Source organism: Schistocerca piceifrons, chromosome X (assembly GCF_021461385.2).
Source record: "Schistocerca piceifrons isolate TAMUIC-IGC-003096 chromosome X, iqSchPice1.1, whole genome shotgun sequence".
Lineage (NCBI taxonomy): Eukaryota > Metazoa > Arthropoda > Insecta > Orthoptera > Acrididae > Schistocerca > Schistocerca piceifrons.
Window position 1 is genome coordinate 147684520 of NC_060149.1, and position 121896 is coordinate 147806415.

General features: G+C 43.9%; 1 protein-coding gene across 1 annotated transcript; it reads left to right on the top strand.

Annotated features, from left to right (window-relative positions):
* Positions 1-4779: 4779 nt before the first annotated feature.
* LOC124722226 lies at positions 4780-118107 on the top strand. Its single transcript, XM_047247419.1, has 6 exons — positions 4780-4896; positions 54059-54324; positions 94991-95163; positions 95263-95391; positions 116057-116131; positions 116282-118107. Exons 1-6 carry the CDS (start codon positions 4780-4782, stop codon positions 116689-116691), a joined length of 1170 nt encoding a protein of 389 aa, XP_047103375.1. The 3' UTR covers positions 116692-118107.
* The last annotated feature ends 3789 nt before the right edge of the window (positions 118108-121896 follow it).

Genomic DNA, 121896 nt, shown 5'->3' on the forward strand with positions numbered 1-121896 from the left:
GCAAGTCTCTAGAGGAACGGAGGGTTCCAAATGATTGGAAAAGAGCACAGATAGTCCCAGTCTTCAAGAAGGGTCGTCGAGCAGATGCGCAAAACTATAGACCTATATCTCTTACGTCGATCTCTTGTAGAATTTTAGAACATGTTTTTTGCTCGCGTATCATGTCATTTCTGGAAACCCAGAATCTACTATGTAGGAATCAACATGGATTCCGGAAACAGCGATCGTGTGAGACCCAACTCGCCTTATTTGTTCATGAGACCCAGAAAATATTAGATACAGGCTCCCAGGTAGATGCTATTTTTCTTGACTTCCGGAAGGCGTTCGATACAGTTCCGCACTGTCGCCTGATAAACAAAGTAAGAGCCTACGGAATATCAGACCAGCTGTGTGGCTGGATTGAAGAGTTTTTAGCAAACAGAACACAGCATGTTGTTATCAATGGAGAGACGTCTACAGACGTTAAAGTAACCTCTGGCGTCCCACAGGGGAGTGTTATGGGACCATTGCTTTTCACAATATATATAAATGACCTAGTAGATAGTGTCGGAAGTTCCATGCGGCTTTTCGCGGATGATGCTGTAGTATACAGAGAAGTTGCAGCATTAGAAAATTGTAGCGAAATGCAGGAAGATCTGCAGCGGATAGGCACTTGGTGCAGGGAGTGGCAACTGACCTTTAACATAGACAAATGTAACGTATTGCGAATACATAGAAAGAAGGATCCTTTATTGTATGATTATATGATAGCGGAACAAACACTGGTAGCAGTTACTTCTGTAAAATATCTGGGAGTATGCGTACGGAACGATTTGAAGTGGAATGATCATATAAAACTAATTGTTGGTAAGGCGGGTACCAGGTTGAGATTCATTGGGAGAGTGCTTAGAAAATGTAGTCCATCAACAAAGGAGGTGGCTTACAAAACACTCGTTCGACCTATACTTGAGTATTGCTCATCAGTGTGGGATCCGTACCAGGTCGGGTTGACGGCGGAGATAGAGAAGATCCAAAGAAGAGCGGCGCGTTTCGTCACTGGGTTATTTGGTAACCGTGATAGCGTTACGGAGATGTTTAATAAACTCAAGTGGCAGACTCTGCAAGAGAGGCGCTCTGCATCGCGGTGTAGCTTGCTCGCCAGGTTTCGAGAGGGTGCGTTTCTGGATGAGGTATCGAATATATTGCTTCCCCCTACTTATACTTCCCGAGGAGATCACGAATGTAAAATTAGAGAGATTAGAGCGCGCACGGAGGCTTTCAGACAGTCGTTCTTCCCGCGAACCATACGCGACTGGAACAGGAAAGGGAGGTAATGACAGTGGCACGTAAAGTGCCCTCCGCCACACACCGTTGGGTGGCTTGCGGAGTATCAATGTAGATGTAGATGTAGTTAAGTCCCATAAGATTTCACACACATTTGAACATGTTTTTAAGACACGTGTTTTCCGGAGAACATAGCCAGTCACATGTCATTGCAAAATAGTCGCTGCGGCCTATGAGCTTAACATGCGCGCTGGTTTTCTGAAGGATATCGTCATCCAAGATATGATACTGCGTGACGAGTTTGACAGAGCACTGAAAGACCTGAGTCGAAACGTCCTTGCATCGCATATCAGACATGCTCTATGGATGACAAATCGGAGCACCGGGCAAGTCAGTCAAGGATCTGTAGATTCCTCAAAGTGTTTATGGCATGAACTGCGGTGCAGGGTCATACCTTACCTTCCTGGAACATGCCGTTTTGTACCTTGGTCGTGAAGGTTATGACATCAGCGTTTATTATTCATACCACTTACTGGCGAGCATTCTGCCACTTTCGATAATTACCAAATAAGTCCTGATATCATATCCAATTGTTCCCCACACCATGGTTCCCTGACTTGGAGAGGTATGGGTCTCGACAGCCGCTGCTTCCTGTGACCTTCCACCGTGTCGTCTATGGACACATTGGCGTCGACCTGCCCGCCACAAACAGAGCTGTGACACATCGCTGAACAGTAAAGAATGCTACTCTAGATCTACAGCATCTCTCTTGTCTATGGTATGATGTCACCGGTAAAGGACAGATGGAAACTAAAGATCTCAATCCAGCATCCACGAATCTGCTCCCGACGATTCGTGGTGCCAGTGCTTGTAATCTTCTGCCCGCATTATAGCTGTTGTCATCAGTCTAGTCTTCAGCATCAGTCCACCAATCCTACCTTCTCGTGATATAGTTCTTCTAGAAGAATCGCTGTTGTGCTGAGTCCACCTTATTACAACTAGTTCTATAGTCATAACATTGCAGCTACTGTACGAGGCAATACGAGGTTATGATGCTCCTATGTCCCTCATGGCACTGATTCGACCTTCCTCAAAATAGGAAAGAGCCCGATGAGCTGCATGTGCGATTAATCTACATAACCCATAAGCATGGAAATACTGCATTGTCAGTTTCTTAGCGGTCGAGTAAGGTGTGCATGGTGTAACGCTTTTCACGTTTGTCTGTGTATTCAGACAGTCGAGGTGATAAGAGCGTTCTCTTTTCAAAAGACAATTGAGACCCTTTCGCTACAACGTGAAATTCGTACCTATGACCAAATACTTGTGGCTCAGATGGTTCAACGGAGCCAGTGAAAACACGTAAATATAATACATCAAATTGAGACACACTTCTTCTTCTTCTTCTTCTTCTTCTTCTTTCAATGGCTGCAAGTCGCTTCTGTATGTTTCCATTGTCTTCGATTTTGAGTAACGTGGAACCATCGTATTACAGTCACCAGCTTCACGTCATCAAGCCATATCTTTTGACGTCTTCCAGCGCCTCTCTTGTAGTCCCATGATCTGCTGTGAAAAATTCTACCGGTCCACCTGTTGTGATCTTGCAAAGATACGTCTTTGACCCATTGCCACTTCAGGGTGGCAAGTCTCTCTAGGACGCCTGTTACCTTTGTTCTCCTGCTAATGTTCTCTGACAGAATACTATCCCTGAGGCTCAATCCTAGCATATATCGCTCCATGGCTCGTTGTGAGTGCTGTAGTTTACGAACATTTGCCTTAAGAGTCACAGTTTCCCCGCCGTAGGCCGGTAGGGTCCATGTATTATAACCCTAGCCTTTAGAATTTCTGTTCTTTGATTGTTTTTCCCTAGATTAATTTCGTGGAGAAGGTAAATGTATTCACCAACAACTTCTGTAGGCTGGTTTCCGACTGTAAGTGGTTGGTTGTTGAGGGTTAGTAGTTTCGTTTTATTGATGCTCATTTCCAATCCAGTATTTGTAGAGGCATCATATTCTTTAGTTCTTCCAAGTCTTCACTGGTGACCACAACATCGTCAGCAAAACGCAGGTGGTTCAGATATGAGGCATTGATTTTTTATTCCAGCCTGGTGATTTGAAAATATCTCCCAATGCAAGGGCGAATAGTTTCGTAGAGATGGTGTCACTTTGGAGAACTCCTTTGCCGATCTGGGTCAAAGTGGTGATAAGTTCTTCATCCACTCTGACAGGGTTGCTTGTTCATAAATTTATTTCAGAGGCTTTATAAACCTTGTGTGGTGTCACCGCCAGACACCACACTTGCTAGGTGATAGCCTTTAAATCGGCCGCGGTCCGTTAGTATACGTCGCACCCGCGTGTCACCACTATCAGTGATTGCAGACCGAGCGCCGCCACACGGCAGGTCTAGAGAGACTTCCTAGCACTCGCCCCAGTTGGACAGCCGACTTTTCTAGCGATGGTTCACTGACAAATTACGCTCTCATTTGCCGAGACGATAGTTAGCTTAGCCTTCAGCTACGTCATTTGCTTCGGCCTATCAAGGCGTCATTACCAGTTACTATTGATGCTGTAAAACATGTACCGTCAAGAGCGATGTTCACCAATTATGAATTCAAGTTAAGTATTCCAGAAGCTACGTACGTTTTTTACTAGTCTCATTTCCGTGTCCTGTTCCAGACCTCACGCCAGCCTGCGTGAGCTTAAACGCGTGCCTTTCGGCTTCCTGTCATAGTGGATTGGCTGTCTTGCCAGTCCACAACACCTTGAGTTTATCCCGGCATTTCCAAGGACAGTTATGACTGCCAAAATCTCCACGGAGTCGAAAGATTGTCTGTACTCTATACAGGCGAGATGAAAGCTCATGATGTACTTGGTTGCTTTCTCAAGAAGAAGACGAATAGTCTGGATATGATCCATAGCCGAAAAACCTTTTGCGAAATATCGTTCGCCGGCCGGTGTGGCCGAGCGGTTCTAGGTGCTTCAGTCTGGAACCGCGCGACCGCTACGGTCGCAGGTTCGAATCCTGCCTCGGGCATGGATGTGTGTGATGTCCTTAGGTTAGTTAGGTTTAAGTAGTTCTACGTTATAGGGTACTGATGACCTCAGAAGTTAAGTCCCATAGTGCTCAGAGCCATTTGATCCATTTTTTGAAATATCGTTCTCTTAACGGGTTGATACAAATCCAGCTCTCTTGTGAAGCGGTTTGTTATAATTTTAGTCAGGAGTTTGTAAAAACGTGATAACAAATGAACTGTATGGTAGTTCTCCAAGTTTGCCTTACCACTCTGTTTGAAGAGTAATACGACTTAACCCATTTTTCCATTTTTCTGTTTAATGTCAGTTGCTGGTCAGTCATACATGTGGATGTGTTCTGTTCGCCTACAGGCGTGCCGTGATCGGTGGTAGTGCTTTGGAACTGGGCGCCATGTCGGGCCCTGCGGCGCCGGCGGCGTCTACGTCTGCGTCGACGTCGGCGTCGGCGACGGCGGCCATCGAGTTCAGCGTGGACGCGGACGCGGCGATGGCGCCGCAGGGTGCCAAGGACGACCTCACCATCGTCTACCACCCGTGCAAGCGCTACCGCCGCCCGCCCGCGCGCCGCCACAATCCGCTGCTCGACACCATCAGCTGCATACAGGTACGGCGCTTTTTCTCTCATTCTGCTTATACGTTCTTAACGTATCCCTATGTCACATAAGCACACCGAACAAAAAATTTGTCGCCCAGAAGACATCTCGTTAATACCGTGTAACACCCCTCTAGCGGCTGACGCATGGTCATCTGCTGCGTGGAGAGGACCCCCCTTATTGTCGCTGTGGTGCAAACATGACGGTGGCCCTTATATTGTTGGAATGTCCTCTTTTAACCGCCCTCAGGCGAACTTTTAATCTCCTGGGTGATTTATCATCTCTTTTAGGTGACAATGTGTCTATGGCAGATCGTGTTTTAAGTTTTATTCGAGCAAGTGGCTTTTGTAGGTCCCTCTAATTTTCTTGCGTCATCCTCTTTTGTGCTGTATATTTTACTTAGTTTTGTGTTGTACTTCGACTCCACCCTAATCTTTTAGGCTGGAGGTTTTTAACGTGTTGCAGGGTGGCTGGCTCATCCTATTATTTTCGTAATCAGCCAGCCACAGTCCTCTGCTGTACAGTTTTAATTCCTTCTGCCTTTCTTCTCTGTGTTGTTTTTGTTGCTGTGCTCCGTTTTCCGTGTTGTCTCACCATTGACCTTGGGGCGTTTTCTTCCCCCGGAATTTTTATTTTAGTGCTTCGCCTGACTAGCGGATAGTTTCAATGTGCTCTGTGTTTTTATGAAACAAGGAACCGATGACCTTTGCAGTTTGGTCCCTTTAATCCTTAACCCAACCAACCAACCCCTCTAGCAATAATGGTGTCCTCAGCTCGGAGCTTCTTTACGTGTGCCATGTCCAGCTAAAGCCACACACTGATGATTGCGTCTGGCAGAGCTACCAAATTGCGGGAAGTTCTCTCCTACTTTCCACCCGCTGGTCCAGATAGTCCCAGACTATCTAGACTATCTCATACGGAAATGGAAATGAGCGTTTGGCGTTATAGGCCCAGAGGCCCCTTACGGGGCAGGTCTCGTCGCCTTGGTGCAGGTCTTATTACATTCGACGCCACATTGGGTGACCTGCGCCCCGGATGGGGATGAAATGATGATGAAGACAACACAACACCCAGTCCCTGAGCGGAGAAAATCCCCGACCCAGCCGGGAATCGAACCCGGGCCTCTTAGGACGGCAGTCAGTCACACTGACCATTCAGCTATCGGGGCGGAGTTTTCTCAGATGAAAACTGGTGATTTAAATGGCCAGTCGAGGTGAGAGAGACCTGGATGTTCGTTACACTAGCAACGTATTCTTGCAGTCCTATTAACACGACTGTTGTCGTCTTAGAAGACAAGAGTATCCGCAACATACTCGTTACGAAGATGTGGGAGAATGTTCGGTCACCAAGAATGTTAAAATAAACACCCTGGTTCATTTTCATTGTAACGTGAATGGGTAGGCCCAAAAAATGGTTCAAATGGCTCGAAGCACTATGGGAATTAACATCCGAGGTCATCAATCCCCTAGACCTAGAACTAACTAACCTAAGGACATCACACACATCCATGCCCGAGGCAGGATTCGAGCCTGCGACCGTAGAAGCAGCGCGGTTCCGGACGGAAGTGCCTAGAACCACTCGGCCACAGCAGCCGGCTGGGTAGGCCCAACACATGGTATATGAAATAGAGGAATGGGAAGGGAAGGGCAGGTGTAGATGGGAAACTAGTGACTTCCAGCCCCACAGGGCGTTGTGGAAATGCAATGGCGAAAGTTGAAAATTTGTGCTGGACTGAGACTCGAAGCCAGATTTACCGTCTCTCGTGAACGGTTGCCTTAACCGCTTCGGCCGTCTGCAACGGTCTCTGGACGACCGAAATTTCATGTACCAAAATGTTGCAGAACCTCCTCTGTCTGGATTTCACCCTCCATGCATTGCTGATTATGTGTCTCATTGGGCCATCGGTCCACTAGACGAAAAAGGACAGTATGAAGTTTGAATGATAATGTTCCTGTAACAGCATGAACGGCAAGTTATTATTTTATCCTCGACATGTTTATTACTATCGTAATCATGTGGAAGGCCTCCATTCCTAACTGTTCTTAGAGAAAACAAATTATCGATATTCTGCAGATACATATGATGTAGTCAGAAGCTTATGATGTATCTGGTACTGGAACTAACAAATTACATTACACACGTCATTTACAGTTGTGACATAGTCAATAGTTGTACGGACATGAAAGGTACTTAGTTATTTGGTACTGAGCGAGGTGGTGCAGTGGTTAGCACACTGGACTCGCATTCGGATGGACCACTCTTCAAACCCGTCTCCGGCCATCCTGATTTAGGTTTTCCGTAATTTCCCTAAATCGTTTCAGGCAAATGTCGGGATGGTTCCTGTGAAAGGGCACGGCCGATTTACTTCCCCACCCTTCCCTAATCCGAGCTTGTGTTCCGTCTCTACTGACCTCGCTGTTCATGGGACGTTAAACACTACTATCCCCCTCCTCCTTATTTGGTAGTGAATGCTGGCTGGATTTTCTGGGTGAAATATTTATAACATGCAACTGATAAAGCAATTATTAAAAATCATGAAATTTAGATAAGGATTTGGGATTGCACTGTAATATAAAAGACTGTGTTTCGGATTTATTGGCCAGCCGGGGTGGTTCTAGGCGCTACAGCCTGGAACCGCGCGACCGCTACGGTCGCAGGTTCGAATACTGCCTCGGACATGGATGTGTGTGATGTCCTTAGGCTAGTTAGGTTTAAGTAGTTCTAAGTTCTAGAGGATTGATGACCTTAGAAATTAAGTCCCATAGTGCTCAGAGCCATTTGAACCATTTTCGGATTTATTAACGCAGCACTACAGAAAGAGATAATCAACCTAATGGTCCCCATTTATGATATAAATGACGTAGAGGTTCAGTAACAGAAAGAAACTGATGCACATAAAACTGTCCACTCGTTTACGACTGCTATTAATATCCGATGGAATGTGAATGGTTGGGAAATGCGTGCCTCAGTGCTTGGAGTGGATACACAAAAGATATGATTAACACGTCTGTTGGTGCTCTCTGTACCACAGGAAAGATATCTATGTGACTAGTATAGGTTCAGCAGAAAGGGTGATCCTCAACCACGGACAGGCATGGTTCAAATGACTCTGAGCACTATGCGACTTAACTTCTGAGGTCATCAGTCGCCTAGAACTTAGAACTAATTAAACCTAACTAACCTAAGGACATCACACACATCCATGCCCGAGGCAGGATTCGAACCTGCGACCGTAGCGGTCACGCGGTTCCAGACTGAAGCGCCTTTAACCGCACGGCCACACCGGCCGGCACGGACAGACATGAAATCAAATAAATATTTTTAATTGATTTTGAATGAAATGGGAGGAAATTGCCACTGCATGTAGGTATTCATTCGACTGGCAAAGCCGCGTACTGTGCATGTAGTATATTGCTTCATACGTTAGTTAATGATACAAGAACATGTGCGCTGTGTGAGAGACTAGTGGTTACACCTGGTAGACATGTGGACAAAAGAAAACTCATCTTTTCAAAGAAAAGTACTCCTACAACTAATCCACACGTCTGGTAAACAAGCGCTGAAGGCGCAAACATTTAATATCAACTGGAAGAATAGAATGCTCAGTTACTAATACAGACAACGTGATGGGTTACCGAAACGAAAGCACTGGCACAAAACCTGCTGTAAATCAGCAAACCGATGAAACTGAATTAATGCTGTGAGCCACAAATATTCGCCATGGATAAAGTTGAAACATTTATGGTCAATTAAGTGTCCTAACAGTTCAGAAAGACTAAGTCGCTTTGTGCTACCACTCCACATGGCACCCAGAAGAAACTTCTTGAGTGCGAGGTCGCAAAAAGGCAATGATGTACGGCGTTTGGCATTCGACGCCCCACATATTGTCTACCATGCAGCCACAATATTGGCTGCTAATATCAACTAGTGTCGGGCCTGGAGGTATCCAATGGTGAGCACAGCATGTGGGTATGGATCGTAGTTGAACTGCTCAGTCGACTAGTAAAACACAGTAGTGGTACACTGCTAGTGGTTTTTATACAAAGCTAAGCAATGACAATGATAAACAAAGCAAATACTGCATTATATCTACAACAACAGTTTCCGAAGTTCACAGTTCGTCAGAAAGGACCCCAAGGAATTTTGCAGAGTGAGAACAAAGTGGCAGATGAAATATTAGCGTTTCTGCAAGATGAGTCTGTAGAATGTGTGCTGTCGTATACGCTCGACTGTGCGGACTATGTACATGAGAAGTTCAATGATGACGTTACGTGTTTCACAAATAAAAGTGATACTGAAACAGATGTCGAGCCATGCAGTTCATCATCCTTGCTAGTAAAAGATTCACAAATCACGTCTGCACTGAAACGTAGTAAAGAACCATAGTTGTCCAAGATGTGGGCGCTAAACGTAATTGCGTACATTAAAGACCATCCCCAGTATTTCTATCGCTTGAGCCTTGTTCCGCAGTCAAAGCCATCGTTACTCGGATTTGGCATGTTAATGTTTAAGGGGTGGCCGGATGCCCTTCCTGCCGCCATCCCCGCCGGGACGGAATTAGTGCACCCCAACTGTCTGCGTCGAGTGTAATCCATGTAATAGTGCGAAACTGATCAGATGTCTGCGAGCCGTGTAACTGAGGCGGAACATGGGGACCAGCCCGGTAGTCACCTAGCGGGATGTGGAAAAACGCCTAAAAACCACATCCAGGCTGGCCGGCACACCTGCCCCCGTCGTTAATCCGCCGGGCGGATTCGATCCGAGGCCGGTGCGCCTACCCGAGTCCAGGAAGCAGCGCGTTAGCGCTCTCGGCTACCCTGTCGGATCGAAGATCATCCCCAGTACAGTAAAAAAAAAGTTTTGTACATAAAATTACGCTTGACTAGACTACAGTGATTCCAACTGAAGCAATGGATGGTTGCATAACTTCAAACAGTGGTACAGGATTGGAAGACGTAAGATAATGAAATTTCAAACAAAACTTCGACTTGACTATTCACAGCACACTGCAGAATCGACGCGAAAATTTATAGATGAGATCAACAAACTTATCCCATCGTTCAGTAAGGAATTTGTTTTCAGCTCCAATCAATCGACATTTCAAGAGGAAATGCGAATGAAAGAAAACCCGGAAATTAAAGATACCAACGCCACGCGGAGTGGCCGCGCGGTTAGAGGCGCCATGTCACTGATTGCGCGGCCTCTCCCGCCGGAGGTAGGTTCGAGTCCTCCCTCGGGCATGTGTGTGTGTGTGTGTGTGTGTGTGTGTGTGTGTGTGTTGTTCTTAGCATAAGTTAGTTTAAGTAGTGTGTAAGTCTAGCGACCGATGACCTCAGCAGTTTGGTCCCTTAGGAATTCACACACATTTGAACATTTTTAAAGATACCAAGAGAGTTGTATCAAGATCAACTAACATCAATGTCTTAACGCATTCTTATACAATAATGACGACTGTTAATCTGGATGATAAATTGGTTGGAAAATCATTTATTGTGCTGTGAGAAGCTGGCAGTGTCCTGCCCTCTGCTATTCCTTCTCGTGTGCGTGATCTTGTGAGGCCAGTAAGGAATGTTTGGCGTCACAGCAAATAAGAGTGGGAAATGGGCATAACAGAACTTTAGCTATGGTATAAGCACTGCTTTAAATTGCTTTTGCTTGATTCCTGGTCTGTGTTCCTTCAGAGCAAAGTATCCCTCCAGAGAAATCTGTGAAATTGCACTTCATACGACCTGGAACCACAGGACAAATGCAGCCTCTAGATGTCTGTTTTATCCGTGCCTATAAAACATATTATCGCACTATCTACAGCTACGCCTTAATGGATAGCCAGTTGCACGATAAGCTCCAGGACAACCTGTTTCTCATTCGGTTGCATGCTATCACGTTACATCAGTTCTCACCACCCCGTTACACCAACATCAGTGTATATGCATTTTTTAAGAGTGGGTACCTAGCTGAACGACCTTCACGGTTTATAACTCGCAAGGTGTTCCCCTTCTATCTTGATGGTGCGAACCTTTGTGATCGCTGTGGGGCGCCATTTCTCGTTCGGTGTTCATGGTGAAAGTCGGTGGTTTGTTTTGAACATTTCTCGAATGTCGACGATGTCCATTCTGTGAAGTGTAATACATACATCGCATAGAAGGTTGATCTCTGCACCTCCCGGACACTCATTTTCCGTCGCCCTCCTGATGCACGTGGTGAGTCATTAGCAGCTAATATTTTTCCTTTCATAATTGTTTACACAGCACTTTCAAATGAGCCATACTAAAGATTGAGCTTGTGATCTTGCACTCAAGTGGTTCCTTGTCAAACATTAGCACGCACGAAAAATCAGGTGGGAGTAGTTACAACAAATACCCCTAACATACAAAGACTGAAATACACTACTGGCCATTAAAACTGCTACACCACGAAGATGACGTGCCGGTCGCGGTGACCGTGCGGTTATAGGCGCTGCAGTCCGGAACCGAGGGGCCGCTACGGTCGCAGGTACGAATCCTGCCTCGGGCATGGATGTGCTTGATGTCCTTAGGTTAGTTAGGTTTAAGTAGTTCTAAGTTCTAGGGGACTGATGACCATAGATGTTAAGTCCCATAGTGCTCAGAGCCATTTGAACCATTTGAAGATGACGTGATACAGAAGCGAAATTTAACCGACAGGAAGAAGATGCTGTGATGTGCAAATGATAAGCTTTTCGGAGCATTCACACAAGGTTGGCGCCGGTGGCGACACCTACAACGTGCTGACATGAGGAAAGTTTCCAACCGATTTCTCATACACAAACAACAGTTGATTGGCTTTGCCTGGTGAAACGTTGTTGTGATGCCTCGTGTAAGGAGGAGAAATGCGTACCATCACGTTTCCGAGTTTGATAAAGATCGGATTGTAGCCTATCGCGATTGCGGTTTATCGTATCGCGACATTGTTGCTCGCGTTGGTCGAGATCCAATGACTGTTAGCAGAATATGGAATCGGTGGGTTCAGGAGGGTAATACGGAACGCCGTGCTGAATCCCAACGGCCTCGTATCACTAGCAGTCGAGACGACGACGTTTGCAGCAGCATGGACTATAAGCTCGGAGACCGTGGCTGTTGTTACCCTTGACGCTGCATCACAGACAGGAGCGCCTGCGATGGTGTACTCGACGACGAACCTGGGTGCACGAATGGAAAAACGTCATTTTTTCGGATGAATCCAGGTTCTGTTTACAGCATCATGATGGTCGCATCCGTGTTTGGTAACATCGCGGTGAACGCACATTGGAAGCGTGTATTCGTCATCGTAATACTGGCGTATCACCCGGCGTGATGGTATGGGGTGCTATTGGCTACACGTCTCGGTCACCTTTTGTTCGCATTGACGGCACTTTGAACAGTGGACGTTACATTTCAGATGTGATACGACCCGTGGCTCTACCCTTCATTCGATCCCCGCGAAATCCCACATCTCAGCAGGATAATGCACGACCGCATGTTGCAGGTCCTGTACGGGCCTTTGTGGATACACAAAATGTTCGATTGCTGCCATGGCCAGCACATTCTCTAGATCTCTCACCAATTGAAAACGTCTGCTCAATGGTGGCCGAGCAACTGGCTCGTCGCAATACACCAGTCACTACTCTTGATGAACTGTGGTATCGTGTTGAAGCTGCATGGGCAGCTGTACTTGTACACGGCATCCAAGCTCTGTTTGACTCAATGCCCAGGCGTATCAATCCCGTTATTACGGTCAGAGGTGGTTGTTCTGGGTACTGATTTCTCAGGATCTATGCACCCAAACTGCGTGAAAATGTAATCACATGTCAGTTCTAGTATAATATATTTGTCGAATGAATACCAGTTTATTATCTGCATTTCTTCTTGGTGTAGCAATTTTAATGGCCAGTAGTGGAGAAATGTTAAACATGATTATTATTCACACATGAAATATTCAAATACCTGAATCCAGAGAAGGAGAGAGCATCTGAAGGACGCACCTGACCTTACCTACATCTTGGCTGAAAGACGAAACGTCACTTACATGTCCGGCTGGGACTGTCTTCCTGCTAATATTATCTCATGGTAGCATGGGACACCATTAATTCTTCTGAGAAACATGTAATTTCCTAGAGTGTTACTCGAAAGCGTACGCTCTTTCTTGTACTAATTACAGATTTCTTATCGAGCGAGATGCTGCGCTGGTTAAGGCAATCCATTCGTTGTTGGTAGCAGCGGATGTGAATCGCCGTTTGAATAACCTAATTTGGAATTGTTCATGATTTCTCTAAATGACTTACCAGAATGTACAATATAGCACATACATCAGCGGAAAGACCCGGTACTAAACGAATATACGACCGCAGTGCGTGGCCTAGTTGTTGGCATACCCCTCTAGAGCGCTGGGGCCTGTGAGGTGCAAGAATGGGTGCGGTTGTGGATTCGTCAGCGGCCGACCGCGCTCTGCAAAACAGGAATTGATCGTCTCTTCTCCCGGTGGGATAAATTTGTTGACATGTATGGTGATTACTTTTGAATGGAACCATTCTATGTTCCGGTTGTCCCCTATAGATCGTCTGGGACTGCAGTATTTATATCTGTGGGTTATAGTAACTGTTGGAAGACGATGTGTATCAGGTAGTCCGTCATAACCAGGGCTAATTGCTCTTCTGGGTGAAGCCGCTAAACATTAACAGTTGGTCGTTATTTTTAGTTATTTGAAACATTATCCGTCTTAATCCTATATCATTCTTGTTCCTTTTTACTTATGAAACTATGGCAGATGTTTCTTCAGTTTGCTTCACTCCAGTCGCGATGTCACATCTCTCTGGAATTCTGTCTCTTTGATTACAGCCCAACAATGAATCCTTCTTTCATGACAAGCCTCTGAAAATCCTAAGAATGCCATGGAGAAGTGACTCTTACGAGTAGATCTACAAAACTATACTCTTATATCTCTAACGTCGGTCTGTTGTATAATTTAGGAATCTGTAATGTTCTCACATATTACGACATTTCTAGAGACCGAAAATCTCTTCTGCAGGAATCAGCATGGATTCCGAGAACAATGACAGTGTGATAGCCAGTTCGCTCTGTTCGCCGACGAGACGCAGAAAGCAGTAGGTAGCGGCCCCAAAATTGATGCCGTATTCCTTGACTTCCTAGAGACGTTCGATACAATACACTGCCTCCTGATGAACTAAGTAAAGGCATACGAAATATCAGACCAGCTGGAGGGAATTCTTCATACGTAGAAGTAACTCCGGGCATACCCCAAAGGAGTATTGTAGGAATACTACTTTTCCCAACATACCTGCTGGATACCTTCGGAAGATCTACGCGGTTGATACTGTTGTATACGGTGCAGTCACAACGTTAGAAAATTGTAGCGAATTGCAAGAAGAACTGTAAAATATTGCTTCTGAGAGTGGAGTCCACGGACCCCTGGGGATCTGCGGCACCTAGCCAGGGGGTCCGAGACGCAAAAAACTGAAATGTGTTGTAATAAAATGGAACCCATAGATGTTATGCAAGAAGTATTTTTTCACTTACTAAAAAGAATGCAATTAGAAATTATACCAACGTATGTAAATTTAAATGTTTTCTTACTTTACTAAATTTCTCTCCTGAAGCAGGTCAACCGTTATACAGGCGACGTCATGAGAGGAAAGTCCTTCTTTGTTAGCGAACTTTTTGAAAAGCACTTGTACATTAACTGCCCAACGCGTCGGAATTTCATGAATTTTATCTTCAAGTGGCCAAAAACTCCCCACCACTACCACCAATGTCAGTTTAAGAAAGTAAAAGTCAGTCATTCGTCTGCTTATTAAGGTCAAGTCTCAACCCCTCCCCTACCCTCCCCAATTCTGGAATTTCTAAAAAAATCACGAGGAACTCCTCCCAAAATATGTTCCTAGATCCGCCTCTGCAAGTAACTCTTGACTCAAATCCGGTGCGGTTAACGTAAAATTATCTTGAAAGATAGGTCGCAACAGAGAAATAAGAACATTGCCTTGATTCAATCAATTTGTGAAAAGATTAAAAGTATCAAAACGACATACTGACACAACATATATATACACTCCTGGAAATTGAAATAAGAACACCGTGAATTCATTGTCCCAGGAAGGGGAAACTTTATTGACACATTCCTGGGGTCAGATACATCACATGATCACACTGACAGAACCACAGGCACATAGCCACAGGCAACAGAGCATGCACAATGTCGGCACTAGTACAGTGTATATCCACCTTTCGCAGCAATGCAGACTGCTATTCTCCCATGGAGACGATCGTAGAGATGCTGGATGTAGTCCTGTGGAACGGCTTGCCATGCCATTTCCACCTGGCGCCTCAGTTGGACCAGCGTTCGTGCTGGACGTGCAAACCGCGTGAGACGACGCTTCATCCAGTCCCAAACATGCTCAATGGGGGACAGATCCGGAGATCTTGCTGGCTAGGGTAGTTGACTTACACCTTCTAGAGCACGTTGGGTGGCACGGAATACATGCGGACGTGCATTGTCCTGTTGGAACAGCAAGTTCCCTTGCCGGTCTAGGAATGGTAGAACGATGGGTTCGATGACGGTTTGGATGTACCGTGCACTATTCAGTGTCCCCTCGACGATCACCAGTGGTGTACGGCCAGTGTAGGAGATCGCTCCCCACACCATGATGCCGGGTGTTGGCCCTGTGTGCCTCGGTCGTATGCAGTCCTGATTGTGGCGCTCACCTGCACGGCGCCAAACACGCATACGACCATCATTGGCACCAAGGCAGAAGCGACTCTCATCGCTGAAGACGACACGTCTCCATTCGTCCCTCCATTCACGCCTGTCGCGACACCACTGGAGGCGGGCTGCACGATGTTGGGGCGTGAGCGGAAGACGGCCTAACGGTGTGCGGGACCGTAGCCCAGCTTCATGGAGACGGTTGCGAATGGTCCTCGCCGATACCCCAGGAGCAACAGTGTCCCTAATTTGCTGGGAAGTGGCGGTGCGGTCCCCTACGGCACTGCGTAGGATCCTACGGTCTTGGCGTGCATCCGTGCGTCGCTGCGGTCCGGTCCCAGGTCGACGGGCACGTGCACCTTCCGCCGACCACTGGCGACAACATCGATGTACTGTGGAGACCTCACGCCCCACGTGTTGAGCAATTCGGCGGTACGTCCACCCGGCCTCCCGCATGCCCACTATACGCCCTCGCTCAAAGTCCGTCAACTGCACATACGGTTCACGTCCACGCTGTCGCGGCATGCTACCAGTGTTAAAGACTGCGATGGAGCTCCGTATGCCACGGCAAACTGGCTGACACTGACGGCGGCGGTGCACAAATGCTGCGCAGCTAGCGCCATTCGACGGCCAACACCGCGGTTCCTGGTGTGTCCGCTGTGCCGTGCGTGTGATCATTGCTTGTACAGCCCTCTCGCAGTGTCCGGAGCAAGTATGGTGGGTCTGACACACCGGTGTCAATGTGTTCTTTTTTCCATTTCCAGGAGTGTAGTTAAGATTCACCGGCCATTTGGCCATCTTATTCTGTGCGGATGCACAAACAGTGCCCGAACTCTTCCGGAAGTCGGCAGAAAGCCGCGAGTAATGAGTATAATGGGCAGGGGCACTATCAGTATAGTGGGACAATAAATTGGGAATGTGGGTCTCACGGGAGGCGTGCCAGAGATACGTCCCTGCAGTCGCACTATCCTCTGTGTCCTCGGTGGCTCAGATGGATCGCCGGCACGGTAGCTCAGCGTGTTTGGTCAGAGGGTTAGCTACCCTCTGTAACAAAAAACTGAGTGAACAGATCAACGGAGAACCAAAATGGGTGTCATCGGACGTCCACTCTGAACAAATTCAGCGAACAATATAGAACAAAACTGAGATAAAAAAAAGATGGATAGAGCATCTGCCATGTAGGCAGGAAGTCCCGGGTTCGAGTCCCGGTCGGGGCACGGGGCACACATTTTCAACTGTCCCCATTGACTTATATCAAAGCCTGTATGGAGCTAGGGGTATTCATCTCATTATAACAACTTTGTTTTTTAACCGCTTCCTTTCCAGCAAAGGGAAGAACAAGTCTAAACAACAATATTGCACTGCGGTCTTATTATTGTTGAAGCAAAAATTTTCTGCTTCTTTCATTTTCCATGAGTGATCAATTAAAAATAAAATTAAAAATATGTTGTTGTTGTGGTCTTCAGTCCTGAGACTGGTTTGATGCAGCTCTCCATGCTACTCTATCCTGTGCAAGCTTCTTCATCTCCCAGTACCTACTGCAACCTACATCCTTCTGAATCTGCTTAGTGTATTCATCTCTTGGTCTCCCTCTACGATTTTTACCCTCCACGCTGCCCTCCAATACTAAATTGATGATCCCTTGATGCCTCAGAACATGTCCTATCAACCGATCCCTTCTTCAGGTCAAGTTGTGCCACAAACTTCTCTTCTCCCCGATCCTATTCAATACTTCCTCATTAGTTATGTGAGCCACCCATTTAATCTTCAGCATTCTTCTGTAGCACCACATTTCGAAAGCTTCTATTCTCTTCTTGTCCAAACTATTTATCGTCCATGTTTCACTTCCATACATGGCTACAATCCATACAAATACTTTCAGAAACGACTTCCTGACATTTAAATCTATACTCGATGTTAACAAATTTCTCTTCTTCAGAAACGCTTTCCTTGCCATTGCCAGTCTACATTTTATATCCTCTCTACTTCGACCATCATCAGTTATTTTACTCCCCAAATAGCAAAACTCCTTTACTACTTTAAGTGTCTCATTTCCTAATCTAATTCCCTCAGCATCACCCGACTTAATTCGACTACATTCCATTATCCTCGTTTTGCTTTTGTTGATGTTCATCTTATATACTCCTCTCAAGACACTGTCCATTCCATACAACTGCTCTTCCAAGTCCTTTGCTGTCTCTGACAGAATTACAATGTCATCGGCGAACCTCAAAGTTTTTATTTCTTCTCCATGGATTTTAATACCTACCTCCGAATTTTTCGTTTGTTTCCTTTACTGCTTGCTCAATACACAGATTGAATAACATCGGGGAGAGGCTACAACCCTGTCTCACTCCCTTCCCAACCACTGCTTCCCTTTCATTCCCCTCGACTCTTATAACTGCCATCTGGTTTCTGTACAAATTGTAAATAGCCTTTCGCTCCCTGTATTTTACCCCTGCCACCTTTAGAATTTGAAAGAGGGTAAAAATATAAATACAATAAAACTTGGGACTTGCTGTATTGTTAAGCAACAAAGAGAAACTGACTTGATGTCATTCTTACTGTATTATTGTACTGTTGCTGTAAGTTGCGGTATTTTCAATTGAAAATTCGTTCATCAGGCAACAATCATGTATCTTTAGAATAAATTATTTATTGCATTATTTTTCTTAATCTCCTTCTGGTCAGTGGTAATTCTAATTAGTACAGTATTTTTAATACCGTGTGAAATTTCAGATAGCATTGCAAGGGGTCCGCAGATCACTTTCCGAATAAACCGGGGATCAGCGTTATCGGCAACTTTGAGAACCACTGCTGTAGAGGATTGATTATTGGTGCTGGGATCGGCAGTTGGTCCTCAAAATGAATGAACGTAAAACGTATTGTACATAAATAGGCAGAAAAACCCATTGCTGTGTGACTACACGACTGCAAAATAGTCACTGGAAGCCGTCATATCCATATCTAGGAGTATGCGCATGGAGCCATTTAAAGAGGACCGACCATACAAAACTACTCGCAGGTAAGACAAATGCCACACTGAGATTAATCGGAACAACCATCGGGAAGTGTTGTCCACCCGCAAAGGAAGCAGCTTACAAAATCCTCGTTCGACCAATATTTGAATATTGTTCATCAACCTGAGATCCGTAGCAGATAGGATTGATGGAGGAAATTTAGAAGAGCCAAAGGAAAGCAGCGCGTTTCGCCACAGGTTCATTTAGTAAGCGCGAAAGCTTCACGGAAATGCTCAGCCAACTCCATTGGTAGATGCTCAGACAGGCATTCAGCATCAGTATGTAGTTTACTACTACAAAATACCGTGAGCATGAGTTCCTGGAACAGTCAATCAGTGTATTACTTCCTCTTATGCATGTCTCGCAGAAGACCATGAGGGTAAAATGAGAGATTCCAGCTCATGCGGAGGTTTACCGACAATCATTCTTCACCCGAACCATTCTAGACTATGGCAGAAAAAGGGGAAAGTGGCAGTGGTACACAAAGAACCCTCCGCCATACGCCGTAAGGTGGCTTGCAGAGTACAGACGTAGATATAGAAGCTACAAAGGAGTAGATGCCCTGTCCTGCAGTATTCCACGGCACTCATTCCAATTATGTCCCGTAAGCACACCCCAACATTCGTAGGGCAAATATACCCTTAGATCTAGCGATGTTTAGGCCTGTACTTGTTGCTCAGCCTTGGCTGAGAGCTGCAGATCCTACTGATAAAACGATGTCTTCATCCGTGAGACCACTGTCTGCGCGTTGGCTGATATCAAGATGTAGCCGCACTTTGTGTTTTTAATTTATTCCTGGAATGCCGCAAAGATTGCACGGACGATATGACAGTCCACGTTCCACGGACTTAACCATTTCAAGCACAGTTGGATGATACTATTTCGTAATAACATACTGAACTGATCTCTACGACATGTGCTCTTTTGAATTATCACTCAGTTGTATGGTATTCCATACCTTGACTAGTTATGGGAAACGAACTCCATTAGCATAATCGAGCGGCGTTTTGCGGCACCAGTTTAATCATTTAAAAATCACAACTCCTACTTTATGTGACTTTTCAATTGCTCCACATTGAATATTAATGAGTGTCTGTCTGTACGTAAAATATCGCGTTGCAAATGCTGGAGAGTCGGATCTTCCAAGTAAATTTCCTTTCTTCAGAAGTGATGGATAACATCGTATGGGACCCAGAAAGTGCTGAATGGTCTCTGACAGAGCCAGTTGTAGCTGAAGTTGACATTTATTGGCGAGTATCTGCGGTTCTCGCTAGTCCCATATACATCTAACAGTGCTGGTTCGTCTGTTGTACTCACAGGTATTTCAATTCCACAAGGAATTCCCAAGAAGGGCTTACTCATGTTAAATCATGCAAGTTAACTCTTGTCATCTGATTTCTTTGGATCGACGAAATTCGCTTTTGTGAATAGAGTTCACATATATTTGCATCCTTCTAATATTTTTTTCCATCACTTCCGATTATCAATGAACCTCCCCAACTATACGTTGCTTAAGCAACGCCCTTTTCGAGTTGTATTAATGATAAGATTCACACACATGCATCGATCAAACGGATTGTCCCAAGCATTTTTTTAACGCTGGAACAGACTGACTTGCAACATCTATTCACACTTGAGAATTTCAGGAATCAAGGCTGCAATAACCCTTTCGTAATGCTGCAGAAGTCCGAGTATCATTCTTCAGTCGAGCGTAAAACATCATCGTATGTAATCCATGCGAGGGAAATCTGCTTCACTTGTATATTAAGTAGTCATTCCTGGCAAATTTTGACAGCTTGATGTGATGGTCACATATGCAGAAATCCCTATCATTACTGATTTCTGATAGACATCGGTCTTCAGCGTAGCTTAAAAATGATTCGACTGCTCCAAGAGTTTTCTTTTTTCCGTAGTACTTACGTCTCTGTGTGTCTCTGAGAGGGAAGAAAAAGTTCGCAACCCGTTGTTCATTGTAAGTCAACTTAGATATTTTACAAAAGTACAATAAGAAAGGATGGTGATTAAAATTTATCATTTGCTTTTATATTCGTAGTCAATTTGCTGGATGCTTAAGATCGAATGAACCAGTTGAGTCTCGTATGTAAGACTTTCAGAAACACCGTAGTAGCGTTCTTATCACAGAGATATGTAACGTAAACCTGGCTATAGAACATCATCATTCTGCATTTGAAGAATGCCTGCCGATTTTGACATACTAATTACAGAGTTAAAACCTACTGACTTCTGTCACGACTTGTCAAGCACATGCCACCAGCTCATATTGGAAAAAAAAAACGCATCAGCCACAATAGAGAAATATGACATCGGCCGTCCGTCAACGACCAGTGTTACGTCCATTATTACTTTCCTTATTTGTTAATTATTTATCTTCCATACTTTAAAATAGCAACTGCCATACGTGTGCAGACGCTTTTCAATTGAAATGATTTGACAGTGCCTGAATCGCTTCTACATATTGTTCTAAATAATGAAGAAACCCTTTTCAGTTTCTCAGTTAGAAAAATAGGTGTAATACTGAATAAATGTGTGGACTGGAGTGAAAATAATCTCTTTCTGTGCATGAAGGCGTAGGTGTCACATCATATATTACAAAACCGAAGAAAGGTTTGAACATCTACTTCAAAATAGTTCGGGAGGAGAGGCGTGGTGGTTTTGTCCATCTATGATTACGGTGGCGTCCTACAACAACATCGAAAAAATGACAACTCGCAGCGCCTTGATCTCGCCTCGAATTCTCGTGAAAAATACATTACAGACACAGCACTCTGTGATCACATTACTCCAATCTGACGAGGGTAAACAAGCGAGTAAATTAAATAAAATAAACACTCAGATCTTAACTAAAATAAACCTGTCGGGTGTCCAACCTAATTGGTTGGTCGAAATGACCTGACGTTTCAGCGAGTGTCATTAGATGCATATCTCCGACACATCAACGTCATCCACGAGAGCGTAAAATTCACGATGAAGGTGGAGAAAAATGGCTGGCCCCCATTCGTGGACTTTTGAGTACGGAAGGAACAGGATGGTACGTTAGGTCACGCTATGTACGGGAAAACGGCGCACGTTGATCTTAATTTGCATGCGTGTAGTTGCATCACCCGACCCAACACAGCGCTATTTTGATTACTCTTTTTCGCGGGTCTCTGGCCATAAGCGATAAGAAAAGTCTGCTTGCTGAACTGAAATACCTGAGGGATATCTTCCAGAGGAATGGCTACAGCGATACACAAATTAAGAAGGCAATGCGTACAGCATGCAGCTACGAAACAACAAACCAGGGGCAAAGCGATTGACTTTTCTGGCATGTATGGGGCCACCAACACTTATTTATTTCATTGCCAAGCGCATAGCCGTGCTTGTTAGCGCGCCGCTTCCGGGACTCGGGCAGCGTGCCAGTCCCTGGCCGAATCCGCTTGGTGGTTTAACGAACAGGACCGGTGTTCCGACCAGCCTGTATGTGGTTTTCCGGTAGGTTCCCACTTATGGCTGGGTGAATACTGGGCTGGTACCCACGTGGCGCCTCAGGCTGCCTTGTTGCGTACACTGGAAATTAGTGAAGAGCGATATCAGTGTGATCAGGGTTTTTTAAATTAAATGATTCTGCCATCACTGCTTGGTAGAACTACCAGGTGGTTATAATTAAACTTTCCTTATTCATCACGTTATAACAAAGAAACTACACTACTGGCCATTAAAATTGCTACACCACGAAGATGACGTGCTACAGAAGCGAAATTTAACCGACAGCAAGAAGATGCTGTGATATGCAAATGATTAGCTTTTCAGAGCATGCACACAAGGTTGGCGCCGGTGGCGACACCTACAATGTGCTGACACGAGGAAAGTTTCCAACCGATTCCTCATACACAAACAGCAGTTGACCGGCGTTGCCTGGTGAAACGTTGTTGTGACGCCTCGTGTAAGGAGGAGAAATGCGTACCATCACGTTTCCGACTTTGATAAAAGTCGGATTGTAGCCTATCGCGATTGCGGTTTATCGTATCGCGACATTGCTGCTCGCGTTGGTCGAGGTCCGATGACTGTTAGCAGAATATGGAATCGGTGGGTTCAGGAGGGTAATACGGAAGGGCGGTGCTGGATCCCAACGGTCTCGTATCACCAGCAGTCGAGATGACAGGCATCTTATCCGCACGGCTGTAACGTATCGTGCTGCCACGTCTCGATCTCTGAGTCAACAGATGGGGACGTTTGCAAAACAACAACCATCTGCACGAACAGCCGACGACGTTTGCAGCAGCATGGACTATAAGCTCGGAGACCATGGCTGCGGTTACCCTTGACGCTGCATCACAGACAGGAGCGCCTGCGATGGTGTACTCAACGACGAACCTGGGTGCACGAATGGAAAAACGTCATTTTTTCGGATGAATCCAGGTTCTGTTTACAGCATCATGATGGTCGCATCCGTGTTTGGCGACATCGCGGTGAACGCACATTGGAAGCGTGTATCCGTCATCGCCATACCGGCGTATCACCGGGCGTGATGGTATGGGGGGCCATTGGTTACACGTCTCGATCACCTCTTGTTCGCACTAACGGAACTCTGAACAGTGGACGTTACATTTCAGATGTGTTATGACTCGTGGCTACCCTTCATTCGATCCCTACGAAACCCTACACTTCAGCAGGATAATGCACGACCGCATGTTGCAGGTCTTGTACGGGCCTTTGTGGATACAGAAAATGTTCGACTGCTGCCCTGGCCAGCACATTCTCCAGATCTCTCACCAATTGAAAACGTCTGCTCAATGGTGGCCGAGCAACTGGCTCGTCACAACAGGCCAGTCACTACTCTTGATGAACTGTGGTATCGTTCTGAAGCTGCATGGGCACTGTACCTGTACACGCCATCCAAGCTCTGTTTGGCTCATTGCCCAGGCGTATCAAGGCCGTTATTACGGTCAGAGGTGGTTTTCTGGGTACTGATTTCTCAGGATCTATGCACTCAAATTGCGTGAAAATGTAATCACATGTCAGTTCTAGTATAATATATTTGTCCAATGAATACCCGTTTATCATCTGCATTTCTTCTTGGTTTAGCAATTTTAATGGCCAGTAGTGTAATTACCGTACGAATACCAAACTTGGCAGCATTAATTTCCAGAGTATGGGGTGCATGATTTCCATGCGTCACAGCGCCACTGTCCAGTTCCAACTATGGCCACCAGGTTCCGTGATCAGTCATCGTGACCCATAGCCTCACACACCTGATCAGTCGCAGTGCACTTGTTGACGTGTCAACAGTAGCTTGGATAGAGGGAGCAGTGCCTTATTGATGAGGCTCTATTATCAAAACAACAGTAATCCTGCAGCTGCACTTCGAAAATATCGCAGCCTGAAAGGATTACGGAAGGATCCTCTTTCTCCACCTGCCATGCGGAGCATGATGAAGAAGTTGGAATCAACTAGAGAACTGGGCGTCGCTCCGCGAAGAGGCTGACGACCGGTCGCACCACAAGCGGTTGATGAAATCGCTGTTGCTATGGCAAACAACGCTGCGCGCAATTCCCCATCGTCAGGTAGTGCGCGTGCTTTGTCACGACAGTTGAGCATCCCGTGGTCTACTGTACGGAAGGTGCTTCGAACCATTCTAAAATGGTATACGTACAAGATCCGTATTGTACATTAGCTTGCACCACAGGACGCACAACGACTTGTTGACTTCGCTCTCCACTTTCTCGCAAGGACTGAAGTTGACGAGGGTTGGCCCTGGCCCATACTTTGGACAGACGGAACTCATTTTTCTCTGACGCGTGAGGTGAGCACACAATTGCCAAGTATGGGGATCTTCACCTCCAGTCACTGTGCATGAAGTTCCTCTGCATGGTGAACATGTCACCGTATGGTGTGGCTTGGCGGTTGCGTTCATCATTGACCCATTCTTTTTTGTACAGGTTGGCGCTCAAGAATCAAAGACGTGCAACGTGAGTGACCACCGTTACTGTAATACGGTTTTCCAGCATGTCATACCTACTGTAAGGACAGTGACTTATTGAACTGAACTGGCCGGTGTGGGCGAGCGGTTCTAGGCGCTTCAGTCTGGAACCGCACGACCGTTACGGTCTCAGGTTCGAATCCTGCCCCGGGCACGGATGTGTGTAATGTCCTTAGGTTAGTTAGGTTTACGTAGTTCTAAGTTCTAGAGGACGGGTGACCTCAGATGTTTAGTCCCATAGTGCTCAGAGCCATTTCAACCATTTGAACTGAACAGTTTTCATGCAAGATGGGGCCCCACCGCACATCGCTCGTGAAGTTCAGCTGCTTCTCCGAAACACATTTGGAAACAATCGAATTTTCTGCTGATCGTTCCAAATGCTTGGCCGGCACGATCATCTGATCTCATTCCCTGCAATTTCTGGTTGTGGGGCTACCTGAAGAACAGGGTTTACCGGGGAAACGTTCACACATGCGCCGACCTGAAGCGCAGCATATCGAGAGAGTTAGGCAGCATATCTGCAGTGTATAAATCAAACCTGCGCTTTCAGACTCTTCTGGACACTGATGGGCGCCCTATTGAGCCCATTGTATAGCAGTAGTGGCACCGGTATGTAATGATACGATGTACCGTAGCAGCACATTAAGTGTTTCAACTGAATTTATTCTACATTATTTCCCTTCCCCATGTCCTCGACATTAATGCTGCCAAGTTTGGTACTCACGCGGTAATTAGTTTCGCGTTATAACGTGTTAAATGGTTCAAATGGCTCTGAGCACTATGAGACTTAACATCTGAGGTCATCACTCCCCTAGAACTCAGAACTACTTAAACCTAACTAACCTAAGAACATCACACACATCCATGCCCGAGGCAGGATTCGAACCTGCGACCGTAGCGGTCACGTGGTTCCAGACTGAAGCGCCGAGAACCGCACGGCCACACCGGCCGGAACACACAGTGATTTTTAATGTTAATCTTAATATTTCGCCGGCCGCGGTGGCCGTTCGGTTCTAGGCGCTGCAGTCCGGAACCGCGGGACTGCTACGGTCGCAGGTTCGAATCCTGCCTCGGGCATGGTTCTGTGTGATGTCCTTAGGTTAGTTAGGTTTAAGTAGTTCTAAGTTCCAGGGGACTGATGACCTAAGATGTTAAGTCCCATAGTGCTCAGAGCCATTTGAACCATTTTTTCTTAATATTTTCATTTAGGTTTCCTTAACATTTATTTCCTGTTTACTTTAAATATTTTCAATTATATTGAGATTTATACTGTCAAAAATGACATTTGCACCGTTTTTGCATCTCATTCTCCATGTGTAATATATTTCTCAAAGTTGTTTACCAGAACTGGATCCTCTTTAATGACAATAACCATTTATTTTTAACGCTGACTCTGTAAACTGAAACCAAATTAGTAAATAAATTAGTACAAATTAGTACTGTAGAACAGTCACATTTTTGTGCTTTTCGGTTGCGAATAGGATTTCAATCCAAGTGAATTCTCTTAATCAAACATGCGTAACGCAGGAGTAGGACTAATAATCAGCAAGAAGATATGAATGCTGGTAATCTACTGTTAACAGCACTGTGAACAGCACTGTGAACGAATTGTTATAGCCCAGATAGATATAATACGCACCACGATCCGTTACAGTGGTTCAAGTTTTATACGCGCACTTGCTCCTCAGATGAAGAGATCGTGAAACATGTTTCATGAGCTCAACGAAATTATTCAGTATATTAAAGGAGTTAAAAATATTGCTTTGGTAAGGGACTGGAATTTGATAGTGGAAAAGGGGAGAGAAAGGTGAATAGTAGGAAAATAGAGACTGGGAGAGATCATTGGAAGGGGAAGCCATGTGACAAAATTTTGCGCAGAGCACAATTTAATCATTGGAAACACTTGCCTTAAGGATCATGAAAGAAGTTTAAATACGTGGAAGAGACACCAGGAAGTTTCTATTCCGGCATTTGCCAGAATTAATGCAGCCAAACCATGGAAAACGTAAATTAGTTTGGAAAGCCGTTCCTCCCGGGTGGAAGGTCATTACTCACCGCTCCATTTCGCTCGATTGGAGTTATTCCGAGATATTAGCGGTACGTAATTGGTACAATGTAATCAGACACCGTGGAATTTCTATAAAGTATACGCACATAACGTCTGCTGATTTTTTCAGCATCCTTTACCCCTTTTATTCATCATTCAGTTACAAGTGAGTTGACGGGGAACAGACGGCAGATTTGTGAAGTACGAGAGAAAAAAATTTTTGAATTTTTCGTTGCAGCACAGAAGCATTTGGAGTGGCTTTTGTAAATCTGGTGACAACGAGTGGACTCGAGTTCTGAGTAGCATCGTGATGATGACGAGAGCGCTGCATTAGCTCATCCGGCCGAAGGCTGTAAAATAGCATGAAGTTCATTTATGTTGCCGCTTTACATTAGCAAAGGATTCTTTTATACTCTTCAGGACTGTAAAAACGTTTTTCTGTAGTGAATACTAATGCACCATCTCATTGCGTTCCAGTCTAGTGCTCTCATGTCGTAAAAGAATTATTACCGGCCATTAGACACTTAATCATTTTCTCGGTCAGGTGCACACAAGACCAGCACTTAGTATCACAGAGTCTTCAGAATAAATAATGGCAGCGTTGAAAATCTTCTTGCAACTCGAATAACAGGTTTATTAAGATGAGTGTCAGTCTTGTTGCTCGACTGGCTGGGGTAATTATTTTGCCGTAGTTCATTCAGACTTACTGTTTATGCGCGTTTATCGCACTCAGTATAGCGCAGACGAGCTGCAAAATATAAGTGAAATATTGAAGCATTTATAGACCATGTTGCTTGAGCACCTCATTACCAGATTTTTGCTGTTTCCAACACAGCACTTTGTACCAGATATTTCGTAACTAATGTGCGGTTGAAAGCAAAAAATTCCTAGCGTTCGATTATCACTCTACATAAAGGAAAAGCAACAGGCACCGTAAGACCTAATGGTCTAAATATCATTGACACTCATGATATTGATCTCTCTAGGGAAACATACACAATACCTTGATTGACGTTGACGGTGACAGAAGTCTCAAGAACGAAGTAGTAGATTACAAGAGTGGTGCGTGAGTCTACGGCTGGCGATGACTGGCGTTCTAAGGATAAAGCGCTTTAATATCGGCTTAAATCTATGCCAAATTGTCTTGTTGCTCTGTGTGAAACTGAATACCGACGGACAACAAAAGAATGATACGTACTGCAATGTAATACGTACTCTATTGCGAAAATCAGTTTACGTTCAGAGCGAGCAGACTAGGTTAGTCGAATAGCACAACAGTGTCAACATGATACCCTGTCTATTGACTGCTGTTGCTGGCTTTTCCCCGCAAGGCTCGTAACCACATAAAATGGAGACAAAGGACGCGGATATCCGTATCTGCCGTTACATTTCATGTGTGCAATAAATATTAGAAGAGAGAGTCGCGTTTCACCTTATTCGAATAACAAATAACTAGATGGTCATGACTGCCTTTCAGTGAGAAAAGTAAAGAGGAGACTTTTCCAGATATACGCCTGACGGTCTACGCTTGAGCGAAACCCTTATTATAGACCGAGCGAGGTGGCGCAGTGGCTAGCACGCTGGACAAGCATTCGGGAGGACGACGGTTCAATCCCGCGTCCGGCCATCCTTATTTAGGTTTTCCGTGAGTTCCCTAAATCGCTCCAGGTAAATGCCGGGATGGTTCCTTTGAAAGGGCACGGCCGACTTCCTTCCTCCTCCTTCCATAATCCAATGGGACCGATGACCTCACTGTTTGGTCTCTTCCCCCAAACAACCCAACCCCTTATTATAGGATGCCATAGCACGCTGTTTTCCCCACATGTACACTTCCGACAACGATCGGTTGCGTAACTACGATTTTCGATGATGATAGAATGGCTAGCAGATATAAGTCTGCTACACAAGCTAATACCAGTAATGCCAGTTGTTCTCATAGTGTACGAGTAGACGGTAGCGAATGAGATCCCTGCTACCATCAGTCGTTTAATTTTTGTGTTTCTCTCTTGTCAGGTACCTGCCTCGAGATAATAGGGTGTTTGTGTTGTCCTCAAACGCAGGAGAGCTTCTGTAAAGTTTGGAAGATAGGAGACGAGATACTGGCAGAAGTAAAGCTGTGAGGACGGGGCGTGAGTCGTGCTTCGGTAGCTCAGATGGTAGAGCACTTGCCCGCGAAAGGCAAAGGTCCCGAGTTCGAGTCTCGGTCGGGCACACAGTTTTAATCTGCCGGGAAGTTTCAGCTGAGGGTAGGATACATCTGATTGAAGAACTGTATCGCAAGAATTATATCATGATCTAGGGGGGAAGATGTGGTAAAAATTGCCCTCGGACAGAGTACAGAATGTATAGAGATGAAACAAAGGGGAGATGTGCTGATAATAGGCGCAGTAGCGCTCAAGATTCACGAGAATGAGGAATACAGTGGTGGGTTTGGAGTTAAGTTTACCGAAACTTGGCCAGGCGTACTAGGTGTTTGAGGAGGTGTGAGTATCTTCTCCTGCCTAAAGCCTTAATGGATGTCCTTGACCGCACCATGCGTCTATGAAGTAGCTGATTAGCCCTTGGTAATTCTGTCCACTACTTTATGTTGTCTAACCTCTTCGCCCTTTTCTGCTTTTCCCCTGGATCTTCTACTATCAACTCTAGGTGTATATATTTGGTTTTCCGTAAAATACTCTATCAGATTAAAAGTATCGGGGCACCTATTAGCGGACATTAATATAGGGTGTGTTCACCGCCCGCCTTTACTACGGCCTGAATTCTGTAGGAGACGCTTTCAGTGAGGTATCTGAATCTCTGTCGAGAAATGGCAGCCCACTCTTCCTCAAGAGCAGTAACCAGAGAAGGTTGGACGCTAGGTCTGGAGCGAAGTCGACGTTCTCGCTCACATCAAAGGTGTTCCATAGGTTTCAGATCGGGACTCAGGACAGGCCAGTTCATTTCAGGAATGTTATTTTTCACAAACCATTGCCTCACAGATGCCGCTTTACGACTGTATGTATTGTCATTCAGATACAGTCTTCACCTCCGAAATTTTTCTCTATTTTACGAAGTCACAATTGTGTAAAATGGGTTCATATTATCCCGCATTTAGCTTTTCTTTAAGTACCAGGTGATCAAAAAATCAGTATAAATTTGAAAACTGAATACATCACGGAATAATGTAGATAGAGAGGTACAAATTGACACACATGCTTGGAATGACATATGGTTTTATTAGAACCAAAAAAAACAAAAGTTCAAAAAATGTCCGACAAATGGCGCTTCATCTGATCAGACTAGCAATATTAGCATAACAAAGCAAGACAAAGCAAAGATGATGTTCTTTACAGGAAATGCTCGATAAGTCCACCATCATTCCTCAACAATAGCTGCAGTCGAGGAATAATGTTGTGAACAGCACTGTAAAGCATGTCCGGAGTTATGGTGAGGCATTGGCGTCGGATGTTGTCTTTCAGCATTCCTAGAGATGTCAGTCGATCACGATACACTTGCAACTTCAGGTAACCCCAAAGCCAATAATCGCACGAACTGAGGTCCGCGGACCTGGGAGGCCAAGCATGACGAAAGTGGCGGCTGAGCACACGATCATCACCAAACGAAGCGCACAAGAGATCTTTCACGTGTCTAGCAATATGGGGTGGAGCGCCATCCTGCATAAACATCGTACGTTCCAGCAGATGTTTATCAGCCAGACTGGAGATGATGCGATTCTGTAACATACCGGCGTACGTCTCACCCGTCACGGTAGCAGTTTTGCTGTCCAGCGCCATCTGTCGGACATTTTATGGACTTTGGTTTTTTTTTTTTGTTCTAATAAAACCACGTGTCATTCCAAGCATGTGTGTCAATTTTTACCTCTCTGTCTACATTATTCCGTGGTTTATTAAGTTTTCAAATTTATACTGACTTTTTGATCGCCCGGTACAATAAGGGGACCGCACCCTAAGCACCCCTATACCGTTACACCACCTCCTCCGTACTTGACTGTTGGCATTACTCTTGATGCTAGGAAACGTACTCCAGCATTCGCCAAACTCAAACCCTTCTATCGGATTGCCACAGGTGATTCATCACTCTAAATCACGCATTTCCAGTTACCCATTGTACAGTTGCGTCGCTCTTTACATTATCTCGAACGTCGCTTAGCATTAACTACAGATACGTCTGTCTTGTGAGAAACTGCTGTACCATTGCACCCCATTCATTTTAACTCACTACGCACAGTCACCGTGCTGGCAGGTAGCACTTTGGAAATCACGAGTGATTCCTTCCGCTGATTTCACGTGATTTTATTAAACCACCCTCCGTTCTCCAATGCTCGGAGGTTCCACTCCGTCAGTACAGACTAATTTTGGTTCAGGTGTAGTAGTTCCTTCACGTTTCCACTTTACAATCACAACACCAGCAGTCGACTTGGGCAACTTTAGAAGGGTTTCAATGTCCCTGATGGACTTGTAACTCAGGTGACATCCGATATCTAGCGCACATTCGAAATCAGTGGGCCCCAGTAACCGAGCCATTGTGCTGTTGCTGCTTCTCTTCTGACAACACAATACTCTCCGCCGCGTTTTATACTGATAGGTCCTCCTCTCGTGACATCTGGTAGTCATTTCCGCATTACATAGCGGAGTCCGGAGACTTTTGTTCAGATGGTGTATGTCCTAGATATGCAGTTCTTCTTTTTTTTATATAACATTAATAACTTTTATTGCCTTTGGTGTATGCGTCGCAGTAGTCCACAGTTAGTTACTCTTGCTATAAGTATTTTACGATAGATCGATAAATCAGAGGCATTCATCTTCTTTGATGCTGGCAGATTTAGCATCCATCCTTTAGAAGCGTATAAAAATACTGACCAGACGCATCTTACAAATCTGACTCTTAAGGTTTAGGTCTAGGCCTGTACTTCCTAGAAATTTGTTGCATTTTATAAAAGCGCTAAAGACTTTCTCTATGCGACATTTTATCTCCGTGTTGAATCTACAGTACTCATAGAGCTAGGTTCCAAGATACTTACACTTGTCTACTCTTTAAATTAAGGAGCCATTGAATAGAAGATCTGCATTTGTTAAGTAGTCGGGTTATCGTGTGACATGAAATACGTCTTTTTGATGTCGATATTCAGACCTACACTGAAGCACCAAAGAAACTGGTATATGCATGCGTATTCAAATACAGAGACATGTAAACAGGCAAAATACGACACCCTTGTATAAGACAAGTGTCTGGCGTAGTTGTTAGATCGATTACTGCTGCTACAGTGGCAGGTCATCAAGATTTAAGTCAGTTTCAGAGTGATGTCACAGTCGGCGCATGACCGATGGGACGCAGCACGTCTGCGGTAGCGATGAAGTGGGGATTTTCCCGTACGACCATTTCACGAGTGTACCGTGAATATCAGCAACCCGGTAAAACATCAAATCTCCGACATCGTCGCGGCCGGAAAAATATCCTGCAAAAACGGGACCAACGACGAACGACGACTGAAGAGCATCGTTCAACGTGACCGAAGTACAACCCTTCCGCATATTGCTGAAGATTTCAATGCTGGGCCATCAACAAATGTCAGCTTGTGAACCATTTAACGAAACATCAATGGTTCAAATGGATCTGAGCACTATGGGACTAACTACTGAGGTCATCAGTCCCCTAGAACTTAGAACTACTTAAACCTAACTAACCTAAGGACATCACACACATCCATGCCCGAGGCAGGATTCGAACCTGCGACCGTAGCGGTCGCGCGGCTCCAGACTGTAGTGCCTACAACCGCTCGGCCACCCCGGCCGGCCTAACGAAACATCATCGATATGGACTTTCGGAGCAGAAGCCCCACTCGTGTACTCCTAATGACTGCACGACACAAAGCTTTAAGACTCGCCTGGGCGCGTCAACATCGACATTGGACTGTTGATTACTGGAAACATGTTGCCTGGTCGGACGAGTCTCGTTTCAGATTGTATCGAGCGGGTGGACGTACACTGGTATGGAGACAACCTCATGAATCCATGGACCCTGCATATCAGCAGGGGACTGTCCAAGCTGGTGGAGGCTCCGTAATGCTGTCGGGCGTGTGCATTTGGAGTGATATGGGACCTCTGATACGTCTAGATACGACTATGACAGATGACACGTACGTAAGCATCCTGCCTATACACCTGTATCCATTCATGTCCACTGTGCCTTCCGACGGACTCGTGTAATTCCAGCAGGACAATGCGACACTCCACATATCCAGAACTGCGGCACTTCTGCGTGCTCGCGGGGCCCCTACAAGATATTAGGCAGATGTACCAGTTTCTTTGGCTCTTCAGTGTAGATTACCGCTGTAATCTCCTACTATGTTGACAACTTTTTGAAGATCGTCTAAATTATCATCAATCAACACTGTATGATCAGCAAAGCGAATGCTGTTGATGAAAACTCCATTAATCTTTAGGCTTTCTGTCTTACCAAGTGATTCCTGAAACATACTCTCTTGAGTACAAACTGAATAACGGAGGTGACAGGACGCATGTTGTCGAACCCTTCTACAGATATCAACCAAGTCGGTGACCTCATTACTAAGCTTAACCAGTGCTGTCTGATTTTAATGTAAATTCTCTACACATCGAATGTGTCTCTGATCTACAAGGTGAACCAGAACTCCACCGACAAACTCTGAGAGGGGATACCTTCTGAGTATTTTGGTACAAAGGACCGACGGTCTCCTTCGGTTGATTACACAGTTATTGCATTGAGTTTCCTATGTTACACCGGTTAGCTTTGTATTTGTACTGCACCGAAAAAAAGTGCTCAGATGTGCTACTGTTGACTGTAATTGCTGTGTGTTTCGTCTCTATTCGCTTACAGTAACTGCTGTTGACATCAATAATGCCTTCCTTATCTCGTTGCCCTCAAGTTTTCATTCAGTAATTCTCGGTTTTGTCTAGGGTTTTGTTGTCCGGCAGTGTTAGTAGTGCATTGATAGTGATACACAGCACTATTATGAACAGGTTTACTGACGAAGAATTGGCCGATATGCACCTCGTGCATAGCTTCATTAAGTGCAATGGAAGAATTACACGACGACTCTTACTGAGCTGTTCCCACGCCGACGGCGGTCGCATCACACAACTTTTGCGTATGAGGGTTCTTTAATTACTCTGCTTTGTATGTTGAGCGTTTCTATTATTGCATATTGCAGGCTTCTTCACTGCTGTGAAGATATTTTCACATTTTCACAGAAACAAGGGTGATTGTCGTAACAAACCGAATAAATCGTAATTGCGTTATTACTCCGTTACGAACCGCCATAGGGTCTCATACACCAAAATCATACACCAAAATACTCAGAAGGTATTCCTGAACAACCTCTGAAAGATTGTCGGTGGAGTTTTGTTCACCTTGCTTTTTTTTTTTTTTTTTTTTCGAATTTCGATGAGCTTATGATGCTGTATTCTGTAAAAGGCTTTTTTATAACCAGTAATGCAAAAGCTTACATTTCTATCCCGATCATAGCATTTTTGAACTAGAACTTGTAGTGCAACTATTGCTTTTCTGGTATCTAAAACTTTCGTAAAACCAACCTGTGTCTCACCAATGAAATTCTCACATTTTTCACATAAACGTTGATGAACGACATTCAGAGATAATGTCAAGGAATGACTCGTAAGACTCCTGTATCTGTAATCTTCATACTTCCTCACATCGTTCTTTTTTTGGTAAGGGAAAGGAAGATGATAATAGCCATCGGACAGGGTAATGACCTGTGCCTTGAATCTTGTTAAAACGTTTATGTAACACTCTGATACACATTCTGATACCTTCCTCATATCCGAGTTCCACTGGAATTTCATAAGGTTCAGTTCCTTTATTAGTTTTGAGTTTCGTACAGCTTTCTCTGTTTCTTATTCCGTAACTGGACGTCGTGTCATATTATCATTCCTAGAAATCTCAACATTTGGTCTATCATCTCAAAAGAGGTTCCTAATGTTGTCTTCAATTATTTCGTTCATCTCTGTGACATCAAGGGTTATTTTATTATCTATTGTCAAGGAGATGTGTTTTCTTCAAAATTTCCCGTGGTTTCTTTCAACTTTTTATGTAAGTTAAAATAATCATGTGAAGTTCGCAAGCTTTCAGTTTTTTCACATTCGCGTTGTAACCATTCATTTGGTGCTGCTGTAATCTTTGACCTTGAAAGTTTCTGAATATTGTTGTAATTACTTAGATCTGTCTGGGACCCATGATTTCGGCGTTTATCCACCAATTAAAGAATTTCGTCAATCATCCACTTTTTTAATCTCTTGTTTTATATCCTAGATTATCTTGAGCAGAGATTGTCACAATGTTTTCCCATATTTTGGTACAGTTTTCTCGATCAGTCAGAGGTGTCATTGTCGTCAGTATTTTACTGTTGATATTCATACATTACTCAATTCAGGCTGTTTGAGTTTTTCCTAAGCCATCTTTTTTATAGAGATGGTTTTCTTTTGTGTTTTACGAGTTTTTGTTTTAGAAAAGCGACGAGCAGTGTATGGTTAGATGGTACATTTCCTCCTGGATACGTGGATGCTCTTCTGCCTGGAGTTTCAAAGCGCTTGTTGATTAAAATATAATTCATCTGTCAGTGTTTGGTCGGTGTGGCGTGCGGAAGTCCCCAGCGGCTATGTGCAGAGGATTGCTTCTTTGCTGCAGAATGTTGTTTTTGCTGGAATGTCTGATGAACTTTAAGTAACATCTCTTCCTCGAGGAAAGAAACCTTGAAATTTAGTTTTGAATGGCACACTGCAAAACTACCCCTCTCGCTTTTCGGAAATTGATGGTTAATGATGCATAGTTGCTTGAGTAGGAGGTGATAGACGTTCGCCGGCCGCTGTGACCGAGCGGTTCTAGGCACTTCAGTCCAGAAACGCGCTGCTGCTACGGGGGAAGGTTCGAATCGTGCCTCGGGGATGGATGTGTCTGATGTCCTTAGGTTAGTTAGGTTTAAGTAGTTCTAAGTCTAGGGGACTGATGACCTCAGATGTTAAGTCGCATAGTACTTCGAGCCATTTGAATCATTTTTTTTATATCGGTTCATACTGACATGATGTGAATAGTGTATATGCAAAATGTGTGACTAACTACGTTTGTAAGCGAATAGGCAGAAACACCAATGGCTGAGTAAAATTTAAGCATAATGATGGTTCTGCCACACAGTATCAACGACATACGCAGGTCTTGGTTTGTAATTTACCGTTCGAAGTGCCACTCGAAGAGATCAGAGAAGTGCTTAGTTCATACGGGAAAATTCACAGTATCAGAGAACAAGTGTGGTTAGAAAATTTTTGACATGGCAATCTCAATGGCAATCGAATAGCTAAAGTAGAATTATCAGGTGTAGAAGTATGAAACCGGAATTTCCCTATAGATGTTGCTAGCCGTCAGTGTAGGGCCCGTGAGACCGCGTCTGCAGCGCCATCTGCTTCCTGTAAAGGCTGACGATGAATGTCAACACACAATAACCCAAGTTCCACACATCGGTATCTGTTTCAAACCCGTCAACATGTCGAGTTTTGTACCTACGAACTACGATTTGCGGACAGCATTGGTTTTCTATTATCATTTGAAGAAAACTGCTGTAGAATCCCATCGAATACTTATCGAAGCTTTCGTCGAACATACTCGTGGGAAAACACAGTGTTTCAAGTGGTTTAAAAAAATTCAAAAGTGGTGATTATGACGTGAAGAACGACGAGCGCAGTAAACCACCGACAAAGTTCGGAGAGAACGAATTGCGGGCCTTATTGAATGAAGATGAAACTCAGACTCAACAGGAAGTCACGGAACAATTGAATGTGACGCACAAAGCCGTTTATCTGCGGTTGAACGATACGGGAAAGGTGCAGAAAGTGGGAAAATGGGTTTCGCATGAACTGAATGAAAGACAGCAAGCAAATCGAAAGACCGCTTGTGAAATGCTGCTCGCCAGATACAAAAGAAACTGGTTTTACCATTGAATCGTGACAGGTGATGAAAAATGGATCCTAAGCGTCGTAAATTATGGGTGAATCCAGGCATACCATCGACATCCACGGCAAGAACAAATCGCTTTGGAAAGAAGACAATGCTCTGTGTTTGGTGGGATCAGAAGAGTGTCATCTGTTATGAGCTCCTAAAACCTGGTGAAACAGTTAACAATGATCGCTATGTGATCGATTTATATCGAGGATTACGTGAGAAACGACCGGAATATGGAAAAATGCAACATAAAGTTATATTACTCCATGATAACGCCCCATCACATACAGCAAAACGGGTCAGGGAAACGATCGAGGCGTTCAGTTGGGAAATACTAGGGCAAGCGGTTTATTCTCCAGACTCCGTCCGATTATCATCTGTTTGCATCACTCGGACAGGCTGACGCTGAACAACGCTTCAATTCGTATGAAAATGTCTCGCTGACTGGTCCGCTTCTAAAGAAGAATTGTTTTTTTTTTTTTTTTTTGGCGTGACATTCACAGCCTGCCCGAGGGGTGGGAGAAATGTATAAATAGAAATGGAGATTATTTTGAATAAAGTATTGTTTATCAATTTCAAACAACAGACGTGTAATTATTGCAACCAAACTCCGGTTTCATACTTCTACAATTGGTTCAAAGCACATTCTTCTTATGTGACTGTATGTGGTCATGAGGCGTATGTTGTGTATGAAAACCAGCCCCGCAAGTGCTCCATATGAAATTCGACAGAACACCTGAGGGTAAATTGTGGCCATAGAGGCCCTGTACAATTGCGTATTGAGAAAAGTCCACCTGGAGCAATGAGAAATGCAACTGTTCTGTCGAGGCGGACTGACCCCACAATGGGTACGTCAAGACCTGACAGTAGGAGAAATGTGAATAAGGAAGTTACAGAATCCATCTCCGACCAGCAAGAGAACCGAACGGACAACAATAAAGCTGGTCATACGCGTAACTCAACCGAGAAGGGTGGCTTCAGCGTCACTGCTGACACACATGGTGAGAAACACGAAGACTCGCTTATTGAAGTGGAAGAGGCTGTGGCGTGGCAACAAACGTTAGTGAAACTACCGCTACAGAGTAAGGGAACCGAATGCATAGCGGTATAGTAAACAATCAAGCTAAATTAATAGGCGAAGCTGCTACCATCTTCACAGCCAACGTACAGGATCACGAACGCCGGTGTGCGCCTCTGGAAGTGGAAGAGGATGTCGAGACGGAAGCAAGCATTAGTGACTGTAAATAACAACTCAAACAAAGTGAAACTACATATTCAGAATACACAGAAAACAAATGCGACGACGAATCTATGACCGATTGAGGTATCATACTGGAAAAGTCCGTGGCCGACCATGCATGCAATGCCAAACGCTCTTCTACATTGCGACAGTCATCAAAATATTCATTCTGCAGGTACAAACCAAGAACAGTATATTGTTCAAAACATATACGGCAAACAGCGAAGAAGCAGAGAAGAGAAAAAATTGCTCTAAGCACTATGGGACTTAACATCTGAGGTCATCAGTCCCCTAGACTTAGTACTCCTTAAACCTAACTAACCTAAGGACATCACACACATCTATGCCCGAGGCAGGATTCGAACCTGCGACAGTAGCAGCAGCGCGGTTCCGGACTGAAGCGCCTAGAACCGCTCGGCCACAACGGCCGGCCAGAGAAGAGAAATCCAAACTCCAGTTTATTATATCACGAAACGTAAAAGGGAAAATTGAAATTGTGCCAATCTCTGTGTTGCATGTCAAGGAATTTCATCAGTTGCAAGAAAACTCTGGCGAGCAATACGACGTATCCTGGGTGACGAACCACCGGACCCACCGGACACACCGGATGAAACCTAACTGCCATTTTGCAATAGACAGTACTGATACTCTAACACAGAATGACATGGATGATATTGAAATGGCTTGGGTTGTGCAAAGGAAGAAATGAAACTAAAATGCATATGTGAAACACAGGCGCACTTGTTCTAATTAATGTGGCTACTTCAGTGGTGAACGTAAGTGTGGATAATGAATTGTTTCAAAAAATCATATTGAATTTAAAGAGCTTGTTGTGATTGAGCGGAAGTAAAATTTGTTTTATCGTTGTCTTTGACCGTTAAACCTGAGCCCACCCCTTTAAAAAAAAAGGCAAGGAAATGACTGTTCTCCTGTCCATATTTTGCTTGTAGTAGTTTACAACTTAAGTGTCCCCCATTGTTTAAATGTTCTTACAGATAATGGCACGAACATTTAAAGAATAAGATACGCCATTAATAACTTCCATTAACAAAATATTTATTTGCTTGGTGGCCAAACAATTATGTTGCGTGAGGTGCATATGTTTGACCATAGACCTACGAATAAAATGGTTCAAATGGCTCTGAACATTATGGGACTTAACATCTGAGGTCATCAGTCCCCTAGAACTTAAAACTACTTAAACCTAACTAACCTAAGGTCATCACACACATCCATGCTCGAGGCAGCGGTCGCGCGGTTCCAGACGGAAGCGCCTAGAACCGCTCGGTCACAGCGGCCGGCCATAGACCTACGATATCTTTTTGTGGTTCTGATTCCACAAGAGGCCTAAACTTAAGCACGTGATCGTGGCTGCATGGTTTTCTTATGTCTGTAGACGTTATATGCTGTAGGAACTGTATGTCTATCCTTAAATGTTAATAACTATTTTTTAACATTTTTAAAAACAAAAGAAAAGAAAAATTATATTGGATGATGTTGCATTGGGTTTGTGTTATGCACTGAGATGAGCGGAACACGAGTGAATATGTTAAATACAGGCACACCTTTTCTATTCAGTGTGACAAATTCAATAGTGAATGTAAATATTGGGTAATGGAACGCTTCAAAAATATCAGTTTCCAACTGGAGAGCCCTTTCGTGACTGAGTGGAAGTAAAAAGGAAGTAGCTGAGTGGTCAGGTCGTTCGACTGCCACGCGGGTGTCTGGGTTCGATTCCCGGCCGGGTCTGAGAATTTATCCGCCACGAAACAGGGTGTTATGTTGTCCTCATCATCATTTCATCATCACCGACGCGCAAGACACCGAAATGGTCTGAAATAAAAAGACTTGCACTGGGCGGCTGAAAAACTCCAGGTGGGATGTCTATTTGATCATTCCATTTAAATGACTTTCGGGCTTTTTTCCTGGTAGAAATCCTGTAGTCGATCAAATCTCTCGTTTCGTGTTCCTAAAGGATAAGATTCTACAGGTATTCAAATCCGTCATTTCCCAGTTTGGCGTTGAAGTCTGCCATAACTATGTTTTGTGATGTTTTGTGGGGCGAAGTACTTCCTTGATTTGGCCTAGAAGAGTCCAAAGGATCCACTTGTTGCTGTTTTTTATTAGCAGTTCATACATACATCTGAATGATATTATGGTTCATTGACTTGGTAGCGAATTTTATGACAATATGGGACAAAACGTGTAATCCATCTTGGAAACGCATTCCGACACTATAACGCTCACTAACCTTCTATGATTTCAATCCTGAGTCCCAGAATAAAAGAATGTACCTCCAGCAGTAGAACATGCTCCACTATCAGGTCACCATTCTTCTGCTATACTTAGTATATCAAAACTGAATGTTCAGTTGTATGTGAATTCCTAAGCGACCAAACTGCTGAGGTCATCCGTCCCTAGACTTACACACTACTTAAACTAACTTATGCTAAGAACAACACACCCACCCATTCCCGAGGGAGGACTCGAACCTCCGGCGGGAGGGCCCGCGCAATCACTGACATGGCGCCTCTAACCGTGCGGCATCAAAACTGAGACGTGTCATTTCTTGGATCACATTTTCTGGTTTTCCTGCTTTATATATACTTCGAACATGCAGGGTGATTATAATTAAAGTTCCAGTTTCAAGACGCTGTAAAAAAAAATAAAAAAAAGCACTGCTCAAAACGACGTCAGATTTGAACGTAATACTGTAGAAGACAGCAAAGGACTTAGAAGAGCACTTGAACGGACTGGACAGTGTCTTGAAAGGAGGGTATAAGATGGACATCAACAAAAGGAAAACGAGGATAATGGAATGTAGTCGAGTTAACTCGGGTGATGCTGAGGCAATTAAATTAGGAAATGAGACACTTAAAGTAGTAAAGGAGTTTTGCTATTTGGTGAGCAAAATAACTGATGATGGTCGAAGTAGAGAGGATATAAAATGTAGACTGGCAATGGCAAGGAAAGCGTTTCTGAAAAAGAAAAATTTGTTAACGTCAAGTATAGATTTAAATGTCAGGAAGTCGTTTCTGAAAGTATTTGTATGGAGTGTAGCCATGTATGGAAGTGAAACGTGGACGATAAATAGTTTAGGCAAAAAGAGAATAGAAGCTTTCGAAATGTGGTGCTACAGAAGAAGGCTGAAGATTAGATGGGTAGATCACATAACTAATGAGGAGGTATTGAATAGAATTGGGGAGGAGTTTGTGGCACAACTTGACTATAAGAAGGGATCAGTTGGTAGGACATGTTCTGAGACATCGAGGGATCACCCATTTAGTATTGGAGGGCAGCGTGGAGGGTAAAAATCGTAGAGGGAGACCAAGAGATGAATACACTAAGCAGATTCAGAAGGATGTAGGTTGCAGTAGGTACTGGGAGATGAAGCTTGCACAGGATAGAGTAGCATGGAGAGCTGCATCAAACCAGTCTCAGGACTGAAGACCACAACAACAACAACATTGTAGAAGAAGGGGAAAACGTCGTAACGTACATGTGTATCACTACAAATGACAGATGAATCCCAATACGACGGTAATAGAGTGAGATGTACATTAAACCAGACTTACTATTCTATGTTTACTACCGCACAAGTTCGGTATTTAACAGTTGGGGCGCTGTTAGTTAGGTAAGCACTTCCACCTAGGCAGGGCCGTATCACACCGGAAGGTAAAAATGTTATTAACTGTGCTGGGGCCAAAAACCGCATATAGAGCAGCAATGAAATCGGGTTTTATCGGCAGTGAGGCCAAAACCGCAAAAAAGCAACGATAAAATCGGTTTTTAACTGTCGTGAGACTGGCGCAAGACATGTTCAACATGATGTCCACCGTTTCCTCCCACCAGCTGAGTTCAGGAAACAGCAAGTTCCACAATAGATCGGAGTGTCTCAGGGGTCACGTTCAGAAGGTATTGCTCAATGTTTGCCTTCAATTCAGCTAGTTCGTAATCGGAGCGCTCAATACAGCTTCTTTCAGACAAACACACAACTATCGTCCACACGGATTATAAATAGGATCAGGTGATCTGGACGGCCAGGCTTTAGGGAAATGATGGCTGATAATTCTGGTATTTCCAAAAAGTCTCTGCAGAAGCGGCTTCATTGGTTGTGCAATGTATGGAGGAGCAACATCTTACATAAAAATTATCCTACCTACACATCCCCTCTGTTGAAGGGTTGGAATGACGTTCCTACGCAGAAATTCTCTCATAGCATTTACCAGTGGTGGTGTATGGGCCATCTCCTCGAAAAAATGTGACCCTTTGGTAAACGCCGGCCGGAGTGACCGAGCGGTTCTAGGCGCTGCAGTCTGGAACCGCGCGACCGCTACGGTCGCAGGTTCGAATCCTGCCTCGGGCATGGATGTGTGTGATGTCCTTAGGTTAGCTAGGTTTAACTAGATCTAAGTTCTAGGGGACTGATGACCTCAGAAGTTAAGTCCCATTGTGCTCAGAGCCATTTGAACCTTTGGTAAACAATGCCGTCAACCCGTACCACCCTATTACCTTTGCAGAATGAAGCGCTACCGTTTCATGTGCGAGCAGATTTCCGTTACTCATATTCTGCACATCTGTGTGTCGACACATCCTTGGAGATGGAAAATGGGCTTCGTCTGTCCACAAAATGTTCCATGGCCATTCATTGTCCACTTCCATGCGAGCAAGAAATTCCAGAGCAATTCTTACTAGTACGTCAGCTCGAAGCAACTCCTGAACGTGGGTGATTTTGCACGGATAACAATGCAGGATGTTTCATAGAATTTTATGCACCGTGTTCACAGGCACATCCAGAGTTCGTGCACTGCATGTTTGCACACTACCGCCCGGCCCCCACATGCAATGCTGCGACCACATCATCTACTGACGTCGGATCAATTATTTTCCTCCCTTTGCCACACTGCACTTCAAAAGAACTTTTTTTTCGAATTTCATAATTATTTTCTCCAGGCACTTGGCACTCATGGGGCCAACGCCCTTTTTCATGCCCTTGAGTGTCCGGAACTTCTGCGGAGTTGCTGGCGCAGCAAAGTCACCTATCCTGTAAAAGAGCTTTACCAGCAGCGCGCGATCCTGCATTGAGATAGCCACAGGCTCAGAGGTAATCTGAGGAACAACCGTGTACCCTGCGTCTTTTACTTTGCGTATTCTGCCACTTACACTGCCATATAGTGGTAATTTTTTTTTTGTTGTTTGCGAAACATTTCCCCGTCCTTCGACAATGTTTCGTTCAAATTTAACGTCATTCTGAGCAGTGTCTTTTTTTTACAGCGTTTTGAAACTGGAAGTTTAATTATAATCACCCTGTATAATAAGGAGCTTTATGAGCTCCTACAAAATACAGCTGAAAGGCCCACCCCCCGATGTTTTAAATTAGAAAATATATGAAGTTATGATTAAAACTTACTGGAAGTCACTAAGCGCTCTCGTTGTCAAACACTAGATGAGTATGGTGTGGGTAGTACGCGCGCCATTTTAAGCAAAAGCTAACTTTTCACGCATCTCAATGTTTTTGACATAATATCTGCTAAACTGTGTGTCGAACAACGACATAATATTGTTAGTACATTCAGTAGTATATGTGGATACTGTCTGCAGATGTGTTGCTAGTAGAGTTAGTAGTGAAGAAGTAATAAATTAAAATACCATGCCTCATGCTGTAGTTTCACTGCATGAAAAGCGAAAATGTAGCAAGCAATAAAAATTTTCCTTTCATTATTTTTCTAGAGTGTCAGAGGAAACAAGTTTCTTAAGGATTTGAAATCATATGTAAAGTTTGTTGAGAGTCTTTAGGCGCACTCATTCTTGAATACTGGGTGTCTGGGTAATTTACGTGCCGTGAGTTAAGCTGCCTCAGGGCTTACTTGTATATACGGTTTCTAACTATGATCCTTGTTTCACTGCCAGCCGGGGTGACCGAGCGGTTCTAGGCGCTACAGTCTGGAACCGCGCAACCGCTACGGTCGCAGGTTCGAATCCTGCCTCGGGCATGGATGTGTGTGATGTCCTTAGGTTAGTTAGGTTTAAGTAGTTCTAAGTTCTAGGGGACTGATGACCTCAGAAGTTAAATCCCATAGTGCTCACTGTGTCAAAATGTTCAAATGCGTGTGAATTCCTAAGGGACCAAACTGCTGAGGCCATCAGTCCCTAGACTTACACACTACTTGAACTAACTTATGCTAAGAACAACACACACACCCATGCTCGAGGGAGGACTCGAACCTCCGGCGGGAGGAGCCGCGCAATCCGTGACATGGCGCCTCAAACCGCGTGGCCACTCCACGCGGCTTCACTGTGTCAAACCTTTAAAATATTATTCCTCTTTGTGAGTAATTACGACATCATTTCACATTTTTAAATACCGTTAATAATTATACGAAACATTGAAAATAAGATTTTTGTTGCCCCAATATGAAATGGTACTCGCATTCGAGAGGATGACGGATCAAATCCGCTTCCGAACATCCAGATTTAAGTTTTCAGTGATTCCCGTAAATCACTCCAGGCAAATTCCGGGATTTTTCCTTGGAAAAGACACGGCCTATTTGCTTCCCCATCCTAAAAAACAAACACTCCGAGCTTGTGTTCCGTCCATAAGGACCTCGTTGTCAACGGACGTTAACCTTAATCTTCCTCCTTTTTTTCCCTATAGGTTGTTAGATAATTAATCTGCAACTGGGACTGTGTACCCAGAACCGGGAGAGCCGTTTGCTAATATAGATATGCATGAGAGTCACATGTTGGTGGTCTGCACAAACATGTCAGCAATGTAATTAATAGCTGCTAGGGCTCCTATTTCAACTATTACAGCATCTAATCTTTGAGAAAGAATTTTCTTGATTTCTGAAATACAAAAGATGCAATTTCTTTACTATTGTTCGTCTCAACCATGTTAATATGCACATTCAGCAGACCTACAGTACGTCCAACGTTCCAGCCACTAACAGTTCGTACCCAGTGTAGGACCTTCAACATTTAGTATATCTATAGTGCTTCATCTTCACCTTTCAGTCTCTTCTTTTACCTGTATTTTTTGTATTTAATTGAAAACAAAGAAAGTTAAGTTTAATTTGCTTTTAATACCACGAATGAATTTCCTCTGTAAATGTTTTACCTTTTTCATTATACTGTTTCGACATTATGTGTTTTTAAACCCATTATCTGAAAAGTGTGGGTTTTTTGTGCCACTGGTAATCTATCCCCGCCCATTTGGGGTGAGGGGGATAAAACAATAACAGAGAAAAATAGAACTCAATCATACTGGATACCTTTTGCTAAATTTCTGGGCGAACTGACCTGGCACGCAACCGTTCATGCTAAAGAAGTATCAAGGAATTCCTTTGTGTATTTTGAGCAAGACAGTGCAGTTAGTCCGTCAAACTGCCTTCGAAACATTATGCTATAGCCCTTGGTTTCTGAAATAAATTGTATCACGCTGATAAAAGAAACATCCCTTTTCAAACTGTTGTCAAACTTTGAGAGGGGTGCTCCTGTGTAAAATATTTCCATGACCACCATCATTAACTTTGCCATCATTACAACACACTGACATAAGTTGAGTTAGCTAGGCATCTCCCAGCGCCACATACATCCACCTGAGTTTCATATCATGCAGCGTGACTTACCACATCTTGAAATCATCTTCCACTATTTCACGTACATGTGAAGATAGTGTTGCGTAATTCCAAGCAACGTCGTGAATTCGTTCTTCTAATCGGTGGCTTCAGAGTTACAGCATACGATAATAACCTAGTTTTATCGTCTCACGATTAATCGTTTCGTCACAAACCCCTGTAATTGAGTATCAACGGTAGTCCTCTGCTGAAGATGAAATCTGTCTGACAACCGCTCCACACAGCACGTGCTAAAACCAGTGAGCGTCGAAACACACAAACACACACACACACACACACACACACACACACACACACACACACTACAGTACACTCTCTCTATCTTTCTCCAGAGAAGTATCTCTGACCGAATTACCGAAACTGCAGGTCCCTACAAATCTCTCCGTTGACTCATTCTCAAAAAAGACAGCTGTCTGGACAATCGTCGCAATACTCTTTACAATAGCTAATATACCGAAGTAGCTACTGTTGAGATAGGCAATGAGGATTGTTACTCTGTTTCTATTGCTATAATCCATATCTAGTTCGAGAAATTTATCGCGGGATAGACTATCGATCGCGTGCGAATTACGTAAATCATATCTCGAGTTAATTTATTCTACGATGTGTTGTAATTACTGTTAATCTTTCCTCTGCAGCTGTTTTTGGCGTTCTTTTCTTGAAATCTCAGCTCGTAATTTACGACAACTTGTGTTCACTTTTTGTCTGGGAAGTTATTAATGGCGCTTTCATATTCGCCATGTAAATCAGTTGGCAAGTGATGTACTGCAGTTCATTTTTTCCGTTGCCCGATGCAGGCAATTATAGGGTATGTCATCATGTGGTGTACAAGAAGTTATATAGCTAGGAACCTGCAGAGACTTACATAAATCTGGTGGTTGTTTTCGTGCTAATGAAACTGCATTTGTTCACCGCTAAAATAAATATTACTACTATAGTTTATTATATTTCTAGCTCTAGGCCTGTGAAGCTGATAATTAATTAAAAAACTGTCACCTTCAGGTCATCTGAAAATTATGAGACACGCAACAGTTTGCACTTTGTAATCGATTTCGCTGTCACTTTGGTGGCTACACTGTTTGCTGCAGCATTTATAATAAAATATCGCGTACTCTTTCTTTCGATCTGTTCCTTTTGACCTGTGATTAGTACATTGTCGCAGATTGGTTATTGTAAAATACGGCATCGACTCATACTTATTACGACTCAAATCACTTGTTTAACAAAGTTCCATGGCGTAATTTTATTTAGTAATTACCAACTTAAAATGCCCAGTTTCTTTAACAAAAGGCAGTATGATAGATATCGTAACATCGAAAGAAATCCAAAGTTACATTTAATGCCCAATGTCATATTTAATTTTTTTTTACCTTGTATTCATACACGTATGCATCCAGTTATGCTCTGTACAAACCTTACCGCTGAGGCTTTCGCAACAACGACCAGCACTGCTTGTAAATGTATCTGGACAGATAGTAACCACGTTTTATTTATTTATTGTTCAGCTAATTCAATCTATACAAGATGTAGCATCTTTAAGTTATTAAATACATTTAAGAGGTTTTTCCATGCATCTCTGTCCGCTGCTGTCTTCTGCCAGTTGAAGTCCGCAACTTTCCTGAGTTCCTTATCCCAGCAATCAGGTGGTCTCCCTGGTGGTCTTCGTTTTTCTCTGGGACTCCACTCTAAAACTGATTCTGTCTACCTTCCATTCTTCGTTCGTGCAATATGTCCTGCCCACTGCCATTTTAGAGTCTTAACCCGTTCTATAATATCTTTCACTCCTGTTATTGCTCGAATGTCTTCACTTTTTTGTCGATCTTTCTTAGTGAGACCTAACATTGACCTTTCCATAGCTCTCTGAGCAGTACTAAGTCTCCTTTTGTAAAATTCATTTAAAGACCAAGTTTCAAACCCGTACGTTAAAACCGGTAGGATACACTGATCAAAAACTTCTTTACGTAGACTGGCAAGTTAGATTTGAAAACTGTTGCATTCCTTCCGTAAGCCCTCCAACCCAGTTTAATTCGACGAATAATTTCAGGTTTCAAATCCCCTTTTGCATCAATTAAAAAATGGTTCAAATGGCTCGGAGCACTATGGGACTTAACATCTGTGGTCATCAGTCCCCTAGAACTTAGAACTACTTAAACCTAACTAACCTAAGGACATCACACACATCCATGCCCGAGGCAGGATTCGAACCTGCGACAGTAGCTGTCGCGCGGTTCCGGACTGAGCGCCTAGAACCGCTAGACCACCGCGGCCGGCTGTATCAATTAACTGCCCCAGATAAACGTATTCTGTAACATTGTTTACGATGTTATCCTTCAGTGTTACTTGTCCTGCAGCTACACACTTATTATGCATAACCTTAGTTTTAGAGTGATTTATTTTAATTCCAACTTTCTGACAACGATCTGTTGAGTCTTTTATAGAGGACTGCATTTCCATCTTACTGTTAGCTAGGACCACTCTATGGTGCAAATCTCAGGTTAGTGAGCCTTTTACCATTTATCCTTATTCCTCTGTTGTTCCAAATAATTTTGGACGTAGCCATCTCGAGAACTGGTATAAATAACTTCGGCGATATAGGATCGCCCTGCTTTACTCCTTTTCCAATGGGAAATTCGCACTTGTTTTTTCCTATGTTGGTAGATGCTACAGACGTGTCATAAATGTTGCACAATATGTTTATATATTTTGTTTCCACTCCTTGCTCGGCCAGTGCTTGTATGACTGCAATGTGGCTGACAGAATCAAAGGATTTTTCGAAGTCAATGAAGGCTATGCATGGTGGCATTTCATACTCATTTGCTCGACTAATTACCTCACGCAGTGTGTTTATATGGTCAATTGTACTGAAACCACTGCGGAATCCTGCTTGTTCTATGGGCTGTGCAGTCTCCACTACCATTTTAATGCGACTTATCATGACTTTAGTGAACACGTTATACATAACAGAAAGTAAGCTAATGGAGCGGTAGTTCTTCAGATCGTGAATACTTCCCTTTTTATGTAGCAAGATTATGTTTGCTTTGTTCGAGCAGGGGCCAGCCGGGGTGGCCGAGCGGTTCTAGGCGCTACAGTCTGGAACCGCGCGACTGCTACGGTCGCAGGTTCGAATCCTGCCTCGGGCATGGATGTGTGTGATGTCCTTAGGTTAGTTAGGTTTAAGTAGTTCTAAGTTCTAGGGGACTGATGACCTCAGAAGTTAAGTCCCATCGTACTCAGAGCCATCTGTTCCAGCAGGTTGGGGTGTTGCCATTCTGTATACTAGAAGTAAAGATTTTAGCCAGATGTTTTTCTGTTTCCTCCCCTGTAAGCTTCAGTATGTCAATTGTCAGACCATCATGGCCCCCTGCTTTGTCATTCTGCATCTCGTTTATAGCTTTTCGTATTTCTTCGGGGAGGATTTTGGGGACTTCATCACCATCTGCGTAAGGTTTTCCTAGTGGTTCATGTGTTCTTTCATACAATTTACTATAGAAATTCTTTACATGCTTTAGAATTACTTCCTTTTCCATTATGCGCCCATTAACATCGTCAATTGCAATGATTTCGTTTTTACCAATCATAAGCTTTTGTTTAGCTTTCTTGCAGCTCCTTTTATTCTCTAACGCTAATTTTGTGGTGTTTTCATTGTATTTTTGTATGTTGGCTTTCATATTCTTCCTTAAACACTTACACAGTTCTGAATGTTCTATCTTGTCACAAGAAATTTTAATTTTCATCTCTCGTCTTTTTATCACGTACGAGTGACGAAATACACAAAACGTCACAGAGAAACAAATATATTTTGTAAATGATACGAGACATTTGAAGAAGTTTGATTCCCCTGTTGATTACATATTAAACATTGTAGTAAGTTTTCGTTGCCTAAATCATCATATAATAATTTTATTGTACATTTGGATAATTATAACTAAGGAAAATTTCCGCTAGTTAGACATGCCAGCTCCGGGAAGATCATGATGACCTCTTTCTTTGACTGCAAGTGTCCGTTGACCATTGACTTTCTGGAACACGGCGCTACAATTAACGCACAGCGGTACGTGGACACTTTGCGGAAATTGATGGGCGCCCTCAAGTCGAAACCCCCAGGAATGTTGGCAGAGCAATGTTGGCAGACAGCAACATTTGTTGCAGGATAAAGCCCCACATATTGGCAAGGTTGTTTCGACTGCGCTACAGAAGTTTCGCTGGGAGGTCCTTACACGTCCTCCATACAGTCCCGATCCCTCCGCATGCGGCTTCCACCCTGAAGAAACACGTTCGTGGCCGTCGCTTGGTTTCAGATAAAGAGGTGCGCGCCCGGGTACAATTATGGTTCAGTAGGAAACTACAGTCATTTTTCCATGAAGGCATTGACCGTCTTGTCTCACAGTCGGATAAATGTATTAACAGTTTTGACAATTACTTTTGAAATAATAAACACCTAATCTACTTCTGTCCATTTGTCTCGTTCGCACTCGTCTTACCCTAGAGACCCGCCCGTACATACATACATTTTACCGATATTACTCATCTATTGCAGATTTTCGTTGGGAAATGCAGAATGGCAAATGGGTAACTTTCTATTAGAGCACCTGACTTTTTTTAAAAATTACTTTGATGGCATTTACCATGTAGCCGAGGAAATAAATTTCATGGGAATGATCTGAAGTGAGCACTTACACGGATCTTTTCTTTTAGCAAAAATCATACAGGCTGCCCTCATCTATCGTCCCTTAATGTCCCCGGATCGAATCCCCCCTGCGGATTAACGACGAGGGGTCGGTGTGCCGGCCCCCCTGGATGTGTCTTTTAGGCGATTTCTCACATTCCACTGGGTGAATACCGGGCTGGTTCCCACGTTCCGTCTCAGACACAGGCTACGTAATCATTTAGAGCACTTTCGCACTGACCTTACACGAAGACAGACTGGGTAATTAACAAGCACTGCAAAACTATAGACTGGCTTTTATCATGTATACCTCACCAGTCATTCGAGTTATACATACTGAAATAATCTATGACACTAATTCGCTATCGTAAAAAATCTCAGATTGTTCCTGTCAATACGGTATACAGGGTGAAAAGTATTTAAACCGACAAACTCTGGGAGGTTGTAGGGGACATCAAAACAAATATTTTTCCCTAATGTCATTTTTTCCTATGAGGATTATTTAAACCGGTGGAGGCCGTATTACGCTCGTCAGTTGTTAGAGGGCGTATTACGCTCTTCAGTTGTAGGCAACTGATGTCCACCAGTGTAGTAGTGCATTGTCTCTGTTTACTAGTGGAGCGATACACCTGGAGTGAGTACACTGGTATGGTTGGTGCGTACTACGTAGCGCACCACAACGGACGAGCTGCACAGCCGGTTTATAAACAACAATATCCTAATCGCCGTATCCCGCATCGTACGACCGTTGCTGCTGTGTACCAACGTCTGCGTGAGACCGGGCCGTTTAACATATTACCTGGACAGGGACGCCGTCGCACGGTAAGAACGCTGCAATTTGAGGAAGCTGTCTTGCAGCATGTGGAGCGGGATCCTTCAATCAGTGCAGTTCTTCGTTAATGTGTGGGTCGGTGTTGTCGGGGACTGTTTAATTGGGCCGTATCTGCTACCTAGGCCATTAAATGGCAGGCACTATTACAATTTTCTCGCCAGAGCATTGCCAGAATTGCTGGAAGACGTCCCGCTCCCAACAAGACAACGCATGTGGTTCCAACATAACGGGGCGCCGGCACATTTCCGTCGTCGTATGCGTCGATTCCTGGACCGACGGTTCCCAGAAACGTGGATTGGCAGAGGTGGTCCTGTACCATGGCCTGCTCGATCCCCAGATATGTCCCCTCTGGACTTTTTTTGTGCGGGGCTAGATGTGCAATCCTGTTTACGCAACTCCTGTTGCATCAGAAGAGGATCTGGTTGCCCGGATAGTAGCAGCAGCAGGAACAATTCAGGATACTCCTGGGGTTTTTGCCAGTGTCAGACAGAACATGATACGACGGTGTAACCTTTGTTTACGTGTCAATGGAGGCATTTTTGAAAATCTAATGTAATTGATATTGGGTTGCGTTAATGTGTTGTCTCTTGGTCATAAAAAAATGGAAAAGTGTTTGTTGGTTTAATTAATTTGCGACCAGAGAAATCTTCCTCTACGGTTTAAATACTCATCATAGGAAAGAATGACATTAGGGAAAAATATTTGTTTTGATGTTCCCTACAACCTCCCAGAGTTTGTCGGTTTAAATACTTTTCGCCCTGTATAACTGTGTCTACTCTGGATCACGTGAGTGAATGGAACGCCGAAATTACTTGATGATGAAATACACAAAGTGAGCAAAAGAACCCGAATAGATACTTGAAATCGTAGTTGATGTTAGCACATGATACAGACGTCTGGTGGTAGATTAGCAAGGTCTTTTCCTTTATGTTAGCGACCAGACGCTGCATGTACCCAATATTGCAAGCACCCTCAATTTCAGCAGTATCGTTCCGGACCTCTAACTGATTTAAGTCAGATCGATTTAAAAGGAATTAATAAACTGATTCTGTGATATTATATAGGGTGTATCAAAATGAATCATCCGCTTTAAAAAAATCATAACTATTATGTTATTTGAGACATGTGCGTGAACAAAGTACTATTGGAAAGAGCAAACTCTCGAAGTTTTCCATGCTTCCCGCTAGGTAGCAGCAGTTCCAGTAAAAATGGTGTCGAGACAACAGAAAGCGTTTTGTGTGCTACGTTTTGCGCAGTGCGAGTCAGTAATAACTGTTCAGCGTGACTTTCGTACTAGGTATAGTGTGGATCCTCCTACAGCATAGAGGATTTGACGATGGCATGAACAATTCCGAGAAACCGGTTGTTTGTGTAAAGGCAAATCGCCGGGACGTCCCCGAGTGTCTGACACAGTCGTCGAACGCATCCGCCATAGTTTTGCAAGGAGCCCGCAGAAATCCGTTCGCCGTGCAACCCGACAGCTCAACATGCCCCCGTTGTCCGTCTGGCGTGTGTTGCGTCGATGTTTACATATGAAACCTTACAAAATTCAGCTACTGCAAGCGCTTTGTGAAGGTGACAAACAGCACCTTGTTGAGTTCTGTAATTTCGTCTTGGCAAGCAGAAGGATGACAGTTTTCTTCCACGCTTAGTGATTAGTGACGAGACAACATTCCATTGAAATTGAAGGGTGAACTGTCATAATGTGAGAATATGGGGTACGGAACAACGACATGAAGTTGTACAACATGAGAGGGACTCTCCATAATTTAATGTGTTTTGTGCAGTTTCAGAGGAATAGGTGTATGGTCCATTTTTCTTTGCCGATAACACTATTACAGAAAGCACATATCTCGCTATGCTTTAGAACTTTCTTTTCCCACAGTTGGAGACTGATTCGAACGATTTCATTTACAAACAGGATGGGGCACCGCCACATTGACATCTGGAAGTTAAAGTGGCTCTGAGCACTATGGGACTTAACATCTGTGATCATCAGTCCCCTAGAACTTAGAACTACTTAAACCTAACTAACCTAAGGACATCACACACATCCGTGCCCGAGGCAGGATTCGAACCTGCGACCGTAGCAGTCCCGCGGTTCCGGACTGAGCGCCTAGAACCGCTAGACCACCGCGGCCGGCTTGCCGCATGCAGTTTGAATACTGCATTGACATATGACGTGTATCTCAAGGGGGACACATTGAACACCTATGCATAGGTATGAGAAAAAAAACTTTTTGAGTTTCCCGTTCATCGAAAAACGAAATTCATTGAATACGTTTATTGGTTTCAGAAATACATATGTGCCAAATCGGATGGTTGTTTTTGATACATCGTGTATTTTGCACTGTTAATCTGACACAAGAAATACACTTTCAGTCACACTGCTGCACGATATAGACATGCTAAAGGTTTAATACGGCTGCTAAAAGATAAACGTTGACAGCCATTAAGGTCATTTCTAAATTACTCATTTGTTACCGAGTGAGGTGGCGCTGTGGTTAGCACATTGGACTCGCATTCGGGAGGACGGCGGTTCAAACCCGCGTCCGACCATCTTGATTTAGGTTTTCCGTGATTTCACTAAATCGCTTCAGGCAAATGCGGGGATGGTTCTTTGAAAGAGCACGACCGAATTCCTTCCCCATCCTACCGTAATCCGATGGGACCGATGACCTCGCTGTTTGGTCCCCTCCTCCAAACCAACCAACCAACATAATGTATCATAATTAACGTAATTTAAAATATGTAGAATGACTAGTTAAATGCCGGCCGGTGTGGCCGAGCGGTTCTAGGCGCTTCAGTCCGGAACCGCGCTGTTGCTACGGTTGCAGGTTCGAATGCTGCCTCGGGCATGGATGTGTGTGATGTCCTTAGGTTAGTTAGGTTTAAGTAGTTCTAAGTTCTAGGGGACTGATGACCTCAGATGTTAAGTCCCATAGTGCTCAGAGCCATTTGAACCATTTGAACTAGTTAAATGTGAAGAGAGAGCCCTATGATCCTACTCCTCTTTGGTCAAAGAAGTATTACCGAGAAGTAAATTATTTGCAGGACGCGTGTGATTCGGATCAAGAGTTGGGGCCGCCGGTCGGCGCACCGTCTGGCCGCTCGACGGCGCAGAGGCTGGACAACGCAGACAAGGACTCTATCGGCTACGCGGGCTCAAACTCGATCGACTCGGGCTACAAGAGCTCGTGTCCCACGCCGGAGCCCGGCGATGCGGGCCTGCTGCTGTACGCCGGCGACAGCAAGCGCTCCTCCATCGCCGCGTCGGCGCAGAAGCCGCGCATTGCCATGGGCACCAAGGTCATCAACAGGTCAGACACTAAACACGCTCTTCTTGTGTTAAAATGCTGCCAGTCTCGTCCTCAATGTCGTAGAGTCGCCCGAGGTCTCCACCCGCGACCGGGATCCCTGCGCTATTCTACGTCTATAACTACATCTGTGTTCTGCAAACCACTGTCAAATGGGTCATCACGTTGTACTATAACTTATTCACTTTACTACCTGATTTTAGCTCAATTCATGAACTCTTCCAGAAAGACTGAGCACTAAAAAGAGGCCTATTGAATATTATATGTGTGTTTTGATGTGGCGTTTCGGTTTTGTTTTGTGGGAAATGCTGAGTTGGTCATCGTCTGCTGGGAGCAGCTTAGGTTTCCATTACCTGGACAGAGAGGTTTACCCATCTTAGTCGAAGGCTGTTTTCGTCTGTGAGGTTGGTGATGGAGGGCTACCCCTCTGGTAGCTTTCGCTGCACCGGGAGCTAGGTAATCTCGAAACAGAAAGCGGCACTCTTCGGTGAACGCTTGGTGAGTACGGATCGTAGCTCTTAAGGGGGGTGTCACGTGATAGGAAGCAGGTTGTGTTAGGACTTCGTTATGTTTAACTGTTGAAATACTTAAGAACTTTAGCGTGTGAAGCGAGTTATTTTTATGAATGTGCCGTAATTATATTGCTTTAAACAGGTGATTTTTGGGTGTTTGAGTTAAAAGTGTGTAAGTTACTTTGTTCATTTTGAACAACGATGAAGTAGAATTTCAAACGGTAAATCTGATTTGGAAAAGCTGCCGGCCGCGGTGACCGAGCGGTTCTAGGCGCTTCAGTCCGGAACCGCGCTGCTGCTATGGTCGCAGGTTCGAATCCTGCCTCGGGCGTGGATGTGTGTGATGTCCTTAGGTTAGTTAGGTTTAAGTAGTTCTAAGTTCTAGGGGACTGATGACCTCAGAAGTTAAGTCTCATAGTGCTCAGAGCCATTTGAACCATAGGAAAAGCTGGTTAGGATCACTTCAGTAGTACGTGAGTGTAATACTGTGTCGAAGCGAGTAAGATTTTTAATGATTTTTAATCTTATATTTTGTGGAAGTTGCTTTTGTCTTTGTGTCGATTTTGTGCCACGCGTTTGGTAATCAATGACCCTTCTGGTCCACCACTGCACCGCAATAGGCTTCATTTTAACAGTTTGCTTGTTTAATGAGCTATAATTTCTGCAAGCATATCTGTTCTTTCGTGCGCTTTCTACAAAGCAGCACAACAGTTTGATTCGGAATGCACCACGTGCTCTAGTTCGGCCGTTTACAAGCAGGAGCCGCAGTTAGTATGCTGAATAATTATCGCACAACCTCTTGCATTGGTTAAACCTCTGTCCAGAATAGAGCATGCGTCGAATCGTAATGCGAATCTCACTGAGATATTTTTATGGTATGAATGCAACGCAGATGATAGTATCATTGTCTCCCACCCCCGTTTTCTGTGTTTCTTCTTGCTGTAGTTAAATTGTGCTCTGTTACTTTCTCACCTAATTCTTACTTAAATTTTTCCAGTCAGGCACCAGTTATGTGTAGTTAGGATGTGCAACCAAATACTTAGATACAATAAATAATCTACGTGAAAGATAAATTCTTTGTTGTTGATTTTACCCACTTACTCAGACTTCCAATCCTGAATTAATCAAGTTGCTTCATGCACGACGTGGAGTGCTATTTATCTGGTTACTTAAAGAGATTTGCGTACTTGTAATTAAATTATTAAATTAATTAAACTAATAATTTTCCAGCTACGTTTTTTATAAAGGGTTAGGAAGAGCTTGGGGTGGTGATGACCCTGAAATTCTGAATTTTTATCATTTTTTTGTGAGAGAAGCAGCTAGAAATGCGAGATAACGTACATGGCTCCATGAGGAACGTCGTAAAGATAGTAATACGTTACACATGGCGTCTACAACTACATCTGTGTTCTGCAAACCACTGTCAAATGGGCCGTCACGTTGTACCACTCATTGGGGCTTCTTCACGTTCCATTCGAGTATTTAGTGCGCGAACAATCAGGGTCGTATTTACGCAGGCTATCTAGACTGCAGCACAAAAATTTAAAACAAGGAAATGTCTGTGTTTCAGTATTGTAGGGCAGACACTCTTACAATCGTGAAAGAACTAGACGTAATTATTTTGTTTACGTTTATTCGGACGTATTTTTCAGTTGACAGTTGATGCGAATGAAGTCTGCATTCATCTTTCAAACCTAGCGTTCCCTCGTGTCAAATTCCCAGTGGCACCCAGTCAAACGCGTGGCACTTCATTTGGCAAAATCGTTTGGACTTTTAAATTAAAAAATTATAACGTGCCTACTGCTGCAGTTTTGTGGTTTTTTGAACTTTTGTGGTAAATGTTAGTTTTTAAATTTTATTTGCCCAACCGATTTTTATATCTGTTCATATAACTTGACTGCAATGAACTGTTAATGATACGAGCACCTATGACCCACAAACTTAACCTTCATCTATTGTTCTTTGGGGCTCGCAGTCCATAATATGTCTTTTAATGACATGATAATTACGAGTACCAGCCACCCACAAGCTCTGGAATTTTTTCTTTTATATAAATCATTCACGATGAGTCAATTTCGACTCATCGCCATCATCATGGAATTCCAGATAAAACATAATTATAAATAATAAAACGCAACTGAATTACCACACATCACTTATTTATAATGGTAACTATGTAAACATGCAATATTGCTGATCCACTGTTCTCCAAGCCGCCAGAAAAATAGCATACATGGAAATCAACTAAAAAAAAAAAAAAAAAAAACAGGACATGACAGCAGCGGTATTACTAAGGTAAAAACACCTAACGATGTATTATACCTTTACTAATCGTGGTTACAGACCATTATATTAACACCATTGCTTACTTACGGAATTACAGAGCGTTAGTGACTGATGATGGCAATATGCCGAAATGAACTCATCGTAAGTGATTTATAAAATATATAATAAAAACAATTACAGAACAGTAAAGGTGGCTGATATTCGTAATGTAAACGCCATCGGGTAGACCGTCCGCCTGGTGCAAGTCTTTCGAGTTGACGCCACTTCGGCGACTTGCGTGTCGATGAGGATGAAATGATGATAATAAGGACAACACAACACCCACTCTCTGGGCGGAGAAAATCTCCGACCCAGCCGGGAATCGAACCCGTGCCGCTAGGTATGACATTCCGTCGCGCTGACCACTCCGCTACCATGGGCGGTCATATATTCGTAATAATCATGTCATTAATCTTGATCATTGAAATTCACGAATCTTTAGCATGAAACTGTGTTTCATGATGCATCTACTACTCTGAAGTAGTGTTCTGCTATACACGCGTATACTCTGTTCCGTGTTAAGTTTAAGATGGTGGCGATCTCCGCTTGAGCACGTCTATCTGTTCCTGGAATCGATTTGCAGCTAAATGATTAAGTGAAATAATAGACCTACACTTATTCCTTTTGAGTTATACCGTATGTTTTACGGCACCAACTGTTATAATGCAACATTACCATTGATTGAAGCACATTATTGCACTCTGTTCACCGCCTTGTTAAAGCAAAACTTCTTCGATAATTTTCTTGTTCGATAATCACGCCGACTTTATGCCTTCAGTATTCTGTTAGAAACTGTTAATTACTTCAACATTTCTACAACATTCCCAACTCTATTGCCATCATTCGACCCCACGTCTACCACTGTCGCCATTCTAAGACGTTCTTGTATTGTGACGTTACTGATGCTGCTCCGGCATCCTCTCCAGCGGTTTTTAGCGTCCCTGCGTCGCGCACTATAGTTTCCACCGATTGCACCACACGGTTTCACGTAATTTGCCGATGAGCACAACGTTCTTCATGACAGTTTCCTTTTCTTATCGGCGACTCTTTTTTTCATTGAAATGCTACATGAAATAGGGCTCATTTCAGAACTGCTTTAAATACTCATTTACCTACAAAAAAGTTTTAATTGTCTATGAATTATAAAATGTGAGGTGACATCCGAGGTTTGCGAAGATGTGTCCACCTTACAAGGTATTTGTGAACGAGATATTGGGGAACATCTACAACATGCCTTAGCGTCCATTGTGTCTGACAAGACAGCTTTCTGACACGTTACGTCTTAGATATTCTACACGGCCGCCACGAGTATTTTACTGGAGAGTTCAAAAATCAAATAAACATACACGTTCTTCAATTGTAAATCCATTCTTACATAAATATGCCTTTGTTAAAATAGTTTTACCTCTACCAACACGAAATACCTCCAAAAATTTATCAACATCCCAATAACAGCCCTGTGATGGCTGTACCCAACATTGTAGCGAAATACACAGAAGAGCTGTGGCAGCTGTACCCATCACCGCAGGCGAATATCAACACTATGTTGCGACCAGGGAGGCTGGGATCACGCTGTGTGTAAGAGGCAAGGCACAAAGTGAGGGAGAGTGGTCCAGTTTACGCCCGGAGGCGTTAGTGACATAGCCGTATCTGTGATAACATTTACTTTCCGGAATGAATTTACACAGTGTCTCAGTACATCAGACAGTGGCCACGCATAAGCACGAGCCATGAAGAAGTGATGACACACCCCAGCGAGTCGTCACATCAGAGCCACAGTTCAGTAGGCTGCGGCTGTGTGTTGTGTCAACGGCCTCATGCCAACAGTTAGGCATCATCCGTCCAGATGTTTTGCAGTATAGTACGGCTCACATTTCAGTGCTCTCGTAGACAGCCCATCGCATGTTCAGGTCAGGACATCTACCTGTGTGGTCCAGGACGTCGGCTGTCGTCAAGACTAGGCGCTGTTCATGCGCCAAGACTGCAGTCGACGTTTACGACTCTTCCAGGGGGCTGTGCAAACGTGCCACGCCTGGGCGGTGTGGAACGACAGCTTGCAGATCATCCACAATTGACCCTCAGTGGAGGAGGACTGGCCACACACCACTCCTCATCCACAATTACCCAGTAGGCAACAACGGCAGACCACGGGCGTGGTTTGAATCTGGTTGGCTGCGTATCGGTGTTGAAGTCAGCAAGTGGGTAGCAGGTGGGCAATCATCGATCAGTCCGTCGTGATTTCACGGCAACTCGACAGACCGTCACTCTGTCTGGTTCTAGCGACACAGAGGGAAAGGCGGCACTACTAGATATGACTTTGAGCTCCAAAAGCCTCGTTATTTATAGAGTCGAAGCTGAGCTTATGACGAGGTGGCTTTGGGTGCATGATCGACTTTTGGCCTCACTTATTGATCTCGACGGCGCTCCTTTCCTCGCTGTCTCAATTCAGTAATTATTGTGGGCCGCCAAGTTCGAGGCTTTCTGCAACCTTTGACTATTGCAGTGTTGCCCGGTTTACCAAGTGTTACTTCATACTAACCTGTTATGCAGCGCTGTGGCGTTTGCTCTTCAGCTTCCCCCACGTGGCAACGCTCGCCTGGAGGTCTGCCTTCCGCTTCATCTGCAGTACGCGTTATTGATCTTACAATTGGTACACCGGCCCCGAGCTAGCCTCCTCGGCTCTGAGCTTGTCGCGTAGAACTTCATACAAGGTGTACAACTTTGCTTCCGCCGTTTGCCGATAGGTGGCGACAATGTCAAGTAGCGGTCGAAAGAAACAGATCGCAGACGTCAGGCAGTTAGCCTGGACCTCGGTCAACATAACCTCATTCAAACATTAGTCGATTTGTGTCTGCATCATAAAGTTGTTCTTGATTGAAAATGTCAGTTTACGAGCCTAATTCTCGTCATTTGCGGGAGGTGTAACTGTTTTGCTTCAGTATGAAGAAAACAGCTGCTGAGTCTCATCGAATGCTCTCAAGTACGTATGGTAAGGACGCTATTAGCGAAAGAGCGTGTTGTGAGTGGTTTCAACGCTTCAAGAACGGTGATTTTAACGTCGTAGACCGGCATAGTGGTGGAAGAGATAATGTTTTCGAAGATTCAGAATTGGAGACATTGCTGAGTGAAGACTCGCGTCAAACTCAAGAAGAATTGGCACGTTTAGTGGGAGTGACACAGTAAGCCATTTATAAACTTCTCAAGGCCATGGGCATGATTCGGAAAGAAGGAACTTGGGTCCCGCGTCAGCTGAAACAAAGGGACGTTGAACGGCGTTCGTGTGTTTGTGTACAGTTGCTTCAGAGGCAAAAACGGAAGGGATTTCTGCATTGCATTGTAACCGGGGAAGAAAAATGGGTTCATTACGATAACCCTAAACGCAAAAAATCATGGGGATATCCCGTCCATGCTTCCACGTCAACGGCCAGACCGAATATTCAAGGCTCCAAGATCACGCTCTGCGTTTGGTTGGACCAGCTCGGCGTCGTGTACTATGAGGTGTTAAAACCAAGTGAAACAATCACAGGTGCTCGTTATCGAACGCAATTAAGGCGTTTGAGCAGAGCATTAAAAGACAAACGGCCGCAATATAGCGAGAGGCACGATAAAGTGATTTTGCAGCACGTCAGCGCTCGATCCCACGTTGCAAAAGAGATCAAAACGTACTTGGAAACGTTAAAAGGGGAGTTCTACCCCATCCGCCGTATTCTCCAGACATTGCTCCCTTCGACTATCACCTGTTTAGATCAATGACGCATAGCCTCGCTGACCAAGACTTCCGATCTCATGAAGAAGTCATAAATTGTGTCGATTCGTTGATCGCTTTAAAAGATGAACAATTTTTTCGACGCGGGATTCGTACACTGCCCGAAATATGGGAGAAAGTAGTGGCCAGCGATGGAAAATACACTGAATGACACATGTGTAACCAATTTGTTCCATTAAAGCCTCAAATGTTTGGGAAAAAACGGCGGAAGCAAAGTTGTACACCTTGTAAAATTTGAGCATGTACAACGAAATTATTAAAAAATGTAACAGCAAAGTACAGCCAACACTGTAATAATACGATTTAATATTTTCTCCGTAATCTATTATTACGGACTTCTATAAAACGAATGATTTGGTTGGTTTTGGGGAGGGACCAAACGGCGAGATTATCGGTCCCACCGGATTAGGGAAGGATGGGGTAGGAAGTCGGCTAACCACTGCGCCACCTCACTTGGTAACAAATGTTCCAATTGTTTTCATTTTAAGGCTCCGTACCTCAATCGGTAGAAATGGAATCCTTGTAGAATCACTTTGTTATCCATCCGTCTGTCTGTCTATCAGCCCGTGCGACTGTTAAGACCCCTGTTTCTCAGGAACAGGTAGCGGTATCAAATAGAAATTGTCAGACCTTGGCGGTGTGCAAAATTTAAGTTCCTAAGTCAGTGTAGTTAAAAGATATGGTCATTTATGTCGCATATTTTGCTATTCGCAAGCTCATTCATCAATACCTATAGTGTACTTCCCGTTGACCTATAATCACAAAATTTGACAAGAAGAAAGGTTTCAGAGCATAAGTACAAGAAAAAAGTCCGAAAATTGTTAATCCGTAATTATATCACTTCAAAAATATATCTTGTTTTTGGTCGTTTGTTGATCGTCTATCTATCCATCTGTGAAGACCAGTTTTTCTCAAGAACGGATGGAGGTATCAACTTGAAATTTATGTGAAACACTAAGATCTGCGGTCCCTTGGCGGTGTAAATAAAGCAAGCTTGTAAGTCAATAGATACGGTCATATTTGCCACATATTTTCATAGTCGCAAACTCATCCAGCAAAACTTATAGATGAGCCATCTAAGAGTATACGAGTATATATGCCTGGTATGGTGGTCTAATGGTTTAGCGTGTGCGTGGAAATTGAGACGTCGTGAGATCGTATCTCGGTCAGACCACGAATTTCTCAACGTTTGGCACTATAACTGGAAGCTATTCTTTAGAACTACGAAGAGAATAAGATGGACGGAAGAATGATAAATAAGCTGTTTCAGAACTAAGACACAAAAATAAACTCCAGTAAGGTAAGGGAAGAGGCCAGTATTAGACAAGTAGCTAGACAAAGATGACCCTATCTCTGTATTTATTTAATGTCTTCAAGGAGAAAGGCAATCTGATCATGAAGGATAAGACAAATGGAATAAAAGCTAATGATGAAAAGAGATACTGAATCAGATTCGCTGATTACATCGAAATAGTTAAAAACTCCGAAAAAGAAATCAATATGATGCTGCAGGTGCTATCAGACACTCATAAAATATGGAAATTAAAAGTGAACAAACGGAATACGAAATTAACAGCAGAACTGCAAAAAAATGAAAAAAATAAAACCAATGTAAAACTGATGACATCAAAATTGGTCAGGTGAAAAAATTTTGTTAACTAGGTAGTATAATCACAGAGGAAACAGATGCATAGTGGAAGCGAAGAGAAGGACTGCTTTGGAAAAACAGGCAATTACACTGAAACGCCAAAGAAACTGGAATAGCAATGCGTATTCAAATACAGAAATGGTTCAAATGGCTCTGAGCACTATGGGACTTAAAATCGGAGGTCATCAGTCCCCTAGAACTTAGAACTACTTAAACCTAACTAACCTAAGGACATCACACACATTCACGCCCGAGGCAGGATTCGAACCTGCGACCGTAGCGGTCGTGCGGTTCCAGACTGAAGCGCCTAGAACCGCTCGGCCACACCGGCCGGCCTCAAATACAGAGATATGTAAACAGGCAGGATAAGGAGCTGCGGTTGGCTACGCCTATATAAGACAACAAGTGTCTACCGCAGTTGTTAGAACGGTTACTGCTGCTATATGGCAGGTTATCAAGAGTTAAGTGAGTTTGAACGTAGAGTTAACTCGGCACACGAGCAATGGGACACAGCATCTCCTAGGTAGCGATGAAGCGGAGATTTTACCACACAATCATTTCACCAATGTACCGTCAAATCAGGAATCCGGTAAATCATCAAGTCTCCAACATCGCTGCGGCCGGAAAAAGATCCTGTAAGAACGGGGCCAACGAAAAATGAAGAGAATAGTTCAATGTGACAGAAGTGCAACCCTTCCGCAGATTGCTGCAGACTTCAATACTGGGCCATCAACAAGTGCCAGCCAGCCACTGTGGCCGAGCGGTTCCAGGCGCTTCAGTCCGGAACCGCGCTGCTGCTACGATCGCAGGTTCGAATCCTACCTCGGGCATGGATGTGTGTGATGTCCTTAGGTTAGTTAGGTTTAAGTAGTTCTAAGTTCTAGGGGACTGATGACCTCAGTAGTTAAGTCCCATAGTGCTTAGAGCAATTTGAATTTGAACAAATGTCAGCGTGCGAAACATTCAACCAAACATCATCGATATGGGCTTTCGGAACCGAAGGCCCACTCATGTGCCCTTGATTACTGCACGACACAAAGCTTTACGCCTCGCCTGGACCCGACAACACCGCCATTGGACTGTTGATGACTGGAAACATGTTTCCTGGTAGGGCGAGTCTCGTTTCAAATTGTATCAAGTGGATGGACGTGTGCGGGTGTCGAGACAACCTCATGAACCTGTGGACCTTGCATGTCAGCAGGGGAATGTTCAAGCTGGTGGAAGCTCTGTAATGGTTGGAGTTATATGGGGCCCCTGATATTTCTAGATACAACTCTGACAGGTGACACGTACATAACATCTTGTCTGATCACCTGCATCCATCCATGTCCATAGTGCACTCTGACAGACTTGGGCAATTTCAGCAGGACAATGCGACACTTTACACGTCCAGAATTGCTGCAGAGTGGCTCCAGGAACACTCTTCTGAAGTTTTACACTTCCGCTGGCCACCAAACTCCTCAGACATGAACATTATTCAGCATATCGGGGATGCCTTGCAACATGCTGTTCAGAAGAGATCTCCACCCCCTAGTACTCTTATGGATTTATGAATACCCCTGCCGAGCGGTCTAAGGCGCTGCAGTCATGGACTGTGAGGCTGGTCCCGTCGGAGGTTCGAGTCCTCCTTCGGGCATGGGTGTGTGTGTTTGTCCTTAGGATAATTTAGGTTAAGTAGTGTGTAAGCTTAGGGACTGATGACCTTAGCAGTTAAGTCCCATAAGATTTCACACACATTTGAACATTTGATAGCCCTGCAGGATTCATGGTGTCAGGAATTCAACATTAGTCGAGTCCATGCCACGTCGTGTTACGACACTTCTGCGTGGTCGTGGGGACCCTACACGATATTAGGCAGGTGTACCAGTTTCTTTGGCTCTTCAGTGTATGACCAAGAAAAGCAAATTAACCTGCAAACATGTAAATATAAATTTCGGTCTTGCAGCCGGTCGTCGTTCAATACCTCGCACGATATTTCAACTGCACACCTGCCAGTCATCTTCAGGTGTGCAGTTGAAATATCGTGCGAGGTATTGAACAACGACCGGCTGCAATCCCGAAATTTCTTTGAACAGTCAATTCGCCGGGAAAATTTAAAAATTCACACATAAATGTAGATTTCAGAAAATCATTTGTATGGAGTAAACTGCTGCACGGAAATGAAAGTTGGACTCTTGGTAAACTGTGAAAGAATCGACTTGAAGCTGCTGAAATGTGTATATGACGGGAAAGAAAGAGCTGGATGGAAGGAGAAAGCAACATGCAAGTCTTACGGGAATTAAACGAAGAGTGTGGATTATTAAAGGAAATGGAAAAGACAGAAGTGTATTTATTGGCCATTTCATCAGACACAACATTCTCATCATTATCAGTTTTGAACAGAAAATGCTCAGAAACGAAGAAATAGTGCGGCCTAGAAAAAAGTATTTGTAAGACATTGAGAAGAGGACAGGATGTGACACTTACGTGGAACTGAAACAAACAACCACTGACAGAGCAGAGTGGTGGCATCGACAAGACATTAGCCTGTGAAATATGTATGTACGGAAAAACCAACCCGTCACATCGACGCTGGACGAAGCCACCTGTCGTCGAATGTGAACTTGGTCCGGTGTTCCCAGCAGCGAAGAGGGTAATTCCACAGCGTGGCTGCAAGTGGTATTTTAGTGTTTGTAGAAAACGCGACTTTCCGATTGCATATTTTGGCAAATAATTCTTCTCCTTTCCATAATGAGATTTTCATTCTGCAGCGGAGTGTGCGCTGATATGAAACTTCCTGGCAGATTAAAACTGTGTGCCGGACCGAGACTGCCAGGAAGTTTCATATCAGCGCACACTCCGCTGCAGAATGAAAATATCATTCTGGAAACATTCCCCAGGCTGTGGCTAAGTCATGTCTCCGGAATATCCTTTCTTCCATGACTGCTAGTCCTGCAAGGTTCGCAGAAGAGCCTCTGTGAAGTTTGGAAGGTAGGAGTCGAGGTACTGGCAGAATTGAAGCTGTGAGGGCAGGTCGTGAGTCGTGCTTGGATAGCTCAGGTGGTCGCCGGCACGGTAGCTCAGGAGTGGTAGAGCACTTGCTCGCGAAAGGCAAAGGTCCCGAGTTCGAGTCTCGGTCTGGCACACAGTTTTAATCTGCCAGGAAATTTCAATTCTTCTCCTACTTATTTCCGGCTTTCAGACGTCCTAGTCGCTGTGAACAGTATTCGGCTACCAGTCTGTGTATGGCGTAGTCACCGTTCGCGAGTTTTTTGTGTTTCACGTATTTGTTATACTGGTTGTTAGAAGCAGCTGTGTCCTCCGAAGTGGGCATCAAGAGACAGATACAGAAACAAGTCATCAGCCAGTGCTCAGAAATATTTTCAAGTAGGCACCATTACATTTAGTGTATTATGTATGCTGCAAGTCTGACACTATCCTCTTGCGAAGTCAAGGTCATGAACGAACAACTCATTCAGTTTGCTCCAAGGGATTGAATAGTGTAGACATGACACCAGAAAGCCCCTCGAGTAAGTTACCTTGTTCGGCGCAGTGTAACATGTAGCCTCTAGCAATGTCTTGAATTACATATTAAAATGAGTGACTCAGTGTAATTAGACGAAGACCCAATGTCGAAGGAGACCCTGAGGATGGCGAGCTGCCACAAGCATAACTGCCACATTCTTCGACCGATACTGTCTCAGTGAGTTCTGTGAATTTACTGTCTCTTACCACATTAATGACGAATATGTTAAATCAAACTTCAGCTACAATTCAACCAGTTCCCACTGAAGAATTGGAAATTTCAGTCACCTGTTCTTTAGCAGTTACTAAATCCTTAAAATGATGTAATGCAGCGATGGATAAATTTAAAAACATCGCTCAAATTTTGGAAACTGCTCGCCAGAAGCACAAGAAAAGATCCAAGAGAAGGTAAGACCAGAACCCAGAGGAGCGAAGAACCGCCACACTCCTGCCGATCTGGACACTACTCCGGTACATGGTGAACACACCATCTTCAATCACGAGAGAAGTGCGACGCAGTGATCATTATGACCAGGCTCGTTTGAGGCTATTGCAAAGTCAACCAAAATCTTGGACGTTTACGTGGACCGCTTTTTGGACTTAAGTTACTTACTTTCGTCCGAAAAAGGACCAACTATTCCGTCACATCCAGTTTCAAAAACTTTCCAGAAACCATAAAAAGTTTCACTGCAAATGAAGTTCATTGACGAATTTCTGAATAGATCCAGGTGATGTATTGTTTATTATTATTATTATTATTATTATTACTAGCTGAGTTCCTGGCATTGCCTAGGTATGTATTTATTCTAGTCTTCTATTGGCTAGTCTCCTCCTGCCCCTCTCCCTGTCCATCTGCTCCTCCCTCCTCTGCCCATCTGCTCCTACCCCCTCTGCCCATCTGCTCCTACCCCCTCTGCCCATCTGCTCCTCCCCCCTCTGTCCAATCGCTCCTCCCCCCTTTGTCCATCTCCCCCTCCCTCCTCTAATTCCAACTCCTCTTCCCCCACCCCCTCTCCCTGTCCATTTATTTCCCCCTTCCCATTTTCTCCTCTGCCCTATCTGCTTCCATCTCCTTCTACCCCCTCTCTGTTTGTCCATCTCCTCCTCCTCCTCTCCTGTCACTCCACGTCATCACTACCAACCCCTTCAGGAGGTCGATGGTTCTTACCCTCATAGTATTTCATTTCAGATCATAACCAGTATATGTACCAAATTTGATTGAAATCGTTCCACAGGTTTAGGATGAGCTTTCTACGCATGCTTTTGCCCAGGTACGTACATGTCAAATATACACTATGTGATCAAAAGTATCTGGACACCTGGCTGACAATGACTTACGAGTTTGTGGCGCCCTCCATCAGTAAAGCTGGAATTCAATATGGTGTTGACCCACCCTTAGCCTTAATGACAGCTTCCACTCTCGCAGGCATGCGTTCGGTCAGGTGCTGGAAGGTTTCTTGGGGAATGGCAGCCCATTCTTCACGGAGTGCTGCACTGAGGAGAGGTATCGATGTCAGTTGGTGAGGTCTGGCACGAAGTCGGCGTTCCAAGACATTTCAAAGGTGTTCTATAGGATTCAGGTTAGGACTCTGTGCAGGTCAGTCCATTACAGGGATATTATTAGCGTGTAACCACTCCGCCAGACGCCGTGCGTTATGAACAGATCCTCGATCGTGTTGAAAGATGTAATCGCCATCCCCAAGTTGCTCTTCAACAGTGGGAAGCAAGAAGGTCCTTAAAACATCAATGTAGGCCTGTGCTGTGATAGTGCCAGGCAAAAAAACAAGGAGTGCAAGCTCCTTCCATGGAAAACACGACCACACCATAACACTGCAGCCTCCGAATTTTACTGTTGGCACTACACACGCTGGCAGATGACGTTCACCGGGCACTCGCCATACCCACACCCTGCTATCGGATTGCCACATTGTGTACCGTCATTCCTCACTCCACACAACGTTTTTCCACTGCTCAATCGTCCAATGGTTACGCTCCTTACACCAAGCGAGGCGTCGTTTGGCATTTATTGGGGTGATGTGTGGCTTATGAGCAGCCACTCGATCATGAAATCCAAGTTTTCTCACCTCCCGCCTAACTGTCATAGTACTTGCAGTGGATCCTGATGCAGTTTGGAATACCTGTGTGATGGTCTAGATAGATGTCTGCCTATTACACATTATGACCCTCTTCAACTGTCGGCTCTCTCTGTCAGTCAACAGACAAGGTCGGCCAGTACGCTTTTGTGCTGTACGTGTCCTTTCACGTTTCCACTTCACTATCACATCGGAAACAGTGGACCTAGAGATGCTGAGGAGTGTGGAAATCTCGCGTACAGACGTATGACACAAGTGACACACAATCACCTGACCATGTTCGACGTCCGTGAGTTCTGCGGAGCGCCCCATTCTGCTGTCTCACGATGTCTAATGACTACTGAGGTCGCTGATATGGAGTATCTGGCAGTAGGTTGCAAGACAATACCCCTGATATTAAAAACGTATGTTTTGGGAGTGTCCGGATGCTTTTGATCACATAGTTTATTTCACATATATTTAAAATATTTCACAAGTAATTTTTCCACATAATTCACCTGTATCTCCAGCGAATTTCGCCTAGCAGTTTAATTTTCGCGCAGGTCAATGTTCATGACGTCGTGGTTCCTGGACTATGTATCGCACACTGATATAATTTTGTAGGTACATTTATTGGCATACGTGAATACTGTTTGCGAAATGTGTTACGAATAGAGTTGTCAGCAAAGAAGAAATAAATTTGAAACGTCATGCATCATGTAGCCGTTTTTCACTCATCTCAATATCTGACGTCATATCTCCTGAACTATGTCTCGTAAACTTATATAATTTTTCTGGTACTTTCATTGGTACATGTGGATACTGTCTGCCAAATCTTTCGCGAATACAGTTAGTAGTAAGGAAGTAATAAATTAAAACGTCATGCTTCCTGCAGCAGTTTTATTGCATGAACAGCGAAAATGTAGTAAGTCATAAACTTTTTTACTTTCATACTTTTGTGTGGGGTATCAGCGAGAAAAAGTTTCGTACAAGTTCGAAATTACGTGTAATGTTTGTTACAAGTCACTAAGCACTCTCATTCTCTAGTAATGGGCGAATAAAATATGGATATTCGCGCGCCACGGGTTACACTATTTTTTCATCCGCCACCCCTTTTGATAGGTAGGTGGTTCTTACTCTCACAGAGATTCTTTCCAGTCACTAAGTGATATGTGTACGAAGTTTGGTTGAAAACGTTCCAGTGGTTTAGGAGGAGACATAGAATACTTATATAGACATCTATACATCCATTTTTATAATGTCGCGGATTATTATTATTACTGTATTCTTTTAATTAGTATCAAACACCATAAAAGATCTGACATATTCCACATCCTCGAGGATCTTCTCAATAGGAACCCCTGGAACGAAGAGTTCATCTAATCCAATCTGACAATAGGAACTGGAAGCCTTATACGTACGTTGGGGTCCAGATAAGCTAATGGGTAATCTACATCGCAGTGATAACTCGTAGGTGATCTCACCCATTATTATAGAAATTAAATAAAATCTTTCCTTTCCCTTATCCTTGCCAAATGTAACATATTAAACAAAGAAAAATAATCAATTAGCCTATTGCATCAGCCACATGGGAGATACTCTGCATGAGCGTTGACCTTGGTGATTACGCAGCCGGTTATCGCTCCGTGTTTACAAACATGACAAGCCAAATGAGACGCATCTGTTGTTAATAACGTAGCTAATAACATAATTTTGAAGGAAAAATTTTGTTGATTAATGCATATAGTCGAACATCGTATATAACCCAGCATTAAAAACGTAATTACATTTGTACTAAGGTAAGATTCTGGCAGTCACACAGAGTATCACGTAATAAATGTTAAAATATTTATACGTAAATTGAACACAGATGAACGAGTTGCAATACTGCCACTGCCCGCGCGCTTTGCCACATTCGTAATACATATCGGTGGCCGGCAGCTGTGTACATTATCTTTATTGCCAAATTTAGTCGTAAGTACGCTATCGGGCAGTGCCCCAGCCACAAACGTAGCCCGTAATGTGCTGCTGGATAGCAAGACTTTCACGAAGGCGAGAAACAAACACTTCCAATCTGTTGTCGAGAACAGAGACAACAGATCTGAAACGACAGGTGCTGTGAGGAGTATGTCTCCCAAACACCTATCAGACAATTACCTTCACAGATTTGAGCTTTCAAGAGGCAGAAAATGAGATACTGTGCATACCAGAACATACACAAACGTAGCATCAGGAGCTGTTTGGATTCCTCCACTAAAGGCGCATTGGTGCTCGTCCAAGAATTCCAATCAGCACTGCTCGTCACGTCTTTCGCCACAACACGAGGCAAATCTGACTTCCAGTTCACCCGCTATCCAGCAGATTAAATCATAAAGAGCACGAATGGTTCATATTAGTAAAAATCAAATAGGTAAACACACTAGCACTTGAGAGAATATAAATAGCACCGGACTCGGTTCCATAAGAACCGCATCCCGCACTCGATAGCAGTTACAAAAGCTTGTGGGTCTCATGCAGGCTCCAGCCTCCGTTGATGCCACACCAGGAGAGTAGCAAGTTACATGCTTACTTTCCTCCGTGTGCTTTTATAGTTAATTCTTAAGTCAGTATTACTGGGATGGATAGGATTTGTCCATGGCGTGTGCAGACGCAACATATGGCAGCAGGTCGCGAACAGAAGACGCTTTTGGCCGCGGTCAGCAGACTTCAGGCCCTGCCCCGGGTTGTAACAGCGGGTCGCATGGGACACCTCAAGTGTCGTTTGTTTCGCGCACAGGCTCTGTTTTCGAGGCAAGTTGCACCATACCCGACGCGGGGCTTCTGCCCCCAGCGAAGGGTGAGTGGAGACCATCTGGCGTCGCCCATTCACCCTATGAGTGGACAGATGGCCGCTCCTTCAGCGGCGTCCGAACAGACTGACGTGGCGGGGCGGGAGGGGGGGCTGGATTGCTAGTTACAGGGAGCTCCAATGTTAAGCGTCTTATGGAGCCCCTTTGGGAAATAGCGTCGAGGGCTGGAAAGAACTCCACTGTGCGCTCCATATGTCTGCCAAGAAGTCTCATCCAGGATGTAGAAAAGGTCCGGCCTGCGACTGTCGAAGGTTCAGGGCGAAGTCGTCTGCAAGTTGTGGCTCACATTAGTACCACAGACGTATGTTGCTTGGTTTCTGAGGCCATCCCCAGTCCGTACGGCCGAATGGCGTCATGTGGTAAAGATTGCTGGCCTTTCTCCCGAGGTGCAAGCAGACCTCACAATTTGCAACATCGTACCCAATGTTTGATCTGCTTCCTTTAGTCTGGAGCCGAGTGGAAGCACCCAACCGAAGGCTCCATCGATTCTGTGCCTTGGCTGCAAATTTCTGGACCTGCATAGTAGGATGCAGAATTGTGCGACTCTTCTTGATAGATCAGGAGTGCACTACACAAAAGAAGGAGCTACTCGAGGAGAAGAGCACTTGTGGAGTACACACGGTAGTTTCTTCGGCTAGATGGTAGTTTGAGGTTCTCTGATGAATGCTCGCAAGTCAATACGCAGAGAGCAAAATCAGGCCGCGTACGTAGTAAAAGATATCCCGACTGTCAAGATGTTAACAGTAAATTGTCGAAGTATTCTTAACAAAGTTCCTGAATTTACTACCTTTCAGGAAAGCTGTCGCAATCAAACTGTTTTCGGAATCGAGTGCTGTCAGAAAACCGAAGTAGAAAGTTTCGAAATATTTAGAGAGCCATAGAACATACGTTGAAAAGACAGATTAATGCCATAGCAGCGACAGTGGAAGTATAAAGACAGGGGTTAGTGATCATGATGTCACAATAGCAACGATGGTTACTAAAGTTAATAAGACTATCAAGAACTCTGGAAGAGTATTTTTGCTAGAAGGAATAGATAAGCAGTTTTAGCATAGAACTTAGACAATGAATGGACATCATTTCGTTCCAATATGGTGGACTTGGAGGAATTATGCACAAAGTTAAAATGACTCGTAAATCGCGCTTTGAAGGTGTATGTGCAAAGTAAGTGGATTAAGGACGAAAAAGATCCATCGTGATTAACTAACAAAATTGGGAAAATGCTGATGAAGCAAAGACTGTTGCACTCTCGGCTCAAAAGAGAGAGCGCAAATGACGAGGGGCAAAATTTAGTAGAGATTCATACTTGTGTAAAAAGATCAATGCGCGAAGTATACAATTACCACCTTCACACAGAAAAAGATCTTGCCGAGAACGCGAGAAAATTCTTGTCCTATGTAAAATCGCTAAGCGGGTCGAAGGCTTTAATCCTTAACAAGTGTTGCGTGGCAGTAGATTGAAAGCTGAAGTTTTAAATATCGCATTTAAGAAATCATTCATGCAGAAGGATAGTACAAACATAGCGACGGTTGACCATCGCACAGACTCTAGTATGGAGGACGTAGTAATAGGAATCCCTGACGTAGAGAAGAACATGAAAGAGTTGAAAACAAGTTATTCGTCAGGTCCGGATGGAATCCCAGTTCGGTTTTAAAAAGAGTACTCTATGGCACTGGCCCTTTAATTAGCTTTCATTAATCGCGAATCTTTCGCCCAGCGAAAAGTCCCAAGCGTGCGCGAAAAAAGCGCAGGCAACTGTTGTATATAAGAATGGTAAAAGAACAGACCCAAAAAGTTACAAACCAATATCTTTATCATCGGTTTCCTGCAGAATTCCGCAGGGCAACAGGCAGATTCCATATTTCTTCCGAAAAGCTTTTGACACGATGCTCTAATGCAGACTGTTAACGAAGGTCCGAACGTACGGATTAGGTTCACACATACGTGAATGGTTCAAATACTTCTTACGAAATAGAACCCACTATGTTGTCCTTGACGACGACTATTAATCAGGGACAAGGGTATCGTCAGGAGTGCCACAGGGAAGTGTGATAGAACCTCGGTTCAAAGAGTTCCGGAAACTGTATAGAAAATTGGAGTATAGTTCAACATAAACAATTTCCGCCGTTTTTATAGCTCAATAAAACCATACATTTCGTGTTGTACCACCATGCAGCGAGACCATCAGAGGTAGTGGTCCAGATTGCTGTACACACCGGTACATCTAATACCCTGTAGCACGTCCTCTTCCATTTATGCATGCCTGTATTCGTCGTGGCATACTATCCACAAGTTCATCAAGGTACTGTTGGTCCAGATTGTCCCACTCCTCAACGGCGATCCGGCTTGGATCCCTCAGAGTAGTTGGTGGGTGACGTCGTCCATAAACAGCCTTTTTCAATCCATCCCAGGCATGTTCGACAGAGTTCATGGCTGGAGAACATGCTGGCCACTCTAGTCGAGCGATGTCGTTATCCCGAAGGAAGTCATTGACAAGATGTGCACGATGGGGGCGCGAATTGTCGTCCATGAAGACGAATAAGAGCCTCGGGATTTTCCACTTTCTACGCACGTATCAAATACGTGGAAGAACAATGTCGGAGATACAGTTCAAATCTGATGAATACTTCACATCCCGTAGGTACGATACCATTCGTGAGACAGGATAACGTTTTCGGTTGATGCTCACTTTCGATCAGCAGCGTCAAGTGTTCCACAGCCCACTTATTATCGCATCTCGATTTATCACCGCAGAAATCGGCGTAACCTTGCACATGACGGACAATTGTTGGAACGTAATTCCGGTTTACAGATTGTAACTGTCACGAAAAATCAGTTAAGGAACACTAAGAATGCGCTGGAACATCCTACATTAATCTTAGAGTACAACGAACTCGCACAGCCCTGAATCTACAGGGTGAAAAGTATTTAAACCGACAAACTCTGGGAGGTTGCAGGGGACATCAAAACAAATATTTTTCCCTAATGTCATTTTTTCCTATGAGGATTATTTAAACCGGTGGAGGGCGTATTACGCTCTTCAGTTGTAGGCAACTGCTGTCCACCAATGTGGTAGTGCATTGTCTCACACCTGGAGTGAGTACACTGATATGGTTGGTGCGTACTGCGTAGCGCACCACAACGGACGAGCTGCACAGCGGGTTTATCAACAACAATATCCTAATCGCCGTATCCCGGATCATACGACCTTTGCTGCTGTGTACCAACGTCTGCTTGAGACCGGGTCATTTAGATGATTATCTGGACAGGGACATCGTCGCACGGGAAGAACGCTGCAATTTGAGGAAGCTGTCTTGCAACATGTGGAGCGAGATCTTTCAATCAGCACTCGTGCAATTGCATGTAACATGGGGATGAATCAGGTGAATGTAGGAACAGTCCTTCGAGAGCAATTGTTACGTCCATTTCACTTAGTGTGTCCGCAACCTGGAACCAGTTGTTATCCACCCAGAGCACAGTTCCTCTACCGGTTTAAATACTCCTCATAGGAAAAAATGACATTAGGGAAAAATATTTGTTTTGATGTCCCCTACAACCTCCCAGAGTTTGTCGGTTTAAATACTTTTCACCCTGTATATCAGATTTAGATAACAGGACCGGAAAATTACCTGGCGAAGTCGAATGTGAGGACGTCATGACAGTATGGCGCTTAATCTACTCCTTTACCTATTCATGCTAAGTGCTAGATGAATTTTACGAACTACATCGAAGAGGCAGCAGAGGAAGCCTTTTCAAAAGATGAACCCTTTGACCTAAACCTGACGCCTCTCCAGCACACTGGGATGATGCTTGTCGTGAGATAGTGGAGGAGTGTACTAGGCGCTGAGGTCCTATAGCAGGACAGCAGAGCAAGCAAATAGCTTCAATTTAAATAACGGTTGATCCAAACACCAACAGCTATTGACACACAAGAGTATGGGTGCCTCGCTTAACTTCTATCAACATTAGACACTGACACACCTCATTTACTTATTTTATTTCTAGCCTTCTCCCGATCTCTACGGGGTCGGCATTGTTATGTGGAATGTGGCAATGTCACGAATCCGCCCGGCGGGTTAGTGTCGAGGACCGGTGTGCCTCACTGACGTTGTACGTCGACGTGAAAATACTTTTAAAAAATGTATTACTTAAAAAAAGTCATCGACAGTTTCGAGATACTGTGGAATTGGCTAATACTGCAAAATGTGCTGGAACATTAACTACCGATAGTCCACTCAAATTAAATAACGGAAAAAGAAAAATCACTGCAACATCACTTACAAAAAGAAGCATGAACAACATGAACTTATGAACTTTGACATTCATGTATGTCTGTTACAATGAAATAAATATTTTTGGTGCTTCGATCTACAGGTTTAACATGTCATACAAATTAAACTTTGGTTTCGCGACCAGTACCGATGTTGCTTATATCGAGTCTGCAGCCGGTGTGCCGGCCAGTCTGTGGATTGTTTTTAAGGCGGTTTTTCATCTACCTCGGCGAATGCAGGCTGGTTTCCCTTATTCCTCCTCAGTTACACTATGTCGGCGATTGCTGCGCAAACACTTTATCCACGTACGCGTACTCTATAATTATTCTACCACGCAAACATTTGGTGTTACACTCGTCTGGGGTATGAAATGTTCCGGGGGGGGGGGGGGGGGGGTGGGTGTCCACTGGGGACCGAACCGCACAATAACCCTGGGTTCAGTGTGGAGCGCCGGTGGGGTGGGTGGATACAACTGGGGCCTGTTGTGAGGTTATGAACCACTGAGGGCTGCGATGGGGCGAAGCCTCTCCGTCGTTTCTAGGTCCCCAATTTAAATACACAATACATACAATGTTCCATTTACCGAAACTGGGCTTATTACTGAGTGACACAGAGAAGCCTTATCAGATGAGTCAGTTTTGTTCTTCGCAACCGGAGGTTCGAGTCCTCCCTCGGGGATGGTGTGTTGTTCTTAGCATAAGTTCGTTTAAGTAGTGTGTAAGTCAAGGGACCGATGACCTCAGCAGTTTGGTCCCTTAGGAATTCACAGACATTTTGTTGTTCGCAAAATGAAAGTATATTGACAAGTTGGCAAGACACATTGGAAAGAGAAGAGATAATGACTATTTCCAAATGATGAAACCATTTTAAAAAACACCGTAGCCTATCAGTTTTATTATGCAAAATGCCTTTAGTGCGCCATGTATATAAATAACATAACTGACCAGGCTCAATCTGCGAATACAATACCAAAAGAAAAGTACACAGGTAACGCAGACTAGTGAACACCATTATGTTTGCATATTACAATCCTTGTTGAATTACTTACATAGCGCTGGTGATGTGAGTGTCACATTTAAATCCGTTTGCTGCTATGCAAGGGTAGACTCTTGTTCGCACATACACACACATCAAAAGTTTACATATATGGTTTTGCGCATCACAACCCGCTTCCAAGTACACATCATACAACATCTAACGTATGGTAAAGCACTGGTGACAGCAAGGCTTCCTGATCCTTGCAAATTCGCTTAGCGCTACAATGGGTATGTTTGTTTCATCGTACGTACACATACCTGTTACAACACTGTGGGAAACATACACCATCCAAGGACTTTACTTATACAAGTCATTCTGCAGAGAGTCAAAGTTTATCGCAGAGGGAGATATAGTTACGTGACGACAGATTTGGGTACTTGTTGTTAATGCATAATAAAATTCTTACATAACGGACTTTGAAATTGCTTACCACCATTATTATTACAATCTGTTGCTTTTTACTGCTACATGGATGCTCCGAGGTGCTATTAAATATCTTTTTAAAAGTTTTTTTTTAATTTTCTGTTCTATATTCCACTGCTAAAAAAAATTTCTATACTAATTTCCATCAAACAAATCGTAAACCGGCATACCTTCACTGTATTTCGCCATTGCACTTACATTAGACCATAAACCCTACGCCACACAAATCTGCGAACCGTTAAAATTATTTGTCGCAACGCTAAAATTGTTTACAGTACTGTCAGATACGAAAATCATTTACATTCGTTATAGCTGTATAAAATTAAATAGTCATCTGATAAGACTCTTTTAAAATGGTTTTGTGTGTTCGTTTTCCCTAAAGTAATGTATTAAAATTAACAGTACATGTCGCCATTAAAAATACAAAAACCACTCCTACACAGAAACACAATGCTAGTCCGTAACCACTGTTAGATTTCGTGACGATAAAACTGTCCGTTTTGTTAGTTAATTCGCACAGAACTCAAAACACGAATAAAATTGCATAAAAATCTTCTATTTCGTAAGCCTATCTGCTGATGGCGTTCTACGGATCGGAGCGTGGAATGTCAGATCCCTTAATCGGGCAGGTAGGTTAGAAAATTTAAAAAGGGAAATGGATAGGTTGAAGTTAGATATAGTGGGAATTAGTGAAGTTCGGTGGCAGGAGGAACAAGACTTCTGGTCAGGTGACTACAGGGTTATAAACACAAAATCAAATAGGGGTAATGCAGGAGTAGGTTTAATAATGAATAGGAAAATAGGAATGCGGGTAAGCTACTACAAACAGCACAGTGAACGCATTATTGTGGCCAAGATGGATACGAAGCCCACACCTACTACAGTAGTACAAGTTTATATGCCAACTAGCTCTGCAGATGACGAAGAAATTGAAGAAATGTATGATGAAATAAAAGAAATTATCCAGATTGTGAAGGGAGACGAAAATTTAATAGTCATGGGTGACTGGAATTCGAGTGTAGGAAAAGAGAGAGAAGGAAACATTGTAGGTGAATATGGATTGGCGGACAGAAATGAAAGAGGAAGCCGCCTGGTAGAATTTTGCACAGAGCACAACATAATCATAACTAACACTTGGTTTAAGAACAATGAAAGAAGGTTGTATACATGGAAGAACCCTGGAGATACTAAAAGGTATCAAATAGATTATATAATGGTAAGACAGAGATTTAGGAACCAGGTTTTAAATTGTAAGACATTTCCAGGGGCAGATGTGGACTCTGACCACAATCTATTGGTTATGACCTGTAGATTAAAACTGAAGAAACTGCAAAATGGTGGGAATTTAAGGAGATGGGACCTGAATAAACTGACTAAACCAGAGGCTGTACAGAGTTTCAGAGACAGCATAAGGGAACAATTGACAGGAATGGGGGAAATAAATACAGTAGAAGAAGAATGGGTAGCTTTGAGGGATGAAGTAGTGAAGGCAGCAGAGGATCAGGTAGGTAAAAAGACGAGGGCTAGTAGAAATCCTTGGGTAACAGAAGAAATATTGAATTTAATTGATGAAAGGAGAAAATATAAAAATGCAGTAAGTGAAACAGGCAAAAAGGAATACAAACGTCTCAAAAATGAGATCGACAGGAAGTGCAAAATGGCTAAGCAGGGATGGCTAGAGGACAAATGTAAGGATGTAGATGCTTATCTCACTAGGGGTAAGATAGATACCGCCTACAGGAAAATTAAAGAGACCTTTGGAGATAAGAGAACGACTTGTATGAATATCAAGAGCTCAGATGGAAACCCAGTTCTAAGCAAAGAAGGGAAAGCAGAAAGGTGGAAGGAGTATATAGAGGGTCTATACAAGGGCGATTTACTTGAGGACAATATTATGGAAATGGAAGAGGATGTAGATGAAGATGAAATGGGAGATACGATACTGCGTGAAGAGTTTGACAGAGCACTGAAAGACCTGAGTCGAAACAAGGCCCCCGGAGTAGACAATATTCCATTGGAACTACTGACGGCCTTGGGAGAGCCAGTCCTGACAAAGCTCTACCATCTGGTGAGCAGGATGTATGAGACAGGCGAAATAACCTCCGACTTCAAGAAGAATATAATAATTCCAATCCCAACGAAAGCAGGTGTTGACAGATGTGAAAATTACCGAACTATCAGCTTAATAAGTCACAGCTGCAAAATACTAACACGAATTCTTTACAGACGAATGGAAAAACTAGTAGAAGCCAATCTCGGGGAAGATCAGTTTGGATTCCGTAGAAACACTGGAACACGTGAGGCAATACTGACCTTACGACTTATCTTAGAAGAAAGATTAAGGAAAGGCAAATCTACGTTTCTAGCATTTGTAGACTTAGAGAAAGCTTTTGACAATGTTGACTGGAATACTCTCTTTCAAATTCTAAAGGTGGCCGGGGTAAAATACAGGGAGCGAAAGGCTATTTACAATTTGTACAGAAACCAGATGGCAGTTATAAGAGTCGAGGGACATGAAAGGGAAGCAGTGGTTGGGAAGGGAGTAAGACAGGGTTGTAGCCTGTCCCCGATGTTGTTCAATCTGTATATTGAGCAAGCAGTAAAGGAAACAAAAGAAAAATTCGGAGTAGGTATTAAAATTCATGGAGAAGAAGTAAAAACTTTGAGGTTCGCCGATGACATTGTAATTCTGTCAGAGACAGCAAAGGACTTGGAAGAGCAGATGAATGGAATGGACAGTGTCTTGAAAGGAGAATATAAGATGAACATCAACAAAAGCAAAACAAGGATAATGGAATGTAGTCTAATTAAGTCGGGTGATGCTGAGGGAATTAGATTAGGAAATGAGGCACTTAAAGTAGTAAAGGAGTTTTGCTATTTGGGGAGCAAAATAACTGATGATGGTCGAAGTAGAGAGGATATAAAATGTAGGCTGGCAATGGCAAGGAAAGCGTTTCTGAAGAAGAGAAATTTGTTAACATCTAGTATTGATTTAAGTGTCAGGAAGTCATTTCTGAAAGTATTCGTATGGAGTGTAGTCATGTATGGAAGTGAAACATGGACGATAAATAGTTTGGACAAGAAGAGAATAGAAGCTTTCGAAATGTGGTGCTACAGAAGAATGCTGAAGATTAGTAGCATGGAGAGCTGCATCAAACCAGTCTCAGGACTGAAGACCACAACAACAACATCTGCTGATTAGCATTTCTACTGGCTTCTTTATCAGATTTTCGTACATCTTTCTCTTCCAAGGTATCCATGATTTTACCCTTATCTTCTCTGTGTAAAATTTTTGATGTTTTGTTTATGTTTAGTGCGGAGTGGCTTTTTCTCTCAGATGCTTACTAAACATGGACTAAATATTTCCACTGTGTCTGAAGTGTTCTTTAAACCGTGTGTTAAAATTTCGCCCCGCTTGGCCAATGTAAAATTTACAGCAATCTCGGCAATTTACTTTGTAAATTCTGCATTGATTGAAAGGCAGCTCTTGATGCTTTTTGTGACGGATGATGTTATTCAGCGTGTGGTCGGTAAGGAAACCCATTAAATTCGTTAGTCATGCGAAACATTTGTGCAAGTATAAATGAAATCGTTCCGTCGTTTGACATCGCAGCCTATTTTATATTTCCTTTTTTTACTTCAGCAGCTAGCGTAGTTTCATTATTCCTTACTAACTGTTTCACTTTCAGCCTCTACTGGCACATTCCGTATTTGTAGCAATGGCTTCTAATATTCTTAGTTATTTTTATCAGTTTCGTCTTTTTGGATTGGAAGAATTCTTTTTTATGACCAGCAGGGTGATTATGTAAGATTTTCATGAAGAATTAACGACGAGTATGCAAGGCTGACGTCACGTAACTATAGCCTCCGTCACTCGATGAAGTTTGGCTCTCTGAAAAATGGCATGTCTAAGTATAACTTCAGATAATGCTGTTTTGTGACAGATATGTTTATGTGTGGGAACAATTGTCTGCCCTCACATAGCAAAAAACAGGTTTTAAACGTGACACACACTTAACCAAATCTATGTAAGTAATTCAACAACAAATTTAATATGAAAGCTTAATGATACTCACTTGTGTGTCCCACCTTTTTCCTGTTCTTTTTCTTTTTTGCTACTGTATTCGCAGACATTCGAAAAAGGTCAAAGGCTGAAACTGGCCAGTTATGTGATATATATACTGTAAACGGCGCAATAAAGGCATCTTGCATAATAAAACTGACTCCCCACGGTGGTTTTTAAAATGGTTTCATCATTTAGAAGTTACAATGAGGCTGTGGACCTATATATGAAAAAAAACTAGATATTGACAATGTTGTCGTGTGACGAATATACGTTTTATAGGACTGTTAATCTACGACAAATATATCTAACCGGTTTGGTTACAGGTCTGTCAGCTAATATCACGTTAGCACCAGAACAGAACAGTTTCTAACACAGACTACATTATCTACAGATGGTTCCAACAAACGTAGTCAGGCTTTCTTACAGTAATTAGACGTATTGACTTGTTGTGGCACATCTGCTTCCTACTTCACCTTGTTCTCCATTTTCGTAATTATTTTTAAAAAGTCGATTTTCTGTTAATGGTACGCCAAACACAGTGTGCAGGACTTCTCTTATCTTAACCATAGCAATAGCTTTCTTCCTTTTCGATTCCGGCAGTTGCATTTTGTTTTAAATGTCACCGTGACATTCTAAAAGTTCCACAAAGAGCGTTTAAAAGTCAGCTGTCATTTCGGGACGCGAACTAACAACGCATATGAAGTCCTTCCTGGAGCGAAATGTTGGACTCATCACTCGCCCTCTGTCACATATACATACAGGGCGACAATTATTGAACTATATGAAAAGAACGTAAATTAGCTACAAACTATGGGCGTGTACACACTTTTTTCAATATGTAAACATCACTGCAGATATTCAGATTTACGTTATGACATGTTCGATATACCTGCCGTCATTGGCGATGATGTGGCGCGGACGAATAGCGAAATTCTGCATAACCCGCTGAACTGTCGGAACATTCCGGAGAATATGGCGGCCAATCGAGGCCCATGCAGTGGCCTTTGGGTGCCCCAGGGCCAAAATGCGGTCCCCAAAGTGCTCCTCGAGGACATCAAACGCACTTCTGCTTCGATGGGATCTTACATGACCACATCATGTCAAAATCAGAGTCACTTTGGAAAATGGGGATGAAATTATCTTCCAAAACCGTCAGGTACCGTTCGGTAGTCCCCGTGCCATCAAGGAATATCGCAGTGGACATTGCACACCACAGAGTCACCCTTTGAGGATGAAGAGACTTCTCGATGGCGAAATGCGGATCCTCAGTCCCCCAAATGCGCCAATTTTGCTTATTGACGAACACATGCAAATGAAAGTGTGCTTCGTTGCTGAACCAAACCATACATGCGTATAGTAATTCCCGCCATGGCCCGCGGCCAGCAGTGCATTTTGAACATCCTAACGCAAACCGTTCAGAAATATGGCGATTTTATTTCACATAATTCAATAATTATCACCCTGTGAGAGCAGCAGGCCGTGTCGCGTCTCTGATTTCTGAATACACCGCTCCGTCAGCAGAGAAAGTTGTTATTGATACGAAACTGACGAGACGCGAATCACGAAACACGGCGTTTGTTTTCCGATCAGCCACGATTATTGGGACACGGCCCTACGTTATTGGTAATACCCCACGAAATACAGAAGTGAGACATAATTCACTTTACAATCACTTGGCAACGGCTAACTTCACGAAAAACTGTGACATTAACGAAAATTCGAAAAATTCGTTAGCAGACCCCTAACCCGCAAACACATGAGCGAAAACCCGAGTGTAAGGATTTGTTGTTGAAGCCTGGTCCGAGTTATTTTCTGACAGTTTCCGCTTAGGACAAGTGAGGTATTTTGAAAATTTTCTCAACTTTTTAAGTTGACGTAAAGGACAAATTTTGAAATTTCCTGCCAGAATTTGAATTTATCCTAATTTTACCGTAGCACAAGAGCGCTAGTTCTGCCGACTTCCGATTTTGCCTTCCATAGCACTAACAAGACTTACAGTGCTGGTGGGAGGGAGGGTAAAAATTTTGTAGAAATTGTAGACTGTCAAAATCAGGCCTCCTTCACTATTTATGTTCACTCATGCACGATGATTATTTTCCCGCGAGAAGACAGGATTTTTCAACAAGATAATACCGCATGTAATTTGTTTAATAGTGTCCGAAACTTAGATGGAATGATCGTGGCTTCACAGTACTTCTTATGCTCACAAATTTCAGGAATGAAAGAAAGAATATTGTAACTGTCCTCGACGACAAGCTCGTTACAGACAGGGCACACGCTCAGATTATGTAAGAAGAGGAAGGAAGACAGCCGCGTCCTTTCCAAAGGCAACTGCCTCACTTTTAATTACGGAAGCCACGGAAAACCTAAATCAGCGTGCAGCTAGCTTCATTGGGAACAAGGTATTTTGTTCTCTCTAATTGACAAACAGTGAAGAAGTCCACCAGACATTTCCTGTTATAGGAAATGGTTGGCAAAAAAGAAAATTATGTGTAAATGTAAGTGGACGTCTCCAAGACACCACAAGGAATGCTACATGCTTTCTGCTGTCCATTATCAAACTCTACAGGGAGGTATGCTGTATCTAATGAAGCGTCCATTTACATTCGCTGAAATATTGACAATTCGAGAAGCATTACTGCCTTTCAGTCAGTGATACATCACCTAATATCCATCCCCGTGAGTGATGACAACTTCTAAAGTCAGTTAAATACAATCAAAAAAAAGCACATCAGACATTTAGACTGCTGCCACAGTGGACTCCATAATACATTAAAAAACAAAAGAGGTCTCCTCCAATCTTTACCCTGTGTTCGACCCACGGTCTGAATACTTTAGTAATTGGTGAACAGTTACATATTTAGGAAAATTCTCCCTGAATGTGGCCACAAAGCTGAAATCCAGGAATTTTAAAGCATCAGTTTATGTGTAAAACACTGTTGGGCACTTCATGACGAATGATGAAGATAGCACATCAGCTTTGGGTAAGAGTGGAATATACAAAGTCATTTGTAACTGTGGCAAATTTTCTACAATGTGATTCAACTACCCCTACCGATGTCGTTTTATGTAACCCGCACTATGTCTGTGTCAGGAACGGTAGGTGGACAGACGAAAGCCACGTGATCGATACAAGATCCCTCTCTGAGCTTTGGGCGGCTGTTTGCAATCATGCTGTAAAAAAGACGAATGAGGATTGGCCACAAGTTACGCAGTATTTTTTGGACCAAGATATACCTTACTTCAGCCATACTTATCGCAGTGTCTCCAATCATACTTTGTGTAATTATCAATTTAGTCATACAGGTTTGGGATGTCTCTGTAAGTTTATTCCATTTATAGTACTTAATCTTTCGTAAACCGTTCAGAAACGTTGCCTTATGATAAATGTTTCTCCACCAGAAACGACGAAATTAACTGGAGATATCAAGATGGGAAGTGTTGGAGTAACAACTTTCCTGTATATGACCCAATGAAAAGATTAATATATGATTCACAATGTTAATGTGCTAAAGTAGGTTCATAAACAAAATTTGCACAATAAGTCTAAGATGTCGTCATATACTTCACCAGTTATTCTGCAACATTATGTCAATTTGCTTTACATCTCCAGAATAAACTGTCGAACAACATTGTTCTGTTTGTGGGGTTGCATAAAACGACATTGCTAAGCGCAGCTGAATCGCCCTGTGTATTTGCTGAGAGTGATTCAGTTTCCAGTTGCCCCTACAGAAATTGTCTGAAGTAGCCCAACAAATGTGTGAAGTCGCTATAAGGCAGACATTCCTTTACTGGCTTACTGTATGGTACTAATGTTCAGTACATCTTGCAAACGATTCTGAACACATTTGACAGGAGGTACAGTCTGTTCACAAAACATCAATTCTTTGAATCATTTCTCTCTGTTTGTCTACCATGTAACTGTGTTAATATGTTATGCCTAGTGACCAGATGTAACAGTGCTAAATTAATGCTTAAAACAACGTAACAGTAAAGTAAATAATGTATTAAATACCGAACTGACAGAGTATGTACTCTAGTCTATTCGCAATAGAAGCATACCCCTAGAAGTGTTGCATGGCACATATGACTAGGCGTTGTGGGTTGCATAAAACGACATCGGTAGGGGCAGCTGAGTCACTCTGTGTACGCCAGTTCGGCAGGGCAATAGCCACCTGCTCGAAGAACACCAAAGGGTATAGAAGTAGGAGACTTAGGAAAGGAGACTCTAGTTCTGCAGACAACCTGCTTAAAGAAGGCCACAGCTACAAGGCGCAATATTAAGTCTTACTTAAAATCCACAAAGAGAGGAAGATGAACTACCTGGAAAGTCAAGGCATATTCCAAGGAATGAGATTCCTATCTAATGACTTTATACGGAAAATACGTCAGCAATTACGGGAGAAATTGAATAAGGAGTGGACAATATCGCAAAGAAACAAAGGAAGGTCTTATGCTAGTATTCAGCCATAACTGGCGAGGAAACCGTGGTTTGAGAGGGTCAGAATGAGTAAACGGCACCAGAGCTCTATAAAAGAATGCGTTTATGTCATGGGTGTTACCTACCCATAGTCATCTCTAGAAAGTGAAAGTTAAAGGCTCCTCACTGCAGCAACGTAGTGAAGAAGAACCACATTTCAATAACGTAATATCACCGTGCACCAAGTAACGAACACAAAAAAGAAAATCATACCGCAAATTGAACCAGCTGAAGATTCCATTACCTCCAACCATTACTGTATTCTTATGTGCGCATGATATTAAGAAAAAAATGGTTCAAATGGCTCTGAGTATTATTGGACTTAACATCTGAGGTCATCAGTCCCCTAGAACTTAGAACTACTTAAACCTAACTAACCTAAGGACATCACACACATCCATGCCCGAGGCAGGATTCGAACCTGCGACCGTAGCGATCGCGCGCTTCCGGACTGAAGCGCCTAGAACCGCTCGGCCACCGCTGATATTAAGATCTATCAGATCATAGGAATCTACCTACTAGACTTAGACATCAATATTTAATTTCATTTTGTTTTGAATGTTTATATATGTAAACGTAACCGTGTATATATTTATATGTAAAATGTAAGTAAATTTCAAAAGTGCATCAAACGAAGATGTATAAATCATATATAGCTGGTGAATTTTTGGATACTACCTAAAACCAAACAAATAAATAACCTAAATGAAGAGGCTGGATCTCGAATTGAATCGCCGTCCTCCAGAATGGGGTTACACCTGGCTCAGTTGCTTGCAGGATTTTGCCAACGATTTTGTTCAATGAGGAGATACTTTGCCGTAGCTATGGAAGCAATGCAGACTATAGGTTTCAAGATAACTGTGAAGACCTACTTCCATCTGCACGAGTCACTTTCAACTTGTCTATGTGCTGTGTAAGGTGCAAATGCCATTACTCTGGGTATTAACAGAGGCTTATAACAATGCGAGTCGACAGTGTCAGCGTTGTTGAGGTTGCATCGTTTTTATTCCAGTCGATAGGGAGTTTCTTTTCTGTAAAGAGAGTGCTAATGCTATTCATAAGCAAAAGAATTAGAGACATCTATTCAGCTGTGAATAGCATTAAATTCGTCCTGATAAAGGCGCTGATGCATGATGACATGTCATCAGGAGATACAGAAAGCTGTTCCATGAGCCATTAATCGCCACCCACAAATTACAAAGATTTGTTGGAGATGGATTTAAGGCACGAAATTTCCCCCGGTGACGTCTCCAATGTGCTCACCAGGACTGAGGTCAGGAGCTTTCTTGGCCGCACATGTTCCATCGTGTCTGCAGAGAGTCTCTCAAAGCATTCTGACACATTTCTAGAGCCAGGAGTGCCCCAGGGAAGTGTGATAGGACCACTGTTATTTACTATACACATAAACTATCTGGCGGACAGGGTGGGCAGCAATCTGATGCTGAGGAACACGGGAAGGTGTTAAAGTTCAGTGACTGTAGGAGGATAGAAGATGACTTAGACAAAATTTCTAGTTGGTCTGATGAATGGGAGCTAACTATAAATGTAGGAAAATAATAAGTTAATTCGAATGAGTAGGAAAAACAAATCCGTTATGTTCGGATACAGCTTTAGTATGTCCTGCTTGACACACTCACTTCGTTTAAATAACTAGACGTAACATTGCAAAGCCATATGAGACGGAACTAGCATGTGAGGATTCTGGTACGGAAATCAGATGGTCGACTTCGGTTTATAGGGAAAATTTTGGAAAAGTGTGGTTCATCTGTATAGGAGACCGCATAAAGCACCTTAGTGCACCCTGTTCTTGAGTACTGCTCGAGTGTTTGGGATCCGTACCAGGATGTATTAAAGGAAGACATCGAAGCAGTTCAGAGGCGAGCTGCTAGATTTGTTACCGGTAGGTTCGAACAACCCGCAAGTGTTACGTAGATGCTTCGAGAACTCAAATGGGAATCCCCGGAGGGAAGGCGAAGTTCTTTTCTACGAACACTATTGAGAAAATTTAGAGAACTGGCATTTGAAGTTGACAACAGAATGATTCTACTGCCGACAACATACATTGCGCGTAAGGACCACGAAGATAAGATACGAGAAATTAGGGCTTAATAGGAGGCATACAGTCAGTCGTTTTTCCATCGCTCTATTTGAAGTGGAACAGGAAAACTAGTAGTAGTACAGGGTACCCTCCGCCACGCACCGTTGGGTGGCTTGCGGAGTATGTATGTAGACGTACTGGTTATCTGATACATTGTCTTGCTGAGAGTATAGCTTACTTCCAAACAAACAAAGGAATGCACATTATCAGGTAGTGGATTTCTGAATTGTTTGTCTAAGACGATAGAAGACATCAGGGACCCCGTTTCATTCTGTGTGATCCCTCGCATCAGAATACCTCCAGCACCTGGCCAAACTACCCCTGCTAGAAAGCAGGATGCATCGCTTCGTGTGGTTTTCAACACACTCATACCCTGCCATCGGTGTGTACTAATGTGTGCCTTATATGCAGGCGATTTTTTCATGTTTAGAGCGTACAATAGCGGTATTCCTGCGCCACGCTAGTTTCTGTATCTAATGAATTGCCATGAGTGGTTGTATACGTGTAGAGAAGTGGTTTCTGTACCCCAGTATGAGAAGGTAATTCTGGATGACGTGGCTACTCAACGATTATCGGTCTAACTTTCTGGCGTGTGATTTGAATCACTGTGGTCTGTCTATCCGCTGCTGTTGTCCGCAATAGTCGGCGACAAACCCTGTCACCTACGCGGTATTTCCCGTTCCATTAGGCTCTGGCAGCAATTGTTTCCTCCGAGTTGAGGTACTTTACTTGAGATAATTTACCTCTATATCTACGCTTCACAAACTACCTTACGGTGTGTGGCGGATGGTACACTCACCTTGCCGACTTTCTGTTGCAGTCGTGAATTGTGCGCAAAAGAACAGCTGATAGTAAGAGTTTGCGTGAGCTCGAATTTCTCTAAATTTATATTCATGTTCTTTTCGCGAAATAGAAGGTAGTAATACAGGGTGTTTATAAATGAATATCGAGGTATTAACGCTTTTGCCGGCCGGTGTGGCCGTGCGGTCATAGGCGCTTCAGTCTGGAACCGCGTGACCGCTACGGTCGCAGGTTCGAATCCTGCCTCGGGCATGGATGTGTGTGATGTCCTTAGATTAGTTAGGTTTAAGTAGTTTTAAGTTCTAGGGGACTGATCACCACAGATGTTACATCCCATAGTGCTCAGAGCCATTTGAACCATTTATTAACGGTTTATAATATTTATTCCATTAAACTTACAGTTATAAATGATATGTCAAATGAAAGAGCAACTCAAACAGTTTTACCAAGAACCTTATAAATGTTCACTGGCATAGCGAGGCACGCGATTGGTTGAGCTTCACTGTACCCAAGCGCAGGATAAGCCGCAAGGGGCCCAATGACAGGGCTTGCTTTGCATGGCCACCACGTTCACCCGACTTGAAGCCATGAGATTTTTTCCTTTAGGGCTTCATCAAGGATCGTGTGTACGTTCCTCCGCTACCAGAAGACCTCCCTGAATTAAGAAACCGGATTGAAGCAGCTGTTGCTACAATCGCTGAAGACACACTTATCAACGTTTGGGAAGAACTCGGCTATAGACTTGATGTGTGCCGTGGGACAAATGGTGCTCCCACTGAACATTTATAAGGTTCTTGGTAAAACTGTTTGAGTTGCTCTTTCATTTGACATATCACTTATAACTGTAAGTGTAATATAATAAATATTATAAAGCATTAAAACCCCGATATTCATTTATAAACATCCTGTATATTGGTTCTCTCTTCTAGAAAACTACGTTCATGGGATCTTAACACGAAATCGAAACTTGATGGTCAATGACTCTCTTGTAACGTTTACGTTTGGAGTTGGATAAGTACGCCCGTGACAGATTCGCGCTTACTAAACAACCCTGTGACAAAACGCGATGTTCTTCTATGGATCTTCTCTATTTCTTGTCTCAATTCTTTCTGGTAATGGTCCTAGAGTAATGAGAAACATTCAAGCAAAGGCAGAACGACGGTTTTGTAAGCTACCTCCTGTGTGGATGGACTGCTATCGCTGAGGTAGGAATGGGATGGCGAGGCTCGGCGATTTGAGCGCAGTGAGAATTCCTCGCGCTTTAAGTACTCAAGCAGTTCTCGCGAAGCGGCTTGTGTCGCTGCGCCGTAGCTGACTGAAACAACATGCGCCGGGGTTGTTCAAATGGTTGAAATGGCTCTGAGCACTATGGGACTTAACATCTGAGGTCATCAGTCCCCTAGAACTTAGAACTACTTAAACCTAAGTAACCTAAGGACATCACCGACATCCACGCCGAGGCAGGATTAGAACCTGCGACCGTAGCGGTTGCACAGCTCCAGACTGAAGTGCCTAGAACCGCTCGGCCACTGCGGCCGGCCCGAGGTTATTACTTGAAGTGAATACTCACACAAGACCGGAGCTGTCCACGGCGTGCCAAATTTCACTCGTGCAGCGTGTGCAGGCCCGGCCTGTCATTCGGCTTTCTTCGGTCCTCCTCGGAAGTTCCCGGAACAGCGCCACATTTCATTTAGGATCGCGGTGCGGCGTTTCGCGGTTGGCAAAACTCTATGATTTCGGCAGAATCGTGGTGTCAGAGCTGTTGACCCTTCGCTGTTTGTTTGTGGTATGAAGGACGTTTACAGATCCAGTAGCTGTTTGCACAAAAAGAGGCAGTCTACCGATCTGTCGTCACAATCCCTTAAAATGGATGGGAATGACAGAAGAGAGGGATGAGAATTCTTAATTCGCATAAGCGCTGGGCACTGCTTATCTGCTACGAAACGGTATTATACTACCATGCAAAAAGAATTAAAACTTTTACATGACAATGAAAGAGCAAAAAATTACAACGATCGACAGACAGGATTCATTGTTTTTTACATCAAGAAGCACTTGGAGCTAAATTTGCAAGCATGGAATACTTGAACAAACTGATGGTACGAGTAGTAAAATTTCTGAAGACGCACCCGTTCTTCTACTTTCAGTTGCAACAGGTTTCAATGGAAGCAATTACGGCAAAGTACGTTGGTTAAGTCAAGGGACACACCAGGAACGATTTTTCGATTTAAATCTCGCTATTGTCGAATTTATGAAGGAAAAAGGAGTGCAGGAACGAAAATTAGAACATCGGGAATGGATTGCAGACTTCGAATTTTGAGTGGACTTGCCCGTTCACTGCCCACAGTACGGCACTGCAAGGTAACGTCTACCTCATTTGATGGAGATGCATTTAAAAAGAAAACCTGATAAAGACAATCCAGTTTCCTAAGCTCACTGGCGTTAAAGAAAGCGCGAGGTTTGAAGAATTCATTGTGGCCTCGCAAAAATTACACCAACAGTTTTATAAAGGCTTTGAGGACACTGTCAGTTTTACATCTGTTTTCGTGTTACTTTGGAGACCGTTTTCCGTTTCAGTTGAAAGTGCCCCTGTGCATGTGCTGGTGTAAGTTTTAATTACAAACCTTTTTATGTGAAAACTGTCAAAGACGTCTACATTGCTTCTCTCAGGTAGATTTTCCAAATCTCCATAATGATGTTGCAAAAGTGCTACAATATTTCGAATGGTTCAAATGGCTCTAAGCATTGTGTGACTTAACATCTAAGGTCATCAGTCCCCTAGACTTATAACTACTTAAAGCTAACTAACCTAAGGATATCACACATATCCACGCCCGAGGCAGGATTCGAACCTGCGAGCGAAGCAGCAGCGCGGTTCCGGACTGAAGCTCTTAGAACCGCCCGGCCACAGCTGCCGGCTTCAAATGTTGTGATTGGAAAAGTTTGGCGTCGTTTTCTAGGTCGGGGGATTGCCATACGAGATCAGTCGACAGAAAGTGGTGTGCGCGTTACGTGCCTACGACGTCAATAATTATTCTCCATAATTCTTATAAGCATTCTGTTGTTACTGACAAGATGCCTACCATGGCAAAACGAAATAGAGAGATGTTTGATTGGCTTAAGCGTTGCAGCGTCAACATAAGTGATAATCTCGAAAAGTTTGATCGTGTACGTAAACTACTGTTCTTCAGATGCGAAATCGATGATTTGGTGAAACGATTTGAGAGTACAGCCAGTGGGCTGCCACCATATCACTGTCATTTAGACCCAACAGAACTGATATGGACCCAAATTAAAGTTTACATTGCTGCCAATAATTACGAATGAGATTTTCACTCTGCAGCGGAGTGTGCGCTGGAAAAATCTCCCAGGCTGTGGCTAACCCATGTCTCCGCAATATCCTTTCTTCCAGGAGTGCTAGTTCTGCAAGGTTCGCAGAAGAGCTTCTTGGAGTTTGGAAGACAGGAGACGAGGGAGGTACTGGCAGAATTGAAGCTCTGAGGACGGTTCGTGAGTCGTGCTTGGGTAGCTCAGTCGGTAGAGCACTTTCCCGCGAAAGGCAAAGATCCCGAGTTCGACTCTCGGTCCGGCACACAATATTTAAGAAAATTTTTCGCCTGTAGTCAAAGTACCCACCGCCTGAATTTTTAGAAAAGTCATCTCTCGATATAAGAATAAAGCCGTTAATAATACGCAGCGCATCTTGCAAAAAGCATGGACGAATGAAGCACTTTTAGGAATATCTGTAAAGGAAATTATCACATTATTAAGTAATGACGTTGTTAGCTCCGCTTCAAGTATCTGTGTAAGTGACTATAGTAGAGTAAATAGTAGTTGGTATGTGATAAATAAATAGAACGTTTTGTCAGAAAAGTAAAAACAGTTCGATCGAAAATCTAGGGACCTGTGTATTGTAATGAAACAGAACAGCTGACGATCTAGATTCCGACGTACGAGCAGAGAGTTATACTTCATACACTCCTGGAAATTGAAATAAGAACACCGTGAATTCATTGTCCCAGGAAGGGGAAACTTTATTGATACATTCCTGGGGTCAGATACATCACATGATCACACTGACAGAACCACAGGCACATAGACACAGGCAACAGAGCATGCACAATGTCGGCACTAGTACAGTGTATATCCACCTTTCGCAGCAATGCAGGCTGCTATTCTCCCATGGAGACGATCGTAGAGATGCTGGATGTAGTCCTGTGGAACGGCTTGCCATGCCATTTCCACCTAGCGCCTCAGTTGGACCAGCGTTCGTGCTGGACGTGCAGACCGCGTGGGACGACGCTTCATCCAGTCCCAAACATGCTCAATGGGGGACAGATCCGGAGATCCTGCTGGCCAGGGTAGTTGACTTACACCTTCTAGAGCACGTTGGGTGGCACGGGATACATGCGGACGTGCATTGTCCTGTTGGAACAGCAAGTTCCCTTGCCGGTCTAGGAATGGTAGAACGATGGGTTCGATGACGGTTTGGATGTACCGTGCACTATTCAGTGTCCCCTCGACGATCACCAGTGGTGTACGGCCAGTGTAGGAGATCGCTCCCCACACCATGATGCCGGTAGTTGGCCCTGTGTGCCTCGGTCGTATGCAGTCCTGATTGTGGCGCTCACCTGCACGGCGCCAAACACGCATACGACCATCATTGGCACCAAGGCAGAAGCGACTCTCATCGCTGAAGACGACACGTCTCCATTCGTCCCTCCATTCACGCCTGTCGCGACACCACTGGAGGCGGGCTGCACGATGTTGGGGCGTGAGCGGAAGACGGCCTAACGGTGTGTGGGACCGTAGCCCAGCTTCATGGAGACGGTTACGAATGGTCCTCGCCGATACCCCAGGAGCAACAGTGTCCCTAATTTGCTGGGAAGTGGCGGTGCGGTCCCCTACGGCACTGCGTAGGATCCTACGGTCTTGGCGTGCATCCGTGCGTCGCTGCGGTCCGGTCCCAGGTCGACGGGCACGTGCACCTTCCGCCGACCACTGGCGACAACATCGATGTACTGTGGAGACCTCACGTCCCACGTGTTGAGCAATTCGGCGGTACGCCCACCCGGCCTCCCGCATGCCCACTATACGCCCTCGCTCAAAGTCCGTCAACTGCACATACGGTTCACGTCCACGCTGTCGCGGCATGCTACCAGTGTTAAAGACTGCGATGGAGCTCCGTATGCCACGGCAAACTGGCTGGCACTGACGGCGGCGGTGCACAAATGCTGCGCAGCTAGCGCCATTCGACGGCCAACACCGCGGTTCCTGGTGTGTCCGCTGTGCCGTGCGTGTGATCATTGCTTGTACAGCCCTCTCGCAGTGTCCGGAGCAAGTATGGTGGGTCTGACACACCGGTGTCAATGTGTTCTTTTTTCCATTTCCAGGAGTGTATTTAGCCCTAGGTTACAGAGCCCTTGTAAATGTTACGACTGAAGTAGGGTGTAAAACCGGACATTTTGTACTTAATTTGGTATGTAACATACAATTGGAGATGTAATAATGATAATTAGCTAATACATCACTTATAAATTATGACTTCCTTTGAATAAAATGAGCCGCGCGGAGTGGCCGCACGGTGTGATGCGTCATGACACGGACCGCGTTGCCCCTCCTGCCGGAGCTTCGAGTCCTCCCTCGGGCATGGGTGTGTCTGTTGCTCTTAGCATAATTTAGTTTAAGTTAGTTTAAGTAGTGTGTGAGTCTAGGGACCGATGACCTAAGCAGTTTGGTCCCTTAGAAATTCACACACATTTGAACATTTGAATAAAATGTGGAGTAGGAATCTTTATGATGGTTAAGTAGATATGTAATATTTCCCCCCCTTTTAGTGTTCTAGAGTTAACTCAGATAACTCGTGTTAGAGATCTCTGACAGTGTTATGATTCATAGCACATGAATATGTGATGTATTCTAAAGATTTCGTCCGCATAGCGTGTTCACCTAAATTCAATAACAGAAAACATTTCCAAACTCGGTAAGTAGTCAGGAATGCATTTTCGTGAACTTCCTGTACATTGTCTTATTAACCTGTTACGAAACAGATTCGCTTTCTACGACTACACATTGACATCAGCTGTTTGCGACACATGAAAATTTGTGCCACACCGGCACTCGAACGTGGATTTCCCGCTCGTCGCGAGCGGCCGCCTTAGCCACTTCGGCTATCCGAGCACCGGCTCAAACTTCCATATTTCACATAGCCACAACCCTTAAGCTAGCACAATTCGTGATTCCAACACAGGGAGACAAATATTGCATTGCTTCCAGGGTTTCACAAGCTGCGACATGTCCTTAGGTTGGTTAGGTTTAAGTAGTTCTAAGTTCTAGGGGACTGATGACCTCAGATGTTGAGTCCCATAGTGCTCAGAGCCATTTGAACCATCTCGACCAACGCGAGCAGCTATGTCGCGATACGATAAACCGCAATCGCGATAGGCTACAATCCGACCTTTATCAAAGTCGGAAACGTGACGGTACGCATTTATCCTTCTTACACGAGGCATCACGACAACGTTTCACCAGGCAACGCCGGTCAACTGCTGTTTGTGAATGAGAAATCGGTTGAAAACTTTCCTCGTGTCAGCACGTTGTAGGTGTCGCCACCGGCGCCAACCTTGTGTGAATACTCTGAAAAGCTAATCATTTGCGTATCACGGCAACTTCTTCCTGTCAGTTATATTTCTCGTCTGTAGCACGTCATCTTCGTGGTGTAGCAGTTTTAATGGCCAGTAGTGCAACTCTGAACAGAGTACAGAGCGTCACATCGGAGGGTGGAATGTCTGTTAGGAGTGTGTGTGACTTTTGCAGGCACTCGCACCCGCAGTACGCGGGGCGGGACTTGGACCACCTCATGTACCTGCGGCAGTCGATCCTGAGCGCGATGCAGCGGTACGAGCGCCAGGGCAGCGGAGGCGGCGGCGGCGGCGGCGGCGCGGGGGCGGCGGGGCCGTCCGCTGGCGGCGCGGCGTCGGCGTCCGCGTGTTCGGCGGCGGCGGACGTGTCGCGCAGCCCGCGGCGCGGCGCGCTGTCGTCGTGCCCGCAGTCGCGCACGCACTCGCCGCCGCCCAGCGCGTCGCCGGCCGCCTGCCGCCTCGCCACGGCCGAGGAGGACATCGACACGCTCCTGTACGGCCAGCCGTGCAGCTACGTCACCATGATCGAGGACAAGTACCGCCGCTCCAGCGTCGCCAGGGTCAAGAAGCTCAGAGGTAGCTACCGGCCAGCTTCTACACTCTTCAATTTAATGCCGTATTGACTGTAAATCGACCTCCTCCTTCTTCTTTCACTCGTGCCGTGTCCCACGCTGACGCAGGGTCGGGATTGTTAGGAATGGCAAGGTTAGTACAAAGGGGTGGCCGGAGGCCCTTCCTGCCGCCACGCCGTACCCCCCCCCCCCCCCCCCCTCCACCCGGGACGGAATTAGTGTACCCCTGCTGTCTACGTCTAGTGCCCGGCCGGCCAAACAACACATGTGCGACAGCGACATCTGTTATTAGACTTGTGTCCTAAATGAACGGCGGCGGCTCCACTTCCCTGTGGTACGAGGGCTATCCACAAAGTACATTACGTTTTGGAATTAAAAATAAATAAAGTATTGGAATTTTTTTTTATTATACACTCCTGGAAATTGAAATAAGAACACCGTGAATTCATTGTCCCAAGAAGGGGAAACTTTATTGACACATTCCTGGGGTCAGATACATCACATGATCACACTGACAGAACCACAGGCACATAGACACAGGCAACAGAGCATGCACAATGTCGGCACTAGTACAGTGTATATCCACCTTTCGCAGCAATGCAGGCTGCTATTCTCCCATGGAGACGATCGTAGAGATGCTGGATGTAGTCCTGTGGAACGGCTTGCCATGCCATTTCCACCTGGCTCCTCAGTTGGACCAGCGTTCGTGCTGGACGTGCAGACCGCGTGAGACGACGCTTCATCCAGTCCCAAACATGCTCAATGGGGGACAGATCCGGAGATCTTGCTGGCCAGGGTAGTTGACTTACACCTTCTAGAGCACGTTGGGTGGCACGGGATACATGCGGACGTGCATTGTCCTGTTGGAACAGCAAGTTCCCTTGCCGGTCTAGGAATGGTAGAACCATGCGTTCGATGACGGTTTGGATGTACCGTGCACTATTCAGTTTCCCCTCGACGATCACCAGTGGTGTACGGCCAGTGTAGGAGATCGCTCCCCACACCATGATGCCGGGTGTTGGTCCTGTGTGCCTCGGTCGTATGCAGTCCTGATTGTGGCGCTCACCTGCACGGCGCCAAACACGCATACGACCATCATTGGCACCAAGGCAGAAGCGACTCTCATCGCTGAAGACGACACGTCTCCATTCGTCCCTCCATTCACGCCTGTCGCGACACCACTGGAGGCGGGCTGCACGATGTTGGGGCGTGAGCGGAAGACGGCCTAACGGTGTGCGGGACTGTAGCCCAGCTTCATGGAGACGGTTGCGAATGGTCCTCGCCGATACCCCAGGAGCAACAGTGTCCCTAATTTGCTGGGAAGTGGCGGTGCGGCCCCCTACGGCACTGCGTAGGATCCTACGGTCTTGGCGTGCAACCGTGCGTCGCTGCGGTCCGGTCCCAGGTCGACGGGCACGTGCACCTTCCGCCGACCACTGGCGACAACATCGATGTACTGTGGAGACCTCACGCCCCACGTGTTGAGCAATTCGGCGGTACGTCCACCCGGCCTCCCGCATGCCCACTATACGCCCTCGCTCAAAGTCCGTCAACTGCACATACGGTTCACGTCCACGCTGTCGCGGCATGCTACCAGTGTTAAAGACTGCGATGGAGCTCCGTATGCCACGGCAAACTGGCTGACACTGACGGCGGCGGTGCACAAATGCTGCGCAGCTAGCGCCATTCGACGGCCAACACCGCGGTTCCTGGTGTGTCCGCTGTGCCGTGCGTGTGATCATTGCTTGTACAGCCCTCTCGCAGTGTCCGGAGCAAGTATGGTGGGTCTGACACACCGGTGTCAATGTGTTCTTTTTTCCATTTCCAGGAGTGTATAAAGATGAAAGCCACACTTAAATACTACTTTTCTACATAGTTGCCATTTAAATTAAGGCACTTATCGTAGCGATGGACGAGCTTGGAAATTCCTTCGTCGTAAAATTCGGCCGCCTGCGCCTTCAACCACGTGGTTACCTCTTCTCGAAGCTGTGCGTCGTCATCAAAACGCTGCGCAGCCAACCACTTCTTCATTGCTGGGAATAAGTGGAAGTCGCTAGGTGGCAGGTCGGGACTGTACGGCGGATGAGGAAACAACTCCCACTTAAAAGATTCGAGAACTTCACGAGTGGCATTTGCCGTGTGGGCCCGGGCGTTGTCGTGAATCAGCAAGATCTTTGAGCCCAACTTTCCCCTGCGCTTGTTTTGTATTGCTCTTCTGAGGTTGTGCAGAGTTTGGCAATACCTTTGAGAGTTTATTGTAGTGCCTCTTTCCAGGAAATCCACAAAAATCACACAAGACAGTTGGCAAGGAAGGTGATGGCGACTGTCTTTTGGGATAGAAAAGGTGTGATCAAGGAATATCGCACCGATTATTCCGTGACCGTACATTGCACACCACACAGTCACCCGCTGAAAGTGAAAAGGCTTCTCGATCGCGAAATGAGAATTCGAAGTCCCCCAAACGTGCCAATTTTGCTTATTGCCGAATCCATCCAAATGAAAGTGGGCTTCATGGCTAAACCAAACCAACCATGAGCATACTAATTCCTATCATGCCCCGTCACCAACCGTGCAGTTTGAACTCCTAACGCAAACCGTTCAGAAGTAATGACGCTTTCATTTCATATGGTTCAATAATTGTCACCCTGTTATTGATATGGATGTTTTTGGGACATGTAGTCGAGCGAATGGATGGCCAATGGACGAAGGAAATTACTTGCTTGTTCGCACGATATGGTAAGAGCCAGAGGATGGCCTACTGAGAGATGAGCACACGGCATTACAGGCGCAATATCTAGCTTGTTACCGAACGAGGTGGTGCAGTGGTTAGCACACTGGACTTGTATTCGTGAGGACGATAGTTCAAACCCTCGTCCGGCCATCCAGATTTAGGTTTTCCGGTATTCCCATAAATCGCTCCAGGCAAATGCCGGGATGGTTGCTTTGAAAATGCACGGTCCATTTCCTTCCTTATCCTTGACACAATCCGAGCTTGTGCTCCTTGTCTAATGACCTCAGTGTCGACAGGACGGTAAACCCAATCTTCCTTCCTTCCTCCTACACTGGTTCCTCAGCACCATAAATAAATGTTTCATAATAAAGTTGTAAAATATATCCTCCTCGTTGAACTATTTTTTGGATTCAGATAGTCTAAGCAAATATACAGCAGAAGCCCGTATATGAAGCTAAATTTACGATTTTTCCTCGATATCGAAGTATGACATCGATAAACAGTGTACCTGGCAATCTTTACCCAATCTAATCAACACCTCTCAACAGCAATACACGTAATATCCTATATATCACGGCTCGTAAATAACTGGAACTTCTCTCCAAACTGTGGCGCTAAGTAGTCACCTCTGTATGCGTTTTTAATGTGACCGTGACGTATTGTTCATTAAATCCTCCTGCAGCGTTTTTGACATAACTCTTCAATGCCTTTCTTCAGTGTTGATTCACTGTTGTATAATACAGTCTTTGGTCAACTTCTCTGTGATTCGTACGTTGCACTATAATCTGCACACGTCTTCCTTTTACGATTGGGTGAGTTATCACAAAACGTTCTGTTATAAAAGGAAGAGTACCAGCCGACTGCCGATTATGGATCCATCCAGTCACAACGCTTGACAGTATAGTTTTCAATTACACTTATGAAGTGGCATGACGCAGTAATTCAGACATTCGATTCACATTTGGGAGACTCGAGGCTCAGTTCCCTGTCAGACCATTAAGATTTACGTTTCTTGTATTTTCCCAAAATTGCTTTACGCAAATGTTGGGATTTTGCGAGGTTCAGTACTCCGTCAGGCCATGCAGGTGTAGGTTTTTCGTAATTTCCCAAAATCATTTTAGGCAAATTTCGGATGGTTCCTTTAAAAAAATGGCATTTCCATTTTTATTCGACAGTTTTCCCCAATCCATGTTTGTGCTCCGTCTCTAATGACGTCATCTTCGACGGGATGTTAAACCCTAATTTTCATATTTAAGTCATCATCCGTAAAACAAGCACAAATTTGTTTACAGATTACTCTCACATAAGAGTAATGCATCTAACCGCGCCCTAAATGTACAAATGAAATGTCAAACGTAAGTTCAGGTTAGTGCAAACTTATTAAAGAGATATGTAACAGCTATTTCATTTAAGTGAGGTCGTTCGTAGATAATTCTAAAAACAGGAAATTAAAAAGCTAGATTGTAGCTAATCACAAGATATTCGTCTACGACATTAGTAAGGTGCGGAAAACTGGCATCAAATAATGATAACTTGTTCAGCAATGCGTGATGCGGCAACTTATTTCACATCATTTAGTTGATATATAAACTTTTTTAGTATAAAAGAGTTTCATTATGGCAAGAGTTCCATATATTACGTCGTTAACTTACGTTGGAATGCAACAGAAAACACTGGACGTATTGAACGAAGTCATTCACAATATTTTTCCATTAAAAGGACACGAACAAACGAAATTTGTTTTCCAGAGCTTTGGATTAACAATTTCCTCGAAATATATACAATTTTAATATATTTTTCGCGCTCACCAGCTTTCTGAAAATATTGACATTCAGGGATCGTAACAAATAACAAGTAACTAAACATATTTTTTCTTATGCGCTATACTGATTTCTCACTTTATACATTTTTGTTAATATTCTGTTCTTCCTTCAGCGTTACAGTAAATTATAGTAAATGCTTCGTGCTACGTATGTTTGAAACTAAATATTGACGAACTTTGTTGAGCGATAATAAACAATATTTTCTACCAACAACGGCAATTGGCAGTACGCAAAAAAAGAACTTCGCTGTCTAGTTACTACTTGTGACTTCTTTATATTCTGAGGTATTGATAAAATAAGTTTCTCTTAAACGAATGATGTAGGCCTACTATTATTAAAACCATTAGATCGATCTGAGGATGGATATTACCGCGTTAAAGCACATTTCGCAGAGAAGCGGTTCACAAAAATATTTAGAAAATATTTAAAATTTGTACTCATAATAATGTATAAAATCTGAGGTCGAAGTCGGTCAAAACAATGCAGTCCAAACATAACGTGTCGAGGTTTAAATTTATCTGTTCCACTCGATTTTTCCTTCACATTTACAACACTTCCGAAATACTTTTTCCTAAATCTTCTGTGCGGATATAAACATATACTCCATTTTTTGGAAGATAGTGAAATACCATTAAAATCACATCGATAATTTTTTATTTTTGTCCTTGTCTCTAAATCTCGATAGATAACAAGGTTGCTGTTATTAAATTTTCAGTAAAATAATCATCACTTCAAATACTGCCACCTGCTGGAAACAATGTTTCGATACTTGTACCAATGAAGAATTGAAAGGTGCAACGAAAACAGTGGTCCAGCTTAGACAACATACCCAAGTATCAAGAATTACAGCTATACAGTATTAGAGTACACTGTTCCAAAAATAACTTCATACCATTCATTACATACGTCGCGTCTTGTGAATGATGTCATACAGGTATCCAACTTTATCGACAATACTGCGTACGGCAAGAGCACACACACGCCATTAGTTCACAAAGTGTGTCACTTGACCTCCACTTCGGTATGAATGCTGTTTTTCAAGTCCAGAATAGTAGCAGGCCTATTAGCATGCACTTTAGATTTCAGGAACCTCCAGAGGAAAAAATCAAATGCCGATAAATCGGACGAACAGGGTGGCCAGTTGACATGACCAAACCGGGAAACAAGGTGCTCTGGAAACATTCTGCGTAAGGCTGTCATGGACTTTCTGGCTGTGCACCGGCCCGTTGGAAACGTAACGGTTGCATACGCCTTATTTGCCGCGTCACGAGTTGTTGTAACGTTACTTCTTTGCTGTTCTTAATCCATTTAAACGATTTAGGAGACAATATGAACAGCCCTCTTAAACCGTCTGTTGATAGTGGTGTTGTTTAACGTTCATTAAATTCACCATCAAAACGAATTACAAAATGATTCAGACAAGATATTTTCATGGTACGAAAATGTCCTCAACAATAAAAAGTGAGAGTTCCTCCACATGTGTACAAAGAAACCATCGTTAAATTTCGGTTATACAATAACTCACGTAAAATTAAAGGCCGTCGAGTCAACTAAATACCTAAGGATTATAAGCATGTACACCGTATATTCGAACCATCACACAGAAAATTTTGTGGAGAAGGCGAACCAAAGACGGCTTTTTACTTCGAAGTCTGCCTACAATAAGCTTATCCGTCCTATTCTGAAGCACTTGTACGCGCTATGGGATCCTTACCAGACTGGATTGACGCTTACATAGAAAAAGTTCGAAGAAGAGTAGCTCGTTTTAACTACCAAGAAGAAGAGATCATCACGGATATGATACGTCAGATGGGGTGACAGTGATTGAAACAACGGTGTTTCTCGTTGAGGCGACACTTTCTGATGAAATTACAATCACCAAGTTTGTCCTCCGAATGCCAAAACATCTTGTTGACTCCCGTTTACGCAGAGATACATGTCTAGCATAAGAAAATAAGAAAAATCAGAGCTCGCACTGAAAGAGTCTGATGTTCATTTTCCCACGTCCTACTCGTGAATGGAACGGTAGAGAAATTTAAAGTGGCTCTACAGTGGGGCGCGAAACTTGAGGTCGAAAGTAACTTTCGCGTGAGGTTTCACTTCCAAGTAGCACAGCGCAATAAAACTTTTACCATTCATCATCATCATCATTTAAGACTGATTATGCCTTTCAGCGTTCAGTCTGGAGCATGGAGGAACTGTATAAGGATACAGTTCCTCCATGATCCCCTATTCAGTGCTAACATTGGTGCCTCTTCTGATGTTAAACCTATTACTTCAAAATCATTCTTATCTTTGGAGTCCCTGGTTTGTCAGTTAGAGATGGGACTCCGTCACCTCCAAAGGTCCGAGGCATTTTGCTCTGATTGTTGCCAGCATCATATTTAAAGTACCAGGGAAGCAGGTTGCTAGCCTTACTTGCCCCGAGTCCCATTGGGTTTTACCCCTAACGGCTGAGGGACTAACCGGTGGATTTGGTAGTCTTTGCCGTATGAGCACAAAGGTGACCACGACTCAGAATATGTCCGAAATGCCCAGCCTTATTCCAAAGTAACTGGTATTCCGACTGTCGGGATCACTTACTTGGCCACTCATACGTTGCCCTTGGTTCATGAATTAGGACATGACTACAGGAACCCACACCATGAACCACACACTTTTACCATTCATAGAGAGAAATTCCACAATATAGTACAAGAGTTACCTGAAAGAAAAACGCAATGAAGCGAACAGAAATGACACTTTTGTTCAAAGACAATAATTGCACTGAAGTCACCGCAATTTATCACGGTCCCCTAGACATTATAAAAGGTGGGATATGGTTATTACATCTACATAAACATACATACATCGAAAGCCAAGTTGAAGGGCGTGGCCGAGAGTACCTTTTACCACAACTAGCATTTCATGTTCTAAAGTTACTCCTAGATATTTAACTGACGTGACTGTCTCAGCACTCCAATGATGCTGTATTCGAACAATATGAGACTTTTTCTTCTACTCATCTGCATTAACTCACATTTTTCTACGTTTAGAGCTAGCTGCCATTCATCACACCAACTAGAAATTTTGTCTAATTCATCCTGTATCCTCCTACAGGCAATCAAAGATGACATCTTCGCTTACACCACAGTATCATCAGCAAACAGCCGCAGACTGTTGCTCGCCCTGTTCGTCAGACCATTTATGTATACAGAAAATAACAGCGGTCCTATTCCCGGTGAGGTCAGGGATTTTCGCCTGCCTCGAGATGACTGGGTGTTTGTGTTGTCCTCCTCATTTCATCATCATTCATGAAAGTGGCGAGATTGGACTGAGCAAAGGTTGGGAATTTGTACGGGCGGTGATAACCGCGCAGTTGAGCGCACCACAAATAAACAAACATCATCATCTATTCCCGGGACACCTCTGACGATACCCTTATCTCTGATAATCACTTGCCGTCGGGTACAACACACTGGATTCTATTACTTAAGAAGTCTTCGAGCTACTCAGATGTGTGGTAACTTATTCCGGATGCTCGTACCTTCGTTAACAGTCTGCAGTGGCGCCCCGAGTCAAACACTCTTCGGAAATCTAGGAATGGATAATCTGTCTGTTGTTCTGAAGAATTCTGCATCAAACCAATGTTAAGGATATTGATCTGTAATTTTTCGGATCCGTTCTTTTATCCTTCTTGTATACAGTAGTCGCCTGCGCTTTTTTCAAGTCGCTTGGGACTTTGCGCTGGACGAGAAATTCTCGATAAATGAAAGGTAAGTAAGGGGCCGACGCCGTAGAGTACTTTTTGTAAACTAGAATTGGGATTCCACTTGGACCTGGCGACTTATTGGTTTTCAATTCATTGGTTCAAATGGCACTGAGGTCATCAGTCCCCTAGAACTTAGAACTACTTAAACCTAACTAACCTAAGGACATCACACACATCCATGCCCGAGGCAGGATTCGAACCTGCGACCGTAACGGTCGTGCGATTCCAGACTGAAGCGCCTAGAACCGCTCGGCCACCCCGATTCAGCTGCTTCTCTACGCCAAGACTGCCTGTTGCTATGTCGTCCATACGGGAGTCTGTGTGATGGTCACACGGCGTTATGTTTGTACGATCCTTCTTCGTGAATGATTTCTTAAATGCGAAATTTAAAACTTCAGATTTCCTTCTATAGCCACACCAAACACGTCAACGAGTGACTGGACAGAAGCCTTGAAACCGCTTAGCGATTTTGCGTAGGACCGTAAATTTCTCGGGTTTTCGGTAAGATCTCCTGCTAAGGTATGGCGGTGGTAATTGTTATGTGCTTCATGCACAGATTTTTTTTTACGTCGGCGCGAATCTCTACTAACTTTTGGCTGTCGTTAAGTTGCGCTTTCTCTTGTGATCTAAGAGTGCAACAATCTTTGTTCCCTCAACATTTTCCATTTTTATTGTTAAGCTACGGTGGGTCTTTCCCGTCCTTAATCCAACTTACATGGCGCATACGTCTCCAGTGCGCGATGTATAATCAGTTTAAACTTTGCCCATAATTCCTCTACGTCCATCATATTGGAACTAAACGATGTTCATTCATTGTCTAAGTGCGATGCTAAAAACTCCTTATCTGCTCTGTATATCAGAAAAACACTCATAGCCTTCTTGGTTGATTTGCTAACTTCAGTAAAAATCTTTGCTATGATGACTTCATGATCACTAATTCCTGTATCTGTACGCGCGCAGTCAATAAAGTCATGTCTGCTTGTAGCTACAAGCTCTAAAATACACTCTAAGACAAAGAAACAAATAACGCACCACAAAGAAATTATCCGAATGGGACGGAAATCGATAGATGTGATGTATATGTACAGAAAAACAAATGATGATAATTTCAGAAAAATTGGATGATTTGTTCACGATAAAGAGCTTCACAAATTAAGAACGTCAGTGACTTGTTGGCCCACATCTGGCACTTAAGCATGAAGATATTTGGCTTGGCATTGAGTGTCGGATGTCCTCCTGAGTGATATCGTGCGAGTTTCTGCCCGATTAGCGCATTAGATCGTCAAAATCCCGAGATGGTTGGAGGGACACGCCCGGAATGTTCCAAACGTTCTTAGTTGGGGAGATATCTGATGTCCTTGCTATCCAAGGTACGGTTTTGCGAGCCCGAATATAAGCGACAGAACTCTCGATGTGTGCGGGCGGGCATTATCTTGCTGAAATATAAGCCCAGGATGGCTTACCATGGAGGGCAACAAAACGGGGCGTAGAATATCGTCGATGCGTCACTGTGCTGTAACAGTGCCGCGGAAAACAACCAAAAGGACCTGCTCCGGAAAAAAGAACCACCAGACCATCCTCGTTGTCGTGCCGTATGGCGGGTAACAGTCAGGTTGGTATCCCAGCGCTGTCTGGGGCGTCTGCAGACACACCTTCGGCCTGGATCTCCTTGACTGGAGTAGAATTGTCTTCAGTGATGAGTCCAATTTCGAACTGACCCCCGATACGAACGATGCCAAGCCGAATTACTGTCTGCTTAAGTACCAGAGGTAGACGGACGTGTTATTGACTCGCTCTCTTTGTGAAGTTCTTTCTCTTGAATAAAGTATCCACTTTTTCTGAAATTGTGCCCCTTTTTTTGTCTGTTCATGTACATCACATCTACCGATTTCCGTCCCACTCGAATAATTCCTTAATGGTGCACCGTTTCCTCATTTTTATTTTTCTTATTTTTAGAGTACTTCCATTGTGTGTGGGCTCTCGAACTAGCGGCTCAAGGCGGCATTTTAATAGGGTATGTGATCACTACGGGCGGTAATGCATGCTCTGCAACGTGCTCCTATGCTCCCACAGAGATGGTAAGGGGTTCTTGTGGTAGAGCGTACCACCGCTCCACCAGTGTGGTTGATAACTTCTGGACGGTCTTTGGTATATGTGGAAGTGCTGCGTTACGTCTCCCCACCGCCTTCCAAACGTGCTCGATGGCGTTTTAGTACAGGGAACGTGCAGGCCAGTCCATTCACTGAATATCTTCTCGTTCCAAGAGGTCCTCCACCTGTGCTGTTCGATGCGCTCGCTCATTGTCATCCATAAATATAAAGTTAGGGTCGAATGAACCCTAGAAAAGGCGCACATAGAAAAGGAATAAAGTGTCACAATAACGTTGAACGGTGATTGTCCAGTGTTCAAAGATTTGGAGGTCAGTAACCCCAGGCAACATTTTGCCTCCCACACCATAATAGGTGGACAATCAAAACTATCACTGGATGCATTATACACTGAAGAGCCAAAGAAACCGGTACACCTGCATAATATCGCGTAGGGCCCCCTTGAGCAAGCAGTAGTGCCGCAACATGACGTAGCATGGACTCGATTAAGGTCTGAAGTAGTGCTGGAGGGAACTGACACCATGAGTCCTACCGGGCTGCCAAAAATCCGTAAGAGTACGACGGGGTGGAGATCTCTTCTGAACAGCACGTTGCAAGGCATCGCTGATATGCTCAATAATATTCATGTCTGGGGAGTTTGGTAGCCAGCGGAAGCGTTTAAATTCAGAAGAGTGTACCTGGAGCGACCCTTTAGCAATGCTGGACATGTAGGGTAACGCATTGTCCTGCTGGAATTGCCCAAATCCGTCGGAATGCACACTGGACATGAACGGATGCAGGTGATCAGACAGGATGCTTACGTATGTGTCACCTGTCAGGGTCGTATCTAGACGTATCGGGGGTCCCATACACACGAACTGCACACACCCCACACCATTACAGAGCCACCACCAGCTTGAACAGTCCTCTGAAGCTATGCATGAAGTTGTCTCCATACCCGTATACGTCCATCCGCTCGATACAATTTGCACCGAGACTCGTCCAACAAGGCAACATTTTTCGAGTCATCAGCAGTCCAGTGTCGGTATTGACGGTATCAGGCGAGGCTTAGGGCTTTGTGTCATGCAGTCATCAAGGGTACACGAGTGGCCCTCCCCTTCCGAAAGCCCATATCGATGAAGTTTTGTTGAATGGTTCGCACACTGACACTTGTTGATGGCCCAGCACTGAAATCTGCTGCAATCTGCGGAAGGGTTGCACTTCTGTTACGTTGAACGATTCTCTTCAGTCGTCGTTTGTCCCGTTCTTGCGTGATCTTTCTCCGGCAGCGGCGATGTTGGAGATTTGATGTTTTACCAGATTCCTGATATTCACGGTACACTCGTGGAACGGTCGAACGGGAAAATCCTCACTTTATCGCTACCTCGGAGACACTTTGTCCCATCGCTAATGCGCCGATTGTAACACCACGTTCAAACTCACTTAAATCTTGATAACCTGTCATTGTAGCAGTAGCAACCGATTTAACAAAAAAAATGGTTCAAATGGCTCTGAGCACTATGGGACTTAACATCTGTGGTCATCAGTCCCCTAGAACTTAGAACTGCTTAAACCTAACTAACCTAAGGACATCACACACATCCATGCCCGAGGCAGGATTCGAACCTGCGACCGTAGCAGTCGCGCGGTTCCGGACTGAGCGCCGGAACCGCTAGACCACCGCGGCCGGCCCGATTTAACAATTGCGCCAGACACTTGTTGCCTTATGCAGGCACTGCCGACCGCATCGCTGTATTCTGCCTGTTTATATATCTTTGTATTTGAATATGCACGCCTATACCAGTTTCTATGGATCTGCAGTGTGTATCACCATCTGGGGTACGTCCAGAATCGTTACTCAGACTGAATCTGCTTTCATCCGAGAAAAACATGCGACCCCATTCCTCGTTGGTCCAGTCTTTGGGATGTTGGCACTTTCGCAAACTGTGCTGCCGATCTGCGAGTGTCAACGAAACACAACGTAATAGTCGTCGGTCAAGGGCATGTAGTCCACTGAGGGCCGAACCGCACAATAACCCTGGGTTCGGTGTGGGGCGGCTGTGGGGTGAGTGTACTGCTGTAACCTGTTGGGTTGTGTACACTGCGAGCTACGGCGGGGACGAAGCCTCTCCGTCGTTTATAGGTCCCCAGTTCAACACAATAGAATATAATACAATACAATACAATACAAATACTAATTTATGTATATTACCAATTAATGGCAAGATCGGTAGGGGAAGGTGTGGTAAAATACCGAAGACGGGAAAAGTGGCCATTGGCTGTGTTTTTAACCTGAACAGCGTTACTGCTTGCCAAGAAGTCGTCAGGCGAGTTCTAAAATACATCGCCATTGTTTTCAGTGAGAATGGCAGAAGAAGCTTCTCTCATTATTTTTTTGTAAAATCATTTTTGTTTTTGAGTTCTCTGACGTAAGATAAGTCTCTTACATTATTCTTGTCATCTCCCTTGTATGAAGCGTAGTAATTTGTACAATATCAATGTTTGAACAGCGTCTTTTGGCCTACAAATGTAGTTCCTTGTTATTTATTTCAATTTGATGGTTTCTTCTGTGGATCACTACTGCCGACAGGGCGTCCGATCTGTAAAAGTGGCCACACTACTCGTCAGGAAAAGTGGCCAAGGTGTTCACCCCTAATAAGAGCCAGTTACTTCCTCATATCACGCAAAATATTACAGATCAGACTGACTTTTACACCCTTTTATGCAGGGTGAACATTAATAAAATCGACAAACTGCAGGAACTGATTCCTGACTCGAAATGGAGGAAAAAAGGTCCTGTGAACATGCGTCCGCTAATGGACGGTATGCGTGCAACGAGAACAAAGGCCGGCCTGTGTGGCCGAGCCGTTCTAGGCGCTTCAGTCTGGAACCGGGCGACCGCTACGGTCGTAGGTTCGAATCCTGCCTCGGGCATGGATGTGTGTGATGTCCTTAGGTTAGTTAGGTTTAAGTAGTTCTAAGTTCTACGGGACTGATGACCTCAGAAGTCCCATAGTGCATAGAGCCATTTGAACCATTTTTTTTGAGAACAAATCGTTCTGGAACGTAGTACAGAACTGCATCGCTTCCACGTCACAATAGTGTTCAAAATGGCCTCCATAGCATTGCAAATGATAGGGATTGTAGCGATTGTCATGCAGGGTACAAATAATTGTAGTTAGGCTTACACCAAGTTATCGGGTCACTTGCCTGGAGCTTGTACTAGAGTTCGTCTCAATATCCTGTAGAACCTGGTTTTCAAATCTGGGGTACGCACAGTCCGCCACCTCCCTGCACTTTCGTCTGCCTGAAAGGACCCATGATCACATAAACGCTCAAAAAGAGCTTGAAATGTTGAGTGGTGTGGTTGGCGTCTATGAGGATTCTTGGTTTTGATACATCCGTGCTGCCTCTCAAGCATTTCCATCTCCTTGGCCGTACACAAACACCATCTCGACTTGTTATCGACGTGAATACCGGATCATTCTACCGGTTACAGTACGCTGCTTCAATCATACAGCCTGCAACACACGAGGAACACACGGCACGTCATCAGGGGAACTGTCATTAATCAGCGCCATCTGCCGTGGCAACGATGCATTTCCAGACACTTGTTGGTAGGACCTTTCTCCTCCATTTTCAGTCAGGAATCCGACCCTGCAGTTTGCCGGTTATATTAATGTTCAACCTGTATATGCAAAGTTGTCATCCGCCATTCTATGCCTTTTTGACAACTTTGAATTAATAAAGTTTTATTATAGTCTCTGTTCTGATATATTTGGCCTAATACGAAAGTCCGATTCAAAACGGTGAGCTGTAATCGCTTTGTATTCTCTCAGATAGTAGGGCGCGAAGGTGCCAAGAAAATGCACCCGGAAATCATACAACAAACATGGGATCTGTTGCGACAGCACTGGCCACATTACCGGCTTAGGTACAGAAAGCTGGTCACTACGTGAGCCTTCAGAAAAATCCATTAAGTACCAATATATTATTTACTTTTTTACTTAAAATATTTGGTTTGATATCTTAAAATGTGTAGATTCGAAATGTTTGAACGGCGAGGTTCTAACAGTAAACATGGTCTGATGAAAATTGAGTTTTTCTTTGAGTGGCTATTACCCTCCCCCCCCCCCCCCCCCCCAAAACCTCCACCTTTCGTGGTGGCCCGAGTTGTCACGCTCCAGTGTCAGTGCTGGCTCATAAGCCAAAAATGCTTGACAACCATTGGGCTGGAGGCTTTAAAATCGGAAATAACTAATCATAAATCCGTGCACAGGAGCGAACTCACAAATACTTTGAACCTTTCATTACTGGCAGAATATCTTCGTGGATCAGTGAGGACAACTCACTACCGAGCTGCAGTATGTAATACTTTTGAACGTCACCTCTGCCCCGGCGAGCCTGCGAGTTCCCCCCTACATTCCCTGATACGAGATTTCCTGAGCTCGCAAGAACTCCTGGAATTTCGATAATGATATAAGCTGAAGGAATGAATTAAAATTTGTGCCACAGGCGGGATTTGAATCCAGGTGTCCTGCTTACGAGGCAGATGTGCTAACCATTACACCATCTTTTTTTTATCTCTTTATTTTGTTCTGTGTAGCTCGTTGCGTTTGGTCTGGGCGGACGTCGCATGCCATCCGTTCAAGTTGATCGTTGATTCCTTTACTCAGTTTTCTTATTGCAGAGGGCCACCGCCTCTCTGACCAAACAGTGCGGGCGTCATAGAGTATGGCTAACGGAATGGTAAGCAGGAGACCCAGGTTCAAGTCCCAGCTGTGGCACAAATTTTAATTCATTTCTTTAATACCAGAGAGACCCAGCAATACTGACGTATTAAGAAGGGGAAAAGTGGGCTGAAGGCGTGAACTGAAGTTCTTGCTAGAGAGGGCATCGGACTAGGCGTTTAACATACTGCTAGAGTAATGTTTTGCTCAGAACATCTGCCCCATAAGCAGGAGACCCTTGTTCAAGTCTTGGTGGTGGCAAAAATTTTAATTGATTTCTTCAGTTTCTGTCATTATCGAAGGCAAAGTTGAGACTCATATGTCTCAAGGAAATTGTAATTCCATCAGATCAGTAAAGCCTGAAACTGTTTTAATATCCGAGCCCTTCGCACAATCAGCCGAAGAAGTTGAAGTCACACGTTCCCATTGGTCACCACTGAGTGAGGTTACCATACTGGACTCACATTCAGGTGGACGTCCTGATTTAGGTTTTCCGTGATTTCCCTAAATCGATCCAGGCAAATGCCGGGACTGTTCCTCTGAAAGGGCACGGCCGATTTCCTTCCCCATCGTTCCCTCATCCGATGGAACTCATGACCTCGCTGTTCGGTCCCCTCCCCTAAATCAGCCAACCAACCAACCAAAAAATAGATGAACTCCATTCGGGAATAAACAAAGCTCATCAGAACATTAAATTCACACTTGAAAAAGAAAATCAAATAAATTTTCTTGACATTACAATAACAAAAGAAAATGACAGACATACATTTAACATCTTTAGAAAACCAACAGCCACAGACACAATAATAGATTCCACTTCCAACCACCGCCACAGCCAGATACTTGAAGCACTAAGACACATGTTACATAGATTAAACAGAATCCCACTCAACACGAGAAACTATGAACAAAGGAAATGAGTAAAAACATACAAATAGCTAGGAACAACGGGTATGACACACATGGGGTACACAGGCTCAATCGCCCACATCTCGTGGTCGTGCGGTAGCGTTCTCGCTTCCCACGCCCGGGTTCCTGGGTTCGATTCCCGGCGGGGTCAGGAATTTTCTCTGCCTCGTGATGGCTGGGTGTCGTGTGGTGTCCTTAGGTTAGTTAGGTTTAAGTAGTTCTCAGTTCTAGCGGACTGATGACCATAGATGTTAAGTCCCATAGTGCTCAGAGCCATTTGAACCACAGGCTCAATCAAAAAATAAAAACACAAATACAAAACAAACACAACATTTCCAGAATACAAGAGAACTTACAAACACACTCAACAAACACACACAACGACAACACGACACAGAAAAGAACCAGATGGTACACCATGACCTACACACATAAACCAACGCACAGTTACAAACATCCTAAAGAGACAAAGCTTCAAAATAGCATATAAGCCTGGGCAAACCCTCCAATCACACCTAAGCCAGCCAGCTACCAAGAGGGACAAATTCCAACAATCAGGAATATATAAACTTGAATGTCAAAGTTGTAATGCTGCATACATAGGCATGACATGCAGGAATTTTGAAACACGATACAAAGAACATATCACATGTTGGAAGTATGAAACAAACCATTCCACATTTGCAGAACATTTAAAACACCATAACCATCATCCTACAAACATGGAACAAGAAATGAAAATAATGAGAATAAGCAACCATGACAAACATCTTACACAAACGCAAGAAAACTTTCACATCCAGAAAGCCATAGCAGAAAACAAACATGTGATAAATGAACAAACCCAAATCAGCATAGGCTCCGTACTACACACACACACACACACACACGCAGACGCAGACACAAATACATACACGAACAGATCACAGATACTTCAATAATTACACTCGAAAGTTTGGCAATAACATTCAATCTTTGGCAAAAACATTTGACAGTCGGCAACAGAAACCAAAAAATTGCATTGAAACAAGCTTTCAGTTCATAGTGCTGTGGAATGTGTGGAAAAAACCGCAAATTGGCATTCATAAGAAGAAGGACAATACCAAAAATGCAACAGCAGCGTAATATTTAAGAAACTGTCCACGCATCCTGTAAGTACAGTTCAAAACATTACTACTTAATAGGAAATACCAACCACCAGAACTGTTTATAACCTACAGGTACAGTGACAAAAATGTAAATTAAATAGCAAACATATGTACATACTCCAGGCCACTGATGATGCCTTGCAGAAAATTAAGGCGAAACGCGTATGACACTAAAATTGTGTTTTATTCAGTTGCTGTCAGACGGTCCATAAGTAAAAATTATCAGTCTTGTTGTTTTTGTGGTCTTCTGTTCAGAGACTGGTTTCACGCAGCTCTCCATGATACTCTATCCTGTGCAAGCTTCTTCATCTCCCAGTACCTACTGCAACCTACATCCTTCTGAATCTGTTTAGTGTATTCATCCCTTGGTCTCCCTCTATGATTTTTACCCTCCATGCTGCCCTCCAATACTAAATTGGTGATCCCTTGATGTCTCAGAATATGCCCTACCGATCGATCCCTTCTTCTAGTCAAGTTGTGCCACAAATTTCTCTTCTCTCCAATTCTATTCCATACTTCCTCATTAGTTATGTTATCTACCCATCTAATCTTCAGCATTCTTCTGTAGCACCAGTTTTCTAAAGCTTCTATTCTCTTCTTGTCTAAACTATTTATCGTCCATGTTTCACTTCCATACATGGCTACACTCCATACAAATACTTTCAGAAACGACTTCCTGACATTTAAATCTATACTCGATGTTAACAAATTTCTCTTCTTCAGAAACGCTTTCCTTGCCATTGCCAGTCTACATTTTATATCCTCTCTACTTCGACCACATGAGTTATTTTGCTCCCCAAATAGCAAAACTCCTTTACTACTTTAAGTGTCTCATTTCCTAATCTAATTCCGGCAGCATCACCCGATATAATTCGACTACATTCCATTATCCTCGTTTTGCTTTTGTTGATGTTCATCTTATAACCTCCCATCAAGACACTATCCATTCCGTTCAACTGCTCTTCCAAGTCCTTTGCTGTCTCTGACAGAATTACAATGTCATCGGCGAACCTCAAAGTTTTTATTTCTTCTCCATGGATTTTAATTCCTACTCCGAACTTTTCTTTTGTTTCCTTCACCGCTTGCAAAATATACAGGTTGAATAACATCGGGGATAGGCTACAACCCTGTCTCACTCCCTTCCCAACAACTGCTTCCCTTTCATGCCCCTCGACTCTCATAACTGCCATCTGGTTTCTGTACAAATTGTAAATAGCCTTTCGCTCCCTGTATTTTACCCCTACCACCTTCAGAATTTGAAAGAGAGTATTCCAGTCAACATTGTCAAAAGCTTTCTCTAAGTCTACAAATGCTAGAAACGTAGGTTTGCGTTTCCTTAATCTACACTCCTGGAAATGGAAATAAGAACACCGTGAATTCATTGTCCCAGGAAGGGGAAACTTTATTGACACATTCCTGGGGTCAGATACATCACATGATCACACTGACAGAACCACAGGCACATAGACACAGGCAACAGAGCATGCACAATGTCGGCACTAATACAGTGTATATCCACCTTTCGCAGCAATGCAGGCTGCTATTCTCCCATGGAGACGATCGTAGAGATGCTGGATGTAGTCCTGTGGAACGGCTTGCCACGCCATTTCCACCTGGCGCCTCAGTTGGACCAGCGTTCGTGCTGGACGTGCAGACCGCGTGAGACGACGCTTCATCCAGTCCCAAACATGCTCAATGGGGGACAGATCCGGAGATCTTGCTGGCCAGGGTAGTTGACTTACACCTTCTAGAGCACGTTGGGTGGCACGGGATACATGCGGACGTGCATTGTCCTGTTGGAACAGCAAGTTCCCTTGCCGGTCTAGGAATGGTAGAACGATGGGTTCGATGACGGTTTGGATGTACCGTGCACTATTCAGTGTCCCCTCGACGATCACCAGTGGTGTACGGCCAGTGTAGGATATCGCTCCCCACACCATGATGCCGGGTGTTGGCCCTGTGTGCCTCGGTCGTATGCAGTCCTGATTGTGGCGCTCACCTGCACGGCGCCAAACACGCATACGACCATCATTGGCACCAAGGCAGAAGCGACTCTCATCGCTGAAGACGACACGTCTCCATTCGTCCCTCCATTCACGCCTGTCGCGACACCACTGGAGGCGGGCTGCACGACGTTGGGGCGTGAGCGGAAGACGGCCTAACGGTGTGCGGGACCGTAGCCCAGCTTCATGGAGACGGTTGCGAATGGTCCTCGCCGATACCCCAGGAGCAACAGTGTCCCTAATTTGCTGGGAAGTGGCGGTGCGGTCCCCTACGGCACTGCGTACGATCCTACGGTCTTGGCGTGCATCCGTGCGTCGCTGCGGTCCGGTCCCAGGTCGACGGGCACGTGCACCTTCCGCCGACCACTGGCGACAACATCGATGTACTGTGGAGACCTCACGCCCCACGTGTTGAGCAATTCGGCGGTACGTCCACCCGGCCTCCCGCATGCCCACTATACGCCCTCGCTCAAAGTCCGTCAACTGCACATACGGTTCACGTCCACGCTGTCGCGGCATGCTACCAGTGTTAAAGACTGGCTGACACTGACGGCGGCGGTGCACAAATGCTGCGGAGCTAGCGCCATTCGACGGCCAACACCGCGGTTCCTGGTGTGTCCGCTGTGCCGTGCGTGTGATCATTGCTTGTACAGCCCTCTCGCAGTGTCCGGAGCAAGTATGGTGGGTCTGACACACCGGTGTCAATGTGTTCATTTTTCCATTTCCAGGAGTGTATTTTCTAAGATAAGTCGTAGGGTCAGTCTTGCATCACGTGTTCCAATATTTCTGTGGAACTAAAACTGATCTTCCCCGAGGTAGGCTTCTACAGTTTTTCCATTCGTCTGTAAAGAATTCGCGTTAGTATTTTGCAGCTGTGACTTATTAAACTGATAGTTCGGTAATTTTCACATCTGTCAACACCTGCTGTCTCTGGGATAGGAATTATTATATTCTTCTTGAAGTCTGAGGGTATTTCGCCTGTCTCATGCATCATGCTCACTAAATGGTAGAGTTTTGTTAGGCCTGGCTCTCCCAAGGCTGTCGTTAGTTCTAAAGGGATGTTGTCTACTCCCGGGGCCTTGTTTCGACTTAGATCTTTCCGTGCTCTGTCAAACTCTCCACGCAGTATCATATCTCCCATTTCATCTTCATCTAGATTCTCTTCCATTTCTATAATATTGTCCTCAAGAACATCGCCCTTCCACCTTTCTGCTTTCCCTTCTTTGCTTAGAACTGGGTTTCCATCTGTGCTCTTGATATTCATGCAAGTCGTCCTCTTTTCTCCAAAGGTCTCTTTAATTTTCCTGTAGGCAGTATCTGTCTTACCCTTAGTGATATGCGCCTCTACATAGTTACATTTGTTCTCTAGCCATCCATATACCGTAATATTACACGCAACTGAGGAAGACAGGACTACAAAAGTTGAAACCAACCAACCATTGGTCACCACGTCTTGCAGCTAAAAGAATACGTGCGTTGTGTTGCAGAGAAGAGCCGCAGTGGCGGCCCGGCGGCCGCCGCGTCCTCGTCGAGCAGCGACAGCAGCTGCGCGGCCAGCCCTAGCGCCAGCGCGAGCGCCAGTCCGACTCGGCTCCCGGCGCTGAACGCGGTGAATATGCCGCTGCCGCTGCCGCTGTCGCTGGCGCCTCCCGTGCTGCCGGTGGCGCAGCCGTCCTGCTCCTCCTCCGCCGCCGCCGCCGCCGCCTCCGCCTCTGGCGCCGGCGCGCGCTCGGGCCGCTTCTCCGAGGTGGCCAAGTGCATGCTGGAGATCATCGAGGACCTGCAGAACCAGACGCAGTCGCCCCCCGAGCCGGCCCCGTTGCCGCCGTCGCAGCAGCCGGCCACCGAGTACCACGTGTACGAGGAGATAATGTACGAGATGACGACGAGGCCACGCGACGACCCGAAGCGCGTGCCGCCGCCGCTGCCGGCTCGGCCGCGCAGTTTCAAGCCGGCGGCCAGCCGCCCCAAGCAGCGCAGCAACCTGTACTCGCTGTTCCGCGAGCAGAGCGCTCGCCGCAACATCTCGCAGTCGCTCGAGAAAGAGTTCCGCCGCGCGCGCCGCCAGTACTCGTCCTCCTCCTCCGACGAGGAGTACGGCTTCCGCGTGCACACGCAGTAGACCCACCCTACCGCATATATATTCATATTTGTGTAGAACACCTGTCCGTAAAAGTCGTTAGCTATGATTTGTATAATATCTAAATTTCACGTACGACGGCCTGGGTAGTGTTACAGGCGGAGGAACATTGCCGCTGTAACACGAACGCGACAATATTTTAAGACTCCTTATACGTCTGTAATTGGAAAATGGCAAAACCGTACCGTGTGTCATCTGACAGTGTACGACGAATACAGAAAACTGGATGTGAGTACCAAACGCGAACACATTTTCAGTGTGCAGGGACAGACACTACTGATGTTGTTCTCTCGCCTAGGCACTGTTGCCCGACTCTTTTAGTTCCTGAATATGTTTATAATCCTTTTTATTCTATTCTTCTCTTCGTGCAAATTATGCCGAGAAAGAACGTGGCAGAAGCTTGTGTACAACGAAAGGTGTTAAAAGGTAGTCCTACAGTCTCAGCCTCATTATTCACGGTGCTGGGTGCCGGTTTACAACGAAGACTGTGTACGTGACACTCTACAATGAAAGGGGCTATGATGATAAATTCGAAACTAGTGAAACTTTGAATCTAAATGTCTTATCCGAACTTAGGTCGAGGTTTCACTAGCAAACTCTCAAACTAATATAAAGTGTGTAAGTAGTACAACTTTTGTGACTATTCAAACATTATTAAGTATCTGTCATAATTTCCGAGCTACTCCTGAACGCAGCTGTTGAACTTGATACACGCTCGAAAACGTCTCTGATGAACATAGAATGATTATGGTTAAATCATTATTTTACGAAAATTTTCATGAAATTGTGAATTATTTAGGTTAAAGTTCGAATGACTAATTCAGTGAATAACTGTGCATGTACGTGTCATTTTTTCCTCGAAAAAGCTATTAACATCACAGCCTCATGTTGTCTGAGTGTCATTAGCTCAAAACTGTCTCAATTCAAAACTCTACGAAGCTGTAGTATACCTTCTAGTTCCTCCCACAACGACCTAAACTAATGCCGATGTCTTGTAAATAAAATGTTATATGTGTTTATTTCAGCTGAGTAATTATAATCTTGTAGATCCTTTATCCGATCAGCAAGATGCAAAAGAATTTCTTGCCAATTTTGGTTTAGAAATAGTTTTACAGCTGAACAAATTTTCGTTGTGAACTCAAGGCATGAGTACATATCCATATGCGAAACACTGCATGTAAATAATTCCATGCCAGTTTGAAGTGTCATCAACAAGATAAACTGTTTGGCTGTGCTTCCACAATACTAGCGTGTCTGAAAAGCAAAACAGAATTATCGGTTTCACAAGTATATCTTCATTGTTGGAGGTACGTGAACTGAACAATCTTTTATTCTTTCTTATGAAAAGGTTTTGTAATTCCAGGAGGAGGTAATAACTAAAATTCAAGTGTCAAATAATAAAACAGTTTCAGTCATAACTGTGTGCTCTCTACAGGTACTGGCTTTCACACTTGTACAAGACAGTAAAGACTGTAGTATTACGCCATTGCCGATCTACAATAATTTTTTTCAGCTGCAGTTGCACTTAGTTGAATTGTGTAATTATAACCTTCCTCCCCACTTTTAATACCTTTGCAGGAAAAAGTACGATACGGACAAGTTTTTTTTTTTTTTTTTTTTTTTTTTTTTTTTTTTTTTTTTTTTGTAGTGTAATGTGAATTTGTAGGTATAAGTTAGCTCATGCATGAGAGCTCTTCCAGGCAGCTGACGTTCCTATACCAATTTCAACGTCACCAAATAGATAAAATCATTAGTGCTGGCATGCTGTATGAAAATATCTGATCATATTGATTTGGATGTATCAGTTTCACGTACTTTGGCATCAGTATTCATTAGATAATTTTAGTTGTGCACATTTTTATCAAAGTGACACTGGGTACTTGACATATTTATAGTTTTGCCCATAAATGCCTTCTATTGAAAAGAATAGTCCTCACACCAAATAATTAATTAGAAATTAAATGTCACTAAATTTGCTAGCTGCTATTCATTTCTTTAAATGAGATTTACAATGTGAACACATTTAATTAGGCTTTGTTTTCAGTTGAACAGTAATTCAAAAATCAACAATGTCATTTCCTGTGACACTACCATCCCAACGTGGGTCTCATATGTCTAAGCATTTGTACCTCCGCTTAGTGGCTAGCGGAGTGTATATGTATATGTAGATGTAGATTGATACAATGATTTCATTTCAATTTATATTTTGAGATGAATTTCTTTTATGAGATATATAAGAAAAATTCATATAACTTTCTAACATTATACTGCCTAAATCATCACATGGGGAGTACAACTTTCGCTGCTTGGAAATTTTAATGCAACTGGGAAGAGAAGTTTCAGTTCATCGGAATGCACCAAGTGAGGTGGTTCAGTGGTCTGACATTGGACTCACACTGGCAAATAAAATTCTAGTCCAGACATCCAGATTTAGCTTTCCCATGGTTTCCCTAAATCTCTTAATGCAAACGGCAGGATGGTTCCTTTGACCAGGACATAGTCAATTTCCTTCATCATTCTACTGCAGTCAAGATTATGCTGCAACTCTAATGACCCCATCATCAATAGGATGTTCTGCCCTAATGTTCCTTCCTTCCTTACACTCAAACAAATGCAGTCCCTGTGCTGTTTTAGGTATAAGAATGTAGACACTCCACTTTATGTATACAGTGGAAAATGAATGCTCACAAATTGAATTTTTGAAGCGTATTTTTCAACTGACAATTAACCAGCTAATGAGTACTGGAATTTCGGCGAGTACATGCTTTGTGGAGATCCTTGCTATGGAATGCTTCATGCATTTAGAAATCAATATAAAAAATTTGCACAGATACTGGTAACTGATATAGGAATGCTCAATACAGTCACGATGAATGGCAAATTGTTGTCACTTACTGTTCTGCCATTGATATTCAGAAAACAAACCCATGTGCTCATTTGTACCTCACATAGTGATACATAACTTCTTCCCTGTATCTGTATAGTGTGATATTAAAATCACAGAAACTATAATACGGCTATTTTTCGATCTTCTTGCTGTTATCAGTAATGGTCTGTCCTAAAGAACAGTGGTAATTTGTAGCGAGCAATTCGTCTGCTATGCCACCCATTTTAAAGCATTCTTTAGTATTTCTTTCATACTAATAGATACATAGATACAAAGAGTTTTCCTCCAAGAATATAAAGTAATAAATTAGGAATGGAGACCATGTATTACTCTAAGATAATGTATCAGCTTGGACAAAAAGTAGTTTGGATACCTACATGGATAGAAATTACATGATAAATGAAGTATTACACGAAATAATGTTCTTTCAGTGTGTTCCAGTTAATAGAAGCAAGTCGTTTTAAAATTCATATATATTTACTATTATTAAGATCATCATTATTATTATTAAATGTTCTCATGAGCATAAAGAGCTTAATATTTTCTTCACTCTGAAGAGATTACAAAATAAATTCTGCTAGTATCATCTGTGACCTCACAAAACAGAAAAAAGGTGTCCAGGAACTAATGATTATCAGAGTACTGTAAAGAGAAGTACTTTCTAAATTTTTGGCAAAAATCAATAAACTTAATTACCATGTTAACACGAAGGTGAGAATTCGGTGAGACTGTGTGGTACATACTTTCAATAAGACACAAGTGTGCCATATCCTAAGTTAGCTTTTTTAATTTTTTCACAGTTTATTAAAAAATTAAATTTTGTATGTAGCCTTTCTTTTCCTATACATATTTCCGTTCAGTCCAAATATTTACACTCTTGCACATACATTATGTGAGACAGAACATTTAGTAACTAATTCTGAAAATTAAGCACTTTTGATGGTCTAACAAGGATCATTATCAGAAATGAAGGGTCCAACATGGACTGTTCTTTTTAACACCCAAGATTTCAGTCAATAACACAGAGTAGCTCATAATGTTGTCTAACAAGAGCACCATAACAAAATAAAAGCTTTGACTTTACACTATTATATACATAATATCTTCAGCAAACCATGTACCAGCTCACAGAATTTCGTTACAGTAATTAAGAAAATAGTATGACATGTAATCAGCAATCTCATTGGTGATCTCTAATGGCATTTTAAACTCTTTGACTTAATTAAATCCCTTACATCAATCACTGTGAACATCATTTTGTCACTAAATGGATAAGAAGGGATGTAACTGTTTTCAAAATTTGTTTGGATTGATGGTGAAGCTTTCCATAGCAGTCTGTAAACATTGAAAGATTTGCCCTGTGAAATACCAAACCAACATGAATTGAGACTGTGTCATACATTTATAGATATATATTGTGAATAACTGTGCCTTATGTTACATAGCATTTGGAGAATCATTTCAGACAAAATAACGGAACAGTGCCAGATTCCAATCTAGTCTTTTATTGTTTTGTATCTGCAAATGTAATGAGCTGTCACTTTCTCATATAATCCGGTGCAACATTCAAAGAATCATAATGAAGAAACTAATTTTCTTGCTACCATAATTGTTCTTTTTCCCAAATAAATTATACTTCATACAAGTTATTCTTTCACGAAGGATTGATGTTTGGATTTCTTTGTACCATTAGGGGTGAAACTGAGAAGTCTCTAGGATTCCACATTGCATTGATGCATAATTTCATTCTTCAAAAGTTTTAGCATAGACATATTTATATGTACATATATACTTCATATAAAAATTGCAGCAAATTTATGCAGTTTAGGATCAGATACAGTGTTTATTTGTGAATGTTTGTTTTCATTTCCTTGTCAACCACTTAGGTGCACCAATCTGTGGTTGATAGTCATTGGAGGAAGAGAAAGCCAGTATAGGAGGTTTCACTGAAGCATCCTAATTATTACTCTTGTATTTATTGTATTTATATTTGTTTTATTGCTCTAACATCACATTAGGTGTTATCAATATCAGTTTATGTACAGATTTATCATTGAAAGGTTATGTTTAATCATAAGTGTTCATGTTGTAAGATATTTGGAAACTCTTGTTAAGTTATATCAGTTCTGAGTGGAGTGGCATTTTAAAAGTTACATAAAATACAATACGTTTATACTTATATGTATCATTTTAATAATCTCTTCGACTGAGTCCACTGAAAAGTATTGCTGGAAAGAAAAGTTATCAAATACAGTGTGAAAATTGAGTCTACAACTTACAGCTTTTACCAAATAGCAAAT

Coding starts and splice junctions, on each gene's coding strand:
- LOC124722226 (XM_047247419.1), top strand. CDS start 4,780: ATGGCGCCGCAGGGTGCCAAGGACGACCTCACCATCGTCTACCACCCG. Junction 54,325..94,990: donor GGCACCAAGGTCATCAACAG/GTCAGACACTAA, acceptor TGACTTTTGCAG/GCACTCGCACCCGCAGTACG. Junction 116,132..116,281: donor CAGCTGCGCGGCCAGCCCTA/GCGCCAGCGCGA, acceptor CCGCCTCCGCCT/CTGGCGCCGGCGCGCGCTCG.